Source organism: Macrotis lagotis, chromosome 1 (assembly GCF_037893015.1).
Source record: "Macrotis lagotis isolate mMagLag1 chromosome 1, bilby.v1.9.chrom.fasta, whole genome shotgun sequence".
Lineage (NCBI taxonomy): Eukaryota > Metazoa > Chordata > Mammalia > Peramelemorphia > Peramelidae > Macrotis > Macrotis lagotis.
The window spans coordinates 407,253,238-407,397,416 of NC_133658.1; the positions used below are offsets into that span (position 1 = coordinate 407,253,238).

General features: G+C 34.6%; 2 protein-coding genes and 4 pseudogenes across 2 annotated transcripts; 3 read left to right on the forward strand and 3 right to left on the reverse strand.

The window, feature by feature from the left end:
- Positions 1-1,521: 1,521 nt before the first annotated feature.
- LOC141518485 (glutathione S-transferase-like) lies at positions 1,522-2,217 on the forward strand. The gene has a single exon (XM_074230525.1). The coding sequence runs from the start codon at positions 1,587-1,589 to the stop codon at positions 2,142-2,144; it is 558 nt and encodes a 185-aa protein (XP_074086626.1). The 5' UTR covers positions 1,522-1,586; the 3' UTR covers positions 2,145-2,217.
- Positions 2,218-9,826: 7,609 nt separating this feature from the next.
- LOC141503111 (butyrophilin-like protein 3) lies at positions 9,827-19,548 on the reverse strand. The gene is made up of 9 exons (XM_074208329.1): positions 19,477-19,548; positions 18,552-18,678; positions 14,761-15,108; positions 14,248-14,520; positions 12,217-12,318; positions 11,812-11,832; positions 11,676-11,702; positions 11,492-11,518; positions 9,827-10,437 (listed from the first exon to the last, which is right to left on the reverse strand). Exons 1-9 carry the CDS (start codon positions 19,546-19,548, stop codon positions 9,827-9,829), a joined length of 1,608 nt encoding a protein of 535 aa, XP_074064430.1.
- A 358-nt stretch (positions 19,549-19,906) lies between these two features.
- LOC141503189 (forkhead box protein M1-like) lies at positions 19,907-36,956 on the forward strand (annotated as a pseudogene).
- A 333-nt stretch (positions 36,957-37,289) lies between these two features.
- Positions 37,290-38,618, forward strand: LOC141503264 (forkhead box protein M1 pseudogene; annotated as a pseudogene).
- A 3,348-nt stretch (positions 38,619-41,966) lies between these two features.
- LOC141503338 (butyrophilin-like protein 8) lies at positions 41,967-72,746 on the reverse strand (annotated as a pseudogene).
- Positions 72,747-74,078: 1,332 nt separating this feature from the next.
- On the reverse strand, positions 74,079-113,053 carry LOC141503416 (butyrophilin-like protein 8; annotated as a pseudogene).
- Between the last annotated feature and the right edge of the window lie 31,126 nt (positions 113,054-144,179).

The following is a 144,179-nucleotide window of genomic DNA, read 5'->3' on the forward strand; positions in this document are numbered from 1 at the left end:
GACTGCATTCTCCCCTGTCATAGACATATATTTGTCTCTCACATAATATTTAATTCAATTTTACCAGTCTACTTAAATTCCCTAATTTTGACTTACCGCAGTTTGAGCTCAGTCAGCATTATTATATTTCTCTGAAGGAAACTGATTCAGGAACAAAGACTGAATTCTTCTGTAGAGAGTAAATTTCTTCAAGTGCAATTATGTATGGGCTAATAGGGTGAAGATGTGAACTTTGGACTAATAAAACAATTCTTGTTTATCTCTTAAGTCTTTTCCAGGGTATATAATTGGCAGCCTTAAGCATCTGCACTATCTTGAACCTCTCAGTGCAAAGCTGAAAGTTTGATGACTATTATCAGTTTGTAATTAAAAACCAGGAAACAGGTTTTAAACTGAACTTTGTGGATTTCCTAGAATAAATGAAGTATCTGAGGGTAGGGATAGGGACAGGTAGTTAGGTGGGTACTCTTTTTTAATTTAATATTTTTCTCCAATTACATGCTAAATTTTAAATTGCCAAATATTTCGTTTGAATCTGTTCTTATACAAAAGTTTTAGATTATCTTGTTTAAAGAATGCAAGCATTATAAAATACACACCATTCACATTCAAAACTTAACCCAGGAGAATATTTAAAGTCCCAGAATCTCACTAATTAAAATAGATTGGATACAATTATTATCAATATTAGGTTAACTTTCCTACAAATTAATTTACAGATGAGAATATTTCACAAAAGTATTATCACAAACCTTCTAAATTATACACAAACACATATTTTTCTAAATGTAACCCAATATATTTCAGAGACAAGTGGGGGCTCAGCTTTTCTAAGCCAGAGAGCCAGGAATAGCTCATCTGATGCTTGAGCTGAGCTTTTAAAGCTCCTAGCAAGATATTCTTCTTGAACCCTTTCCAAGTTTAAAATCTGATTTACTAACTTGATTTAAAGGAAAATATTGTCTTTGCAGTTTCTAACTAAAGCCAAATTGTTTATGGTATTAAAATTCTCTAACAAGGAGTTAGGCCTTGAGATCTTAACTCAGATGATAATCTGTTATTGATTGCTTATTAATTTTAAATTGGTCTTATTAAAACAATTAAATCCAAAACCTAAACAAAAAGAAGTAATAAACATTTCTTAATTTTCATTTCATTTAGACTGGGATGTAAATGAACTCAGTCTAAACAGGAACATTCATCATCAACTATTTCAAAATTGGATTGCACACTCAAATTATTTGTACTCACAAACACACACATATAGACACAATTTTCATTAGAACAAAGATTACACATTGATTCACTTGTGTAGTGAGATTTTAGGGACTCTGGTCAACCTGCTTAAATCCTAAGAAAGTGTTGTGAACTTTACTCAGCTCTCCAGGCTAGTAGAGTGAAGGGAAAAGAAGCCACTGAGAACCACACAGAGACCTCTGATTGAAAATATATTTTTGAGCCATCTTTTCGCTCCCTTCTCCCGAGACTGCTCCTCCTGGACGACCCCTCTCTCCCCTGCAGCGAAAATTTGAAACATCACAACGGCAAATAAACCTGTTCTCCACTACGTTAATGGAAGGGGAAGAATGGAAACCATCCCATGGCTCTTGGCAGCAGCTGGAGTGGAGTTTGAAGAAAAATTTTTTGAAACAAAGGAACAATTACAAAAGTTACAAAAAACTGAACTATTCTTCCCTCAAGTGCCAATGGTTGAAATCGATGGGATGAAGCTGGTTCAGAGGAGAGCCATTCTCCACTATATCGCTGAGAAATACAATCTACTTGGAAAGGATCTGAAGGAGAGAGAGCTGACTATCATGTACTCAGAGGGAATAATGGATCTGATGGAGTTAATCATTATCTGTCCTTTCTTGAAAGAAGAGCAAATAAGAAGACTCACTGAAATCACTAACAAGGCCAAAAACAGATATTTCCCTGCTTTTGAAAAGGTTTTCAAGAGTCATGGACAAAACTTTCTTGTGAGTAACCAGCTGAGCATGGCAGATGTGCAACTGTTTGAAGTTATTTTAATGGTGGAAGAGAAAGTTCCTGATGCACTCTCTGAATTCCCCTCACTCCAGGCATTCAAAACTCGAATGAGTAATCTCCCAACAATTAAGAAATTCCTGGCCCCTGGCAGTTAGAGAAAGCCTATGCCAGATGCTAAATATGTGGAAGAAGTTATCAAGATCTTCTTTTGATTCTACAGCAAACAGCACCCAGGGAGAGAGGGGGGAGAGAGAGAGAGAGAGAGAGAGAGAGAGAGAGAGAGAGAGAGAGAGAGAGAGAGAGAGATTATGTTTGTGATTACTCTGTGATTCTAGGACCCTTAATGCTAAACTCCAATCATGCCAGTTCTGATAACCTGTAAGCCTTCTCTGGATATAGCTACTGCCCTAAATAATATTTCAAAGGAACCTAATAAACCCAGGATGGGGAGAGGGGACAAGGGAAAAGAGCACTTTTCATTCAAAAATCTCTTTTCTCAGTAATCTATTATATTGACTCTAAGGGTCACAATTGAACACTTACCTAGCTGAGAACAGTGATTTCTTGTCCTTAGGAGTTTCTTCACTTTAATTTGCTCTAAACCTTCTCAAGTTTTTCTGGTTCACTACCTAACTTCAGGGACACTACCAGTCCTAGTCTTAACCCTCCCATTTGTTTCCTTTATCTAAGGGAGACCACCATCGGCTATATGCCCCCTTCACCTTCCAGAGGTAACCTTGGGAGGGAGAACTTATCTAAACTGTTCTAACACCATGCTGAATGAATGAATTTTGTACTATGCTTTTTGTGCAGAACATAACATTTGAAGTTGGATTGCTCTAATTGTTGGGGGCCTAATAAATGGCAAAATGTTAGTTAATGCTACTGATCTAAGCCATGATCACCTGTAGTGAGACAACAAATGAAACACATATGCATAAAATAAAGGCTTTGTATACACAGAAAAAATATTTTTAAATACACACACACACACACACACACATATATTTATATTACTATTTTTGAATTGTACTAATTGAGACTGGTCAGAAAAAGAATTTTAGGGTCAATTATAATTTCTTGGGGAACCTCTCATATTGTATATTAAGATTTTAAAATAGTCAATCAATAATTAAAATTTCTTGATGTAGTTGAATGCATTGTTACCTTGCACAAAAAAATCAAACCCACTTATCTAATTGCAGAGATAGTGCACATTTTTGAAATATCTAATTCAGTTTTCCTAATTCACTGCTAGAATTTAAAAATGTAGCAGTCTAGTGTTAGGATTTACCTTTACCCCATTTCTTATTAGGACACAACTTAATCCAGCTGTGAGCAGGCTGGAGTTAAAGCCTTTTTGAGATAGGAGGTGGGGCTGAGGAACCAGATATAGGCCCCAGGAAGCAGCAATACTTTCTCTCTCCCACCATACCCACCCCCCCCCCCCAACACAGGGAGAAGGCATGAAGCTAGTGCAGGTTTGAGAAATTTACCCAGATTGTATTCTAGAAATACATTGCAACTGGGGCAAGAACCAGGTTCTGGGCCCTGGGATAAGAACTCTTCCCCTCCCTTCTTTTGGGTTTCTTTTCCCAAATTTTCCAATTGCCCCACATCACAGGAAGGACCAGTGTGTGATCTGCCATTGGGGGTTACCTGGCTCTTTGTCCAACTAACCCCAGTATTTAATAGGAAGAACCACCCCCTTCAAACTCTCTGGTTTCTTCCAGCCTCCCATCCAGAAGGATGGGTCTTTCTCTGGCTCTTCCTTAATCCATGTGGAGCACCATGGATCTCACTATGTGGCCTGGTTAACTCAAGCTTCTTGGCTACTTGTCCTCTCTCTCCCTCTCTCCCTCTCTCCCTCTCTCCCTTTCTTCCTCTCATTTTTCAGACTTCTGCTGAGTCTGGTAGCTGACCTGCCAAAATGAATCAGCAATCCACAGGGCTTTTCCCTAATCTCTACATAACTTTCCTATTACTTTCTTTTGTGTTGTGACTTCTTTTAAGAAGTCTCTATTTTCACTTCTGGCCAACATGGTGGAGAGAAGACAGGCACAGTTCTAAAATCTCCTGATCTTTCCTCATATATGATATGAAACAAACCTCTTAACAGAAATCCGATCAACAAAACCCAGAAAGAAAAGCCAGGAGAAAGAACATCTACTTCAGGATTTGTCTTCCACACTTCTGGCTAAGTATATTCTCTCTGTTTGTGTTACCATTTCCAAGAGTTATGAGAATCTTTTTCCCATGCTGGGATATAGCCAGTTTCATCATATTGGATAGCAGGTTTTGTTTTTCCTTTACCCTTTTTTTTAACCTTTTGATGTGTCTCTTGAACCGCCTGTTTAATATCCAGATTTTCTATTTAGCTCTGATCTTTTTATCAGGAATTGATGGAATTCTTTCATTTCGTTAAATGTCCATCTTTCCCCTGAAAAAGAAGGCTCAACTTGGCTGGATAGTGCATTCTTGGCTGCATTCCAAGCTCCCTTGCTCTTTGGAATATCTCGTATCCCTTAATATTGATGCAGCCAGGTCCTATGGAATACTTACTATGGCTCCTTGGTATTTAAATTGTTCATTTCTGGCTGCTTGTAGGATTTTCTCTTTTATCTGATAGTTCTGGAACTTGTCCACAACATTCCTTGGTGTTTTCATTTTAGGATCCCTTTCCGGAGGGGATGGATGTGTTTTTTTTTCAGTAACTATGTTGCCCTCTGGTTCCATGATATCAGGGCAATTTTCCATCGTTATATATTAAGTCCAGGCTTTTTTCCTCTTCAATGTTTTCAGGAAGGCTAATAATTCTCAGGTTGTACATCTTAGATATATTTTCAAGGTGAGTGGTTTTGCTGATGAGGTATTTTACATTTTCTTCTATTTTTTCAATTTTTTGGTTTTAACAGGCTATTGCTGTCTCATGAACGCATTAGTTTCCACAGAATCCATTCTTTTTCATTCTTTAGAGAGGAGTTTTCTTCATTTACCTTTGGCAACTCCTTTCCCAAGTGGTCAATTCTATTTCTGAAAGAGCTTTCCATTTGAACAATTGAGATTTTGAGAGAATTATTTTCTTTTTGCATTTGCCCAATTGAGGTTCTGAGAGAGTTATTCTCATTTTGTATTCTTGATTTGTTTTCTTGTTGCAAGGTGCCCTGGGTCAGCCTGATTATAGCTGTGGAGTTTGAGCCTGGGAGCCTGAGGGCCCAAGAACCAGACCTGCTTGATCATCAGTGGTCCTAGAGCATGATTGACCATGGGGGCTTGGGTCAACTAGGGAACAGAGAGGCATTGATGTTGGCTCTGACTCTTTAGGGCTTGCTGAGGGGTGTGAGGGGAGAGTTCCAGTGTAGGAGAGCTGTAGACATCATCCCTGGGCTCCTCTGGTCCTGAGGAACTCTGAGCCAATGCCTCCATTTTTGCTGAAGCCACTTCCCAGAACAAACACAATTACAGACCTTCTGCCCCAGGCACAGGTGTGTGAGCACAAGAACCAGCCCAGAAGACAATAGGGAAAGCAATGACCTCACCCCAGGGTAAAGCTCACCATTGATTGAAGACAAAAGTATTTAACAGCTTCAATCACTCCCTCCAGGCCAAGCGGGAGGGCCTCAATCAAGGTCACAGACATTACAGAGAAGGCAACCAGCACCCCCTACTGGCCAGCTGGAGATATTGCACTCAGTGAGTAAAGCCTCTAGGGATCCCACCACCAAACCTCTGTGAACCAGCCCCTCCCCAACTCAAGGTCTTAGCAAAATGAAGAAAGGTCAGCTGAAAGGTGGATTCATAGAAAAATTCCTGGAAGGAAAAGACCCTAACTCAGAGAGACCTAGAACCTCTGACCAAAACATGATCTGGTCTCCAGCACAGAAAGACTTCCTTGAAGAAATAAGGAAGGAGTTTAAAAATCAATTGGAAAATTTGGGAAAAGAAACCCAAGAGAAGATTAACACCTTGCAACAATAAAAGAAATAAAAAAAAGTTACAAAAGAAGGTGGCTTAGCCCTACCTGATCTACAATTATATTATAAAGCATCGGTCATCAAAACTGTCTAGTAATAGCTTAGAAACAGAGTGGTGGACCAGTAGAATAGACTAGGTGCAATAGTAGGAAAGGATTATAGTAATCTGCTGTTTGATAAACTCAAAGAGTCCAGCTATTGGGATAAAAAGAATCTTTTCAATAAAAACTGCTGGGAAAATTGGAAGTTAGTATAGAAGAAACTTAGATTAGACCAACACCTCATACCCTATACCAAGATAAGATCCAGATGGATACAGGATTTAGACATAAAAAACAATATTATAAGCAAACTAGAAGACAAAGGACTAGTTTACCTGTCAGATCTATGGAAAGGGAAGCAGTTTATGACTAAGGAAGAGATGGAGTACATCACTAAAAACAAACTAGATGATTTTGATTACATTAAATTAGAAAGCTTTTGTACAGACAAAATCATTGTAACCAAGATCAAAAGAAATGTAATAAATTGGGAAACAATCTTTACAGCTAACATTTCTGACAAAAGACTCATTTCTAAAATATACAGAGAACTGAGTCAAATTTAAAAAAAAAAAGGCATTCCCCAATTGACATATGGTCAAAGGATATGCAAAGGCAATTTGCAGATTAGGAGATCAAAGGAATCCATAGTCACATGAAAAAATTTCTCTAAATCAGAGAAATGCAAATTAAAGCTTCTCTGAGGTACCACCTCACTCTTCTCAGACTGGCCAATATGACCAGAAAGGACAATGATAATTGTTGGAAAGGTTATGGGAAATCTGTCTGGGACACTGTTAGTGGAGCTGTGAACTCATCCAACCTTTCTGGAAATCAATTTAGAACTATACCCAAAGGGCAACAAAAATGTGCATACCCTTTGATCCAGCAATACCACTACTGGGTCTATACCCTGAAGAGATGATGAAACAGGGTAAAAACATCACTTGTATAAAAATATTTGTAGCAGCCCTGTTTGTGGTAGTAAAGAATTGGAAATTAAATAAATGTTCTTCAATTGGGGAATGGCTTAGCAAACTGTGGTATATGTATGTCATGGAACACTATTGTTGTATTAGAAACCAGGAGGGATGAGAAGTCAGGGAAGCCTGGAGGGATTTGCATGAACTGATGCTGAGTAAGATGAGCAGAGCCAGAAAAACATTGTACACCCTAACAGCAACATGGGAGTGATGATTCCATCAGTGTAGGAACCAGGCAAAATTTTGGAGTATCTGCAATGGAGAATACCTTCTGTATCCAGAGAAAGAACTGTGGAGTTTAAACAAAGACCAAAGACTATTATCTTTAATTTAGAACAAAAAACTTAATATCTTATTGTCTGATCATGCTATCTCTTATACTTTATGTTTCTTCCTTAAGGATATGATTTCTCTCTCATCACATTCAATTTGGATCAGTGTTTACCATGGAAACAATGTAAAGACTGGCAACTTGCCTTCTGTGAGGGGAGGGAAGTAAGATTAGGATAACAATTGTAAAACTCAAAATAAATAAAATCTTTTTAATTCAAAAAGAAAAAAATATTTGATATCAATCATTTATCACTAGTGTGGTGCAGTCAACATGGTGACAAATACTCAAATCAATGGAAAATCTATACTTTGACCAGGAAACAGCATCAATTTCAGAACAAACTCCCTCAGTGAACAATAAAGACTAAGAGAAATATTAGCCTAGGTGTTCTCTCCATATATAATCCCCCTGTTCCTTTCCTAAAGCACATAATAGTTCATGTAATTATAGGACTTTAATATCAAAATGATATTAGAGTTCATCTACCTCAATCCCTTCAATTTAAAAAGAACACTGAGACTCCAAGATATTAATTAAAATATTTATTAAGTGTTTGCTGTATGAAAGTGGTCATTCCTAATGCTCAGTATATAAAAACAAAAATACTATAACTGTTTTTAAGGACAAGCATAGTATGGACAAGAAGGTCATACAACAAATACAAAGATACTAAATACAAAGTAGATGTAAGAAGAAATATAGTATATACTTAGTTTCACTGAATAAGTTATTCTTGGCTATAAGCTTATGTTTTTTGGTAATATGGTGCTACAAACTTTCTTTTTCTTTGTTTTGGTAGCAACTAAATCAGTGTGTAATCCTGACTGTGGCTCTTTGATATTGAATTTTTTTCTTGCTGGCTGCTTATAGCATATTTTCTTTGACTAGGAATTCTAGATTTGAGTTTTAATGTTTCTGTGACTTTTCATTTGGAGGGGTTCTTTCAGAAGTGACCACAGGATTTTATATCTACCTTGGACTCTAAATACAATATCAAATCTGTGTTACAGGTCGTTTATTCTTTGTTGTGAGATACCTTACATTTTTTCTATGTTTTTAAGTGTTTTATTTTTTTTGGGGGGGGGGTTTCTCTTATCTAGTTTCTATTTGGTCATTCTAATTTCCATGAAGTTTGTTTATTGGGCAAAGTTTTGTACCTTTCATACCAAGCTGTTAAATCCCTTTCCAATTTTTCTTCCATTAGCTGTATTTCTTTTTAATTTTTCTTTAGTAAATTAGTAAGGTATGATCACTTGGACAAATCTGATTAATTCAATGTTTTCCTAAGATTTAAGAGCTAATTATGGTTTTATATTAAATATAAATATGTAATATATGTATGTTAAAACTATGTGATGCTTTGTGAGATTTAAAATTATAAACAATTTGTAGTTCATGAAAGACAAACAGATGGCAGGTCATATTTAAACCACAATCTGCCAATTTCTATTTTTGAATTCTTATTATATTAAGGGGGAAAAAACTCTCCTTTTGGTACTCTTGTTTCATCTCTTCCAGAAATTCTGGATGAATTTATGATCAAGCTATGTTTATCTCTGAAGTTTTTATTTTGATCTTTTGAAGTCATTCTCTTCTGGGTTTGTGTCTTGACCATCCTTGTCACCATAACATAATTTTTATGAGGAGAGGTTTTTATCTGCATTTTATTCCTTTCTACTTCCTGACTTTGGACTTGATATTAGGGCTGGTCTCTGCAAATCTCTGTAGGGAAGGTCTGTTTTGGCTTTGATATCATGTTGTTCCAGGATTTCAAGGGTATTTCAAACTGGGGATCTGAAAGCTCTCGTTGATCTTGAAGTGATCTGATCCAAAATTAAATTAAACCTCTTACTGATCACTTTGCCTATGTTCTTCAAGTTACCAACTTTAGTTGAGTTTGAGTATTAGTAGATTGTTGCAGGACTCAGACAATATCAGCAGTTGGCAGTCTGTTGGATTAGAATGATAACTACAAGTTTCCCTTTGGTCAAATATTCTTTACTGGGTTATAAGATTAAAAGTAGGCTATAAAATGAAATTGAGACCCTGGTCTTCTCCCTCAATTTGAGTCATACTGATGCTTCTTTCTTCTGAATCTACTCCTCTTTGGGTACACTACCGAAGCCCTGCCTCTGATCCTAATCCAGGAAATTTGCAGGTTCCTTTTTCAGTTTACCTTCTATTTGTGATCCCAAACTGAATAACAGAATACAATTTCCATTTGACATTTATTCTTATTGCAGTGTTCCCATATGAGACTAAGATTACTTCTTGCCTCTATGCATAATCTTTTCTTGGTATGAGCTATTCCTCCCCAAACTCTGTCCTTAGCATCTGAAAAATCTCTCTTTTATTTCCTATGCTGACCTGGATTGACAAAATAACTAACTTGTTTATTTCTTAAATTATCCCCTCAGTATTAAGTCTGGTGAGTTTTCTAGATCTGACAAAAGGTTTTGGTTTTGTTTTGCTTTTAGGGAATGGAGCTTACTTTTCTTTCTCCTACTATTCTGCCATCAAAGCTTTGTTTCTATCACCTCTTTTATAGGGAAATATGTATTTTCTACAGTTCATATAACTGAGGGTACAGATAACTAAGGGAGGTGATAGTTCATCAGTGTCATTAGAACGAGGCCTGAAAAAGGCACGGAGTATTTTTCCATTGAAATCATAGCCAGTGAATGTATAGATGTGTGTTTTGTCAGTCACATTGTAGAAGGAAACTTGCCCATACTTACAGTTCAGGAAAATCCCCACCCTCTCTGGCTGCACCTGAAGAATTAGATTTTGTCGACTAGGTGAAAATGTAAAATGCTCATGTTGGTTCCATTGTCCCAAAACCCAGTAGCCATTGGTAGGTGAGAGTTTAGGATCTTTTTTTCCCCTGTCCACTTCATCCAAACACACTCCCAGGTACCATCGATTTTTCTTCCCAACATTTACTTCCCAATAATATTCCCCTGAGGAAAATCCTTGTGTGGACACTACGCTTGGAGACTGAAATCTCTTTGCAGTTTTATGTACATCAAGTTTAGTGTCACAATAAGTCACTTTTTTGCAGTCTTTAGATATTTGGAGTATGGGGTGAGCAGTATCTGGATCCAAAGTCACGTTCACTGGGAAGAGAAAAAAAATGGTGTTAAGCGTGTGGTAAGTGAGCATTGAGGAAGAATGAGAAAGAAAAGAGAGATGATGATGAAGAGGGACAGATGGAAGATGGAAGGAGAAGGGAGAATAGATGGAGGAGAGAAGGAGGTACAGATGAAGAGACACAGAGAGAAGTGGGGGAAAGGGGAAAGAGAGAAGAGGGAAAGAGGAGAGAATTTAGGGGAAAAGAGGGGGACTAGGGGAAAGAGAGATAGAGATGGAGCCAGAAAGAGATCCAGAAAAGAGAAAAACTGATCCAAATCATAGAATAAGCTCTACTGGGTCATTATGGAGTCTAATAAATATTCCCTCCATTTTGCTTTGTCTTTCCTACCTGTCCCAAATAAATGTTAGGAAAATCTGATCACTCACTAATCTCTGTGAACATTATCAGACCATTTTACATTCACTAAAAGTGAACTTGAAGATAGAGGCACAAGACAAAACACCTGAGAAAATATCTGGAGTGACATCCGATCCCCCACCAATGGGAGAAGAAAAAGTAAAACTAAGACCGAAGTAAAGAGATGAGAAATGATTCCCACAATAAAACATGTCAACTAAAGTATGTTAATCCTAATTCTGATTCCTTCCCTCTACACAGCCCAGTTTTCATCTCTTATCCCATCTGAATTCAACACAAGCCTTTGATTTGACCAATAAAGTGATACCAGTTATGGAGCAGATAAGTGGCACAGTGGATAGAGCACTGGCCCTGGAGTCAGGAGGACCTGAGTACAAATCTGGCCTCAGACACTTAATAATTGCCTAGCTGTGTGACCTTGGGCAAATCACTTAACCCAATTGCCATAACTAAAACTTTTTAAAAAGTGATACTAGTTAGATGCCTGGCCCTTTTCCAAAATGTGTACTTAATATGGAAGAATCAATTCAAGGATCCTGAAGACAGGGACTTCCTGATTGCCAACTTAATCAGTGTGCTCTGAACCAGGGATTACAGAAAACTAAGGAGCAGAGGGAGCGAAAAAAGTCAGCCAAGGAAGAACCCTCAGTGGTAGTTACCTGCATGCTTAGTAGCATTTCTCCATCCTGAAAAAAATATAGACAAATCTGAATTAATACTAGGATTAGGAACAAGAAAAGTACAAAATAGAAATAGAAAATTGGGTAATGAAAACAAAATTAAGAAAGAAAATATGATGGAAAGTGGAATAGAGTATCTGATGTAAAAAGAAATTCCTCTTACCTTCTTTCCCCATTTTTATCCTCCAGTCTAAAATCAATAAATAAGAAGTATGATTACAGGGAAAAAAATAGCATCCCAGAAAAGGAATTTGGTATATGCAGTAGTCAGAACAAAAACACACAAAAAAAAAACTTACCCAGCTCTTTCTTAAGTTTCCCTAAAAGTCAAAAGAAAAGCAGAAACATATAAGAACTATCATGAAAGAATGAAAATTTAAAGTGGAGATGAAAGTTTTAAGGAAATCAAATTGACAAGAGCTGGAGTCAGCCAATATCCCATAAGCTGTTCTCATGTGCCTTGCAAAAGAACACAGAGTTGCTGTAGTCCCATTAGTAAGTTACATAAGGGGGAAAAAAATCAGAACAAAGAGGTTCTTCACCACTCTCTAAACATGAAAGAAGTTTAATAAATGTTAAAAGAAGGATGAACAAAAAATTTTTAAAGCAGTTGAAAGGTGAGTAGGAAGAGACGTTTGAAAAGCAAAATAGTGAAAAAAACCATAGAAGGTAATGTAGTGCCTCTCCCTTTACATTCCTATTACCTTGACGTGTGTGGAGAAGAAGGCCAGAAGCAACAAGAATCAAAAAGATAGCCACCATAAATCCAAAAGCATAGATCCAAGAAGAAAGCTGGAAAAACTCTTCTGTAAGACATTCCCAGAAAACCATTGGACAACTTAGAATCAACTTAAACAACTTCAGCAATTCATTCTAAAAATGAATAACAATGATTTTGATAGTAATAATGAAAGTCCCAAAATGAACTTGAGTTATTGTTAAATCATCGAAAGGCAACTTAATGATATGTAAAGAGCTCTGAATCTGGAGTCAGAGGATTTGTATTCAAATCATAACTCTACTACTTATGATATATATATATATATATATATATGTATATATATATATTCTCTTGAATCTCATTTTTTTTGTATTTCCAGTGAAATGACCAGATTGTCAAGGTCTCTCCTAATTTTAAATCTATGAATAATGAAGACTTACAAAGCACTTTTCTCACTACTACCCTATAAAATACACCTTAAAATTCTGTATAGCAATTTCATGATAAGGAAACAGTAGCAATTGTTTTAAGTTCACCAAATTTTACTGTTTGACACATATCTCTCAATTTTTTTTCCTTAATAAAAGCACATGGAACTATGGTTTCTGTGTACTTAAAATTTTGGTAAACCATATCAATAACAGGAATTTTTAACCTTTTTTGTCATGGACCCTTTTGGTAAACTGATAAAACCTGTGGTTCTCTTCCCAGAATATTTTTAAATGCATAAAATAAAATAAATTACAAAGAAGCCAATTATTTTGAAATAGTTATTAAGATAATTTTAAAAGCTTCACAAGTTTCTACATCCTAAATTAAGGATTCTTACAACAGGATTCCCAAGATCTACCAATCTACTTTTTGTTGCTATTGATCTCTTTGTGACTTTATTTAGGATAAAGATACTAGAGAGATTTGACATTTCGCCAGATCATTTTACAGATGAGGGAACTGATGCAAACAGAATTAAGTGACTTGTCTAGGATCACACAGCTAGTAAATGTCTGAGGCTGGATTTGAATTCATGCCTTTCCGTCTCCAGGCCCAGCATTCTTTTTTTATTTTTTTAATTTTTTTTCAAGGCAAAATGGGGTTAAGTGGCTTGCCCAAGGCCACACAGCTAGGTAATTATTAAATGTCTGAAACCAGATTTGAACCCAGGTACTCCTGACTCCAAGGCCGGTGCTTTATCCACTACGCCACCTAGCCGCCCCAATGCCCAGCATTCTTAACAATCTACTAACCCTATCAAAAAATAAAGGAGAATAGACATGCTTTTTTTTTGAGAACTATACCAGCTCTTTGTAATCCTACTTCCTTTTCTAGATGTTCACTAGCCATTCCTATAAAAATAGATTACAACTTTTATCTTGAATTTGGCAGTTGAATTCATTGACCTGTAGATTTCAGGCTACATATTTTCCCCTTTTGAAATTCAGAACAAATTTGTCCTTCTCTAGTTTTATAATACTTTGCCAGTTTGCTATGTCCCTCAAAGTTTGTTGCCAATGTCTCACCAATAAAATTTTCAAGTTCATCCATGCCCTAGGGCAGAGTTCTTCTGGCACAAGTACATGAACTCATCAAAAGCAAAAAGGGAATAAACTAGAGTCAACCTACTTTCTCTTTATTTATTATAAATTCTGAAGTGGAAAAGTCACTTCCTTCTAAGGTTCTCTTTAATGTTACCAACATAAACAGTTTCATTTTTATTTTCTGCTTTGTCAATTAATGATATGCTTCAGTGGTCATAAAATAAAATGATACATGTTAAAAAATGAAACTGGTGTGATAACTCTTGAATTTGTTAAACAAGTAAGATTCACCATATCTAAACTATACATGAATGTTTACAGTTTGAGCATATTCCCTTTTATCTGGTATCTTTCTAAAGTGAAGCACTAAATGTGGGACCAAAAACCACAATTCTAAGACAAAGAATATCGAGTTTCCCCAAGTGAGCAAACCAAGAGAAGTTCCTTTCCATTTCCTCCCACTATATTCTACTACATACCAGCTATTCTTATTCTGGACTCTTTTCTGAGGTCCCAGATATGGATAGAACATGAGATATCCCCACTGAATGGTTCTTCTACAATGAGAGAAGCTTCTATATCAAATAAACCCTTATATCCTGTGTTTGCCTTGAAGTCTGAAGTCACAAACTGTGCCTGATGATTTATCCACTGTATCTCAGGTCTGGGGAACCAGCCAGCTGATCGACATATCAGCATGATACCTCTATCTCCGTATTTCTCAAGAGAGATGAGAGGGGACGATCCAAGAGCTGAAGAAAATGAGGAATATGATGAAAATAAATCATATTTCAAGAATATTTAGGAACATAGCTTATTCTTTTCTCAAGTAATTCTATTTTTTTGGGGGGGAGGATAGGGGAAGAACAACTTGTTTACTTACTTTTCTGTCTATTGATCAGAGTAGGAGCAATCTGAAAACTCCACTCTTTCAGTAGAATGTTCTAGTTAACAACTTGGAGAAATTATGTAATGGGAAATGAATGACTGACCTGCGACCCTTAGCTCCCAAGTGTGTGTTTGGTGGAAAGTTTGGGAGCTGAACCAGCATCCATATATCCCTGAATCTGAAAGGGTTATATTTCTTAGTTTTAAGGAGACTCTCCCTTCAGCAATGGCTATTTGCTCCAACTGGGTTCTCCCTTGGTATTCCTGCTTCTGCCCATTCTGCATTTCTTTTCCATCATTGAGTAGAAGTAATGCAGAAGATGATTGGTCCTTGAAGAAATTCACCTCCATTTCCTTTATACTCATCTCAGGTGAAACATAACAGGAGAATATGGCATCTTCTCCCACCAATGCCTGAATAGGCTGATCTGGGCCAATCACCTGAAACTGACCTGTGGAGATAACCAAAAAATAATCTACAATTATGGACATTTATCAATATGGTGCACAGGGTCTGAAGTAGGTACAGAAAGGAAGGCTTCATTTTGTCCCTTCTCAGTCTTTAACTGTTTCACCTAATACATAATTCTTCCCCTTTTTTAATTACTAGAAGACATAGTTATGAGGACAGAGCCTATGTGTAAATAGTCTATAAGAAAACAAAATATTAATGTGGGAAGGGACTTAGATGGTAGTACAACCACCCACTGAATGCCAGAATTCACTACAACATTTCTTAGAGGTCATCACTGAATGTGACCCATTCTCTTCTGAGACAGTTCTAATTAGAAACTTATTGCTTATAGTGAACTAAAATCAGACTGCCTAAAGCTTCTGTCCATTGTTTTTGTTTTCTTACTGGAGTTATACAGATTAAGTCAAATTCATATTTCAAATACTTCAAACATCTTGAAAACCCATCACAGGATAAGAAATTATAGATGGCTTGTAATATGGACCAATAGAATTGGAACACATCTTTGTTGATGAAATCAAAGTATACCCAGTTCACTAAAATATGAAAGCATCATGTGACCCAAGAGCTTCTCTTTGGTACTTCTATCTTTCTACTGCTCTTCATAAAATGTAATTTCAGTTTAAGGGAAAAATGGGAACCAATCATTTCATTGGCATTTTTGTAGAAATCCCCTATCATTTGGTGGTTTAATATTAGAAAGTCTCCAATCTCTCTGCAAGTAATCTAAAGGCGGTTCTAGTCTCAGATGCTATTATAGCTAATAATGTCTTTGAACAAAAGACCCTGAAGTTGTTGCTGTATTTTTTCTTAAAGGCATTATTTTCATAATAACTTCATATTTTTATATTTTTCCCTTTTCTCCAGCCATTTTAAAAAGAATGCCTTCTTATACTGATAATAAATCCTTATATTACAAATATTCTTTTTTCCTCCTCTTACTGATGTTCCTTTTTATTTTTCTTCAGAGAAATGCTGTAGTTTTCTATCTTAAATTAATTTACGATATAGTTCTGTAACCATTCTCTGAACCTGAAAGATTCTAAAAACAAAATCTGTTATCTAGAGATCTAAATTTGGAATCAACTAAAGCAACATTCCTTAGCATGCTAATAAATCCCTTTACTTTCAGTTTGACCTCTTGTTGATACATGGAAATTGGACCACATATATGCCTCTTAATCATATAGCAAAAAAAAGTCAAAATTGGTATATGATTTAGACAACAAGGTTTTTGATAACTTGAACAAATTCGAGTACAAATAATAAATTTCCAGTCAGATCTATAGATAGGGAAAGAATTTATATTCAAACAAGAGGCACAGAGATTTACAGGATGTTAAAATGGATAATTTTAATTCCAATTATTAAATCAAATTGAACAAGTTTTCTTAGTTGCCAATTCAAACTCAGGAATTATGTTAATATAATTACAAAACACTTTGGACAAATGAAGTCAGGTCTAAGTAATCTGAAAAGTATTTTTTATTAGTCTAACCAATCAGACTAAGCCAATATGATAATATTATAATTCTACCTAAATTAATATTTTCAGGTACCATACTAATTAAGCTACCATAAATATTTTATAGAGGCAGAAAAAATAGCAAAATAAATCTGGATGTGAGAAATCTGGGACACTAATACGTTGTTGGTGGATCTGTGAACTTATCCAACCTTTCTGGAGAGCAGTTTGGAATAATGCCCAAAGGGCAACAAAAATGTGCATACTCTTTGATCCAGAAATACCACTACTGGGTCAGTACCCTGAAGAGATTATGAAAAAGGGTGAAAGCATCATTTATACAAAATATTAATAGCAGCCCTGTTTGTGATGGCAAAGAATTGGAAATTAAGTAAATGTCCTTCAACTGGGGAATGGCTTAAAAAACTGTGGTATATGTATGTCATGGAACATTATTGTTCTATTAGAAACCAGGAGGGATGGGAATTCAGAGAAGCCTGGAAGGATTTGCATGAACTGATGCTGTGTGCGATGAGCAGAACCAGAAAAACATTGTACACCCTAATAGCAACATTGGAGTGATGACTAACCTTGATGGATTTGCTCATTCCATCAGGGCAACAATCAGGGACAATTTGGGGCTATCTGCAATAGAAAATACCATCCATATCCAGAGCAAAAGAATTATGGAGTTTAAACAAAGACCATTTAGGAAAAATCCTGTTATCTTATGTGAATTTGCTATCTCTTATACTTTATTTTTCTTCCTCAAGGATATGATTTCTCTCTCAACACATTCAACTTAGATCAATGTATACCATGGAAACAATGTAAAGACAAACAGACTGCCTTCTGTGGGGAGTGGGGGTGGGAAGCAAGATTAGAGGAAAACTTGTAAAACTCAAAATAAATAAAATTTTTCTAAAAAAAGAAAAAATAAATCTGGAAGAATAAAATATCAAGAATATGAAGGAAATCAATTGAAAAAAAAATGTAAAGGAAGGTGATTGAGCCATCCTAGATATCAAATTGTATTATATAGTGGTGATCATCAGAACAGCCACTATATGATTAGATCTTGGTCAGGGAAAATTTCTGAGATAGAGTTCCCACTCTGGTTTCTGGATGAGGAAGTAAAAAAGGGACAATAGCTTGATTATTACATAATCATCAGTTATTAAATATGAGAGAAATATTCATTTCTCACACAGCTTTAATATAAGCATTTGAGACAGACTGAGTAGTGGATCAATACAATGATCTTCTAGAACTTGCAAGACTTCTTGATGAAAATGTTATACACCTTCAGAGAAAACAAAAAAACATGGATTCAGAATACAGATTGAAGCATGTTTTTCTTTCTTTAGCTAATGAGAAATGAGGTTTTACATGATATTAAATCTATAATGGGTCACTTATTCTTATCATCTGTATTGGTTACAGAGAGCATAGAGGGAGGGAGGGAGAGAACTTAAAAATGAAAATTAAAAAAGCAACAACTTCATGGTCTATAATTACATTCATGTTGACATTTCTATCATGAATGCAGACATTGACTCCCCTCTGCCTTTAAAAAAAAGTTTTTAATGAAGAATAATGGTAAAAACTCAAATGAACATACTTTTAGTGATAAACTTTATTTTAGAAGGAACTCTCAATGAACAAACCAGATGTCATATGAGCCTTATCCAAACATAATTTTGCTAAGTAGAAAGTAACTATTTAAGAGTGGATGTTTTATACATTTGATCAAAAGATCATACTAATACTGCCTATTGGATATGGATTGTTTCATAAAATTATCTATGTGTTATAGAACCCTTGAGAAGATGGAAAGACTGTATGATGAGCTTGGTAATCTTAAAAGAGGTCTAATGTTTGCTGAGTCGAATTGAGTAAAATAGATATGGGAGTAAAGAGAAGGATGAAGGTGGAATTAACAAGGGAAGACTTACCTGATACCAGATCTAAGAGATTGAGAGCAAGGATAAGAAGGAAGTGGTAATCAAATAGTTTGGAGGCTTGAATGTGATAATGGAGAGCTGAAATACTCAACATATCTGGGGATCTACTCGTGAGAACCTGTAAGGAAAAACAATAAGATCTTAGAATACACAGGAAAAAACATGGGAGGCAGGTCATAAAAATGAGTTTAGTTCTATGATTTTTAGATAGGGTCTCATAGATACAAAGTACCATTACTAAAAAGAGATAGTACTTTTGAGAATTTATCTGGGGAAACAAAATTAATTATCTTATCTATATCCAACTCAAATTTCCAGCTGGAGCAATTGAAGGAGGATTTTCTCCTTTATAAGGTTGAATAGAACAGACTGTTATGCCCAGTGTAGCAACAAGAAAAGAATGGAAATGAATGACTTCTGAAACTATGATTTTTTACTAATATAGTGGAAATATAATAAAGTCAAAAACCAGTAAATACACCAGTGCCTCTTTCTGATTTGCTTTAATCCACCAACTGATATCTTAATTCACTTTTTATTGTTCTAAAATTTGTCTTGTGATTCAAAGACTCAGGCAAGTAAAATGGGAGCTGAGCTGTGCAGTCTCAGATGGTCATTTCATTTCTGTTTTCTTTATCATAGAGGTTAGTCTAGGTGACCCACAAATTCCTTCCTAGTTCAAATATTATAAAGGTAATAAGAAATAAGTAGCACGTCACACATAAATAGTCCATGGACTATTAATGTATATACAGAAGGAGATGGAAAGGAGCTTTGATTGCATAGATAGTCTTATTTTCCACATGAGGAGCTAATTGTACATGTCCCAAGGGTCTTATTTTTTATTTCCCTTCCTGGATAAAGCTTTCCATAAAGTTTATGTGCCAAAATAAAGGAAATGGGGCAGAAGACTGACTGATGATCTTGGTAGGAGTGGAGTTGATTGGGTTTCAGATTGAGGGTATGCTGGGCCAGTCCACACTGGCATTCCAGAGCAGATTAGGAAATTTTTTGGTGTGATAATTTATACTTTCGAAATTGGGAAATATTAAGAATAAGGTATCTGTTGTTTTGTTGCTTTCTAGATTTAAGAAAGTGTTAGAGAAATTATAAAGATATCAAGTCAACACGGTGGAAAAATGGAAAAACTTTCCTGAGCTCTCCTAAATTTCTATCCAAATAACTTTAATAATGCCTCAAAACAAATTCTGTGATGGCAAAACCCAATAAAGGAAAAAAATGAAGCAATTTTCCAGCCTGAGACAACTTAGATAGTAAGCCAAAAAGGCCTGTCATACTAGAGTTAAAGTGTTGCATAGTGTAATGCAAGTCAATTCAGCAGAGACATGGCCCAGAAAACCAGAAGCAGGTCTTGGGAATCTCCTGAATTGGCAGTGATAGTGGCTGCTTCTGGAGCTCTCAGCTTACACACAATAAGGATAATTGGTCAAAAGGTGATTAAGTGTTTCCTTTGTTGATACTAAGGGCAGAACTCTGTTGCTTTGCCCATACTTGGATCCAAGCTGCAGTATTGAGGGACAGCACTAGCACATAAGAGCCTGTGGCACCTAGAGTGAGGACTCTGGTCCCAATTAAATGTCAGAAAAAAGTGCCTGTAAGAAAATGATGTAATACAAGAAAATCATAAAAACAATCAATATATTGTATATAATAGTGATGGATTACTATTGTGCTATAAGAAATGGTGAACAGGATACTACCAGAAAAATCTGGAATTAATTACATGAGCTGATGAAAAGTGAGATGGCCAAAATCAAGAGAACTTTGCACACATTAGCAGCAATATCATATTATGAGAAACTGTGAATGATTTATTTATTCTCAGGAATACAATGTAGAGTCCCAGTTTACCACAGAGTTAAAATTCATGAAAGAAGATGGAAAATTAGCAAATAAAATATTTTGATTATAAAAATGTTACTTTGTTAGCAAGGAAGATCAAAACATACTCAGAAGAAGATAGCAAAGTCAAAACTCCTACATCTAAAACTTCAAATAACAATATAAATTAATCTCAGGTCATGAAAGAGCTCAAAATGGATTTTTAAAAATCAAGTAAGAGAGATGAAAAAAATTGAGAAGAGAAATGAGAATGATACAAAAAATCATGAAAAAGTTCTTAATATATTATATATCTGATTGTGATGGAAAACTACTATGCTATAGGAAATGATGAACAATATGCTACCAGAAATATTTGGAATGAATTATTTGAGCCAAAGAAAAGTGAAATAACCAAAACCAAGAGAACCATTGTACAAAGTAATAGCAATATTGTATGATGAGAAATTGTGAATGATTTAGCTATTCTCAATAATACAGTGATCAAAGATCATTCTGATGGTCTTATGATAAAAGATTCCATTTCTAGAGAAAGAACTGGTGGAGCCAGAATGCACAAAGATACCTTTTTAACCTTCTTTATGAAAATGAAGGGGTTGTCTTTATTTTCTTTCATAGAATGACCTACATGGAAATGAATTTTGCATGATAAAATATGCATTACTATTTGGGAGGGGGTTTCAGGGGAAAAGGAAGAGAATTAGAACTTAAAATTTGATCAAAAAAGAATGTAACACTTTTCAAATGTAACTGAGGGAAACAAAGCAATAAAATGTTTTTTAAAAGTTGGAAGTTTGATAAAGAAGGCATAAAAATATTGTTGATAACAACACCTTAAAAACAGAATAGGCTAAAAAGTTGAGGAGAATAATGCTTTGCAAAGCAGTTTTGGGGAAATGAAAAAAAAAGAAGTTCAAATATTCAGTGAAGAAAATCATTTCTTAATAATTTGAACTGGCCAAATGAAAAGGAAAATATAAAAATTCAGTAAAGAAAATTTCTTTAAAATCAGGATTCAACAAGTGAAAGTAAATGATTTTATAATACTTCCAGAAACAGTAAAATAAAACCAAAAGAATGAGAAGGTAAAGGAAAATGTGAAAAAAATCTCCTTGGAAAAACAATAGATTTGGAAAGTAGATCTAGGAGAAATCATTTAAAAATTATTGGACTGCCTAAAAGCTATGATCAAAAAAAAAATTCTGAACTTCATCTTTTATGAAATTATCACAGAAATGCCCTAATGTTCTAGAAGCAGATGGTAAAATAGAAATTGAAAGATCCATTGATCACATACTGAAAGGTATGTCAATATGGAAATTCCCAGGAATATTATAGTCAAAATTCAGAGTTCCCAGGATAGGAAAAAAATTACAATCAGCCAAAAAGTAATAATTTAAATATCATGGAGCCATAGTCAGAATAATACAATAGTCAACATTCTATATTAAAGGATCAGAGGGCTTATTCTAGGTAACAAGAACTGGGATTTCCAAACCAAGAGTACCTATATAGCAAAACTGAAAATGATTTTCATGGGGTAAAAAATGGGCATGCACTGAAATAGAGGACTTTCATACATTTCTGATGAAAAGACAAGAGCTGAAGAGAAAACTTGACTTCAAATACAAGACTTAGGAGCAAAATAAAAGGGCCAATCTTAAGGGTTTGTGTGTCTACATGAGAAAGTTATACTTGTAACTCCTAAGAGCTTTCTTGATATCAGGCAGTTAAAAGAAGGATAGCTAGATACAGGACATGGGTGTGAATGAAATATGATAGGATGATATAAAAAAAAACTAATGGGTGAAAAAGAGGAATGCAGTGGGAGAAGGGGAAAGGGAAAGGTAGAATGGGATAAATTTTCTTGTGTAAAAAAAGTTAAAAAGAGCTTTTACAGTATAGGGGAAGATCAGGGAGTTGAAGGCAGGAATGCTTGAACCTTACACTTCCAGGAATTGATTGATAAAGGGACTAACATGCACACTCAATTAATAAAAGAAAAATTCATTTTACTCTACAAGAAAGTAGGAGGAGAAGAGAGTGGATGACAGTAGGGAGGGTGGATTGGGGTACATAAAAGACAAACACAAAATGCTTTTGAGAATGGACAGGATGAAAGAGAGAGAATAGAACAAGGGGGGACAGTATAGAGGGAAATACATAGTTAACAATCTTAACTGAAAAAGTTTTATAGCAAGTTTATCAGATAAAGATATCATTTCTCAAAAATATAGAGAACTGAGAAATATTCATAAAAATAAAAACCATTCCTCAATTGACAAATAGTTAAAGATTATTAACAGGCAAATTTCAGATGAAGTAATAAAAGTTATACATAATCATATAAAATTGAGAGAAATCACTATTGATTAAAGAAAAACCAAATTGAAACAATTTTGGACTACCATGGCTATCAAGCTAATATGACAGAAAAAGGAAAATGAAAAATACTGGAGAGGATGTGAGAAAATTGAGACACATGCACTCTTGGTGAAGTTGTGTACTGATTTACCCATTATGTAGAGCAATTTAGAAATATGCTCAATGGCCTATAAAACCATGCATAAACTTTGACTCAGTAATACAATTCTTGGGTCTGTATCAGAAAGTGATTATAAAAAAGGAAAATGACATAATTGCAAAAATAAATGAAAGTAGCATTTTTAATGATGGCAAAAAATTGTAAATTGAAAGGTTCTCATCAATTGAGGAATGAATGGACAATTTGTTATATATATGTATATATACATATATATATATATATATTATTGTGATAGAAAATATTTTTCTATAAGAAATGTCAAGCAGGATACTCTCAGAAAAACCTGGAAAGACTTAGAGGAACTAATGCAAAGTAATTAAGCAAAACCAGGAGAATATTCTACAATATAACAGCAATTTTTTTTGGTGATCGGTTGTGAATAGTTTAGTCATTCTCAGCAATGTAATGATCCTAAACCATTCTGAAGATCTAAGATAAAAAATGCAATCCATATCCAGAGGAAAAAAATGATGAAGTATGAATTCAGATCAAAGCATACTTTTGCCTCTGTTTTCCTTGTGTTTTTTGTTCTGTTTTCTTTTGCAATCTAATTAATATGGAAACATTTTTCTTGACTGCACAGTATATATTATATCAAATTGCTTACTTTTTCAATGGTGGGAAGAGGATAGAGGAGAGGCAAGAGAATTTGGAGCTCAAAATTTTAGAAAAATGAATGTTAAAAATTATTTTATTTTTAATTTGGGAAAAATAAAATACAATGTGAGCTCTTTTGCATTTAAAGCATGAAATTTAAGGTATAAATAATGTAAATTATAATTAAAATTTTGTCATGCTTAATTTTTTTGCAGAGCCAGTTATTAAACATTTACTGAAATGTCCTCTACTCATATTCTGTCCTTCTTTATCCTCATCTTCAAACATTAAAATTAAAATTATTATATAGATATAAGCAAATGACTCCCTTTTTCTGAGAAGGAAAGGAAAAGCAGAATAAAAATAGCAAGCAATGAACTAAAAGTCATAAATTTCCTCTTCTTTTTAATGTTACATTAAAGTTTACATTCTTTGCATGAGTGGGTAGAAGAGAACATCTAATGCCAATGAAAGAACATTGGAAACATACATATGGGAATCTAAATGTATTGCCTATATGAAGACAAAAGTATGAGTCAAGTAAGATTCAGATAGCTGAGGGTGGAGGGGAGGTGTGAGGAAGAAAGTGCAAGGGTGGGGTGGGCAATGAGATCAGGGAGTGCCATACACATTTTGCAGACTGATTGCAGTAAATGTGGCAAATCAAAAAGAAGGAGAATGCAGTGAGAGGAAGAAAAATCTGAATTTTACTTCTATAGCCTGACTTCTTTGAGACTTACTTAACCAAATAAATTCTTAATAAGTAAGTTATGTTTGCTATGCCCATAGAAATTTGCTTTTCTGTTGAAATGAAATCCTCTAATCCTGGTATTGGAATAATGAAAAGTGAAAATACAAAGCATCCAATGTAACAAAATAAGGTATCCTTTGAAGCAATTCTAAACATTTAAATATAGCTGAAAACAAGGTTTTTATTGTTGTTTAGTAATTTTCTCTCATGTCTAACTCTTTGAGAATACCTTTAAGATTTTCTTATCAAAAATACTGAAATAGTTTGCCATTTCCTTCTCTTATTCATTTTACATTCGAAGAAACTATGGCAAACAAGGTTTAAGTGACTTGTCCAGGGTCACACAGCTAAGTGTCTGAAGTCAAATTTATATTCAGGAAAATGAGTTTTTCTGTTTTCAGATTCAGTGCTCCATTACCCACCATCCTTCTGCACTGAGAATTACTTTACATTATTTTTCCTAAAGAGATTATTAAAGTTTTAAGATGCCCAGGGCCATTCAGACTTTTTTTTTAACTTTACTTCCAGGCAGGTTATCTTCCCAGGTTGCCTTGAATTTGTGTGTGTGTGGGAGGAAGAAGTGGGGAAGTGGAGGGAAATCAAGGACAAGTTTCTCACCTTACTCACTTCTACTTCAGGGCTTGTCTTGTTGCCCCTCTCTTTATCTCCTTCCTTCCTTCCTTCCTTCCTTCCTTCCTTCCTTCCTTCCTTCCTTCCTTCCTTCCTTCCTTCCTTCCTTCCTTCCTTCCTTCTTTCCTTCCTTCCTTCCTTCCTTCCTTCCTTCCTTCCTTCCTTCCTTCCTTCCTTCCTTCCTTCCTTCCTTCCTCTGTCCCTTCCTCCCTCTCTCACCTCTCTCTCTGTCTCTGTCTCTGTCTCTCTCTCTCTCTCTCTCTCTCACACACACACACACTGTCAATCTCTTTCTCTATCTCTCTTTTTCTCTATCTCTTTCTTCCTTTCACTCTTTCTCTCCTCACTGTAGCTAGACACAAGTGTGTGTATAACTAAGGACAAATGATTAATGGAATAAAGTAGCTAGGCAAGACTCTGAAGCAAATATACATATACTAATTATGAAACCATGGTAAAGTCACTTAATGTCTCAGTCTCTCATTGCAACTTTTTGGTGTTAACTCTAAAATATGTCACAAACAAGTTCCAGAATTGCATTGGAAGAAGGTAGTTTCCTCAAGACAATGAAATAACAGATGTACATCTCTCCCCTCCCACCACCAAAATATATACCTCCTTCAATACATTAAATTCCACCTTATTAGTTTTTAAATATTCCCTACATTTACTTACCAGAAGCAAATTGATGGTCTCAGTAAAACAAACAATCAAAAAAAAATAGCTGAAAGAGCGGGAATGGTGGTAGAGAAGAAGTCTGTGGTTAGAGGAGTTTCGTCCAGTGCTAAGAAATGACAAAAGAGCTGCCTGCATTCAGGATCATACTGCTTCTCTGAAAGAGATTGCTTCAGGGACAAAGGCTGAATCTTTGTAAAGGAAGTAAATGTATTCTTTCAGGTCTATGTGAATGTGTATGTGTGTGTGTGTGATGAGAGGGTGAGGTTGGGAACTTTGGAATCATTTAACAGATTCTATTCTTTGACAATTTAATTTTCCACCATAGTAGAGAAAAACACAGTCATAAACATATATGCTATCTTAAACCAAAAGGGCCCTCTGCTTTGGAAAAAAAAGAACAAGACAAACAACAACTGAACCCGCCTCCCCTCAAAAAAAATCTCTCCACATCTGAATACAGAATATGATGACCTTTGCTAGTTTTTAGGAATATTTTAGACAGTCAAGGAGGTTTGAACTGACACTGGAGTGCTCCTCAAAATAATTAAGGTATCTGAAATTTGACACAGAGATGTTAATTAGGTAGGTACTCTTAAAGGAATGGATTCTAATAGGGGATGGATGGGAATGGACCTAACAAGTTAAGTCAGAAGAAGATGTTAGAACTATCAAGATTCCCATGAAATTATTTTTGTACTCAACTCCATCTTTAAATACTACAGCACTTTAAAATACCACCTCAAGTTAAATTCTAGAGCAACAGAACTAGCAGAAAATCAGACTGAGTCATTTTTCCAGTCCAAGAAAATGTAGGAAGTCAGAAGTAAAGGTTTGTGATACTAGAATGGTCCAGAGCCCAGGTGGTGGCAATGCCATTTGTGAGCCTTGGAGGTAGAGAGAGCAGCAATGACAGCTTTAAGAAGGCTCAGTTCAGAGACAAAAGGGAATCAAACAATTGGTCAGAGAGGGAAAAGAGGGAATACCTGTGTTAACTCTAGGTACATTGCCAGGTGTAGTTTGGCAGCTCCACTTTGCCAGATCATAGTTCCAGAGTGCAGAGGAGGGCTATTAGAATAAAAAATTCAGGAACCCTGAGGAAGGAATTGGGGCCCTTTCTGGGTAAAGATCATAGTACAGACCAGGAAAGAGTGAAAACACTTCTCCCCATACCACAAGACCTTGAAAACACCAAAATCATTAAAACTTCTCAAGCTACCTCTGAAAATAGTAGTATATAATGCTTGAAGATTGGAGCAGTGCCCTTTATCCTGCTCCTGCTGGGAAAAAGTTTAATTTAACTTATATTAGAAGACAATATTTAGTCTCAGAAAATGGGCAAAAACCAAAACAAAACCAAATCTAAAGAAAGAAGATAGAGATGAACTCAGAAGATAATGTCAAAAAATCTAAAACCAAAACCTCAAAGAAAAATGTGAATTGAACACAAATGAAAGGGAAAAAACTTGTTTAAAAAAACTAAAAGATGATTTTAAAAATCATTTAAAAATATAGAGGAAATATATTAGTCTGCTTTGTGTCAGGGGAGGGGAGGGGAAGGAAAGGGAGTGAGGGAGAAAAATGTAAAACTCAAAACCTTGTAAAAAGTGATTGGGGAAAACTACTGTTGCATGTTTTTGGGAAAATAAATAAACAAAAATATTTAAATATTTAAAAAAAGAATGTAGAAGAAAAAGTGGGGAAAATGAGAGTAAAGCAAAAAAAAAATTATGAATAGACAATTAACAGAAGCACAAAAATTACTAGAGAAAACACCAACTTAAAAAACAGAATTGACAATACCGAAAAGAAAGAGGCCACAGATTTCCCAATATTGTGGAACCAGAAGATAAAAAAGAAATTTAAAGAATCTACTGATCACCTCCTGACAAAGATCCTTAAATTTAAAAAATTACCAAAATTACCAAATCCCAAAGCTCCTAGGTCAAAAAACAAATACCTTATTCTTCCAGAAAGAAACCATTTACATGCTATGAAATAATACTCAGGATCACACAAGATTTAATAGCTACTTTGTTAAAGCAATGGAATGGTTAGAATATGATATTCAAGAAGGCAAAAAACTGAAATTACAACCAAGAATAAATGACACAGAAAAATTGGCAATAGACCTATAGGGAGAAAATGGGATATTTAATGAACTAGAAGATTTTCAAGCATTCTAGATGAAAGGAACAGAAATAAATAGAAAATTTGACTTTCAAAAAAATCGACATATAAGAGAAATCATAAGGGACCCAATGCATTAAATAGGGGTCATTTTGGGGCAGCTAGGTGGCACAGTAGATAGAGTACTGGACCAGGAGTCAGGAAAACTCATCTTCCTGTGTTCAGATTTGGCCTCAGAGATGTAATAGAAGTGTGACTCTGGGCAAATCACTTGACCCTTTCTGTCTCTGTTACCTCATCTGGTATAATGCACTGAGGAAGTTAATGGAAAACTACTCCAGGTTCTCTATCAAGAAATAGGATCATAAAGGAAAAGAGGAAAAAGGATCAAATAGGATCATAAAGAATCAGTTACTACTGAAAACAGGGCCTTGGAAGCATAAATTAAAAATTAATTGGAAACTAAATAATATAAAACTTAAGAATGAGTGAGCAAAACCCCCCAAATTATGTAAATAATCTGTAGTTTTATTATAGATAATGATAAAATGAGATAAATTGGGTGGAATATATACCCAAAGCAGTTTGAACAAAATGTGTATCTCTAAAATTTTACATCAATAAAAGAGAGAAGGAGCAGATCAACAAATTTTTCATGTATCTTAAAAAAACTAGAATAAGAACAAATTAAAAGTCTCCAATTAAATAGCAAAATGGAAATTCTAAAAGTCAAAGGTTTCTAAAATTGAAAGTTAAAAAAATATAAAAAATAAATAAAACTCAAATCTTATTTGATTAAGAACTAAAATAAACTATTCATTAATTTGATTGTTTAAAAAAAGGAAACCATATAATCTGTATCAAAAATGAAAAGGGTAAAGCACCACCAATGAAGAATAAATTAAAACAGTTATTAGGATTTATTTTTTCCCAATTGTGTGCCAGAAAAACAATCTATGTGAAAAGAATGTATATTTACAAAAGCATAAATTGCCCAAATTAATAGAAGAGGAAAAAGAATATTTAAATTACACTATCTGAGAAAAGAGGCAGCTGGGTGAAGCAGTGGATAGAGTACAGATCAAGAGTCAAAATTTGACCTCAAACACTTCCTAAACTGTAAGAACCCAGGCAAGTCACTTAATCCTAGTTATCAGTTTTTTCATCTGTAAAATGGAGTTGGAGTAAGAAATAGGTAATTACTCCATTATCTTTCCCAGGAAAATTCTAAATAGGATTGTATAGAGTTGGGCTTTACTGAAATGACTGAACAATAAAAAAATACCCATGGAAAAAGAAATTGAATAAACCGATATTCTAGTCAAATTCCAGACTCATCAGGTCAACGAGAAAATGCTGCAGACAACCAGAAAGAAATGATTCCAATATCAAGTTACCACAATCAGAATTACATAGGCTTTAGCAACATCAATATTAAAGGATTAGAAGGCCTGGAATATAATTTTCCAAAGAGTAGGGCGCTTGAATTACAAACAAGCATCAACTACCCAGAAAAATTAAGCATTCTATTTCAGGGGAAAAGATGGACATTCCATAAAATAGAATCCTTTCAAACATTCCTGATGAAGAGACCAGAATTGACCAGAAAATTTGGTCTTCAAATTCAAGTCTCAAGAGAAGCATAAAAAGGAAAATAGGAAAGAAAAAAAGAAACATGCTATTCAATAAGGTTAAATAAAATGCTTAGATGTCTATATGGAAACATCATACTCGTAATTCTTGAAAATTGTATCTCTTTTATGGCATTTTAGAAGGTGTATACATTAAAAAGGTGTGATTATAGATTGACTTTGATGTGATGATTTAAAAAATTAGGTTTAAAAAAAGATTGTTCTGGTATGATAGAATGGGGTAAATTGCATCACAAGAGGAGGCATAAAAGACATATTATAGTAGGGAAAAAGAAGGAAGAGGACATGATTATTCTTTGAATCTGGTTTCTTCATCGATTCCCAAGAGAAAGCCTGAGAAATGGCTACCATATCCAAGGAAGGTAGCAGACAAGCAAATTACCAACTCCTGACCTGGGAAGTACTGATGAAAAATAATAATTCAGGATTCTTTTGAGGCACTGTAATTGGACTGAATATACTTTAAATCCTTTAATGATGACCCATTGGAAGGCAAGTATGATTCCAGCAGTTGCAGTAATTCCAGCTCCAATAACATATTGTTGCATTTGCAAAGTTCATAGTTGAATCTTGAGATTGAGATTGATTTCCATTGTGAGTCAAGACACCACTTGTTGTAGCCTCTAGCTCTCAATACCCACTTGACACTCTGAACTCTGTGTTCCACAGATCCTGAAGCAGGCCCAAGTCTCCTGGATACCCCAGCTAGGAATGATAGAATAGGACTATGGTTCTATTTTGTGAGGGACAACAGCAGCATTTGTAGTGTGCCACTTGAGATGAAATTCTTAGATGAACCAGAGCAAAAGCATTTAACAAGAATGTTTTTATTATTCAAGAATTAAAGTCAGAGGTTCAAAGATGATTAGATAGCATTATATTTCAGATGAAAAAGAGATCCAAAAAAGAGATTTCTTCACCAATATCCCAGAACTTTGCTTTGTAAATCTATAATATTTTACTGAAGAAATCTCAGACTTTATCCCACTCATAACCTGTACACCCTGTTCAACCAATACAACTGGGTTGGAAAGCTGCTGAAATGATGAACATGGATGACCCAGCTCAGTAACAAAGCCTCTGGTCTTCTCAACATGGATAGCCCAGTGCAGTGAGAAAATCTCTAGGGTTCACAATGCAGAAAATCTGCAAGTAAACCCCTCCCTAATACAAGAAGCTTGGAACTTGTCTAATTAAAAAACAAACAAACAAACTCAGAAGGAGTAAGAAAAGTCAGAGAAAAAGTGGGCCTATTAGAAAGTATTTGGAGATAAGGAAAGACAAAACATATTCCAGCTCAAAAAGACTTCTTAGGGGGTAGCTAGGTGGCATAGTGGATAGAGCACCAGCCCTGGAGTCAGGAGTACCTGAGTTCAAATCAGACCTCAGACACTTAATAATTACCTAGTTGTGTGGCCTTGGGCAAGCTACTTAACCCCATTGCTTTGCAAAAACCTAAAAAAAAAGACTTCTTAGAAGAGCTCCAAAAGGAAATTAAAATTGGGAAGAGAAATACAAGATAAATTCAACATTTTGCAAAAGGAAGCACAAGAATGGACTGAAGAAAATAAATCCTTTAAAAATACAATGAGGCAAATGCAAAAACAAATGGAAAAAGATAACAGCTCCTTTAAAAATAGAATGGCTCAAATGGAAAAGGAGATACACAGTTAAATGAAGAAAATAATTCCCTGAAGAAATAGCCTGGGGCAAGTGGAGGCCAATGATTTTATGAGACATCAGAAATCAGTTGAACAAATTTAAAAAAAAAAATGAAAGAATAGAAGAAAATGTAAACTATCTCACTGGGAAAACAACTGACCTGGAAAAGTGATCCAGAAGAGATAATTTTAAAAAATTTTGGATTACATGAAAGTCATTTTCCAAAACAGAGACTGGGTAAAATCTTTTAAGAAATCATCAAGGAAAACTGAGCTGACATTCTAGTTCCAGAGGATAAAAGTCTTTGAAAGAATTCACCAATCATCATCTAAAAGTGATCTAAAAATGGAAATACCAAGGAATATTGTGGCCAAAATCCAGAATTATCAGGTCAAGGAGAATATCCTTCAAGCAGCAATAAAGAAGCAATTCAAATATGGAGGAAATAATTACAGGACTTGGCATTAAAGGATAGACAGGCCTTGAATATGTACTAGAGATTTAAGTTACTTGGAATATAATCCAAAATAAACTACACAGAAAAATTTATCATATACTTTCAGAGGAAAAGACAGAGGGTTAATAGATAACATTCAAATTTTCCTGATTAAAACACCAGAGCTGTATAGAAAATTTGTTTTTCAAATAGGAGACTGAAGAGGTGCATTAAAAGGGAAACCAGGGAAAAAGAAAAAGATTGCTATTCAGTAAGATTAAACTGGTTATATCCCATCATGGGAAGATGATATTCATAATTCTAAAGAATTGTATCTCTATTAAAGGGAATAAACTTAGACCAAAGGTATGGGCACAAGTTGATTTTGATGGGATGATTTAAAAAAAAAAACTAAGGCATTAAAAAAAGGAGTACATGCTGGGACAGGAGGATGGCAAAGGCAGAATAGGATAAATTGTATCACATGAAAAGGCACAAAGGAAAGAAACAAATGGGTGAAAAATTACTTGAATCTTACTTTGATCAGATTTGATTCAAAGAAGGTTATATCAAATACAGTTAGTTTGGTTTAGAAATTTATCTTACCCATCATGCATTAGGAAGGGAAAGAGGTAGGAAGGGAAGGAGGAACTGATAGAAGGGAGGGAAGAAAGGAGGGGAGAAGTAAAAGGAGAAAGAGGAAAGAAAATTGAGGGGGGCTGATAGAAGGGGGCAAATTGAGGGAGGTGGCATCCAGAAGCAAAAGACTGATGAGAAGGGATAAGATGAAAAAGGAGAAAAGTACAAATGGAGGGGAGATAGGATAGAAGGTAATAAAGAGGTAGTAATTCTAACTGTGAATGGCATGAACTCTCTCATAAAATGGAAATGGATACAAGTGGATTAAAAAACAGAATTCTATCATATCTTGTTTACAAGAAACAGATTTGAATTGGAGAGATACACACAAAGGTAAAAGACTTGAGCAGAATATATTATGCTTCAACTGAAGTGAAAAAAGCAAAATTAGTAATCCTTACCTCAGACAAAACAAAAGCAAAAATAGATAAAAGGGATAAGAAAAAAAACTACATCTTCATAAAAGGTACCATAGACAAGGAAGTTAATTTTAAAAGTAAACATATATGCACCAAATAGTACAGCATCCAGGATTTTAGAGGAGAAACTAAATGAGTTTCAGGAAGACATAGCAAAACTATATGGATAAATGAAATTATCTCAGTAAAAAAATTTGATCGTGCAGATGCAATGGGAATTGTACTGCATACAAGATAACAGTGATATTACAGAGTGATCAGTGATTAATGACTTACCTTTTCTGAGCAAAGCTCTGGGCCAGAACTTCAAAGGATTTATGATAAAGAATACTATCCATCCCAAAGGAAGAGCAGATGGTGTCTGAATTCAGATTGAAGCATTCTTTTTTTAAACTATTTTTTGAGCTTTCTCATTTTTGGGGGGGGAGGGGGGTGATTATATTCACTTTTATAACATGATTATTATGGTAAGGGTTTTCATCACTACACATTTTTTACCTAATATCAATTTACTTGCTTTTTCAATGAGAGGGACTGGGGTGGGAGGAAGGAGGAGAATTCATAACTTAAGGTTTTGGAAGTGAATGTTGAAATTTGTTTCTACATATAGCTGGGGGGACAATAAAACAAAATAAAGAAAAACCTATACTAGTGGGGACCCTCAACCTCCCTCTCTTAGAATTAGATGCATCTAATCACAAAATAAACAAAAATGAAGTTAAGGTAGTAAATAGAATTTTAGAGAAATTAGATATTTTAGACCTCTGGAGAAAACTGAAAGGGGACAGAAAAGATATCTTTTCTCAGTGATACATGTCACCTGTACCAGACTTGACCATGCATTAGGGAATATAAACTTGACAATCAAGTACAGAAAGACAGAGATATTTAATGCATCATGTTCAGAGATGATACAATAAAAATCACATACACTAAAGGACTGTGAAAGATAAACTAAAAATTAATTGGAAATTAAATAACCTTTGATAAAGGATGAGTGGATCAAACAAATCACAGAAATAGTAATTTCTTCCAAAAACAATGACAACATGCATAGAAAACAACACAAAATGGAATACAGTAGAAATGGAATACAGTAGAAATAGTTCCTATGGAAAATTTTATGTTTCTAAGTCCTTGCATGAATAATATAAAAAAGAGATCAATGCAACAAACAAAGGTAGAAAAAGAACAAATTAAAAACTCCAATTAAGTTCCAAATTAGAAATTATGAAAATCAATGGAGAGTTTGATAAAATTGAAAGTGAGAAAATATTGAACTAATAAATAAAATTGAGTTGGTTTTATGGAAAAAAACCCAATAGATAAATCTTTAGTTCAATTGCTTAAAAAAGGAAAACCAAATTACCAATACCAAAAACATTTAAAAATGAATTCACCACGAATTAGGATAAAATTAAAGTAATAATTCAGAACTATTTCACCCAAGCATATGCCAACAATTTGATAGTCTAAGTGAAACTGATGAATATTTACAAAAAAATGTAAATTGCCCACATTAACACAAGAGGAAATATGCTTTTAAATAACCTCATTTCAGAAAAAAGAATTTGAAGAAACTATCAATGAACTTCCTAAGAAAAAATCTCCAAGTAAATTCTAAAGACCATTTAAAGAATAATGAAATCTTATCTATATAAAACTATTTGAAAAATTAGGTCAAGAAGTTCTGCCAAATTCATTCTATGATACTATTATGATGCTGATACCTAAATCAGGTAGTCAAAACTGACAAAGAATATTATAGACCAATTTCTGTAATGAATATTGATGCAAAAATTTTTTAAAAATATGTTAACAAAGTGATGACAGCAAGTTATCACTAGGATAATACACTATGATTTGGTAGGATTTATATCACAAATGCCGGATTGGTTCAATATTAGGAAAACTATCAGCAAAATTGGCCATAATAGTAACAAAATCTAACAGAAATCACAAAATTATTTTAATACATGCTGAAAAACCCTTTGACAAAACAGCACCCATTCCTATTGAAATCACTAGAGAACACAGGAAGAAATGAAATTTTCATTATAAGGATAAACTGTATCTAAGTAAAACCATCAACTTTACAGTAACAGGGATAGAAGCTTTCCCATTAAAATCAGGGGTGATATAAGGATGCTCATTATCACTATTATTATTAAAAACTGTCCTGGAAATGTTAACTTTAGTAATAAGAGAATAAAAAGAAAATGAAACAATTAGAATATGCAGTGAAGAAGCAAAACTATCACTCTAATGCAGATATTAAGCTTGGAGAATCCTACAGAATCAACTAAGACTTTAAACAAAAGAACCTTAGCAAAGTTGTGGAATATAAATAAAACCACATAAATCATCAACATTTATGTTATTAGCAACAAAGTCCAGCAGCAAGTGATAGAAAGAGAAATTCCATTTAAAATAATTGTAGACCTAGCTGTGTGACCTTGGGCAAGTCACGTAACCCCATAGCCTTTAATAAATAAAATTAAAAACTAAATAAAATAAAATAATTATAGATAATATAAAATATTTTGGAGTCTACCTGCCAAGACAAACTCAGGAACTATTTGAACAAAGTTTTAAACACATTATACTCAAATAAATTCAGAGCTAAGCAATTGGAAAAATATCAATTATTCATGGGCAAGCTGAGCAAAAATAATAAAAATTGCTATTCTAAATTAATTTACTTATTCAGTATCATACCAATCAAAATATAAAAACTATTTTATAAAACTAGAATAAATAATAATAAAATTCAACTGGAAGAATAAAAGGTCAAGGATATCAAGGGAACTTTTTAAAAAGTAGCAAAAAACCCCAAAGGTATCCAGGTCATACCAGATCTAAAACTACATTCTAAAATGACAAGCATCAAAACAATGTAGTATTGGCTAAGAAATAGAGTGGTGGATCAGTGGAATAAGTTAGATGCACAAGATATAGTAAATGACTATAGTAATATAGTTGAGACTAAGGGAAGGCCTGGTCCCTGGAGACCTGCTCTGAAGCATTGGTGGAAGTTGCAACCCTATGCAGAGGTTCTATTCTTGTTTTCAATGGAGAGTGGTTGTGCAGATATATAATGGAAACACACTTGGGACAGTTCCTGATTCTAAAATGTTGAAAATCCCCCCTTTTTATCTGTGCTGTCCCAGGTAAAGGAATAAAGAAGGAAACTCAAAGTGACTCCTGCTCAACAGGAGACTGGTCAAATGCAGCTATCCAGTGAAGTGGTGGAATTATCATATCAAGATCAACCATCCACCATGTCAAACACCCAAGTGCTGGCACTTCCCACCAACACAGTTATCCAGAGTACTGTTGCTGTGCAAAGAAAAGGAGAGTGGTAGCAGTAGGCTCAACAAATTTATCCATATCAGCAGGGGATGGGACTAATTCTCCAGAATCTTAGTCCCTAAAACAAGTGACCAAAAGAGCAGAGGTGGTATCTGACAGCATGGGACCAAAACTTGCAACCACTCAGTCAACTAGGAGGCAGTTCTAGTTAGAGATGGGAGGTGGAGGCATTTGCTTGAAGTGAGCTATAAAGTTGCCTTCCAGATGATAGCCTGAGCAATATTTATTGTTTTGGAAAGATGAGTTCTGATGGATTGTCTTCCTGCAGCATCAAACAAGAGATAGAGGAGGAGAATCAATATCTGGAACAAAGTCAAGTCAAGGTAGAAGAATCTCTGACTGCATCAACCTTCCCTCAGTCTCAACTAAATTACTATAGTCATTTACTGTGTCTTGTGTACCTAACTTATTCCACTGATTCACCACTCTGTTTCTTAACCAGTACCAAATTGCTTTCATGATTTCCTCTTTAGAATATAGTATTAGTATGACCTGGATACTTTTCTTTGTTTTATGTGATTTTAAAAATTCCCTTGATATCCTTGACCTTTTATTCTTTCAGATGAATTTTATTATTATTTATCACAATTTTATGAAATATTATGAAATATTTTATGATTGGTAAGAAAGACCAGCTTATTTCTATATGTCCATGATCCAATTTGCCTTCAACAGCAATGAACAGAAATTCATGACCTTGAAAGATATCTATACCTGGATTGAATTTTACTTTCCCTAACTTTAAACACTCAGCACACTAGGCTGGAAGAATTCCATCCATCACAATCTTTCTCTATGTGATGTTTGTTTGGAGACATCTGCCAATAGCAAGGTCTTCTTTTGGACCATTCTCTCTGCTGCCATTAATTATTTGATACTGGATCTGGTGTTTAGGCAAAAGAAAAGGTCCGTTTCTGCCTTCTGAAGAAACCATCAAAACCAAACTCCTGTTTAGTGCATAACAGATGAAGATGCTACTCTGAAGAGTCAACTCATACTTAGTACCAATCTACAAGGGCAGCTAGGTAGTGCAGTGTATAAAGCATAGGCTTTGGAGTAAGGAGGGCAGGAGTTTGAATACAACTTCAGACACTTGATTCTTACTAGCTGTCTGACCTGGGGCAAGTCACTTAACCCTGATTACCTCACATTCAGGTCCATCTCCAGCCACCTTGATTCATATCTGGTCACTGGATCCAGATGGCTCTGGAGGAGAAAGTGAGACTAGTGACTTAGTACAGCCCCAGCTCACTCAAATTCAATTCATGTGCTATTATGGCATCACCTCCCTGATATTGTGATCTTCTTCAAAAATGAAGGACAAAAAACCAGTACCAATAAAGTTACCAGTGAACTAATCTCTGAATATGCCATTAACCCTGACTGCATCTCTCATGAGTTCAGAATTTGTCATAGCAAGCAAATGTGCATTGCCCCCAAATTTCTTGTAGCTGATGAAGGACTATCTCCTTTTCCCACTACTGGTTCATTAAAAGAGGAGTGAGTCTTACCTGAGGAAGGGTTCCCTCCTTTGTTTTAGGCTCAGTCTATCAAAGAAGATCTCCATCCCATGGAAGAACTAACCCAGTTCACAAATCCCATCAAAATGAAGAACCCAACAAAGGATCACCTTTTCCAGTGATCAAGGAAGAAATAGCATACCCTTGGCAAGACCCTTCCCTTCTCCCTGCCTCCAGGCCCAAGTAAACTATAGGGCTATTTCCCATCACTGGGTGTTTCTGTCATACTCGTGATTAAGCAGAGGCTTAAGGGAGATGAGTCAGTCTAGAAAGAATTATCCCTTTATTAGAACTATGGTTCCCAGGGATCCTTGGATCCTCCAGAAGAAACACAGATCTCCCTTTCTCCTAGAAGTATCGGAGCCCACCTCCCAACTCAGCAACTCTCAAGATGAAGGAAGTCCCTTTAAAACACCAGTCACAGAGCTAGGTGACACAGTGAATAGAGCACTGACATAGGAGTCAGGAGGATGGGAGGTTGAATTCCCATCTCAGGCACTTGACTGTTACTAGTTGAGAGACCTTGGACAAGTCACTTAACCCTGATTGTCTGGTTGCAGGACCATCTCCAGCATCCTGATTCATATCTGGTCACTGGATCCTGATGGCTCTGGAGAGAAAATGAGGCTGATGATTTAGTACAATACTTCCTCCCTCAAATACAAATTATGTGTCAGTCACTTCCCTGATGTCGTGGTCTTTGAGAATGAAGGACAAAAAAATCATTCTACCCATTCCCTTCCCCCTGAGAAAAGCTGTTCTTCCTTTAACCCCAGAACCTTGGAGGCTTACCCACCCCCAGCCAAGGAGGCGAGGCTCAATTTCACCCCAGTGCATACTCTTCATCCTGTTGTCAGATACTATGGGACTGCTAGATCTCAGCACACTTTGCTGAAGAATCGTCCTCTTTGAGTCACCCCAAGAGCTTAAATCTGAGTCATTTGACCTTGTCTCTAGCCCTCTCAAGAATGCCCCCAAGTCTCAGTCCCCCAAGATGCATGTCTCCAACCTTTCTGCCAACTATTCACTGACTAAAGGCCTAGTTCAGGACACAATGAATGATAGTCTCAGTAAGATCCTATGGACATCAATTTTCCTGATTTAGAAGAGGATCACATGGTTCCTGACAATATTAGTTGTTCTCGGTTTATCTCTGAGTTATGGTAGAGTCCAGTGTTCTCCATTAGGCCACTAGCTAAGACTTGACAAGTAACTGGGTGGTCTAATAGACTGCTTCCAACCCTTTGTGTGAAGGCAGCAGGCCAAAACCTGCCTTCTTCTCTTAGCTCTGTTTCTCCCAATTAGATCAAAGGAGCCAATCTAGTTATCTCTTGATACAGTTGACTATAATCCAGTCTTCTGATGGCTAGTCATTGTCTATCTTGGAGTTTTTCCCAAGAAAATCTGACCTCTTTACCTCCATCACCAGCATGATCTCCTCTTCTGGCAGTAATGGGTGGGACCATCAGCACAAAAGTAAAAAATCCAGAGAAGTTTCTGAGCTTTATTGATAACTAGAAGCTCCTTTCTTCATCTTTCCCCACTCTCATCTCAGTGGCTCTTTGGGGCTAAGTAGTCATTGTAAATTGTGTTTATTCATCACAAAATCCTCTCAATATTAACATAACCTTATTTCTTTAGAGCTCTATCATGGGGGGTTGCCAGTGGGTGAGTAGGGTGATGCAGGTTTTTGGTTTGTTTCCATGGCTTATTTTTGGTCTTTTCTGGGATAAAGAATCTTTTGGTTCATTGCTCAAGCGTTATTCTTGGTCAGGAATGTACTTTTCAAAGTTTCTTAACCCACCATGATTCAGAATAGAAGATATATATTTTTCCTACGCCCAGCTCTTACAATAACTTTTCTATTGAGAATTGGAGGGTACTTGGTGGAATAAAGGAGAGCCAGAAGAATGCTTCAGATTCTCCAAAGCTGAATGGGGATAGAGTGCCAGGAGTCAGGCAGACTCCTCTTCAAATCTGGCCTTAGATACTTTAAAGTTGCATGACCCTGGACAAGTCATTTAACACTATTTGCCTCAGTTCCTCATTTGAAAAATGAACTGGAGAAAGAAATGGCAAACCATCCCAGTATCATGATGAAGAAGACTTAAAATGGGGTCACAAAGAATTAAAAACAACTAAACAACAATAATAACAATCACAAGCCAGATTTGTCATGAGGATCAGATGTGGTATTTCACAGTAGGTCCTTAATGAATATTTATTCCCATTCTTCCCCTTTTCAGCTGTCTCAGGAAGAAAATGGTTGGTTCATTTGTATAATGCTTGCCAAATTCTCCTTTAAGCAATTTATTCTCTCTTCAATTCTTTCCTTTGAACATTTATTTCATTTTCTTTATTCCTTTTTTTCCCTTAGGAATTCATGTGATCCTTTTTGGAAAATGCATTTTTCTTTAAGTTTAATATTAAATTCTTAAATTTAATCTTAAAAGTTCTTAAATGTAATCTTAAATTCTTAAGTTTAATCTTAAATTCCAATATTTCTTTTCCTTTTAGGATGGTTTCTAACTTTTATATGATCCTTACTGTTTTTCTTTGCTGCCTTTTTCTGGATGTGTAAATGTATAGACATAAATATAGGTATGCATAAATATATGTGTATATACAAATACCTATATAATTATATATGAATATAGTTATACAACATATATATGCATCTATGGATATTATATGTTTATGTATATATGCACACATGCATATATATGTATGTATGTGTATATATATAGTTTAAAAGCAATTTCTTTTTTCTTTAATGTTTTGATACAAAGTTTTAAATAACATTTAGTAAACAGAAATGAAAAGGAAAAACAGTTTCAAACTAACAGAGACAAACTGGTATCTCAAACTTTCCATTTGAAGTTTATGAGGCTTTGGAGAATTTTAGAACAGAACACATTTGAATGATAGCAATACTTCACCCCTAAATAACTCAGAAAGATTTTCCACTTTATATTTTTCTTTGCATAACTTGTTGTGGGGGAGGCAAGCTAAATTGTCATCTAGAATACCCTACTCTCTCCCCAGTTAAATGTTTGCCATCATAACAAATCATTTATGATGCATTAAGTACATTTATCTATATTCTAGAAAGTTCTTTAGATAAACTCAGGAGGTTCAAATATTGTTTAAGTGCCTTTCTTCTGTGCTGAGGGGGAGAGGAAGGAAAAGTGTTAGAATATGAAGGAAAAAGACTATAGTTTGGAAGTGTTGTCATTTATCTTTTCTAATCAAATATAAGATGACCACGAACAAAGTCTTCTGACTCAAAATCAAATTCTTTTTCCGTTGTTTCTCTTTTTTAATTGTTTTTATTTTATTTAATTTTTTAACTCCAGCTACATACAAAAGCAAGTTTCAACATTTACTTCCAAAACTATGTTTCAAATTCTCTCCCTTCTTCCCACCCCACTCTACTCATTGAGAAATCAAATAACTTGGTGTAGTTTAATATTTTTGAGGGGGGAGGGGGGTATTATGTTTACTCTTAAACAAGAATATTTTAGTAACGTATAAAAAATTATTTGTTCAAAATAAGAATAAATAAATGAGAAAAAATGTATAGATGTGAAACACCTAACAGCAATAGTCAGGTTGTAAAAATAAACATTACCCCCCCCACACACACACACACAATGAAAATCCTTAAGAAAAGTTAAGTGAGAAAAAAAAAGTGTGCTTCAATCTTTATTCAGATACCATCAGCTCAGTCTTGGGATGGATTGCATTCTTTATCATAAGTCCATCAGAGAAATTGCTTCCTTATCTTTTACCACTGTTGCTAATTGCTAGCTGTATTTCCCTCCATCCCATTCCCTACCACTCCCATTTATTTTATTCTCTCTCTCTCTCCTTTTACCCTGTCCCTCCTCAAAAGTATGTTGTATCTAACTACCCTCTCCTATGATCTCCCCTCTCTTCTATCACCCATAACCCTCTCCTCTCCCCTCTCCCTATCCCCTTTCCCCCATCCCCTTCCTCTCCTTTTTCCTCTAGGGTAAGATAGATTTCTATACTCAACTAGGTGTGTATGTTATTTTCTCTCTCTGAGCCCCTTCTGATGAGAGTGCCTGCCCTTTCCAATTGTCCTTGATAATCCTTGGACTGAGAAGTCTGGAAACCAGCTCCACTTCCATGGATCTAGGTGCCCTGCAGGCTAGTCCGAATGGATGGCGTAGATATGCTCTAGTGCAACTGGGGGTGCACTGCAAGCTCATTCTAAAGCTGGTGTAACAGACTTTTGCTGTGAATCTTCCAGGTTGGCTTGGGCTGGAAAATTGTTTCACTCAGTTATTTTTCTGGGTTCTGCCACTCCAGAATTTAGAGTTGTTATTTAAGGGTATTTGGAGTGGTCTGGGGGAGAGCTCCCAGGAGTTCCTATCTTTACTCTAACATCTTGACTCCACCCCTTTATGTTGTTACACTTGCAAAAAGTGCTTGGATACAAGGAAGGAACTCTGGGTAAAGATCCTTGAAAAAAACTCAAGAAAATATGGATTAAAGTCTCTTGGGGTGACAAGAGATGCTAGAAAGGAGGCATTAAGTTGTCTGTGAGCTGGGAACATTATTACTGCTGACTTGAGATCTATCATTTCCGGATGACACAGCTACAATGGGGCATGAGAATTGGATGTTGATTGCCACTTTTAAGAGGGAAGAAATATGGGTAAAGAGTTTTCTTATGGAAATTGCAGTTAGTGAATGTGTAGCTATATGATTTTTCAGTCACATTGAAGAAGGCTACTTCTCTGACCTTAAAACTTAGGGAAACTCCTATTCTATGGGCCTTTTCTAGTAGAGTCAAAAATAATTTATACATATTCATTCCATAGCCCCCAAATCCAGTAGCCCTTCTCAGGAAGAATCTGATTTCCCTTTCCTGCCTGTTCTCACCAGCCCAGCATATCCCCAGGTACCACTTCCTCATCTCCCCACCCTCAACCTCCCAAAATGTTCATCTGCCGAAAAACTCTATGAGGCCACCACACATGGAAACCAGAACCTTTTCTCAGTTTCAAGAACTGGAAACTTTGGGTCTTCATAGGTCACCGATTTCTGATCTTCAGATACATGGAATTTTCAATGAGCAGTTTCTGGATCCCGAGTAACTTCCAGTGGAAGGAGGAAGAAATATAATGAGGGAAGAAATGAGAGTAATAGAACAAGGGAGAAGAAAAGGAAGTCTGAATAAGAAGAAAAAGGAGAGAGACAGAGACAGAGACACATGCGCGCATGTGTGCACGTGCACACACACACACACACACACAAATAGAGAGAGAGAGAGAGAGAGAGAGAGAGAGAGAGAGAGAGAGAGAGAAACAAGAAGAGAGGGGTGGCTAGGTGGCACAGTGAATAGAGCACTGGCCTTGGAGTCAGGAGTACCTGAGTTCAAATCGGGCCTCAGACACTTAATAATTACCTAGCTGTGTGGCCTTGGGCAAGCCACTTAACCCCATTGCCTTGCAAAAATTAAAAAAACAAAAACAAAAAAAAAGAAACAGGAAGAGAGAAGAAGAGAGATGAGAAGAGGAAGGTTCTTCCAAGTGAAACCAAGTAACATTGATTCCAAATGAGTTCTTCTGACCATTTCCTCACATCAGTTTTTTTCTCCTACCTTATCCCTTGTAATTATTACATATTTGAAAATATATGCCCCAAATTTTACTTTAGCTGTTGTTGGCTTCCTTGCTTTTCCTTTTCTTAAAATTAAGTTTTAGGAAAGTAATATAAGGCAATTAAAAATCTGAGGACTTGTATACAAGTAATTTCTGCATGATGAAAGTATAAAAAGGAGGAAAACAAAAGAAAAAATCAAGAACAAACTCTTCAGAGATGAGAGATATGATTCAAACCAGGACTCTGTTCAAGAGTTTTAATCTTTTGGTAGTCTGGTGAATTCTATTTATCTCTTCTTAGAATTTTTTTTTTTTCAAAATGTATGAAATAGGGGCAGTTAGGGGGCACAGTGGATAGAGCACTGGCTCTGGAGTCAGGAGTACCTGGGTTCAAATCCAGCCTCAGTCACTTAATAATTACCTAGCTGTGTGGCCTTGGGCAAGCCACTTAACCCCATTTGCCTTGCAAAAAAACCCCTAAAAGTGTATGAAATGAAATGTATAGTATTGGAAGAGAAATCAGTTTGCATTGAAATAGTAATCAATGAATTTTAAAAATAGAATTTTGCAGCAACTAAGTTAAAAACTTTTACTTCAAAACATTAATTTCAAAAATCTATCTGAAAAAGGTGATGGAAACTTATTGTTTATTTAAGAATGTAGGAGTTAGAAATTAAATTTTTAATTCTCCTTCTAAGAGATACTTCTCCCCATAAAAATCAGAAAAAAAATGTGTTTTTATGTTTAATATATGGAATCTATAGAGATAAATTATGGGAGATAGAAAGAAGATAAGAAACTTCCTTTATGTTAGGACTACGAGCTATTATTTTATGAAGAAACATTACAAAGATAATTTTGTGAGAAGTGAGCCTCACAAATGATGGCATGAGAAGGGCTGGAGAGATTGCATTTCTGGAATGACTAGAGAGATTTGTATAAGAAAGAGAGAAAGAAGATGGAGACATTTTTTCCTCTTGATGGAAACTTTTTAGCCTTGATCTTAGGAAGAAGAAAGAAAATTCTAAAGAACACTTTTCTGCTTTATTTGATTTTGTTTGTTATTCTGAATAAATTGTGAAGAACAAATTATGAAAAAAGTCATCTACCATTTGACTGTTAGTATATGATAACTCTATGAAATTTATCACAGTTAATATACTGCAAATAATTGGCAATGTGTCTATTTTATTATTAATTCTATTAGATATTCAGTAAAATTTAATCTTGCAATAAAGATATATAAACAATTGCTTATAAAGAAAAATGTTTCTTTATATTATTGAATAATATCTAATAATCTTGGGTGAAACCTTGGAAATTTGAGAAAGAGGATGCAATATTATCAATTAGAAAATATACAAATATATCCCTTATTTACCCTAAAATTTCAGATGATGACACTAAGAACAATTCCATCTCTTAACCCAGTACACTTTTCTTTCATTGCTCCTTTCCAGTTCAAATAGTGCCTCTGATTTCAACTGGCCCTTCACTACATTTAATCTACTGACTCTTTCCAAACAATGAAGGCTTGGACAAACAATGTATTAGCAGCATTCCTCTCCCATCTTTCTTCACAGCCAGAGATAAGGGAAGAGGAAGTAGCAGGTGAAGAAGAGATGTGTATGGGTGAGAAGAGAAGGAAATTAGGATAATGAAAAAAAAAATAAATCCAGTTTCAATTACCTGAATTTTCAGTGGCTTTGATCCATTCTGAAAACAGAAAGCTAAATATTATTTCTGTGACTAGGTGCAAAGAAGGTCAAGTAAGGAAAGAGGACAGGAGAGTAGAGAGGAGAGGGACATTATGACTTGTGGGTGGAGGAGGGAGAGGAGAAGTTATTTTCTTACCTGCCTCTTTCATTTTTTTCTTTAAGTCTAAAAATAATGAATCAGAAATGAGATAACTTTGAGAAATATAACTTCCCTGAAAGAAAGTTTGCTTCAAAATAAAATAGAACTCACCCAAATTTTTCTTAATTTTCTCTAAAAATAAAAAAAACACAGGTCTGTGTATGAAACAAACTGAGTAGATCAAGAATTAAAGGAAAGGTCAATGTTTTAAGGAAACTCAATCCAAAGGAAAGAAGTAAAACTATTTCTGAGAATGGGTCAACTTCAGAAACCATTTCCCCAGGGGTGGTTTGGATCCCAAAGAGAAAAGATAAATGAATTTTAAAGGTACAATACAATGGGGTAGCTAGGTGGCACAGTGGATAGAGCATTGGCCCTGGAGTCAATAGTACCTGAGTTCAAATCCAACCTCAGACACTTAATAATTACCTAGCTGTGTGTCTTTGGGAAAGCCACTTAACTCCATTTGCTTTGCAAAAACCTAAAAAAAAAGTACATTAGAGTTTTGAAAATTCACAAAGAATTTTGTAGCAACCTCCCCTCTTTATTACCTTTTTTATAGTATGTAAAAATGTTACCTTTATTGAAGTAGGTAAAAATGAGAAAACCAAGGGTAGTCAAGGTGAGAAGCATGACAGGAAGGAAAGCATAGCTCCAGAGGGAGTTCTGGAAAAACTGATCTGTAATATACCCACATAAAACCCCAGGGCAAATCAAAGGCAATCACAATATTTATCCTCAGAAAATTACTGATAATAATGATCATCAAGATGGTAACAATAAAACTATTGTTATGCTTGTTAATTATTACAAGTAAGGCATTGTTGTGGAAAGAGGAGTCAGAGCATCAAAGGAGCATAGTTTTACCATTTCTGAGATCTTTGAAATTATCAAGACTGTCTCCTTAAAATGATATGAACATACAATTTTCAGAATAAGAAATTAAAGCATTCAATAGTTACATGAAAAATAACTCTTAATCATGAATAATTAGAGAAATGCAAGTGAGAACAGCTCTGAAATGCCACCTCTCCTTTATTAGATGGACTAAAATGACAGAAAAAGAACATGACAAATGGTTGGATGTGTCTCCACACTAATGCACTATTAACTGGACCAAATGTTCTGGTGAGTGCTTTGAAAACAAACCCCTAAAACATACCTTTAAAATTATGTAAATCCTTTTACCCCACAATACCATTACCATTAGAGACAAAAATATTGAAATATCTATAAGAACAAAAACTTTTTTGTGTTGATAAAGAATTAAGGGAATACTCATCATTTGAAGAATTACTAAATTAGTTGTATTTGTACTTCATGAAATGACAAAGGGAATGGTTTCAGAAATAACTATGAAAACTTCTATGAACTGATAATGCAAAGTGACATCAAATGATTAATTGTGAAAGACAGTTATTCTGATCAATAAAAGGATTAACAATAGTTTCAATGATCTCCTGATAAAAAATACAATCCACCTTCAGAGAGTGAGAACTAATGAATTTTGAGGGAAGATTGAATCGATATTTTCCCACTTTATTTCTTTTGCCTTTTCTATTTACAACATAGAAAATATGAAAATATGTTATAGGTGACTTCAAATGTATAATCAATAACATTGCTTCCCTTCACAATGGGTGAGGGAGAAGCAGGAAGTAGGGAGAGAATTTGAAACTCAAAATTTTTAAGATGAATGTTAAATGAAAAAATGAAAAAGTCTGACTATCTTTTCTGCCAATGAGGAAACTGAGGCACTGAGAAGATGTGACTTTATCAGTGTGTAAGGTGAGATTTGAAGCTATATATTCTTTTTAATTGTCTTTTGAATTTTACAGTTTTTCCCCTAATCTCACTTCCCTCCCCCCCATTCCCCACAGAAGGCAGTAAAGACTATTACATAGTTTCTATGCTATATATTGATCAAAATTGAATGTGTTAAGAGAGAAATCGTATCCTTAAAGAAAAAATAAGATGGAAGAGATAGAAAAATTACATAAAATACCTTTTTTAAAAAAAATTAAAGGTAATAGTCTTTGGTCTTTGTTTAAACTCCACAATTCTTTCTTTGGATACAGATGGTATTCTCCATTACAGATACCTTAAAATTGTCCCTGATTTTTGAACTGATGAAATAAAGCAAGTCCATTAAGGTTAATCATCATCCCCATGTTGCAGTTAGGGTGTATAATGTTCTTCTGGTTCTGCTCATCTTGCTCAGCATTAATTCTTGCAAATCCTTTCAGGCTTCTCTGAATTCCCATCCTTCCTGGTTTCTAATAGAACAATAGTGTTCCATAAGATACATATACCACAGTTTGCTAAGCCATTCCCCAATTGATGGACATTCATTCAATTTCCAATTCTTTGCCACCACAAACAGGGTTGCTATGAATATCTTTGTACAAGTGATATTTTTACCCTTTTTCATGATCTCTTCAGGGTATAGACCCAGTAGTGATATTGCTGGATCAAAGGGTATGCACATTTTTTATTGCCCTTTATGCATAATTCCAAATTGCTCTCCAGAAAGGTTGGATGAGTTCACAGCTCCACCAAAAATGGATTAGTATCCCAGATTTGTCACATACCTTCCAATATCGATCATTGTCCTTTCTGGTCATATTGGCCAGTCTGAGAGGTGTGAAGTGGTACCTGAGAGATACTTCAATTTGAATTTCTCTAATCAGTAATAATTTAGAGCAGTTTTTTCTTATGAATATGGATCTCTTTGATTTCCTCATCTGTAAATTACCTCTGCATATCCTTTGACAATTGTCAATTGGGGAATGGCTTTTTTTTAAAATAAATTTGACTCAGTTATCTATATAATTTAGAAATGTGTCCTTTGTCAGAAATACTAGTTGTAAAAATGTTTCTCATTTTACTACATTTCTTTTGATCTTGGTTACAGTGGTTTTGTTTGTGTAAAAGTCTTTTAATGTAATCAAAATTATTTAGTTGGTTTTAAGGTTGTTCTCTATTTCTTCCTCAGTCATAAATTGCTCCCCTTTCCATAGATCTGACAGGTAAACTATTCCTGGATTTCCTAGTTTGCTTATAATATTGTCTTTTATGTCTAAATTCTGTACTCATTTTGATTTTTTCTTGCTATAGGGTATGAGATATTAGTCTAATCCAAGTTTCTGCCATACTGACTTCCAATTTTCCCAACAGTTTTTGTCAAAGAGTCCAAGAAATGGGACTCTTTGGGTTTATCAAATAGCAGATTACTATAATCATTTCCTGCCATCTCTTTTGCACCTAATCTATTCCACTGATTGACCACTCTATTTCTTAGCCAATACCAGACAGTTTTGATGACTGATATTTTATAATATAATTTTAGATCTGGTAAGGCTAAGCCACCTTCTTTTGCATTTTTTTCATTAAACCTCTGGAAATTCTTAATATTATTTTTCATATGAATTTACTTACAATTTTTCTAACTCATTAAAGTAAGATTTTTGGAATTTTGTTTGGTAGGCCACTAAATAATAGTTTAATTTTGTAAAATTGTCATTTGCATTATATTATCTCAGTCTATTCAGGAGCAGTTGATATTTGCCCAGTTTTTTAAACTTGATTTTATTTGTGAGACAATTATTTTGCAGTTGTTTTCATAGTTACTGAATCTGTCTTGGCAGGTAGACTACCAAGTATTTTATATTGTCTGAAGTTACTTTGAATTATATTTCTCTTTCTAGCTCTTGCTTCTGAATCTTGCTAGAATATATAGAAATGCAGAGGATTTATGAGGGTTTATTTTATATCCTGAGACTTTGCTAAAGATGCTAATTGTTTCTAGTAGTTTTTTGATGATATTTTAGGAGTCTCTAAGTATACTATCATGTCATCTGCAAAAAGTGAGAGTTTTGTTTCTTCCTTCCCAATTCTAATTCCTTCAGTTTCTTTTTCTTCTCTTATCACTGAAGCTAACTTTTTTTTTAGACTTTTCAAGGCAATGAGGTTAAGGGGCTTGCCCAAGGCTGGATGGCTAGGTAATTATTAAGTGTCTGAGGTCAAATTTGAACCCAGGTACTCTTGACTCCAAGGCCCATGCTCTATTCACTGCACCACCTAGCCACCCCCTGAAGCTAACATTTCTAACACAATATTGAATAGTCATGGTGATAATGGCCATTCTTGTTTCACCCCTGATCTTACTGACAATGCCTCTAGCTCATTCCCATTGCATATGATGCTTGTTGATGTTTTCAGATAGATACTGCTTATCATTCTAAGGAACAATCCATTTATTCCTATGCTCTCTAGTGTTTTTAGTAGGAATGGCTGCTGTTTTTTGTCAAAGGCTTTTTCAGCAACTATTAATATATTCATATGATTTCTGATAGGTTTGTTATTGACATAGTTAATTGAAAAGTTTTCCTAATATTGACCCAAATCATGGGATAAGTCCTGTTTGATCATAGTGTATTATCCTAGTGATAACGTGATATAATCACTTGGCTAAGATTTTAAGATTTTTTTCATCTATATTCATTAAGGAGATAGGTCTATAATTTTCTTTCTCTGTTTGGACTCTTCCTGGTTTAGGTATCATCACCATAGTGTTGTCAGAGAAAGAGTTAGACAGAGTTCCATCCTCACCTCTTTTTGCCAAAGTGTTTATATAGAATTGGAACCAATTGGTCCTTGAATGTTTCATAGAATTCACTTATGAATCCATCTGGCCCTGGACATTTTTTCTTAGAGAGTTCAATAATGGCTTGTTGAACTTCTTTTTCTGAGATCAGGTTATTTAAGTATTTAATTTCCTCTTCATTTAACTTGGGAAGCTTATATTTTTGTGAATATTCATTCATTTCACTTAGATTATCAAATTTATTTGCATACTGTTGAGCAAAATCATTCTGCATTGTTATTTTAATTTCCTCCTCATAGCTAGTGAGTTCACCTTTTTTTCATTTATGATATTGGTAATTTGGTTTTCTACTTTTTTAAAATTAAATTTTCCAGAGATTTATCACTTTTATTGTTTTATTCATAAAGCCAACTCTTGGTTTTATTTATTAGTTCAATAGTTTTCTTGCTTTTGATTTTATTAATTTTTCCTTTAATTTTTTGTATTTCTAATGTGGTATTTAATTGTGGGGTTTTAATTTGTTCTTTCTCCATTTTTTTAGTTGCATGTGTAGTTCATTGATTTCCTCTTTCTCCCAATTTATTCATGTAAACATTTAAAGATATAATATATCCCCTGACAACTGCCTTGGCTGTATCCCATAAGCTATGGTATGTTGTCTCATTATTGTCATTTTCTAGGATGAATCATTAATTTTTTTCTATAATTTGTTGTTTGATTCACTCATTCTTTAAAATAAGGCTATTTAGTTTCCAATTAGTTTTGATCTATCTCTCCCTGGCCCATTATTGCATGTGATTTTTATTGCATTATGATCTGAGAAGGATGTATTCACTATTTCTCTCTTTCTGCATTTGATTATTAGGTTTTTATGCCCTAGTACATGGTCAATTTTTGTGTAAGTGGCTATGTACTGCAGAAAAGAAAGGATATTCCTTTCTATCCCCATTCTACTTTTTCCAGAGGTCCATCATGTCTAGTTTTCTTACATTCTGTTTACCTCCTTAACTTCCTCCTTGTTTATTTTATGTTTAGATTTATTTAAATCTGATAGCAAGAGGTTGATGTCTCCCATCAGTGGAGTTTTGATGTCTGTGTCTTCCTGTAACTCATTAAACTTCTCCTCTAAGAATCTGGATGCTATATCATTTGGTGCATACATATTTAGTATTGAAATTGCTTTATTGTCCATAGTAACTTTTAGGAGGATAGAGTTTCCTTCTTTATCTCTTTGAATGAAATCTATTTTTGCAGCTGCTTTCTCTGAGATAAGGATTGCTACGCCTGCTTTTTTTCACTTCAGCTGAAGCAAAATATATTTTGCTCTAACCTATTAGCTTTACTCTATATGTATCTCTGCTTCAAATGAGTTTCTTGTAAGCATCATATTGTAGGATTCTGGTTTTTAATTGTCTGCTATTTGCTTACTTTTTATGGAAGAATTCATCCTATTCACTTTTAAAGTTATAATTACTAACTCTTTATTACCCTCTGTCTGTTTTTGTTTCCCCCCTTTTTCACTTTATCCATATTCCCAGCATTTTATTTCTGAATATCACCACCTTCAGTATGTTTGCCCCCTTCTATCCAGACCCCTCCTTCTTTCCACTTCCTCTTTGCTTCTTCTTCCTTTTTCTTCCTTCTTAGTTCCTCTTTTCTTCCCCCTACCCCTTTCCCCTTTTAATACTTGAAAGGTAATATAAGTTTTGCAACTTAACTAAGTGTGTGTGTATGTTAACTTTAGGCCTAATCTGATGAGAGTAAGGTTCAGGTGGTTTTCACCTACTCCCTTCATCTCCTCTATTGCAATAGATCCTTCACTACCCCTTTATATAATGTAATTTACCCTATTCAATCTCCTCCATCCTCTCTTCTCTTTACTGTTTCCCCTTTTTAAGGAGATATTGTTTTTAAATCATTCTATCAGAGTCATGGATAAGTCATGAGTGTCCATTACTTCTGGCTAAGTGCATTCTCTCTAATAGAGTTACAATTCTTGAGAGTTATGAAAATCTTTCTCCCAGGTGAGGATATAGCTAGTATCATGTTATAGGATTACAATTTTTTTCTTTACCCTTTAAAAAATTTTTTTTCATTTGTCTCAAGTCTCCTGTTTGATGTTCAGATTTTCTATTTAGCTCTTGCTTTTTCATCAGGAAAAGTTAGAAGTCTCTTATTTCATCAAATGTTCATCTTTTCAGTTTTGCTGGATAGTGGATTCTTGCCTGCATTCCAAGCTACCTTGCTCTTTGTAATATTGCATTTCAGGCCCTTCAATCCTTTAGTAGGAACTGAGAAGATAGCCTGAAACACTTTCCAAAAAAGTCTTCTTCATCTTTGCTTATGGACTTCTTTATGTATGCATAAGTTGAATCAAACTGACCTTCTTGTTAGTTTGTATATAGAGTACTCCATCTACCAACTCTGGAATTCACTCACTTTCCTACCTCAATCTCCATTAAACACTGAATTTCTATAAAACTCTTTTTCAACACTTTATCCTATATGAGCTTCCTCAATCCCTATCCCCAGCTGTTTTATCTCCCCATAAAATTGCTTTTTATTGATTTTGAATACATTACCCATGTAATATAAATATATATATGTATAACATATATGTGTTGTGTTTGTACATATTTGTTCATGTAACACACAGATGAGGAAACTGAGGCACATAGAAATTAAGTAATATGTCCTAAATCACCCAGCTTCTTAGGCAGGCGTCAAAGGCTAGAAGTTAAACTTCCTAATTTGCAACCTTATGCCTCTGGAAGAGATGTTGCTTGTTCTGATCCTGAGCATGATCAATAATTGAGAAATCAGAAATCAGGAAAGTCAATGGATCTTGGACATTACAGGTACATAATGGGATCATTGTAATTCTTGAAGCAGTAGATTAAGGAGAGGAATGTTTTCTTTTCTTGTCCCCTCTGAAGCCATCACAAGCCTTTTATTTGATCATCAATGTGATCCTAATTTGTGCACAATTAGACACCTGGCCCTTCTCCAAAATTTGTATACAAAATGGAGGAATCAGTTCAAGGGTCATGGAGTCAGTGACTCACTCCTTGATTGTCAACTTGATACATTTGTTAAGTCATTTTGGTTTTGTCTGACTTTTTGTGACCTTTTTTAAGATTTTCTTGTCAAAAATACTAATGGTTTTCCATTTTCTTATTTAGCTTATTTTAAAGATGAGGGAACTGAAGCAAACAGAGTTATGGGACTTGCTTAAGGTCACAGAGTTAGTAAATGTCTGAGACGATCTGAAATCGGATCTTCCTGAATCTAAGTACTCTTATTTTCTTCCTAGTTATCTACTAAACCCAGCAAAAATTCAAAGAAGGATGCTATGGCTTGACATGTTTTTGATGAGTCTATATCAGCTCATTGTAATTCTGTTCCTTTTTCTAGATTTTCACTAGCCATTCCTTTAAATATTCATCCCAACATTTTAACTGTAATTTGACAGTCAAGTTCATTGACCTGTAGATTTCAGGAGATATTTTTTCCATTTTTTTTAAACTCAGAAAAAAACTTTTCCTTCTGTAGTTTTAAAATACTACAAACTTAAATAAAATACTACAAACTTAAAATTTGCTACAGATTTCAGTGCCAATGACTTAGCAATCACATTTTTCATGATCATCCATGCTCTAGGCAAAGTTCTGGGTTAAGCACATTGAATTCCTCAAAGGCAGGGAGGTAACAGACTAGAGTCATCTACTTTCTCTTTCTTTAATGTAAATGCTAAAGTGGAACAGTTTCTTTCTTCTAAGGTTCTCCTCAATTCTACTAACAAACACTTCTATATGTTTCTTCTTTGATTTATTAGTTACAAAATAAATTGATACAAGCTAAAAATAAAAAACTTCCTGGTATGAGAACACAATTAAACTTCATCCTCTCCAAATTATTTTTGAATACATATATCTTGAGCATATTACTCATTATCTGATATCTTTCCATAATGTGAAACCAAAACCAAATAAAAGACCAAAGATATAAAAGTCCTCTCAAGTGAGTAAGTCAAGGGAGCTCCTTTTCCATTTCATCCCATTCCATTCAACTCCTTACCAACTACTTTCACTTTGCACTTCTGACTAAGGTTCCAGATGTGGATAGAAAATGAGATATCTCTAGTGGAAAGTTCTTCTATAGTGAGAGAAGTTTCTATGTCAAATAGGCCATTATGCCCTGTGTTTGCTTTGAAGCCTGATGACAGACTGTCCTTTAAATATTCCATTGCACCTCAGGCCCAGAACCAGCCAGCTGATCAGCATATCAATAAGTTGCTTCTACCACTGAAACTTGCAAGAGGAATGAAAGGGGATGACCCAAGGGCTGCAGAAAATGGGGAAATGAGATGAAAACCAAAGTCATATTTCAAGAATATTGAGGAACATAGCTTACCTTGTTCTTAGGTGGTTCTTGTTTTGTTTTGTTTTAGAGGATGGGAAGAATATGGGAAGGACAGCTTGCTTGTTTGCCTAGCTCTTTTCTGTCTCAATTGAAGAGTAGGAACAATCTGACAATTCCACTTTTTCAGTATAATGTTCTAGTTAATTGAACTTGAATAAATTGCATCATAGAAAATGAACAACTGACCTGTTACCTATAGCTCCCAAGTATGCATCTAGTAAAAAAGTTTGGGAGCTGAACTACCTTTCATATATCCCTTAATCTGAAAGGGTTACATTCTTCAGTTTTAAGGAGACTCTCCCTTCATTGATGACTACTTGCTCTAAGTAGGTTCTCCCTTGCATTTGCTCCTTCTCTGTTTTTCCCCTTATTTATTAGAAACATGACAGAAGAAAATTTGTTCCTGAAGAGTCTCACTTCCATGTCCTTCATGATTCATCTCCGGTGAAGCATGACACTATTCTCTCAGCAATACCTGAATAAGCTGCTATGAGTCCAATCACCTGAAACTGACCCATAGGGATAACCAGAAAAAGGTTCATTAACCATGGACATTTGTCAGTATAGTTCCAGAAAGGAAGGATTCATATTGCCCCTTCTCAATCATTAATTATCTCCCCTTTTTAAATTACCACAAGTGCCATGAGATCAGAGTTCCACGTTTTCTCTGTTCCTCCAGTTCTTCATTCACCTATTATAATTTTTTTTAAATTAGCAGATGCCTGCCTTCTCTCCTTTCCAACCTCAACCCTTCATATCCAATTGAGAATGAAAAACAAACAAATTTTATGGAGTAGTCATTCTGTGTGTGTGTGTGTGTGTGTGTGTGTGTGTGTGTGTGTGTGTATTTGTGTGTGGGACTGGGTGTATATAAGTTGACAAGCTTGTTTCATCATTGCCTTCTGGGATTATAATTGTTTATTGCATTAAGTTCCTAATGTTTTAAAAAAATATTTGTCTTTATCACTTAATCAACATTTTATAAATTGTTTTACTGGTTCTGCTCACTTCTCTCTGTATCAATTAATATAAATCTAACTAAATTTCTCCCAAATCACTCTTTCATCATTTCTTCAAGTACAAATAGCATTCAATGGCATTTATATATCATAACTTGTTCAACCATTCCTCAGATTATAGGTATGCCATAAGATTTCCCATTCTTTTTCACCTCAAAAAGAGCTATAAATACTGTTTTGCATCTCTAGTTAGAGTTGGGTTTTTCTTAGGACTAATCTATTCCTTAATTTGCCCTCCTAATTTCCTCTTCATATAGCAAGGTGGTACAGTGGTTAGAATACCAGGTTTAAAATAAAGAAGGTCTTAGTTCTAACCTGTTCTCAGACATTTACTATGTGTATGATCCTGGGTAAGTCATCTTGTTTTGTTTAATCTACTGTAGAAGAAAATGTTGAACCGTTTCAGTATCTTTGCCAAGAAAGTCCCAAATGAAACCAGGAACAGTCAGGCATGATTGAAATGACTGAATGGGAATACCAATTTCCTCTTTTATTTTTCTTCCCTTTGCCTCCCTGTTTCCTTACTGACTGAAATGTCTTTCTGTACCCTATTCTATGTGTCTTCTTTTCCCTTCTTTTCCCACTGGTTTGTTACTCTATTTCTTATCTAGTATGAGGCAGTTTTGATGATTCTATAGTACAGTTTTAGATCTGGTACAGTTAGGCCCTTCCTTTACAGCTTTTCTCCATCAATTCCTTTGATATTCTTGTCCTTTGGTTTCTCCCGATGAATTTTGTTACTATTTTTTCTAGCTCTGTAAAGTAGATTTTTGATTGTTTGATTGGTTTGGCACTGAAAAAGTAATTTATTTTGAGTAGAATTGTCATTTTTATCATGTTAGCTTTGCCTAAACCTGACTAATTGATATTTTTTCAATTATTTAGATCTGACTTTATTTGTGTGAAAATTATTTTGTAATTATGTTCATACAGTTTCTAGGTTTGTCTTGGGAAGTAGATTCTCAAGTATTTTATATTACTTTAAATGGAATTTATCTGTCTACCTCTTGCCTGGACTTGTTTTTAGGTTTTTGCAAGACAATGGGGTTAAGTGGCTTGCCCAAGACCACACAGGTAAGTAATTATTAAGTGTCTGAGGCTGAATTTGAACTCAGGTACTCCTGATTCCAGGCCCGGAGCTCTATCCATTGTGCCACCTAGCCACCCCCAGCACCATCTAGCCGCCCCCTTTCCAGTAGGTTTTGCCAAATACTGAGCCCTTATCCCAGAAATTAGAGTCTTTGGTTAATCATACATTATTATAGTTATTTACTTCTGTTTATTTTGTACCCAATCTATTTCACTGAATCACTAGCCTATTTTTTTAGTCACTACCAGACTGTATTGATGACAACTCCTTTATAATCTAGTTTTATATCTGGTACAGTTAGGCCACCTTTTGCATTTTTTTCCATTCATTCCCTCGATATTCTTGACCTTTTGTTGCTCTAGATGAATTTTGTTATTATTTTTTCTACCTCTGTAAAATAAATTTTTGGTAATTTGATTGGTATGACACTTAATAAGTAATTTGGTTTAGATAGAATTGTCATTTTTATTTTATTAGATAAGGCTAACCATGAACAACTGACATTTTTACAATTGTATCTGACTGTGTGAAAAGTGTTTTGTAATTGTGTTTATTTAATTTCTGGGTTTGTCTTGGTAGATAGATTCTCAAGTATTTTATGTCGTCTACAATTACTTTCAATGGAATTTCTCTTTTTATTTCTTGTTGGGCTTTTTTCGGTCATATATAGAAATGCTAATGATTTATGTGGCTTTATTTTATATCCTGTGCTTTTGCTAAAGTTAATTGTTTCCAATAGTTTTAGTTAATTTTCTAGGATTCTCTAAACATACCATCATATCATCTGCAAAGAGTGAAGTTTGTTTTCATGTTGCCTATTCTAATTCCTTCAATTTATTTTGATTTCCTTTGCTAAAGTTAATATTTCTTATATAATATTGAATATTAGGGGTGATAATGAACATCCTTGTTTCATCTTTGATCTTATTGTAAATGCTGTTAGTTTACACACATTACATATAATGCTTGTTGATGGTTTATAGATTAGATACTGCTTATCATTTTAAGGAAAACTCCATTTATTCCTGGGATCTTTAGTGTTTTTAATAGGAATGAGTGTTGTATTTTATCAAAGTCTTTTTCAGCATCTCTTGAAATAATCATATGAACTGTCAATTTTGTTACTGATAAGTTCAATTATGCTGATATCTCTCTTAGTGCTAAACTATCCCTGCATACCTTGTATAAATCCTACCTTATCATGGTATATTATCTTGGTTGGTTGATTCTTGTCCTTGGTTATCAAGGAAGACCAAAATGACATCATTATATCTGAGACAAATTACATTGTGCTTGACTGTAACTGATCAGACCAATATGAGCTTGGAATGCTCTACCACAGGTTGGGAACAAATAGTTCAAGTGAATGCCTGGGCTGCTTACTCTAACTTATGTATGTCACATTTCCTTTGAGCTGCTTCAATTCTATCTTCCTCAGAGAGTTCAGCCCCCTCACTGTTAAGAATATGCCATGCTGAGCAGTCCTGTGTCAATGTTTCCCATGCTATACAATAAATTCTATAGTTCTTAAGAAAGACCTTCAGAATATCCCAGCATCACTTCTTCTGACCTCCTTGTAAGCACTTGCCCTGTGTGAGTTCTCCCTAAACCAGTCTTTTTTGGCAAGCATACTTCTGATAGTCTAACAATGTGCCCAGTCCATTGTAGTTCCACTCTCTGTAGTAAAGTTGGAATGCTAGGTAGTTTAGCTTTAGAAAGGACCTCAGTGTCTGGTGTCTTCTCCTGCCAGGTGATCTTCAGAATCTTTCTAATTTAATGGAAGTGATTTAGCTTCCTGACATGGTGCTGGTAGACTGTCCAGATTTCACACACATATAGCAATGAGATCAGCATGATGGTTCTGTCTCACACTTTGTTTTGAAGCCTCCCAAATACTGATATAGCTTTTGTAATGCAAATATCAGCCTCATTGTCAATGTGTACCTCCCTGGAAAGGACACTGCCAAGGTAAGTTGTCCACAATACTCAAAACTTCTCCATTCGCTATAATCATTGATTCCATATATGGATGCTATGGAGCTGATGGAACACCTATGTTTTCTTGCTTCTAATTGTTAGGCCAAAATTAGCAGAAGCAGCAGAGAATTGATCTATACTTTATTGCATCTCAGCTTCAGAGACTTCATTGAGTGTACAATCATTTGCCAAAAGAAGATCATGCATCAACACTCCCTCCACTTTGGTCTTGACTTGTAGCCTTTTCAAGTTGAAGAATTTGCCACCAGTGTAGTAGTTGACCTTGAGGTCATGTTCATCCTCAGTGAAGGCATTTGATAATATGACTGAAAACATCATACTAAAACCCATGGCAGCAAGGACACGTCCTTGTTTCACTCCATTGGTGACCAGAAAATTTTGAGAGCATCATCCACTATCCAAAGCAGGGAAAGCAACCACACTGTTATGAAACTGATATACAATACTTATGAACTTCTCCAGGAAGTCAAATTTTGACATAATTTTCCATAAGCCTTATGATTGATGGGACTAAGGCTTTGGTCATATCTACAAACATTGTATACAGACCTCTGTATTATCTTAGTGATAGCTTGTTGTAATCTCTTTGCTAAAATTTTATTTAAAATTCCTGCATCAAAATTCATTCATGAGATTGAGTTATAATTTTCTTTGTATTGGCTTTACCTGGTTTAGTTAACAGCACCATGTTGGTGTCACAAAGGAATTTAGCAGAACTGCTTCTTTGCCTATTTTTTCAATAGTTTATATAGAATTGGAATTAATTGTTCTGTAAATGTTTGCTAGAATTCATTTGGAAATTCAGCTAACTTCTTCAAATTCTTCTTCAGAAATTGGGTTGTTGGGTCATTGAGTCAAGATGGCAATGTGGAGCAGGAATTCCCAGAAGCTCTTTCCCCAAAAAACTATAAATGCCTTAAAATTATGACTCTCGCCAAATTCTAGAGGGGCAGAACCCACAGGAAAAAATCAGTGAAACAATTTTCCAGCCCTAGATAATTTGATAGATCCATGGGATAGGTCTATTCCACTAGGACCAGAAAGGACCTGTTTCACCAGGACGAGAAAGAGCTGCAAGCACAGACTGAGCCACAGTTGCAATGCACCAGACAAGCCAGCACCACCCTTCCAGGAATTGCCTATGGGACACTTGGGTCAAACAACAGAAAAGAAAAAAATCTGACCATAGAAATTTACTTTGGTCCCCACAGAGGATCAAAATATACATCCAGAAGATGACTGATAATTCATATGAACCTTATCATTTATAAGAGCAGTTAAAAGGAGAACTCCAAGGAGTTAAAAGAAGAATATATAGACAAGGCACAGGAGGAGCTGAAAATAATGGTATAATATAGTATAACATGGAGTCAATGGATGGAAAAAATGTAAAAGGGAAAGGGAAAGGATAGGTAGAATGAGCTAAGATATTTCAAGTAAAAGAGTCAAGAAAAAGATTTTGCAATGGAGAAGGAGAGAAGGTGGGGGGGAATGAGTGAGCCTTCATTCTCATCAGAAATGACTCAGAGCAGAAATAACATACACACTCAATAGGGTATGGAAATACATCTTTAGAAGAAAAAGGAGAGGAAAAGGATAGGAGAAGAGGGGCAAGGGGAGGTGAGGAGGGGTATGGGTAACAGAAGAGAGGGAAGAACATAGGTGAGGATAGTTAGATACAACACACTTTTGAGGAGGGACAGGGTGAAGGGAGAAAGAGAACAGAAAAATGGGAGTGGGGAAGAATAGAATGAAGGGAAATACAGTTAACAATAGCAACTATGAGGGAAAAATTGAAGTAACTTCTCAGATGGATTTATGATAAAGAATGCAACCATACCAGAGACAGTGCTGATGATATCTGACCATAGAATAAAGTACACTTTTTTTCTCTCACTTCATTTCTCTTGAGGTTTCTCTGTCTCTATGGGAAGAGGAGGGTTTATCTTTACTTTCACAAGATTATTGTAGCAACGTGAAAATAAATAGATAAATCATTAAAAATAAGAAATTAGGTTTTTTAAGTATTTCTTTTCCTCTATTGCTAATGTGGAAAATTTAATTTTTTGTAAATATTCCTTTATTTCACTTTGATTCTCAGATTTATTGGCATATAATAAATATATACAATTGGCATACAATAAAGCACAAGAGCTTATTTTGTTTTAATTTTTTTTTTAGTTTTTTGCCAGGCAATGGGGTTAAAGTGGCTTGCTCAAAGCCACAGAGCTAGGTAATCACTAAGTGTTTGAGTCAGATTTGAACTCAGATACTCCTGACTCCCAGTCCAGTTCTCTATCCACTGCGCCACCTAGCTGCCCCTGTTTTAATGTTTAATTAAGTTTTTTGGTGCCTCTTGTTCTTAAATCAGTTATTTCTGGATATTTATTTCCTAGCACTCTCTAGTTGTATGCTATTAAAAGCCTTCATTTGCAGTTTAGAAAAAGATAAGAAAGATAGACTCACCACCATATTTGAAAGCATATGTAATGTGCTAAGCCTCCATTTTCTTATCTCTTCTGGGATATATATATATATATATATATACCATATAATGTCTTACTTCCCTGAAGTGTTATTTTAATTTATGGGGGTGTAGAGGTGTTTAGGGAATGCTGCTCAGCCACTTTCAGTGATTATCTGACTCAGCTGTAACTTCAAGAAGTTGTAACACATATAGAAGTCACACTGTAAATCATTTAGGCAGATGAACTAAACTAGGTTAAGGACATTCTGAGGGGCCTCAGACCAGTTGGTGAGTTGTTGAAGAGGGCTGTTACTCCAAGCACATGAGGACTTCTCCTAGGGAATAGACAGAAGGGAACAATTTGTTTCAACTGCCATGGGCTACAGTAGGTGCTTTGGAACACTTTGAGCTTTGTTAGACTTTGTAGATGCCAAAGTCATCTACTGCATCCAGAGTCATTGAAAGCCATCTTGATTTTTGTATTGCCACTTGACTCTAATTACTCTGTAAGAGAGAGATCTATAACTTCTCTGACTCATTTAAATCCAAATAATGCATGTTATAAAAAGATTTTTATTTACATGATTTTAATTGGTGTGTATATTATTTTCCTGTTTATGCTTTCTTGGTTCTGTATCATTTTTACAAGTTTTCCCATAATTTTCTTAATTCCTCTTAGTTATCATTTAACAGCACAATATGAAAACACATTCATTAATCACAATTAATTTAATAATTTCTCAAATCATGGGCACTCATTTGATTTCAGCTTTGTCAAGTGGGTGAGGGCTGTCCCTTATTCTTCTGAAGGACACCTAAATTGTATTTAGTTCTTGCTTTCCTCTGCCTTCAAAGTTCTACCTTTAGCTTTTCTTGATCCTCATAAAGTCACTAGATAACTGTTTCTTTTGTTCTCTTCTTGTTCCAAATAGGACTGATTCTCAGTCAGATTCATAAGTTTACCATGATTCTTTCTTTTTTTTTTACTTGACTTGATGCAAAGTTTCAAACAATGTTTTTAAAATAATATAGCCTTTATTGATTATCTCAAAGCCTTTGATTAACTTCTATTGCAATTTTTTAATTAATTCCCTTGATATTCTTAACCTTTTGTTCCTCCATATGAATTTAGCTATTATTTTTTCTAATTCAAAAAAGTAACTTTTTGGAAGTTTGATATGGCACTAAAAAAGTAATTTAATTTAGGTAGACTTGTCATTTTTATATTAGCTTGGTTTAACTATGAACTAGTGACATTTGCCCAGTTATTTAGATCTGATTTTATTTGTGTGAAAAGTGTTTTATAATTGTTTTCATAAAATTTCTTAGTCTACTTTGGCAGGTAGACCCCCAAGTAGTTTATGTTACCTGAAGTTATTTTAAATGAGATTTTGTTTTCTATTTCTTGCTGATGTATCTTCTTAGTAATATTTAGAAATGCTGAGAATTTATGCGGATTTATTTTATATCCTGCAATTTATTTTATATCCTGCAATTAGCAATATCCTAAAATTGCTAATTGTTTCAGTAGTTTTTTAGATGATTTTCTAGGGTTCTCTATGTATATCATCCTATTATCTGCAAAGAGTTTTGCTCTTCATTACTGATTCTAATTCCTATAATTTCTTTTTCTTCTCTTATTGTTAAAAATAGCATTTTTTAAAGTTTTTGCAAGGCAATGGGGTTAAGTGGCTTGCCCAAGGCCACACAGCTAGGTAATTATTAAGTGTCTGAGGCCAGATTTGAACTCAGGTATGCCTGACTCTAAGACCAGTGCTCTATCCACTGCACTGCCTAGCCACCCCAATTTTTTTCTTTTTATGAGATTGAAAGATTTTATTTTTTAATTGATACATGTTATGAAAAATTTTTAACATTCATCCATATACATATGCAGATTTTTAAGTTACATAATTTCTTTCCACCCTCCCTTCCCACCCTCCTCCCCTCAGCAGGAAACAGTCAGGTGAATATTATACATTCACATTTGTGTTTAACATGTTTACAGATTAGTCCTTTTTGATATGAGGAATTAGGATTAAGGAAAAAGAGAGAAAACCATGAGATAGGATAGAAATATGTAAGAGAATTTTTTTCTTTTGAAATTGAAAGATTTTGTTTATTTTATATTTTTAATTAATATTTTATTTTTCCAGATACATGTTATGAAAGTTTTTCAACATTCTTATATATATATATATATATATATATATGCATATTTTAAGTTACATAATTTCCTTCCTCCTTCCCTTCCCATCTCCTTCCCCTTAGCAGTGAACTGACAGGTGAATATTATATATAAATTACATACACACACACATATTTGCTTTAAACATATTTACAGATTAGTCCTTTTCAGTATGAGAAATTAGGATTAAGGGTATGATCAGTTTTATTCTCTTTGGACATAGTTCCATACTGCTCACCAGAGTGATTGGATCAGTTCACAACTCTACCAACAATGCATAATAGTTACAAATTTCCCACAACCTCTTCAACATTAATCCTTTTGTAATCTTAGCCAATCTGATACGTGTGAGATGATACCTCATAATTGTTTTAATTTGAAATTTCTATTCAATAATGATTTTGAACATTTTGTCATATGATTATATTATAGCTTTAAATTCTTCATTGGGTAATGACTTGTAACGTTATGCATATGATGCAATTCTCTATATATTTTAGAAATAGGATCCTTATCAGAAGCCCTTGCTTCTGATTGTTTACCAGATTTCTGTTTTCCTTTAATTTTGGCAGCATTGATTTTATCAGTGCAAAAACTTTTTTATATTATAAAGTAAAATCATCCATTTTTCAATTTATATTGTACCCTATCTCTTGCTTGATCATAAATTTCTTCCCTTTCCATAGATCTGACAAGTAGAGTATTTCTGGGTCTATTAATTGATGTATGGTGTTGTCCTTCATTTCTAAATCCTGTATCCATTTTGACCTTATTTTGGCAGAGGGTGTGAGATATGGGTCTATGCCTAATTATTGCCATATTATTTTCCTATTTTTCTAACCATTTTTGTCAAATAGTGAAGTCTTAACCCAGAAGCTAATGTCTTTGGGGTTGTCAAGCAATAGATTACTGTAGTCTTTTTTTTCTACTGTTTCTTTTGAATCTATCCTAATACACTGATCCAATCAATATTCTTTTTCTTAACTGGTAGCAGAAAGTTTTGATGACTTGCCACTTCATAGTATAGTTTTAGATCTGGTAGAACTGGGGCATCTTGCTTCTCCTTTTATTGTCATAAGTTCCCTTTTTATTTAGGTTTTTTTCAAGGCAAATGGGGTTAAGTGGCTTGCCCAAGGCTACACAGCTAGGTAATTATTAAGTGTCTCAGACCAGATTTGAACCTAGGTACTCCTGACTCCAAGGCCGGTGCTTTATCCACTATGCCACCTAGCCGCCCTCATAAGTTCCCTTTCTATTCTTGACCTTTTGTTGCTCCATATTAATTTTGTTACTATTTTTCTAACTCAAAAAATAATTATTTAGTAGTTTTATTGGTATGGCATAGCATAAATTATTTAATTTGGGAGCAATTGTCATTCTTATTTTATTAGTTTAACCATGAGCAATTTACATTTCCCCAGTTGTTTAAATCTGACTTTATTTGGGTGAGAAGTACTTTGCAAATGTCTTCATATAGTATCTGGGTTTGCCTTATGAGGTAGATTCTCAAGAATTTATCTTCAGTTATATTATTTCATTCATTTATTTATTTGTCCATTCATTCATTCATTTGCCTTTTTATTTATTCATTCATTCATTCATTCATTCATTTATCTATCTATTCATTTATTTATTTGATTTTTTGCAAGGTAATGGGTTAAGTGACTTGCCCAAGGTCACACAGCTAGGTAATTAGTAAGTGTCTGAGACCAAATTTGTACTCAGGTCCTCCTCAATCCAGGGCCAGTGTTCTATCCACTACGCCATCTAGCTGCCCCATCTCCAATTATTTTAAATGGAATTTCTCTTTCTATCTCTTGCTCTTGGGCTTTGTTGTTCATATTTCAATATGCTAATGTATTATATGGGTTTATTTTATATCCTGCCACTTCGTTGAATTTGTTAATTGTTTCAAATAGTTTTTCAGATGATTTTCTGAGTTTCTCTATGTATGCTATCATATTAACTGCAAAGAATGAAAGCTTTGCTTCCTCATTGCCAATTCTGATTTCTTCAATTTCTTTTTCTTCTTGTATTACTAAAACTATTATTTCTAATACTATATTGAATAGTAATGGTGAAAATGGGCATTCTTGTTTCACCCAAGATGTTTTCAGAAATGGTCCTACTGTTTCCCCATTTCATATAATATTTGTTAATATTTTAGATCTGGTTATTATTTTAAGCATAACTCACTTATTCTAATACTTTCCAGTATTTTAATAGGAATAGATGTTGCATTTTATCAAAGAATTTTTCAGCATCTATTGAGATAATCATATGATTTCTGTTGCATTTGTTATTTGATATGTTTAATTATGTTGTGTTTTCATATTGAATTATTCCTGACTATTTGATATAAATACTACCTGATTGTGGTGTATTATTCTACTACTAACTTGCTGCAGTCTCATTGCTAAAATTTTATTTAATATTTTTGTATCAATGTTCATTAGGGAAGTTGGTTTATAATTTTCTTTGTTTTGAATCTTCCTGGTTTAGTTGTCAGCACCATATTGGTGTCTTAAAATGAATTTGGGAGAACTCTTGCTATTTTAAATAGTTTATGTAGAATAGGAATTAATTGTTCCTTAAATGTTTGGAATTAGAATTCACTTGTAAATTCCTGGATTTGGAGACTTTTACTTGAGTTGTTTATTGATCATTACCTCAATTTCTTTTTCACAAATGAGATGATTTAAGATTTTTATTTCCTCTTCTGTTAATCTGGGAACTTTATATTTTTGTATATCTTCACCCAATTCACTCAGATTTATTGGAATACCATTTGGCAAAATAGGTCCAAATTATCTTTTCATTTCCTCCTCATTAGTGTTTAGTTCCCCCTTTTCATTTTTGCTACTGTTAACTGGGTTATCTTCTCTTTTTTTGAGTCAGATTAACCAAAGTTTTATCTACTTTGTTGACTTTTCATAAAACCCAACTCTTAGTTTTTTATTTATTAGATCAATAGTTTTCTTGCTTCTGAATTATTACTTTACTTTCCTCTTCATTGGTAGCGAATTCACCTTTTTTTTCATTTTTGTCTAAAATTTTGCTTTCTTCTTTTTAAAATCAAATTAACCATCTATTAAGCTATTTTATTAGTTTTTAAATAAAACCAACTCTTAGTTTTCTTCTTTAGTTCAATAGTTTTTCTTATTTTCAATTTTATTTATTTCACCTTTAATTTTTCAGAATTTCCTGATTTCAACTCCTTAACTTTCTTGTTGTTTATTTTGTTAGAATTATTTACTTCTCAGAACAGGAGTGTCTAGTCCCCCATCAGTATAGTTTTGCTGTCCATGTCTTCTAGCAATTCATTTAACTTCTTTTCTAAAAATTTGGTCACTATACTATTTGGTGCATATATGTTTAGCATTAAAATGATTTTATTGTTTATGGTACCTTTTAGGAAAATGTAGTTACCCTCCTTTCTTTTAATGAAATCTATTTTTATAACTGCTTTGTCAGAAATTAGGATTTCTACCTCTGCTTTTTTTCACTTCAACTGAAGCATGATAGGTTCTACTCCAACCTTTTACCTTTACTCTGTGTATATCTCCCTGCTTCAAATGTGCTTTTTGTAAGTAGCTAATTGTAGGATTCTGGTTTTTAGTCCACTCTGCTATCTCTTTCCATTTTATGGGAGAGTTCATACCTTCATGTTCTCAAGTATAATTACTAATTCTTTATTGCCCACTATGCATCTGCCCTCCATTTGTTCTTTTCCCCTACTTATCCCTCCTCACCAGTGTTTTACTTCTGAGTATCTCCTCCCTAACTGTGTTTCTTCTCTTTTATGTACTTTCCATCCTTTTCCCCCCTTTTCCTTTTCTCCTTTTTCCTTACCTAACTTTTATCAGTCCCTCTTTTCTCTCCCTAATACTTGATAGGTAGTATGAGTTTCTAAACTCAGGTGAATGCGTGTGTTAATCCCTCTTTGAGACATGTCCAATGATAGTAATATTCAGGTGGTTCTCACCTCCTCTCTTCTTCTTCTCTCTTGCCATGGGTCCTTTGCCCCTCTTCATGTGGTGTAATTTAGCTCATTCTTCCTCCCTTTTCTTCCCATCTCTTTACAATACCTCCCTTTTTTAAGAAAAAAAAGTTTTTAAAAATCATTCCATCAAAATCATGTTCATACCATGAATGTCTATCCCTTCTGCATATATATATATATATATATATATATTATATATATATATATATACATATATTCCTTTTAATAGTTACAGTTCTCAAGGATTATGAAAATCTTCCTCCCAGGTAGGGAATGTAAACCAGTTAAATCTTATTGGATAGCAGTCTTTTTCTTTTCCGCTGTTCATCTTTTCATGTATCTCTTGAATCTCCATTTGAAGATCAAATTTTCTGTTCAGTTCTGGTCTTTTCATCAGAAAAAATTAAAAGCCACCTTTTTCATTTAATGTTCATCTTTTTCCCTGAAAGAGAAGGCTCAGTTTTGTTGGATGGTTGATTCTTGGCTGTAATCCAAGCTTCCTTGCTCTCCAGAACATCATATTCCAGGTCCTTCAATCCTGTAATGTTGATGCAGTCTCGTCCTGTGTAATCCTGACTTTGGCTTCATGGTATTTGAATTACTTCTTTCTGACCTCTTGAAGATTTTCTCCCTGATAATTCTGGAGTTTGATGACAATATGCCTTGGTGTTTTCATTTTGGAATCCCTTTCAGGACTTGATTCGATGGATTTTTCAATGACTATTTTGCACTCTGGTTCGGAAGAATGGGTCCATTCCCTTGTGTCTCCTGGATATGTTTTCCATTATGTTGTTTTAACAATGTTTCTTCTATTTTTACATTTATTTGGGATTTTTTTAGCAGATTCTTGGTGTCTCAAGAAGTCATTAGCTTCCATTATTTCCAGTCTATTTTTCAGGGAGATATTTTCTCCATTTGGCTTTTGCATCTCCTTTTTCATTTGATCAATTCTATTTTTAAAGAGGCTATCTTTTTGCCATTTGCTCAATTTTGTTTTTGAGGGAATTATTTTCTTTTTGCATTTGTCCAATTGTATTTTTAAAGGATTTGTTTCTGTCATTTTTTGTTTGTAAGATGTTAATTTTCTTTTCCATGTTATTAATCTTCTCTTGCATTTATTTTCCCAATTTTTCCATTTAATTTTTAAACTCCTTTCTGAACTCTTCTAAGAAGTCTTTATGAGCTATAAACAAATTCATATGGTCCTCTTAACTTCATATATAGCATTCTTTCTGTCCTAGTATCCTTCCTGAACTAGTATCCTCATCTCCAAGGTAACATTCAATAGAACCTACTTTGCCCTGGTCTTTTTTTCATTTTGTGATGTTAATTTTCCCTAGGGTCTTGTGTTTGGGGAGGGACTTGCTTGCAGACATTTGGTGCTGAGAACTCTAGAGGACTTGTTCACGAAGGTTAGGAAATCCAGGGAGTTACTCAGTGGACCAACAGTAAGGAATGCCAGAAATTTTCTCTGGACTGTCTGTATTGGGGATGTCTGCCTAGGCCTAGGGCTAAATCTGGGTTGTCCTTAGGCAACCCAGTGACTGGATCAGTCTGTCAAAACTAGAAATGCTGGAAGGTCTCTCTGGATAGTTAATGCTGGGGAAAGTATATGGATTGGGCCTTGGGGACAGGTGGTAACACTGGGGCTGTTTCTCTGTTTGTATTGGAGAACATCAGACCCTCCTATAGGAATGTCAGGAGCTCCTCTGGGAACAATGAGGGATAATAGTTTGGGCCATCCAGACAAATTATGCTGGTTGAATGGATGTTCTGGGCAGTCGTGCTGGAGCTCTCCTAGTTTGCTCTCCATGGACACCATGAAGTCTTCTGTTCCCACCACAGCGGTTCTCAGGTTAGTCGTCTGTCTCACTCTGCCACTCATGCAATGAGTCTCTGCTCTTTGCCCTGAGCATGCCCATGCTCCCTCTGTGACAGACCTTGTTAGAAGATGTTCTCCTCTAATTTTTGTGAATTCTGTCTTTCTCTAAAATCTATTAAGAGACTTAATTCTTGTCAGTTCAGAGGGAAACCCAGGAGATCTTAAAATAGTGCCTGTCTTCTCTCTGCCATCTTGGCTGGAAAGCTGTAAGATAAATTTCTAAACCCATTTGAACCATTGTGTTATTCCCCCTTTAAGCCAAATCCAATCAAAATAAGATTTAAGCAGTTCTCAACCACTACCTTCTTTCCCTCTGCTGCAATAGGTCCTGTGGACCTATTCATATTATGCAATTTGCCCCATTATGCCTCCCCCTTTATATCATTTCATTAAAATCTACTTAAGACCATACCTTCAGCCTAATTATACTCCCTCTGATAGAGTTAGGATTCTTGAGAATTTTGAGAATTTTCCTTCCAGGTAGGGAGAATATGAAGCTTTGGGTCTCCTGTTTGAAGATCAAATTTTCTGTTCCACTCCGGTCTTTTCTACAAGAAAGTTTAAAAGTCACCATTTTGTTATATAGCCATCTGTTTTTCATTTTGCTGTATAGTTGATTCTTGGTTGTAATCCAAGTTCCCTTTACCTCTGGAATATAATATTCCAGGCCGTTTAATCCTTTAATGTTGATGCAACCATGTTATGTTTAATCCTAACTGTGGCTTGTTCAATCCTAACTGTGGCTCCTTGGGATTTGAATTGCTATTTTCTGGTCACTTGAAAGATTTTCTCCTTGTTCTGATAATTCTGAAGTTTGGCTACAATATTCCTTGGTATGTTCATTTTGGGATCCCTTTCAGGAGGTGATTCACTAGATTCTTTTGATGACTATTTTGCCTTTGTTTTCAAGATATCAGTTCTGAATGATTTCCTGAAGAATGGAGGCCAGACTCTTTTTTTGATCATGGCTTTCAGATAGTTCAATTATTCTTAAATTATCTCTTCTGGATCTATTTTCCAAGTCAAATGTTTTTACCAATAAAGTATTTTACATTTTCCTCTACTTTTTTATTTTGACTAGCAGATTTTTGGTTTGTCATGAAGTCATTAGCTTCCATTACTCCTATTCCATTTCTCTTTTTTTGAGCATTTAAAAATCCTTGACTAATTTTACTTATATTTAAATCTAGGTCAGATTCAGTGTGGGTATATAACATAATATAATAAAATGCAATTTATTATAAAACACATGACTCCTTTCTCATATGATAATTAATATACATTTTCACAATTTTACAATGAAGAATTTGAGCTCCTAGAGGATAAGGACTGTATTTTGGCTTTTTTTTAATCTTTTTTTAATTTTTCTTTAATTTATTTACATATTACTCAAATATTCTTGTTTGAGTAAACATGATACCCCTCCCCCACAAAAATATAAAACCCATGAGAAATAAAATTAAAGAAAGAGAAAAAATGTGTTTCAGTCTATATTCTGATACCATCAGTTCTGTCTTGGGTGGATCACTTTCTTTATCATAAGTCCATCAGATTAGTTAGTTCCATATTTTCCCACAGTTGCTGTTGCTGATTGTAATTCCTTCCATCCATTCCTTCCCCACTACCATCTATTATATTGTCCCTCTCCTTTCACTCTGTCCCTTTTCAAAAATGTGCTGTGGGGAAGCCAAGTGGCACAGTGGACAGAGCACTGGGCCTGGGGTCAAGAGGCCCAAGATCACAGCCCACCACCAAGAACCAGCAACTGCCCAGCCCCGTGGTCCCGGATAGACCACTCAATCCCAGCACTTTACAAAAAGTAAAAAAGAAAATGTATTATATCTGACCATCCTCTCCTATGATCTATCCTCTTCTCTATCACCCTCATCTCCCCCATCCCCTTTCTCTTCTTTTGCTTCTGGCTGTCTTTACCCTATTGAGTTGTATGTTGTTTCCTCTCTCAGCCATTTCCAATGAGAATGAAGGCTCCTTCATTCCCCCTCACCTTCCCTCCTTCCATACCATTGAAAAAGCTACATGAAATATATTTTATATGAAATATCTTAGCCTCTCCTTTCTCTTACTTCCAGTACATTTCACTTTCACCCATTGACACCATTTTTACAATATATTATATCTTCAAATTCAGCTCTCTCTTGTGCCTCATCTATAAATGCTCCTTCTACCTGCTCTATTAAATGAGAAGGTTCACATGAGTATTATCAGTATCATCTTTCTATACAAGAATACCTTCAGTTCATCATCATTAAGTCCCTCATAATTAACCCTTCTCTTCCACTCTCTATGCTTCATCTGAGTTCTGCACTTGAAGGTCAGACTTTCTGTTCAGCTCTGGTTGTTTCAACAGGAACATTTGAAATTCCCCTGTTTCACTGAAAGTCCATCTTTTCACCTGGTAGAGGATGTTCAGTTTTGGTGGGTAGTTGATTTTTGGTTGCATTCCAAGCTCTTTTTTCTTCAGGAATATTATATTCCAAGCCCTATGAGCCCTTAATGTAGTTGCTGCTAAATCCTGTGTGGTCCTGACTGCAGCTCCATGATATTTGAATTGTGTCCTTCTGGCTCCCTGGATTATTTTCTGTTTGACTTTGGAGTTCTGGAACTTGACTATAATATTCCTGGGAGTTGTTTGGGTTTTTTTTTCAGATCTCTTTCCATGGGTGATAGGTGGATTTTCTCAATTTCTATTTGCCCCCTGCTTCTAGGATATCAGGGCAATTTTCCTGTTGAAATTCTTTAAAGATGAGGTCAGGGCTCTTTTCTTGATCATGACTTTCAGGTATTCCAATAATTTTTAAATTATCTTTCTTGAATATGTTTTCCCTATCAGTTGTTTTTTCAATGAGATATTTCATGGTTTCTTCTAATTCTTCATTCTTTTGGTGTTGAACTATTGTGTCTTGATTTCTGACAAAGTCATCAGCTTCCTTTAGCTTCATTCTACATCTGAAGAATTTGTTTTCCTCAGAGAGCATTCTTATCTCCTTTTCCATCTGGCCAATTCTGCTTTTTTAAAGCATTCTTCTCCTCAATAACTTTTTGAACCATTTTATCCATTTCACCTAAGTTGTTTGTAACATATTATTTACTTTAGAATTGTTTTGGATCTCCTTGACTAAGCTGTTGACTTCATTTTCATGTTTTTCCTGCATCTCTCTCATTTCTTTTCCCAATTTTTTTTCTGCTTTCTTTACATGATTTTCAAATTCTTTTTCGAGCTCTGTCATAGACTGAGCTCAACTTCTATATTTCTTGGAGTATTTAGAGACAGAAGTTTGGAGTTCTTCATCTTCAAATTGAGTATTTTGATCCTCCATGGGACCAAAATATTTGTCTATGGTCAGGTTGCATTTTTTTTCCTGTTTACTCATTTTCCCAGCCTGTGCCTGGGTTTGGGTTGCTTCCTGAGCTTTTGAGTTTTATTGGGACACTACCCCCACAAGGAACTAAGTGTGTGAGGCTCTGAATGCTTTCCTGGTCTGTTGAATGACTACAAGTGCTTCTCTCTGTCCCAGAGGCTGTGGAGGGAAGTCCCCTGCTCTAGTGGCCCAGAATGCAACCAGAGTCTCAATGTGGTCATAGCCCTAGAGTCCTCTTCTAGGGACAGAGGACAGATGACAGCAGTCTCCCTCCACTCCCTTACCTTCCTTTGACTGAGCACTCAGGGACCAGTTGCCTGAAGGCTCCTGCAGGATGACTCCAGGCCTGCTTCCATTTCCTGGATCTGGACTGAGCTGAGTGCCTACTGCGCTGAGTACCTGGGCTTTGCACTCACTGTGGCAGAGGTCTTCCTGCTGATCTTCCAAGTCGTTCTTGGTGCTACCTGGGGTGCAGAACAGGAAACTGCTTCTGCTTCCTGGAGCTGGCACTCCCAGGTGCCCTGGGGCTGTTGCCTGGAGGCTGAAGCTCCTTGCCTCTGGTGTGGTGCCTCTCCTCCAACCAGGTGGAATTGAGAGTTCCACTATTTTCCAGGTTACCTTGGGCTGGAGAATTGCCTCACTGGATCTTTCTGTGGGTTCTTTCTCTCAAAAATTTAGTTAGAGGCATAATTTTAAGGTTTTTGTAATATTTTGGAGAGAACACCTGAGAGACATTTCTCCTGCCGCCATCGTGGCTCTCCCCCCCCCCCATTCTATTTCTTCTTTTTTTAGGTTTTTACAAGGCAAATGTGGTTAAGTGGCTTGGCCAAAGCCACACACCTAGGTAAACATTAAGTGTCTGAGACCGGATTTGAACCCAGGTACTCCTGACTCCTAGCCGCCTACCCCCCATTCTATTTCTTAATGAAGTATTTAATTTTTTAGCTTTTGCATTTCTTTTTCTATTTGATCAATTTTATTTTTAAAAGAGATGTTATCTTTTTCTAATTGCCTAATTGTTTTGTAAGATTTGTTTGCTTCTGGGAGCAGCTGGGTGATACAGTGGATAGAGCACAGGCCCTGGAGTCAGGAGTACCTAAATTCAAATTCGGCCTCAGACACTTAATAATTACTTAGCTGTGTGGGCTTGGGCAAGCCACTTAACCCCATTGCCTTGCAAATGCTTAAAAAAAAGATTTGTTTTCTTCTGTCATTTTTTGATGCATGATTTTAATTTTCTCTTGCATTTCTTTGCCCAATTTTTCCAATTGATTTCTAAAATCCTTTCTGAGCTCTTTTAAGAAGTCCCAACTCCAAAGCCTCCACTCCCATAGCCCCATATCCCAGGTTAATCACTTGCTTCACCCTGCCACCTGTGTATTGGATTTCTGCTCTCTGCCCTGAGCACCTTCATGCCCTACCTCCTGCTCTCCTTCCACCCAAATGTGGCATATGCTGGAAGATGTTGCATTCTGATGTTTGCTGTGTTCTACCACTCTTAAATCCGTTAAGAGGCTTGATTAATGTAAGTTCTGAGGGAAACTCAGGAGAACATAACAAATCCTGTTTTCCCCTGCCATATTGACTAGAAGTCTTCAGGCAACATTTAATAAATAGAAGCAAAAGCAAAATGCAAAATGAGAAAAGCTTGCATTTTAATTTTTTATTAACATTTCTGGGTCTTTTCAGAATTTTAGAAAACAATACAGTTGAAAGGTAGTAACGCTTCACCCTGAGTAGATCAGAAGAATTTTCCACTTTATAATTTTCTTTGTATGATCTGTTGTGTGGTCTAAACTGTCAGTTAGATTACCCTAAACTCTCCCCCGTTAAGTACTTGCCATCCACAACAAATCAACTATGATTCACTGGATAAATTTATCCATCTTCTAGAAATTTCTCTGGAGAATCTCAGGAGGCTTAAACATTACTCTCTTTGAGTACCTTACCCTAAGTAGTGTTGTTCCTCTGATGAAGGGTAGGGAAAGAAGTGTTTAAAACATAGAAAAGAAAGGATATTGTCTGGAATAACTGCTGAAGTTTGTAAGAGCTGTGTTTATCTTTTCTAAGATCAAATAGTAGTTAAGCAAGACCAAGGTCCTGTGACTCAAAACCTAATTCTTTTTCTGCTATTTTACTTTCAAAAAGTGCTTGGATCCCTGCAGCCAAGAAAGGAGCTCTTGGAAAAGAGCTCTGAAAAAAATTCAAGAAAATATGGATTAAAGTCTCTTATATTCAAAATAGATTTCAGAAATAAGGTATCAAGTTGTCTGTGGGCTATCATTATTGCTGACCTGATTTCGAAAGACACAGGTAATACAGGAGAAACTGACATGGAATGCTCCTGATTGCCACTGGTAGGAGGACAGAAATTGGTTAAAAGGTTTTCTCATGAAAACATATGCCCAAATTTCCTTTAGCTCTTGGTGACTGCCTTTCCCTTCCCTAAAATTAAAACTTTGGAAAGTAATATACAATAATTAAAATTTGGAGGACTCCTCTACAAGTGATTTCTGCATGAAGAAAATGTGAAAAGTAGAATATAAAGAAAAGAGAGACCAATATCAACCTCTTGAGGTAAGAGAGACCTGATTCAAACCAGAGACCAGTGCATAGGTAACTCAGGGGTATTTAACTTTTGATTGTCTGATGAATCATTTGAATCCCTTCTCAGATTACTTTTTTTTGAAATACATTAAATAACATGCATAATATTTCAATAGAAATTAATTTATATTGAGATAGGCATTAACACATATTGTGAAAGTAGAATAAAATAAGAAAGATGAAAAAGTGTGAGGGGAAAAAACCTTGATAAATAAAACAAATTTAAAAAATTTAAAATAGTAAGTTTTTGTCCACATTCAGACTCCATAGTTCCTTCTCTAAATGTGGGTGGCATTTTCCTTCCATCATATGGAAATTTTTTGATTATTGAACTCCTGAGGACAAATCCATCAAAGTGGATCACCAATCCATGTTGTTAATATGTACAATGTTACTCTAGTTCTATTCACTTGGCATCAGTTCATGCAAGTCTTTCCAGGATTTTCTGAAGTCCTGTCCTTCATGATTTCTTTCTTTTTTAAAAAATATTTTTTCTTTTTCCAATTACCTGCAAAGATATTTTCAACATTCTTCCATTTGGGGGCAGCTAGGTGGCACAGTGGATAGAGCACTGGCCTTGGAGTCAGGAGTACCTGAGTTCAAATCTAGTCTCAGACACTTAATAATTACCTAGCTGTGTGGCCTTGGGCAAACCACTTAACCCCATTGCCTTGAAAAAACATCTTAAAAAAAAGGAAAAAAGAAAAAAACATTCTTTCATTTGCAGTTTTATAAGTGCCATGTTTTTCTATCACCCTCCCTTTCCTTCCCCTTTCCCATGGCAGTGAGCAATGCAATTCTCATGCACTGAGCAATTTGGTAAAAGTTGTACATGTACACTCATGTTTAATATATTTCCATATTACTCGTGTTGTGAAATAGGAATTAGAACTAAGGAGGAAAAAATGACAATCTTAATCCCCTATACAATTATGATTATTAACTGTATACTTTCCTCCATGATATCCTCCCATGTTTTTACTTTTCTTTATCCTTTCCCTTTATCCCTCCTCATCAATGTTTTGCTCTTTATTGCTGCCTCTTGAACAACCCTTCTATCATCCTTTTTCCTTTTCTTCTTCCTTTCCCCTTTTCTTTTTCCTTATCACTTTAACTTTACCCTTGCCTTTACTTTTACTTTTGTCCTCTCTTTTACCAGTCCCTTCTTCTCTTTTCTTTCCCCTTCCCCCCTGCTCACACTTTCATGTAGAGTAGGATAAATTTTTAACCCAAATAGGCATACATGTTTTTTTTTCTTTGTACCAAATCTGTTAAGAGTGCTCCTAAGTACACCTTCCCTTCTTTCTCTCTATTTTAATAGGTATTTGTACTTCTTCATGTGGTATTATTTAACCAGTAATGCCTTCCCTTCTCTTATTATAATACTTCTTTTCATGTCTTGATTATTTTAAACCTGTCTTCTGCCCACAATTCCTTTCAATACATATCCCTTTTATCTGACCTAAAGTGCAGTTCTAAAGGATTGATTTTTTGATTGACTGATTGATTTATAAGCAACATTCCCTCATAGTAACTTCATACCTATAGCCTCTGTCCAAGGATACTCCTCTCATTCTCTCACAAGAAATATAATTCTTTGTGCACCCAAGGCAGGAATCTCCAGAAGCTCTTTCCCAGAAAACTCCAAGTACCATAAAATTATGATTCTAACCAAATCCTCAAGTGGCAGAACCCACAGAAAGACTCAGTCCAGGTCCCAATATGTTGGAACAAACAAGCTTCAGCCTTCCAGAAATAGCCTGGGGGGTGCATTTGGGTCCCTTTAGCATCTGGATCTGTGACAGTGGGAGTGGTTTCCACACCTCTCAGCCCAAGGATCACCAAGGATAACTTGGAAGGTCAGCAGGAAAACTCTGTCTCACCATAGAGCCCAGGTCAGCACAAGTCTTAGGGCAACCTGCCCTGGGAACCTGTGAAGCCACCAACCAGTTGCTTCCAGAGCACTCAGAACAGACAGAAGCAGATAGGGAAAGACTGCAGAGGTCTGTCTGCTATATCTGGAGCAGGACACTCGATTTGCATAAACTCAGATCCAGGGCCAAGTCTGGTCCCCTGTACTGCTATAGAGGAGTCAGAATCCTCCTCACAGCTCCAGGGAAGAGGGAAGTGCTTATGGTCATCCACAGAACAGAGCAGTCAGAGTACTTGGAGAGACCTTGGAGGAACTAGGGTCCCTGAGGGGACAGTGTCCCATAAATCTCCAAAAGCATTAGAAATATGATAGAGTCAGTTCATAAGCTGGAGACATGAGCAAGCACAGGGTAAAAAAGTAATCTGACCATAGAAAATTACTTTGATCCCATGAAAGATCAAAATATACACTCAGAAGATGAAAAAGTCAAAGTTTCTGAAAGCAAACCCTCCAAAAAAAAATAGAAATTGGTCACAGGCTTTGGAAGAGCTCAAAAAAGAATTTTGAAATCAAGTAAGGGAGGTAGAGGAAAAATTGAAGAGGAAATGAGAACAATGCAGGAAAATCATGATAACCAAGTCAGCAACTTGGTCAAGGAGATACCAAAAATAAAAAAGCAATTTAAAAACTAGTTTAAGTCAAATGGAAAAAGCAGTCCAAAAGGTCAATGAGGGGAAGAATGCCTTAAAAGGCAGGTTTGACCAGATAGAAAAGGAAATAAGAAAGTTCCCTGAAGAAAAGATAGACTGGAGCTTCAAATGTAGAATGGAGCTAAGGGAAATCAAGAAACAATTAAACAAAACCAAAAGAATGATAGACTTGAAGACAATGTGAAATATCTCATTAGGAAAAACAACTGATCTGGATAACAGATACAGGAGTAATAGTTTAAAAATTGTTGGGCTCTTAAGGATATGATTTCTCTTTCATCACACTCAGTTTGGATCAATGTACAACATGGAAACAAAGTAAAGACTGACAGATTGCTTTCTGTGGGGGAAGGGAGAAGTAAGATTGGGGGGGAAATTGCAAAACTCAAATAATATCTTTAATAAAAAAATTATTGGGCTCCCTGAAAGTCATGACCAGGCAAAGAGCCTAGATTTCAATTTTCAAGAAATAATCCAGCAACATTGCCCTGATATCCTAAAAGCAGAGGGTAAAATTGAAATTAATAGAATCCATTGATCACTTTTGAAAGAGATCTCAAAATAAAAAATCCCAGGAATATTATAGCCAAATTCCTGAGCTCCCAAGTCAGAGAAAATATTACATGCAGCCAGAAAGGAACAATTCAATTACTGTGGCACTACAGTCAGGATTACACAGGATTTAGCAGTGTTGACTTTAAAAACTCATAGGGCTTGGAATATGTTATTCCTGAAGGCAAAAGAACTTGGACTACAACTGAGAAACAATTACCCAGCAAAACTGAACATCCTTTGTTAGGGGAAAAGATGAACATTCAATGAAAAAGGGAACTTTCAAACTTTCCTATTGAAACAACCAAAATTGAACAGAAAAATTGAATTCCAGGTGAAGCCTAGAGAGGGTAGATAAGAATGGCAAATTATGAGGGTTTTATTGATGCTGTACTATGTGCATTTCTGCATGGGAAGAAGATACTGATAACTCATGCAAACCTTCTCATTTATTAGAGTAGTTGGAAGGCACATATATAGACAAGGGACAGGAGGGAGCTGAATATAAAGGTATAATTATTATAAAGAGTGAGTAATGGTGAAAAAGGAATGTACTGGCAGAAAGGGAAAGGATAGGTAGAATGGACTAAGATATTTCTTATAAAAGAGTCAAGAAAAAGTTTTTGCAATGGAGTGGAAGGGGGGGAAAGTTAAGGGGAATGAGTGAACCTTCATTCTCACAAACTCAATGGGGCATAGAAATCTATCTTACTTGAGACAAAAAAGGAGAGAAAAGGATTTGGAGAAAAGGGATGGAGGAAGGGAGGGAGTGTAGGTGATAGAAGAGAGGAAAAAAGATCATGGGAGAGTGTAATCAGATACAAAACACTTTTAAAAAACACATTATTTATTCATTTATTTATTTTTGAATTTTACAATTTTACCCCAATGTTGCTTCCTTCACCCCCCACCACAGAAAGCAGTCAGGTAGTCTTAACATTCCTTCCATTCTACACAGTGATCAAAATTGAATGTGTTGAGGAAAAAAAATGAAATATAAGAGCAAGATTACATAATAAGATAGCATTTTTAAAAAAAAATTAAAAGGTAATGGTCTTCGGTCTTTGTTCAGACTCTGGATACAGATGGTATTCTCCACTGCAGATAACACAACATTGTCCCTGATTGTTGCACTGATGAAATGAGCAAGTCCATAAAGATTGATCATCACCCCCTCATTGCTGTTATGGTGTACAATGTTCTTCTGGTTCTGCTCATCTCACTCACCATCAGTTCATGCAAATCATTCCAGGCTTCTCTGAATTCCCATTCCTCCTGGTTTCTAATAGAATAATAGTGTACCATAACACACATAAGCCACAATTTGTTTAGCTATTCCCCAATTAATGGACATTCACTCAATTTCTAATTCTTTACCACCACAAACAGCTGCTATGAATATTTTTTGTACGTGATGTTTTTACTATTTTTCATGATCTCTTCAGGTTATAGACCAATAGTGGTATTGCCAAAGTGTATGCATATTTTTGGTGGCCTTTGGATGTAATTGCATAATGCTTTCCTGAAAGTTTAGATGAGTTCACAGCTCTACCAACAATGTACTAGTGTCTCAGATTTCCAACATCCCTTCCAACATTGATTATTTTCCTTTTTGGTCATTCTGGCCAGTCTGAGAGGTATGAGGTGGTACCTCAGAGATGCTTTAATTTTCATTTCTCTAATCAGTAAAGGTTTAGAGCAATTTTTTTAGGTTTTTTTGCAAGACAAATGGGGATAAGTGGCTTGCCCAAGGCCACACAGTTAGGTAATTATTAAGTGTCTGAGGTTGGATTTGAACTCAGGTACTCCTGACTCCAGGGCCAGTGCTCTATCCACTGCACCACCTAGCTGCCCCTAGAGCAATATTTCATATGACTATGGATCACTTTGATTACCTCACTTGTAAATTGCCTCCGTATATCCTTTGATCATTTGTCAATTGTGGAATGGCTTGTTTTTTTTTAATAAGTTTAACTCAGTTCTTGATATATATTTTAGAAATGAGTCCTTTGTCAAAAATAATAGTTGTAAAAATTGTTTCCAAATTTACTATGTTTCTTTTTATCTTGGTTACAGTAGTTTTGTCTGTGTAAAACTTTTTAATTTAATGTAATCAAAATTATCTAGTTTGCTTTTAATGATGTTCTCCATCTCTTCCTTGGTCATAAGCTGCTTCCCTTTCCATAGAACTGACAGGTAAACTATTCCTTGATCTCCTAATTTGCTTGTAATATTTTCTTTTATATCTAGATCATGTACCCATTTTGATCTTATTTTGGTATAGGGTGTGAGATGTTGATCTAATCCAAGTTTCTGCCATACTAACTTCCAATTTTCCCAATAGTTTTTATTCCAAAAGCTGGACTCCTTGGGTTTCTCAAAGCACAGATTATTATAATTTCCTGCTATCTCTTTTGCACCTAGTTTATTGCACTAATCCACTATTCTATTTCTTAGCCAATATCAGACAGTTTTGATGACTGATAATTTATTATTTAATTTTAGATCTGGCAAACCACCTTCTTTTGCACTTTTTTTCATTAAATCCCTAGAAATTCTTGACTTTTTATTTCTCCATATGTGTTTACTTACAATTTTTTCTAGCTCATTAAAGTAATTTTTTTGGAATTTTGATTGATAGTGCACTAAATATATAGTTTAATTTAGGTAGAATTGTCATTTTCATTATATTAGCTCAGCCTAACCATGAGTAGTTGATATTTGCTCAGTTATTTAAATCTGATTTTATTTGTATGAGAGATGTTTTGTAGTTGTTTTCATAGTTTTTCTGTGTCTAGCTTGGCAGGTGGACTCCCAAGTATTTTATACTACCCAAGTTGAATGGGATTTCACTTTACAGCTCTTTGTAGGAAGAATGTTAAGAAAATTCTTGAGAACAGAAGATTTTTCTGTGTCTTCACGTGTTTTATTTGGCATCTTGAATAAATTAATATGACTATGTTCTAAGAAAAGATGAGAAGTCTTCTATCATCAGATTGTTAGCATGGCATAGCTTTGACTGTGAGAGCTAATATATTGTAAATAATTTTCTATGTGCCTGTTTTATTATTGATACATTTGTCAACAAATCATATATTCAGCAATTTTAAGACAAATTCAATCCTGGTAAGAAAAGAAATATAAACAACTGCTTATGTAGAAAGATGTTTCTCCATATTGTTAAATAATCTCTACTACTCTGAGTTGAAAAAGGTTGCTGAGTAGCTAAATAATTAGAAAATATACAAATATTCTCTTGATTTATCCTATAACTCCTGATGACAATCACATTAATAAAAAATTCCATCCCTTAATCCAGCACAGTTTCCTTCCATTATCCTCTTTCAATTCATTTTAAGCCTTTGATTTCACCTACAGCCTTGGTTTCATATCACATTCATTGTACATGGCAATGATGGTTTAGGCAATTCCTCCCCAAACTACTGTTTTTTTCAGAGCCAATGATAAGGAAGGAGGAAGTTACAGGAGAGAAAGAGAAAGAGAAAGGAGTAGGAAGAGAAGGAATCCAAGACTATGAATAAAAAAATAAACCTAGTTTCAGTTACTTGAATTTTTCATGGCTTCAATCCATTCTGAAAGAAGAGAATTAAATGTTATTTCTGGGACTAAGGGCAAGCAAGGATGAGTAAGGAATTGGGCTTGGAGACTAGAGGAGAGAAGGACATAATAAGTGGAGGAAGAAAAGGAGAATTTGACGTAAGAGGGAAGATGTTTTCTTACCTGCTCTTTCATTTTTTTTCTTTAAATCAAAAAATAATGAATTAAAGATGAGAAAACACTGAGAAATCAAACATCTCTAAAATACAATCTCGTACAAAACAATAAAATAAAACTTATCCAACATTTTCTTAATTTTCTCTAAAGATAAAGAGAAACACAACTATATGTGAAACATACATACTTAGAGCAAGATTAAAAGAAGATGAGAATGTTTTAAGGCAAGAAGTAAAACCATTTCTGAAAGGAATCTACTTCAGAAGATATTTCCCAAGGGTGATTGTGATCCAAAGAGAAAAAAAATGAATAAAAGAAATGCATTTCAAAAAGTGAAAAGTCACAAAGAGTTTTGTAGTAAACTCTCCTCTTCTTTCCTATTACCTTTATTATACTAGGTAAAAATGAGACAACCAAATACAGCCAAGACAAGAAACATTACCCTATGAAAAGCTCAGCTCTAAGAGGAGTTCTGGAAAAACTGATCTGTAAGATGCAACATAATCAAGGACAAATCAAAACCAATTTCAATACTTTGTTCTGAGAAAATTATTGATAAGAATGATGATCAAGATAATGATGGTAACAATAAAATTGCTAATATGCTGAATATCTAGCCCAGATTGTGTGAAGACAGCCCAGAGGCAACCCCAGGTCTGGGAAGTGAACCCTGCAACCTCTAACATAGACAATCCAAAGAAATCTTCTGGTTCTTTACTGGAAGGTCCACTGAGTAACCCCTGAGATTTCCTAACTCCAATGAGCAAGGTCTCTAGGGATCATAATACCAAAAGCCTGTGAACCAGTCTCTTCCCCACACAAAAATAACTAATATCCCAAAATGAAAAAAAAAATCAGCTCAAAGCAGGATCTATTGAATGTTACCTTGGAGATAAGGATACTAGCTCAGAAAAGGAAGGAAAATTTATGTCACACTGTAGAAGAGAATATGAATTGGTTTCTAGTCTAGAGAGATGTGTTAGAAGAGATCAGAAAGGAGTTTAAAAATCAAATGGAAAAATAGGGAAAAAAATGCAAGAGAAAATTAACATCTTTCAGCAATATATATGCTCCAAGAGATACAATATTCAAATTCTTAGAGGAGAAGTCAAATGAGTTACAGTAAAGCACAGTTAGCAAAATTCTACTGGAGGGGATCTCAACCTCCCTCTCTCAAAAATGAATAAATCTAACCATAAAATAAACAAGAAGGAAATTAAGGAGGTGAATAGAATATTAGAAATCTTGAATATAATAGATCTCTGGAGAAAACTGAATGGGTATAGAAAGGAATATACTTTTTTCCTATGGAACATGGCACCTACACAAAAATTGATCACGTATTAAGGCATGAAACACTCATAAATTACATACAGAAAGAAATATTGAATACATCGTTTTCAGACCATAATGCAATTAACATTCCATGAAATGAAGGGCTATGAAGAAATTTTACTTAAAGTATTAAAGAACAAATAATCTGATTTTAAAGAATGAGTAGATCAAACAACAAATCATAAAATTAATGATTTTATCCAAGACAATGACAATAACAAGATAATATACAAAAACTTATGATATGCAGCCAAAGCATTATTAGGAGATATATTATATCTCTAAATGCTTACATATATACAACATTGAAAAAGGAAAGCAATGAACTGAACATGCAACTAAAAATATTAGAGAAAGAAAAAGTTAGAATCTTCAAATAAATATAAAATTAGAAATTATGAAAATTAAAGATGAAATTAATAAAATTGAAAACAAGAAAACTATTGAACTAATAAATAAAACCAAGAGTTGATTTTTTGAAAAAATACATTAGATAAACCTTTGGTTAATTTGATTTTAAAAAAGAAAGAAAACAAAATTACTAGTACCAAAAATGAAAAAGGTGAATTCACTATCAGTGAAGAGTATATTTTTTCTTTTTCTTTTTTTTCTTTTTTTAATTTTTTTAAGAAGATATTAAAGTAATAAATCAGAACTATTCTGCCCAAATGTATGCCAATAAGTTTGAAACTAAGTGAAAAGGATGAATATTTACAAAAATATCAATTGCCAAGGTTAAAAGAAAAGGAAATTGAATACATAAATAACCCTATCTCAGAAAAAGAATTTCAACAAGCCATCAATGAATTCCCTAAGAAAAAATCTCCAGGGCCAGATGGATTCACAAGTGAGTTCTGTCAAACATTTAAGAAACAATTGGTTCCAATTCTATATAAAATATTAGAAAAAATAAGTTAAGAAGGAACTCTGTCTAATTCCTTCTATGACACCAATATGGTGCTGATACCTAAACCAGTGAAAACATAGAAAGAAAATTATAGACCAATTTTCCTAATGAAAATGTATGCAAATTTTTTAACTGAATCTTTTTTAATTTTTTTTGTTTTTTTAATTTTTTTATTCTCATTTTGTATAAATTTTTTTACATTAATAAAATATTCTTGTTTAAGAGTAAATGAAATACCCCTTCCCCCCATAAATATAGACTTGCTTGAGCAATAAAGGGGAGAGAAAAAATAAAATTAAAAAATAATAGTAATAATTGTAGGTATGGCCAGGTGGTGCAATGGACAAAGAACCAGCCCAGGAGCCACAAGCACCTGAGCCCACATCCAGCCCTGTAGACCCAACAATCACCCAGCCATGTGACATGTAAGCCACCCGATCCCCACTGCCCTGCAAAAACCAAAAGGAAGAAAAAAAAAAGACCCAAAATAAAATAAAATAGTAATGATAGTAGGGGTGGCTGGGTGGTGGACAGACCATTGGCCCTTGAGCCAGGAGCACCCAGGTCCAAATCCGGCCTTAGGCAACTAACGATCACCCTGCTATGTGTCTCCAAGCAGGCCACCCAGCCCCATTTGCCCTGCACCCCCCCCCCAAATAATAATAATAATAAAAAATGTGCTTCAGTCTTTGTTCCAACACCAACAACTCTGTCATGGGTGGATCACATTCTTTATGGTAAGTCCATCACAAAAGTTACTTCCATATTTTTCCAGCGTTGCCATTGCTGATCACAACTCCCTCCTTTCTTATTTCTCCACTACCATGTACTATATTTTCTCTGTCCTTTTTCACTCTAACTCTGCTGTAGGGTAGCTGAGTGGCACAGCAGACAGATCCCTGGTCCTGGGGCCAAGAGGCTCTGAGCCCCCATACCACCCCTTAGGCCTAGCATCCACCTGGCCCTATGGTCCTGGACAGGTCTGCAAAATTGTAAAATAAAATATTAGCAATGCAATTACAGCAAGTTAGGATAATGCACTATGATCAAAGCAGAATTTATACCAGGAATGCAGAGTTGGTTCAATTTCAACATAATTGACCATATCAATAACAAACCTAACAGAAATCATACAGTTATCTCAAAATATGCTGAACAAGTTTTTGACAAAATACAGCACCCATTCCTACTAAAAATACTAGAAAGCATAGGAATAGATGAATTCTTCCTTAAAATGATAAACAGTATCTATCTGAAATCATCAACAATCTTTATATGTCATGGAGATAAGCTAGAAGACATCTCAATAAGATCAGGGGGGAAATAAGGATGCCCAGTATCACCACTATTATTCAATTTGTAAGTGAAATGTTAGCTTTAGCATTAAGAGAAGAAAAAGAAATTGAAGGAATTATAATTGGTAATGAAGAGATAAAACTCTTACTCTTTGCAGATGATATGATGGTATAACTAGAGAACCCTAGAAAATCATTTAAAAATATTGGAAACAATTAGCAACTTTAACAAAGTCACAGGATATAACACAAACCCACATAAATCCTCAACATTTCTATATATTACTAACAAGATATAGCAGCAAGAAATAGAAAGAGAAATCCCATTTAAAATAATTTCATGCAACACAAAATACTTAGGAGTGTACCTGCCAAGGCAGACTCAGAAACTCTTTGAAAACAACTTTAAAACACTTTTCAAACAAAATCAGATCTAAATAACTGGACAAATATCCATTGCTCATGGGAAAGCTGAGCTAATATAATAAAAATCATAATTCTACTTAAATTAAAATACTTATTTAATGCCATACCAATCAAACTTCCAAAGAATTACTTAAGTAATTTTAGAACTAGGAAAAATGGTAACTAAATGCATCTGGAAGAACAAAATGTCAAGAATATTAAGGGAATTAATGAAAAAATTGCAACAGAAGGCAGCCTAGCCAAACCAGTTCTAAAAATTATATTATAAAGCATCATTCATCAAAACTGTCTGGTATTGGCTAAGAAATAGAGTGGTGGATCTATGTAAAAGAGGCAGATTAGGTGAAGAAACGATACCAGCAAATGGCTATAGTTATTTAATGTTTGATAAACCTAAAGATTCTAGCTTTTGGTGTTAAAAACTCACTCTAATAAAAACTGCTGAGAAAACCCAGAAAAGAGTATGATAGAAGCTAGGAATAGTCAAACATCTCACATCCTACACCATTATAAGGTCAAAATGGGGGCAAGATTTAGACATAAAAGATAATATTATAAGCCAATTAGGAGAACAAAGAATGGTTTACCTGTCAGATCTATGGAAGGAGGGAGTAGTTTATGACCAAAGATGAAAAGGAGAACATTACAAAAAAACCAAACTGGGTAATTTTGGTTATATTAAATTAAAAAGTTTCTGCCCAAACAAAACAATTGCAAATAAGATTAAAAGGGATGTAGACTATTGGGAAACAATTTTTAAAACTGTTATTTCTGACTAGGGATTCATTTCCATAATATATAGATCTTAGTCAAAATTATAAAAAAGAAGTCATTCTTCAATTGATAAATGGTCAAAGGATAGGGAAAGGCAATTCTCAGACAAGGAAATCAAAAGTATCTTTAATAATATGAAAAATCCTCAAAACCATTATTAATTAGAGAAAAGAAAATTAAAATATCTCTGAGGTACCCCCTCACACCACTCAGATTGACTAATATGATAGGAAAGGCCAATGATCAATGTTGGAGAGAATGTGGGAAATCTGGGATACTAATGGATTGTTGGTGGAGTTGTGAACTGCTCCAACCTTTCTGGAGAGCAACTTGAAATTATGCCCAAAGGGCAATAAGAATGTGTATACCCTTTGATCCTGCAGTACCACTATTGGATCTGTATACCAAAAAGATCACTAAAAAGGGGGAAAATACCACATGTACAAAAATATTCATAACAACTCTTTGTAGTAGAAAAAATTGGAAATTAGGGGATGCCCATCAATTGGGAAATGGCTGATCAAATTGTGGTATATGTATGTGAGGGAACACTATTGTTATATAAGAAATCATGAGGGATGGGATTTCAGAAAAGCCTAGGAAGATTTGCTTGAGTTGATGCTGAGTGAAATGAGCAGATCCAGAAGAACGTTATACACTAACAACAACATGGGGTGATGATTAACCATGATGGACTTGTTCATTTCAGCAATACAGTAATCAAAGATTATTTGTTTTTAGGTTTTTTGTAAGGCAAACGGGGTTGAGTGGCTTGCCCAAGGGCACACAGCTAGGTAATTATTAAGTGTCTGAGACCGGATTTGAACCCAGATACGCCTGACTCCAGGGCCGGTGCTTTATCCACTACACCACCTAGCTGCCCCTAATCAAAGCTGATTTTAAGAGATTTGTGATGGAAAATACCATCCCTATCCAGAGAATTAACTGTGGAGTTTAAATGAAGACCAAAGCTTATTATCATCAAGTTTTAAAAGTTGTCTGATATATTATATTAATTTGTTATCTCTAATGTTTTCTTTCTTCCTTTTGGATCTGATTCTTCTTTCATAATACATTTAGTCTTGATCTATGTTTAGCATGATTGCAAATGTAAAGCCTATATCAGATTGCTTTCTGTCAGTGAGGGGAAGGGAGAAAGGAAGGGAAAAAAATTTTAAAATTCAAAACCTTGCAAAAAATGATTGGTAAAAACTACCATTGTATGTAGTTGAAAAGAAAAATATTAATATAATAAGACAAACAAGCAAACATCTGTTCATTTTTATTTTTTCTTTTCAACCAAATTTGGATAATATATTCCTTACCTGCTAATAACAAATGATAAATAATAATAATAAACATTTATATAGTGCTTACTATGTGCCAGACATTGTGTTAAGTTCTTTAAAATTATTATTTAATTAGATCCTCACAAGCCAGGGAGGTAAGTTAATGCTCATTTTACAGTTGAGAATATTGAGGAACATAGAGTTTAAGTGACTTTCCCAGATTCAGAGAAATAGAATGTCTTAGGTTGGATTTTAATTTAGTTCTTCCTGACTCCAAGCCCAGTGCCCAATCCACTGTACCACATAACTATCCAATAAAGTTTTTTGTTGCCTTTAAATGAATAATGTTAATTACTGCAATGACTTCTAAATTTCCCTTGCCAAGGGCATCCTGTATGCCATTCTTTCATGTGGCTACTACTTCCTTTTCTCTCTAAGTTTTGCTTTAAAAGTCAATTCATTAGGTGTATACTCAAATGCCTCTGGGATGATTTTTCCTTAGGTGGATCTTTGTTTGTTTTTGTTTTTAGTTTTTAAAAGGCAGTGAGGGGTTAAGAGACTTGCTGAAGCTCATACAGCTAAGTTATTTTTTATCTGAGACCAGCATCTGAACTCAGGTCCTCCTGATTGCAGGACCAGTGCTCCATCCACTGTACCACCCACCTGCCCCCTGTTTGTTTGTTTTTTTGCAATGAAATGGGGTTAAGTGACTTGCCCAAGGTCATACAACTACATGAGTATTAAGTGTCTGAGGCTGAATTTGATCTTGGGTCCTTCTGACTCCAGGGCCAGTACTAGATCCACTGAGTCACCTAGCTACCCCTTAGGTGGACCTTTAATTTAACTTCCTTTACTTTGTTTTTCCTCCACAGTTTCTTGCTTTTTTATGAGATAATAATACTTAAAATCTTCCACTATTTTGCTTGGCAAAGTTTCATAAAGACATTTTTTACTACAAATCAGTGCTGCCTTTGTCTTTCATATATCTCCTATAGATAAGCACAAGTACTTGCTTTGGAGTGGATTTCTAGGCTTGTTTGTTTTTTTTTCTTTGTAATCACTGATGAACATGAGTTAAATCCCTTAGGAAAAGCGGGGCAGCTAGGTGGCACAGTGGATAGAGCACTGATCCTGGAATGAGGAGGACTTGAATACAAACTCAGCTTCAGACACTTAATAATTACCTAGTTATATGACCTTGGAAAAGTTATTTAATCCCAAAGTCTTAAATAAATATTTTTTTAATTCCTTAGGAAATAGTTATAATATATTCAATTAATCAATTATAAAATCCTCCAGTTAGTATTTTTTCTTCCTATTTTTCAAATTGTCTTATATTTTACTCCCCTTCACATGCTCTATGATCCAGTGTGATTAACCTTCTAGCTGTTTCTCACACAAGACTTTCCATTCTCAAATTTTATAACTTTTCATTGACTGTCCCTTCAGATATGGAATCTTTTTCCTTCTAATCTCTACCTCTTAGCTTCCTTGGCTTCTTTAAGGATTCCATGAAGTATTTTCTGCAAAAACATGTCCCAGTATATATTACCCCTTTCTTTTAAGTTCCTTCCTTATGATTATATATATATATATATATATATATATATATATATGTATATATATATATATTTGTACATATATATGTATATATGGAGGAATGGAGGAATGTTTACACATGCATAAATGTACATGCATACATCTATACACATAGTGTACAAGACACATTTTATATTGCTTTCATATGTTGATATTATTTTTATACGTTTTTATTCACACACATATTTATGAAGTAGTAAATGTGTGTATGAAGGTAGAAGCAAATGGAAATAATATCATATACATACATAAATGTGAACATAACATAAAAATATTGAGAGATGATAAATATATGCACTCATATATGCATTGTATGTATTATATATAATACATACCTGCATATATGTGTTATTATTTATAGAAATATATATATATATAATGGATAGATAGATGGATAGAAGGTAGATCTTGTAAATAACACAGTTATTTGCATTTTGTCACCATCATTAAAATGTGACCTGACTGAAATGAAAGATCTTGGTTTTTTTTTTAATATCTCCAGCACTTGGTACAGTGCCTGACACATAGCAAGCACTTAATAAAGTTTATTGATTATTTTCTTCAGTTTTTGGTATTAGTTGTCTATTTAAATAGGTAGGACTAAAGTTCTTTTAATTTAATTTATTATCTTCATTATTTCAAGTAGTTTTTTAGTTGATTCTCTAACATTCTTTAAGTAAACCATCTGTAAAGAGACATAATTTTGTTTCTTCTTTGGCTAAGAGAGGCAAGTTTGATTCAGATTTGCTAGGACATATATTTCCCAGAAGCAGACAACTTCATGAGGTAGACAGTTAAAACCAAGAAAATGGAACAAGATGACTGCCATCTAAATGGACATTAATATGCCTGATTATGCAATTATGTATTTTGTCTGTTGTCTCATTCAATTCTATAACCCTTTAGAGGACCAGATTTAAGAGTAAAAGGTAAATATAAATTTAAGTCATTTTCATCCTAATTCCTTTTAAAATTATTGGTAATAATGTCTGACAGAAAAGTTCTATGCTTGAGATACAGATCCTGTTTTGTATGAATAGACATTTTTTGCCAAACATTTACTACTTATAAAACAATAGCTTCAAAAGAATACTGTATTTTTAATAATGACCTTTCATTCTTGCTTTTAAATTTTCTATTTTATTTCATTATGATGAATTTACATCGACCACTTTATCATAAAGAGAATGTTATATATTTTGTATGGTTTGTTAATTACATATTTTTGTTTCAACACTACCATAAAATTCATTATATTAAGTCCCTATTTTGCTATATAATCAACTGCATTTATACAATATTAATAAGATCTAATGTAATATAAGGGTAATATAATAATCATGTAATGTAATAAGGATAATAGCTATCAGTTACTATCTTAAGGAGAGTGATCATAAAGAAGACAAAAGGAAATGAAGGAATTTAAAAATGTAATGGTTAAAGACATTCAGCAGTACAGATTTAGTGATATTTCTGAAGAAGTATGATAGAAAGGAATTATGGGAGAAATAAAAACTACAAGTATTTTGCAACATCTTGATGGATTAATCAATCCTCCAAAGTCTAGAACCTGAGAGGGAGATAAGCCTTGTTCTAGATATAAAATTCATCTGTGAAAGTGGGAGTTGTGATAAAGATGGTTTCTATGGGCTACAAAGAAATATCACATTACACTCAAATTCTCTTTCTACTATCATAAATTCTGGGATGTAATTGTCACTTTCTCTCATATTTTCCCTCATTCTTATTCCAGTAACCAATTGTAATGCAAATTAAGGTATTAATTCCTTTCAATGGTCATAAAATGAATTACTTACATCAATTATTTCACTGCCCAGGTAAAATTGTCAAATACAGAATTTCTTGTACTCATTTACTCTAAACGCTTTGTGACTATACATTTTGAATATATGCTCCCTCAGCCTTTATTTTTTAAAAGGGACACAAATTCATAAATCTAATTTGTAGTCACATATCATATCAAGTCATTCAAGTACTTATTCCATTTATTTTCTTCCTTTCCATTTTACTTACCTGCTACCTACACTCTGGATTCCATTTCTTGTTTGAGTACAATGTTCAGGACTTAACATGTGATGTCTTTAATTTGGATGTTTCTTTATAGTAAAGGTTATTTTTCTATTAAAAAGAAACCATGATCATCTTGGTTTACTGTATAGTTTGGTGATGAAAATTGTCCTGGACCCAGTTTCCATTGTACATTTAATGACTGAGGTAACCACCCAGCTGGCTGACACAATAGCAAGATGCCTCCATCTCTGTGTCTCTCAAGAGAGATAAGAGGAGTTGACCCCAGAGCTGCAAAGAACAAGAAAAGAAATTAAACCAAAAATATATTTTGAAGATACTCAGAAATAGAGCTCACCTAGCCAAGGACTAGATTGTGGATTTGTTTCTGTATCTTGCTTTATCAAAGAGTGTGAAAGGATATATAGTTTCTTCATGTTCTAGCCAAATGAGCTAAGATAGAGAAGTTGAGGATATCCCTCATTGAAAAAGTAACTTACCTGTTCCCTGTAGTTCCCAAATATACTGTCGGCAAAAAGTTTGGGGGCTAAACCAACATCCATATATTGCCATATCTGAAGAGATTATGTTCTTGAGTTTTAAGGAGATTCTCCCTTCAGTGATAGGATCTTGCACAGACTGGGCATTTCCTTGATATTCCTACATTTGTGTCTCATCTGCTTCTTTCCTATCCTTACATAGAAACAGCACAGAAGAGAATTGGTTTCTGAAGAACCTCACCTCCATGTCCTCTAAACTCATCTTGGCTAAAAAATGACAGGAGAAAATGACATCTTCTCCCATCAATGCCTGAATAGACTCATCTGGGCCAATCATCTGAAACTGACCTGTAGGAATAATGAAAAAACGTTTTATTAACTATGAGTTTTTGTTAATTTAATGCACAGGATTTGAAGTAGGTACAGAATGGAGTGTTCCATATTATTTCTTCTTGATCTTCATTTATTTCAACCAGGACAGAAACCTCTCCCTTTTCCACTGACATCAGACAAGGGTAAAGAAGTTTTAAAAGTGTGTTTATAATATGAAGTAACAAAATATTTATGTTATAAAGGACTAGAGGAATCATATGACACAATCTTCCATTTTATGCTAGAATTCCCCGTACAGTATTTCTTATAGGTGATCATTCAGACCCTATTTTCTTATTTTCAGTGATTGAAGACTTCACTATGTAAAAATCACTCCATCCCATCTGGGATAACTCAAAACAAAAAGCTATTTCTTTATGTAGAATTAAAATCACATTACCTGTAACTTGTGCTAATTGGTCATATTTTTGCCTTTTATAAATTTTAAATTTTCAAATTAATTCTACCTTCCACTTTCTCATAATAGCTTTTCAAATATTTTTAAAATATAGGTTGACAAGAAGTCATGAAAGACTTGTGCTCTAGACAAATTGAGAGAATGCTCACATTGATATAATCATAGCTCCATTAAAAAGTAGAATTTTCTTGGGTCCATGATTCTTCTACCACTCTCCATTAGAAGGGATAAGACTAATACTCAGACAGATTAGGATATTAATGGACATGAGGGAGAAAAGGCAAAAATGACTTTTATCAAAAGAAGGTTTCTACTGTAGACATCATAGAGGATCTTCAATGAAGGTCTGTCTCTTTGGAAGAAAAAGGGAAGTAAAGTCCAGGAGATGAGAGAGCAAGTAAAGTCAACAGAACGTCACTTCTGGGGTGTAGCCAAGACAATGGCAAGAAGCTAACCTGCTCCTGGAGCCTTTCCCTACCAAAGACAAATGAATCCTCTACTCTGACATTCATACTACAGATTCCACCCAGAAAAAAAAGAAGATTCAAAGAAGTTTTCAACTGCAGACATTGTCAAGGGTCTTCAGTAAAGACCTATCTCTTTGGGGGAAAGGGGGAAGTAAAGTCCAGGAGGTGGGAGAGTGGGGCAAGCTAGCAGGAGGCTTTTATCCCCAGTGTATGCAGGTCCCAACAGCTTAATGATAACAGAGGTCCCAGCAGCTAGATAGCAAACCAGTAGGGAGGATCAGAACTCTAAACAAAGTCTGAACCCTGAAAGCACTGGGGTAAAAGACAGAACTAGATAGGGAACAATCCTCTGGTAAGTCAGAACTTGGATATAAAGGAGGAAACAAACATCTGCAAAGGCAAGATCTGGACTGCATAGGCAGCATCTTGTCCAACAACGAGTCAGGGTTCAGACCCCAGCCCCAGCCAAATAAAAGCTTGGATCTATACTCCATGTACCACAGGAGCAGAACTACAACAAAAATGAACAAAAAAGCTAAAATAGCACTCTCTATAGAAAAATACTACATAGATAAAGGGTTGTGCTCTAGCAATGCCATGTCTGAAGAAGAAAGCTGTGAAAAATCACTCAAAGGAGAAGTATAAAAACAATCTATAAATTGAACTCAAATACAAAGGTTCATTGAAAGGCTTAAAAAAAGAAATTTAAAAACCAAAGAAATAGAAGTCATGCAGGAAAATTGTGACAAGTTGAACAAAGAAATCAACTCTATTAACAGTAAAAATGACAACTGGAAAAGGAAATATAGAAGATAATTGAAGAAAATAATATCCTAAAAATTAGAATTGATCAGTTAGAAACTAATGATTAACTAACAGAAGGAAGATTCTATCAAACAAAATAAAAAGGCTGAAAAAAATTGAAGAAAATATAAAGTAGCTTCTAGGGAAAACAAATGACCTGGAAAACAGAGCCAGGAGAGATAGTCTATGAATCACTGAACTACTAGAAAGCCTGGACCAACAAAAGAACCTGGAAAACATCATCCAGCAAATTATAAGGTTTAAAACTGCCCAATCTACTAGAACAAAATAACAATATCACAAATGAAAGAATCCACAGAACCCTTCCAGAAAGAGACCCCATTAGGATAAACCCTCCAAGGGCTGTAATAGCCAAATTCCAGAACCCTCAAATAAAAGAGAGAATATTGCAAGCAACAAAAAGAAAATAATTCGAATACAATGTGAACACACAATCAGACTAACACAGATCCTATCAGCCTGGACATGAACTGGAAGAACTGGAATAACATATTTTGGAGAGTTAAGGACCTGGTATCACAATCCAGAATGTACCACCCTGCAAAATTCAGCATATACTCTCAGGGAAAATAGATGTATGTTCAATGAAATATAGAACTTCCAAAACTTCCTGACACAAAGACCAGAACTGAACAGAGAATTCAATTGCCAAATACAAACCTGAAATGTTACATAAAAATAAAGGTAAAAGAAAAAGAGGACTGAAAAAACAAAATTGTTTTACCCAAATACTGGTCCCTACAAGGGAAGATATAACAATTCTAATTCTTTAGAACTTGACTTCTCTAAGGAAATTAGAGGGTAGAATATAATTGAAGAAAATGAACTTAAAGGATATGGGTATAATTGGGTTTTGTCTCTCAATTGAAGAGATTCAAGATCACATCACTGAGCTTGAGACAAAAGGCTCTGAAAAAAAAGCAGAAGTGTAAACTTCAATTTAAGTGTCTCATTATACTATGACTCACTTTAATCACAAGGTGCTAAGAGACTAGTCTAATGAGGGCATCCTAAGCTATGAAGGACCTGAGACAATGTCTTGTTTACTTACAATTATTTGTAAAGTTCTCAGTGAGATCCCCAGAGCCTCTGAGTACTTAGTTCTTCAAGAACTTTCAGTTAATTAGGTCACCTTCCAGTGCTTCTCTTAACAAAGAGTAAAGTACCCTGGGTGGGGAAAGGAGGGGTAAAGGGGGAGAGACTACAGGTCTTAGTTCACTTAACAAAGTGTTAAGTACCCTGGGTGAGGAGGGGTGGGGGGTAAAATGTGAAAGAAAATAGGATTGGGGGGAGGGGCAAAATTAGTTCAAGAAATGATATATGGCTTGGGATGATACTTTGGTTCATGAAGACGATTGTGTGTACCTGAAAGATACTTGATACTCTGATCGATGAAACCTGATTAATAATACTTGAGCACCAAGGGGAGAAGCAGGAATTTATAATTTTAGAGGGAAAGAAGGGAGAATGTGAATGTTAAGTCAATTTTATTCAAAAGATTTAGGCCAGTGAAGGAATAACATACATTCCCATTTGAGTTTAAAAATCTAACTTAATCTACAGGGAAGGAGGTGCAGGGAATGGGAAAGATAAGGGAAGAAGGGACTGATAAAAGGGAAGGGAAGGTATAAGTGATAATAAACTGAAAGTTAAATTCCTAAATGAAAAGTGAAAGGGGAAAGGTAGTAAAATGTTGGTAAGGAGGAATAAGAGAAAAGGAAAGAATAAATATAAATGGAGAAAGCATGGAGGGAAATACAGAATTAGTAATCTTAACTGTAAATGTGAATAGGATGAACTGTCTCATAAAATGGAAGTGGATAGCAGAACTGATTAAAAACCAGAATCCTACAATATGTTGTTTACAAGAAACACATTTGAAGTAGAAAGATACACATGGGGTTAAAGGTAAAAGGCTGAAGCAAATTATATTATACCTCAGCAGAAGTAAAAAAATCTGGGGTAGCCATCCTAATCTCATTCAAAGTAAAAACAAAAAATCAATCTCATTAAAAATGATAAGGAAGGAAACTACATCTTTTTTTTTACTTATTTTTTGCAAGGCAATGGGGTTAAGTGGCTTGTCCAAGGCCACACAGCTAGGTAATTATTAGGTGCCTGAGACAAGATTTGAACTCAGATACTCCTGACTCCAGGGTCCGGACTCTATCCACTGCACTACCAAGCTACCCTGAAGCTACATCTTCTTAACAGGAACAATTGATAATGAAGCTACAACATCACTAAACATGTATGCATCTAGTGATATAGTATTTAGATTCCTAGAGGAAAAGCTGAGTGAATTACAAGGAGAACTAGAAAGCAAAACCTTAATACTGGGAGACCTCAATGGGAGACCTCTCACAGAGCTAGATAAATCTAACCACAAAATAAACAATAAGGAAGTTAAGAAGGTGAATGAAATCTTAGAAAACTTGGATATAATAGTCCTCTGGAGAAAATTTAATTGGCATAGAAAAGAATATACCTTTTTCTTGGAAGTACATGGCACCTTCACCAAAATTGACTATGTCCTAGGGCACAAATACCTTAAAATTAAATGTAGAAAGGCAGAAATTATAAATACACACTTCTCAGACCATGATGCAATAAAAATTTCATGTAGTAAAGGGTCAGGGAAAGATAAAACAAAAACTAACTGGAAATTAAATAGCTTTATCTTAAATAATGGGTGGATCAAACAACAAATAATATAAATAATCAATAATTATATCCAAGAAAATGATAATAATGAAACATTATGCCATAATTTATGGGATGCAGCAAAAGCAGTTTTGAGGAGGAGAAACTTTCTATCTCTAAATTCCTATATAAATAAAATAAAGAAAGACGAGGTCAATGAATTGTGTATGCAACTAAAAAAAAGCTAGAAAAAGAAGAAATTTAAAAACTCCAATTAAATACCAAATTAGAAATTCAGAAAATCAAAGGAGAGATTAATAAAATGAAAAGCAAGAAAACCTTTGATCTGATAAATAAAACTAGGAGCTGGCTTTATGAAAAATCCAATAAAATAGACAAACCTCTGGTTAATCTGACTAAAAAAAAGAAAATTTAACCAAATTACCAGTATCAAAAATGAAAATTGTGAACTAACCACCAATGAGGATGTAATTAAAAAAATAATTTGGAACTACATTGTTAAACTATATTCCAATAAATTAGGCAACTTGAGTGAAATGGATGAACATGTAAAAAAATGCAAACAGATTAACAGAAGAGGAAAAAATTATTTAAATAACCCCATTTCAGAAAAATAAATTGAAGAAATCATCAATAAATTCCCTAAGGAAAAAGTTTCCAGGTCCAGATGGATTTATAAGTGAATTCTATCAAACATTTAAGGAACAATTAATTCTTATTTTACTTAATCTATTCTTAAAAAAAAGGAGAGGAAGGAGTTCTGCCAAACTCCTTTTATGACACCAACATGGTGTTCATACCTAAACCAGGAAGAATCAAAAGAGAAAAAGAAAATTATAGCCCAAACTCCCTAATGAATATTGATGCAAAAATCTTAAATAAATTTTTAGCAATGAGTATCTCGAAAGTTATTAGCAGGATAATACACCATGAACAGGTTGGATTTATACCAGGAAGACAGGGATAGTTCAACATTAGGAAAACACTAAACATAATGAAAGATATCAACAGTAAAACCAACAGAACCATATGATTATATCATTAAATGATGAAAAGGCCTTTGATAAAATACATTTGTTCCTTTAAAAACACTAGAAACATTAGGGATGAAGGGAGTTTTCCTTAAAACAGTAAATAGTATCGACTTCCGTCCAAGATGGCAGAGAGAAGATAGGCACAGTTCTAAATCTCCTGATCTTTCCCCATATATGATATGAAACAAGCCTTTTAACATAACCCAGAAAGAAAAGCCAGGAGAAAGAACATGTGCCTCAGGATTTGTTTTTAGCAGTTGTGAGTGAGTTCAGGCACAGAGGGGGGGATCAGCCTGATTAGCAGTGGTCTTGGAGCCCTGGGAGCCTGAGGGTCCAAGAACTGGACCTGCTTGATCAGCAGCAGGGCTAGAGCCTGGTCCACCACGGGGGCTTGGGTCAACTTGGAAGCAGAGGCACTGATGGTGGCACTAACTATCTGGAGATTGCGGGAAGGGGGGTGGTGGTGAGAATTCCAGTGTAGGAGAGCTGTGGACATCAAACCTGGGCTCCTAGGTCCTGGAGGAACTATGAGTCCACACCTCCATTTCAGCTGAAGCCTCTTCCCAGAAACAAATACAATTACAGACCTTCTGCCCAGGCACAGGTGTCAGAGTAGAAGAACCAACTCAGCAGGCAATAAGGAGAGTGATAACCTCACCCCAGGGTACAGCCCACTATACATTGAAGAAAAAGTATTTAACAGCTTCAATCACTCCCTCCAGGCCAAGGAAGAAGGCTTCAATCAAGGTCAGAGTCACTCCATAGAAAGCAACCAGAACCCCCTACTGGCCAGCAGGAGAAATTACACCCACTGAGCAAATCCTCTAGCACCCCATACTGGCCAGCTGGAGATATTGCACTCAATGAGTAAAGACCTAGGGATCCCAGCACCAAACCTCTGTAAACCAGCCCCTCCCCAACTCAAGGTCTTAGCAAAATGAATAAAAGTCAGCAAAGAAAAGGTGGATCCATAGAAAAATTCTTGGAAGGAAAAGACCCTAACTCAGAGAGACCTAGAACCTCTGAGGAGAATATGATCTGGTCTCCAGCACAGAAAGACTTCCTTGAAGAAATAAGGAAGGAGTTTAAAAATCAATTGGATGATTTGGGAAAAGAAACCCAAGAAAAGATTAACACCTTGCAACAAAAAGCAACATTGGCAAATACAATTGGACAAATACAAAATGAAAATAATTCTCTCAGACCCTCAATCGGACAAATACAAAATGAGAATAATTCTCTCAGATCCTCAATTGGGCAAATTCAAAAGGAAAACAATTCTATGAGAACCTCAATTGGTCAAATGGAAAGTTCTTTCAAAAATAGAATTGACCAATTGGAAAAGCAGTTGCAAAAGGTAAATGAAGAAAAATCCTCTCTTAAAAAAAAGAATGAAGTCTGCAGAAACTGATGACTACATGAGACAGCAAGTGCCTGTTAAAGAAAACCAAAAACCAGAAAAAATAGTAGAAAATGTAAAATACCTCATCAGCAAAACCACTGACCTCGAGAATAGATCGAGAAGGGTCAACCTGAGAATTCTTGGTCTTCCTGAAAACACAGAAGAGAAAAAAAGCTTGAACTTAATATTACAGGATCTAGTGATAGAAAATTGCCATGATATCATGGAAGCAGAGAGAAAAATAGTTATTGAAAGAATACATCTGTCCCCTCCCAAAAGAAATCCTAAAATTAAAACACCAATGAATGTTGTGGCCAAATTCTAGAACTATCAGATAAAAGAGAAAATCTTGCAAGCTTCCAGAAAGAAACAATTTAAATACCAAGGAGCCACAGTAAGGATCATGCAGGAACTGGCTGCATCAACATTAAGGGATCAAAGGGACTGAAACAGGATATTTCGAAGAGCAAGGGATATTGGAATGCAGCCAAGAATCCACAATCTGGCAATGCTGAGACTTCTTTTACAGGGGGAAAATATGGACATTTAAGGAAAGGGAAGAATTCCAAAAATTCATGCTGGAAAGACCAGAACTAAATAGAAAATTTGGACATCGAAAAGGAGGTTCAAGAGACAAATGAAAAGGTAAAAAAAAAAGGAGTAGAAAGAAAAAAACCTGTTATTTAATAAGGTGAAACTGGCTATATCCCAGCAAGGGAAAACAATTCTCATAACTCTTGAGAATTGTAACTCTAACAGAGAAACTATACCTAGCCAGAAGTGATGGGCACTCACAACTTATCCATGAGACTGCTATCCAATGGGATGAAACTGGCAATAACCCCACTTGGGAGAAAGATTCTAAACTCTCAAGAATTTTAACTCTATTAGATAGACTTTACTTAGCGAGAAGTGATGGATACTCAGAATTTTCCTTGACTCAGATATAATGATTTAAAAACCACCTCCTCCTTAAAAAGTGGGACAGGAATGAGAACAGGAGGAGCAAAGGCATTGAATGGGGTAAATCTCATTACATTAAGAGCTACAAATGACCTATGGTTATAGACAGGAAGAAGGGAGGAGATGAGAAACACCTGACTCTTCCTCTCATCAGATTTGCCTTAAAGTTAAATTACACATGTACTCAGTTAACTTAAGCAACATCTTTTCTTTCAAGTATGAAAAGGGGAAAAGAGGAGGGGGGGATGGAGATAGGGAGGGGGAGAAAAAGGGGAGCTAACAGAAGGAAGGGAAGAGGAAAGGGGGAAAGGGAAAGATGAAAGAAAGGGGAAGGGGTTGATATAGGAGGGCAAACACACTGAAGGGGGTGGTATTCAGAAACAACATACTGGGGAATATGGATAAAGGGAGGAAGGGAGAAAATACATAGAGGGAAGATAGCATGGAGGGCAATAAAGAGTTAGTAATTATAACTTTGAATGTGAATGGAATGACCTCTCACTTAACATGTAAGTGAATAGCAGAGCAGATTAAAAACCAGAATCCTACAATTTGTTGCTTACAAGAACCTCATTTGAAGCAGAGAGGTACATATAGAGTAAAGGTAAAAGGTTGGAGTAAAATATATATTGTTTCAGCTGAAGTGAAAAAAGCAGGGGTAGCAATCCTTATTTCAGATAAAGCACCTGTAAAAATAGTGTTAAAAGTGATAAGGAAGGAAACCATATCCTCCTAAAAGGTACCATAGACAATAAAGTGATTTCAATACTGAATATATATTCACCCAATGGTATATCATTCAAATACTTAGAGGAGAAGCTGAAAGAATTATAAAAAGACACGGACAGCTAAACTCTGCTAGTGGGAGACCTCAACCTCCTCCTCCTTTCAGATCTAGATAAATCAAATCATAGAATAAATAAGAAATAAGTTAAGGAAGTAAATAGATTGTTAGAAAACCTAGATAGGATAGATTGTGGTGGAAATTGAATGGGGATAGAAATGAATATACCTTTTCAATGCAGTATATTGTACTTATACAAAAAATTGACCATGTACTAGGGCATAAAAACCTAATGATCAACTCCAGAAAGTCAGAAATAGTGAATACATCTTTCTCAGATCACAATGCAATAAAAATCATATGCTATATTGGGTCAGGGCTATATAGACCCAGAACTAATTGGAACACTGAATAACCTCATTTTAAAGAATAAGTGGACCAAACAACAAATTATAGAAAGAATTAATTATTTTATCCTAGATAATGACAATAATGAAACGCCATACCAAAACCTATGGGATTCACTCACAGCAGCTGTCAGGGGTTATGTTATATCTTTAAATGCTTACATGAATAAATTAGAGAAAGAGGAAATCAATGAACTAAATATTCAACTAAAAAAATTAGAGAAAGAACAAATTAAATAACAAATTAGAAATTCTAAAAACTAAAAGAGAAATTAATAAAATAGAAAGCAGAGGGGTGGCTAGGTGGCATAGTGGATAAAGCACCGGCTTGGAGTCAGGAGTACCTGGGTTCAAATCCGGTTTCAGACACTTAATAATTACCTAGCTGTGTGGCCTTGGGCAAGCCACTTAACCCTATTTGCCTTGCCAAAAACCTAAAAAAAATAGAAAGCAGAAAAACTACTGAATTAATAAATAAAACCAAGAGTTGGTTTTATGAAAAAACTAATAAAATTGATAAAACTCTGGTCAATATGATTAAAAAAAAGAAAGAAGAAAACCAAATTTCTAGTATCATAAATGAAAAAAGGTGAACTAACCACCAATGAGGAGAAAATTAAACTAATAATTTGGAATTATTTTGCCCAACTATGCAAATAAATTAGACATCTAAGTGAAATGGATGAATATTTCCAAAATATAAATTGCTCCGGGTTAAATGAAGAGGAGATTAAATACCTAAACAACCCCATCTCAGAAAAAGAAATTCAAAAAGCCATAATTGAATTCCCTAAGAAAAATCTCCAAGGCCTGATGGATTCACAAGTGAATTCTATCAAATATTTAAGTATCAATTGGTTCCAGTTCTATATAAACTTTTTTGAAAAATAGGGGAACAGAACTCTTTCTATGACACAATATGGTACTGATACCTAAACCAGGAAGAGTTAAAACAGAGAAAGAAAATTATAGACCTATCTCCCTGATGAATACAGATGTAAAATTCTTAAAATCTTAGCAAAAGGATTACAAGTTATCACTTGGATAATACATTTTGACTAATTAGAATTCATCCCAAGAATGGAGGGTTGGTTAAATAATAGGAAAAGTGTTAGTATAATTAATTATACAATCAAAAACCCTACCAGAAATTATATGATTATATCAATATATGCTGAAAAAGTTTTGACAAAATAAGACACCCACTTCTACTAAAAACATTAGAGAGTGTAGAATAAATGGACTGTTCCTTAGAATAATTAGCAGTATCTATCTGAAACCATCAACAAGCATTATATTCAAAGGGGAGAGGCTAGAGACATTCCCAATAAATCAAGGATGAAATAATGATGCCCATTATCACCACTACTATTCAATATCTTATTAGAAATGTTAGTTTCAGCAATTAGAGAAGAAAAAGAAATTGAAATAATTTGAAGGAAGAAAGAGACAAAACTCTCACTCTTTGCAGATGACATGACGGTATACTTAGAGAATCCCAAGAAATCATCCAAAAAACTACTGAAAACAATTAGCAATTTTAGCAAAGTTGCAGGATATAAAGTAAACCCTCATAAATCCTCAGCTTTTCTATATATGACTAGCAAGATACAGCAAGAGCTAGAAAGAGAAATCTAATTCAAATTAACCTCAGACAATATAAAACACCTGGGGATCTATTTGCCCAGGCAGACTCAGAACATTTTTGAAAACAATTATAAAACACTTCTCACACAAATTAAATCAGATTTAAATAACTGGGCAAGCATCAACTGCTCATGGATAAGTCAATGTAATATAATAAAAATGACAATTCTACCAAAACTAAACTACCTTTTTAGTGCCAAACCAATTGAAATTCCAAAAAAATTACTTTAATAAATTAGAAAAAGTTGTAAGCAAATTCATATGTAGATATAAAAAGTCAAGAATTTCCCAGGGATTTAATGAAAAAAATGCAAAATAAGGTGGTTTAGCCCTACCTGATCTAAAATTATATTATAAAGCATCAATCATAAAAACTGTCTGGTAGGGGCAGCTAGGTGGTGCAGTGGATAGAGTACCAGCCCTGGAGTCTGGAGTACCTGAGTTCAAATCCGGCCTCACACACTTAATAATTACCTAGCTGTGTGGCCTTTGGCAAGCCACTTAACCCCATTGCCTTGCAAAACCCTAAAAAACTGTCTGGTATTGGATAATAAATATTTTTGTAGAACAGTGGAATAAACTAGACACAATAGCCAGAATGATTACAATAATCTTCTGTTTGATAAACCCAAAGATTCCAGCTATTGGGTTAAAACTCTCTCATGAATAAAAACTGCTGGGAAAATTGGAAGTTAGTTTGGAAGAAACTTAGATTAGACCAAAACCTCACACCCTTTACCAAGATAAGATCCAAATGGATACAGGCTTTAGTCTTTTAAAAAAAATACTATAAACAAACTAGAAGATCAAGGACTAGTTTACCTGTCAGGTCTATGGTATGCAAAGCAGTTTATGCCTAAGGAAGAGATGGAGAACATTGCTAAAACAAACTAGATGATTTCAATTACATTAAATTAAAAAGCTTTTGCACAGACAAAACTACTGTAACCAAGATCAAAAGAAATGTAATAAACTGGGAAACAATCTTTACATGTAATGTTTCTGACAAAGTACTCATTTCTAAAATATACAGAGAAATGAGTAAAATTTAAGAAAAGCCATTGCCCAGTTGACAAATAGTCAAAGGGTATGCAAAGGCAATTTACAAATGAGGAGATCAAAGCAATCCATAGTCATGAAAAATTGCTCTAAATTATTACTTACCAGAGAAATTCAAATTAAAGCTTCTTTGAGATACCACCTCACACTTTTTAGACTGGCCAATATGACTAGAAAGGATAATGACCATTGCTGCAAGGGTTGTGAGGAATCTGGGACACTATTAATTATTGGTGGAGATGTGAACTCATCCAACTTTTCTAGAGAGAAATTTGGTACTACACCAGAAGGGCAACAAAAATGTGCATACCCTTTGATCAAACAATACCACTACTGGGTCTATACCCTAAAGAGATGAAAAAGGGGAAAATATTCATAGCATCCCTGTTTGTGGTGGTAAAGAATTGGAAATCAAGTAAATGTACTTCAAATGGGGAATGGCTTAGCAAACTGTGGTATATGTATGTCATGGAACACTATTGTTCTATTAGAAACCAGGAGGGTGGGAATTCAGGGAAGCCTGGAGGGATTTGCATGAACTGATGCTGAGTGAGATGAGCAGAACCAGAAAAACACTGCCCAACCTAATAGCAACATGGAGGTGATGATCAAGCTTGATGGACTTGCTCATTCCATCAGTGCAACAAACAGGGACAATTTGGGGCTCTCTGCAATGGAGAATACCATCTGTATCCAGAGAAACAACTGTGGAGTTTGAACAAAAACCAAGGACTATTTCCTTTAATTTAGGAAAAAAATCTGATATCTTATTGTCTGATCTTGATATATCTTATACTTTATGTTTCTTCCTTAAGGATATGATTTCTCTCTCACCAAATTCAGTTTGGATCAATGTATGCCACGGAAACAATGTAAAGACTGACACTTGCTTTCTGTGGGGGCTGAGGGGGAGGGAAGTAAGATTAGGGGAATAATTGTAAAACTCAAAATAACTAAAATATTTCAAAAAATAATAAATAGGATCTATCTAAAGCCACCAATAAATATTATATTTAATGGGAATAAACTTAGAGCATTTCCAGTAAATTCAGGGGTGAAACAAGGATGCCCACTGTCACCATTGCTATTCAATAATGTATTGGAAATGCTAGCAGTAGCAATAAGAGAATAAAAAGAATTTGAAGGAATCAGAATTGGCAATGAGGAAGTAAAACTTTCATTCTTTGCATATGATATGATGGCATTCTTGGAGAATCTAAGAAAATCATCTAAAAACCTGCTTGAAACAATAAGGAAATTCAGCAAAGTAGCAGGACACAAAATAAACCCACATAAATCATCAGCATTTCTATATATAAACAACAAAGCCCAAGAACAAGAGATCTAAAAAAAATTCCATTTAAAATAACTGTAGCCAAAATTAAATATTTGGGAATCCACCTCCCAAGACAAATCCTGAAACTATATGAACACAGTTATAAAAGTCTCCTCACTCAAATAAAGTCAAATCTAACAAATTGGAAAAATGTCAAATGTTCATGGTTAGGTCAAGTAAAAACAATAAAAATGACAATTTTACCCAAATTAAATTAATTATTCAGTGCCATACCAATCAAGCTACCAAATAACTACTTTATCAAGCTAGAAAAAACTAGTAAAAAATTCATCTGGAGCAACAAAAGGGCAAGAATAACAAGGGAGCTGATGAAAAAAATGTAAAGGAAGGGTAGCTTAGCTCTATCAGACCTAAACTATAGTGTAAAGCAGTAGTCATCAAAATTGCCTGGTACTAGTTAAGAAATAGAGCAATGGATCAGTGGATTAGGATAGGTTCAAAAGAAACTGCAGTAAATGACTACAGCAGTCTACTATTTTACAAACCCAAAGACATCAGTCTCTGGGATAAGAACCCACTATTTGACAAAAAATTTTGGGAAAAGTGGAAAATAGTATGGGAAAAACTAGGCATAGATCCACATCTCACACCCTATACCAAAATAAGGCCAAAATGGGTACAGGATTTAGACATAAAGAGCTATACCAAAGATAAATTAATAGACCAAAAAATACTTCATCTATCTGATCTATGGAAGAGGGATAAATTTATGACCAAACAAGAATTAGAGCACATTATAAACTGCAAAATGAATATTTTTGACTATATTAAATTTAAAAGTTTTTACTTTTCAATGCTGCCAAAATTAGAAGAAAAGCAAGAAGCTGGAAAACAATCTTTACAACTAAGAGTTCTGATAAAAGTCTCATTCCTAAAATACATAGAGAATTGGTTCAAATTTATAAGGTACAAGTCACTCCACAACTGATAAATGGTTAAAGGCTATGAACAGACAGTTTTCAAATTAAGAAATTAAAGCCAAATATAATCATATGAGAAAATGCAACAGGGGGCAGAGCCAAGATGATGACAAGATAGGATCCTCTATTAGGTGCTCTCTCTCTTTCTCTGATATTTCTAAACTTATAAAATAAGGACTCTAACTGAATTTTCAAGATATAGAACCCACAGAGGGATCCAGTGAGACAATTCTCCAGCCCAAGGTAACCTGGAAAATAGCAGAAAGGCTCTGCTCCATGAGGTTAGATGGGCCCAAAGGAACTTTGGCCTCCCAGAGGCAGCTCCAGGGCACTGGGAGCCATGGCTCACAGCAGCAGGGGCAGTTTCCTGACCTACAGCCCCGAGAGCATGGGTCACAACTTGGAAGATTAGCGGGACCCTTTGCCAGAGTGAGCACGCGAAGCTCAGCCCTCAGGGCACTCGGCGAGCAGCGTGGTCTTGCCAGCCCAGATCCAGGAACCTGAAGCAGGAGCCCCCCCCCAACTCGGCAGCCTAGGTAGGGGAGTGGAGGGAGACTTCCACAATCTGTCCTTTGTCCCTGGAACATGACTCTGGGGCTTTGATGACATTCAAATCCTGACTGCAGTCGTCTAGGCCACCCAAAGAACAACAGGGCCTCCCCCCACCCCACCTCAGCCCTGTGGCAGAGGTATGCACTTCAGGTCATTCATAGACCAGGAGGGAAGACAGAGGTTCACACACTGAGACCCTTGTGTGGAGGGGTGTCCCAATCATACTCAAAAGGTCAGGAAGCACTCCAAGACCAGGCACAGGCTGGTGAAATGAATAAACAGAAAAAAGAGGAATACCACTGAGAAATACATTGTCTATGATCCTAAGAAGGATGAAAATACTCAGCCTGAACATGAGGAAGCACAAGCTCCTGCATCTAAAGACTCCAAGAAAAATAGAAATTGGGCTCAGACTATGACAGAGCTCATAAAAGGTTTTTGAAAATCAAGTAAGGGAGATAGAAGAAAAAGTGGGGAAAGAAATGAGAGAGATGCAGGATAAACATGAAAAAGAAGTCAGCAGCTTAGTCAAGGAGATACAAAAGAATGCTGAAGAAAATACCATGTTAAAAACCAGCATAGGTCAAATGGATAAAACAGTTCAAAAAGTTATTGAGAAGAATGCATTAAAAAGCAGAATTGGACAGATAGAAAAAAAAGATAAGAAAGCTCTCTGAAGAAAACAAATCCTTCAGATATATAATAGAACTGAGAGAAGCTGTTGATGTTCCAAGAAGTCAGGACACAATATTTCAAAACCAAAAGAATGAAAAATTAGAACATGTGAAACATCTCATTGAAAAAAACAACTGATCTGGAAAACAGATTCAGGAGAGAGAATTTAAAAATTATTGGAATACCTAAAAGTCATGATCAGGAAAAGAGTCTTGACATCATTTTCAAAGAATTCCTACAGGAAAATTGCCCAGATATCCTAGAAGCAGAGGGCAAAATAGAAATTGAGAGAATCCATCGATCTCCCCCAGAATGAGATCCAAAAACAAGCAACCCCCAGGAATATTGAAGCCAAGTTCCAAAACTCCCAAGTCAAAGAGAAAATATTACAAGCAGCCAGAAGGACATAATTCAAATATCATGGAGCTGCAGTCAGGATCACACAGGACCTAGCAGCAACTACACTAAAAACTCATAGGGCTTGGAATATAATATTCTGGAAGGCAAAAGAGCTAGGAATGCAATCAACAATCAACTCCCCAGCAAAATTGAATTTCCTCTTCCAGGGAAAATTATGGTCATCCAATGAACCAAGGGAATTTCAAATGTTCCTTTTGAAATGGCCAGAGCTGAACAGAAATTTTGATCTTCAAATACAGGACTCAGGTGAGGCATAGTGAAGGAGAAGGGTAAAATATGAGGGACTTACTGATGATGAACTACATGTATTCCAGCATAGAAAAATCATTCTGATAATGCTTATATGAACCTTCTCATTTAATACAGCAGGTAGAAGGAGCTTTTTTAGATGAAGGACAAGAGAGAGCTGAATTTGAAGATATATTATATTGGAAAAATGGAGTCAGTGGCTAAAAGGGAAATGTAATGGGAGAAGGAAAAAGGAGAGGTGGAATAGGCTAAGATATTTCATATAATAAGTTTTTTTCTTCATTACAATGAGTTATTTTAATGATATGGAAGGGGGAAGGCAAAGGGGAATGAGGGAATCTTCGCTCTCATCAGAGGTGGCTAGGAGAAGAAACAGCATATATACTCAATGGGGTATAGACATCTAGAGTAAGAAGGAGAGAAAGGGGACAGGGGAAGGGGGAATGTGAGTGATGTAGAAGAGGGTGGTCCATAGAGAGGGTGGGGAGAGTGGTCAGATATAACACATTTTCTTTCTTTTTGTTAAGGTCTTTTTGTAAGGCAAACAGGGTTAAGTGGCTTGCCCAAGGCCACACAGCTAGGTAATTATTAAGTGTCTGAGACAAGATTTGAACCTAGGTACTCCTGACTCCAGGGCCAGTGCTTTATCCACTACACCACCTAGCTGCCCCAATACATTTTCTTTTTTACTTCTTGCAAGGTAGTGGGATTGGATGGCCTGTCCAGGACCATAGGGCCAGGTGGATGCTGGGCCTAAGGGGTGGTATGTGGGCTCAAGGCCTCTTGGCCCCAGTGCCAGTGATCAGTCTGCTTCACCACTCAGCTACCCTACAGCACATTTAAGAAGAGGGACAGGGTGAAAGGAGAGAGAAAATGTAGTATATGGTATTGTGGAAGTATGACTGGAGGGAGTTGTGATCAGCAAAGGCAATGGTGGAAAAATATGGAAGTAGCTTTTGTGATGGACTTATCACAAGGAATGTGATCCACCCACAACAGAGCTGGAAGTGTTAGAACACAGACTGAAGCACATTTATTATTATTGTTATTATTATTATTATTATTTTGTTTTATTTTATTTTGATTTTTTTTGCAGGGCAATGGGATTGGGGTAGCTTGCCCAGGGTCACACAGATGGGTGATTGTTGGGTGTCTGGGGCCAAATGTGGACTCAGGTGCTCCTAGCTCCATGGCTGGTGCTCCATGCACTGTGCCACCTGCCTGCCCTTATTGTTATTATTATTAATATTATTATTAATTTTAATTTTTTTCTTTCCTTTATTGCACAAGTAGGTCTATATTTGGGGGGGAGGGGTATTATGTTACTCTTAAGCAAGAAGATTTTAGTAATGTATAAAAAACATCATTTGTACAAAAATAAGAATAAGAATAAATAAATTTTTTAAATGCTCCAAATCTTTATTTATTAGAGAAATGCAAATTACAATAACAATGAGGTATCATCTCATACCTATTAGATTAGCCTAGATGAGAAAAAGGGAAGATGATAATTGTTGGAGATTTTGTGGGAAGACTGAGACATTGATGCGTTGCTAGTGGAGGTGTGAACAGACCCAGATTTTCTGGAAAGCAATATGGAACTCTACCCAAAGATCAGTAAAAAAAAATGTCATATCTTTTTACCCAGCAATTTCAAATTTAGGACTATGTCCAGAGAAAATTGTAAAAAAATAGGAAAAGTCCTACATGTTCCAAAATATTCGTAGAAGTTCTTTTTATAGTGGCAAAGAATTGGAAATTGAAAGGATGCCAATTAACTGGGGAATGGCTAAAGAACTTATGCACATGAATACTATTGAATATTGTTATTCTATAAGAAATCATGAATGATCAGACTCTAGAGAAGATGGAATGACCTATGGGACTGATGCTGAGAGAAAGTAGTAGAGCCAAGAGAACAATGTGCATATCAACAACATTATGAGATGAACAACTTTGATGGAAGCAACTCCTCTTGACAATCAAGAAAGCTAGGACAACTGTATTAGACTGGTAATGGTATATATTATCCCCAACCAGAGGAAGAAAAGTAAAACAAAACAAAACAAAACACAGGGAAAATAAAACACCCCTATTAAATCTGAAGAACAGTTTATAAAAAAAATATCTTTTATGTACCTCTTTCCTTAATCCTAATTCCTCATGCCAAAAATTACTAATTTGTAAATGTGTTCAACAAAATATTTTTGTAAAATGCTAACCTATCTGTTCCCTACTGAGGGGAGGGGGTGGGAAAGAAGGGTGGAGGGTAATTTTGTAACTTGGAAATATGCATGTACAAATGCATGAAAATAAAATAAATATATAAATAAAAACCAAATAAATAACTTCTATCATTTTCCTTGTTCTTCCCCATCTTTTAATTAAGAAGGATGAAATGAAATATCAATGGGGAGTTGAGCAATAAGATAAGTAAAGAGTAGAGCTTATTTCTCTTAATTCGATTTTTCATCTAACTTCAAACATTCACCTAAACATAATGAGTTTAATATCATTGAGTCCATATGAATTATCTCCAAGACATTTGAAAGAACTAGAGAATATGATTTTAAATCCACAGTCCATGAAATCTGAAACAACATGGAAAATGAGTATATATTTTTCAGATATCTCCAAATAAAATGAAAAAAAAGAGTTTGAAAATTATAGGCTTCCAAGTTCTCCAAAAATCAACCTAGATAAATTTGTGTAGTTTACAAAATAGCTCTATATGTCTCAATATCCAAAGGAGTTTTATACATACTTAGTACTCCAGAATTAAATCTGGTCTGCATGTGTGGATGTAGACCAGATGGTCCTCTTGGAAAAAGAGAAGATGAGCCCAAACAATTAAATCAAGGATCTTTGAAACAGGCACATATTCTAATTTTCCTTACATTCATTCCTAAAGGTAAGGAACAGGAACTAAATTGTAGCTGTTTAAGTTATTGTTGTTGTGAAACATACTTGGTGAAGAAAGAACCTTTTAGTTCTTCTCAAATAATACACGAACTCAGCATTTATCAGAGAGCTTGGCACATAGTAGATGATTAGTAAATAATTGATTGATAGACTGATTAATTGACTTGACTGACTGGCTTTCCAGGGTTGATTGTTAATGTTTCACTTTAACTTCTTGTATTTCTCTTAAATTTAAACACAAAAGACTAAAGAATATTTCCATATACACAGAACAAAGTAAAAATAGGATTCAATATAAATCAAGGATTTACATTTCACACTATTTGCTTTTTTTGGAAAAAATAATAAATATTATACCTTGTTTTCAAAGCAAATTTGCTTTTCTGTTTCTAAATTATGTTTTGTTCTCTGCTTTTTACATTTTAAAATATTTTTCTCCCTCCCATCCTACAGAAGGCAACCATTAAATATAAATATATAGTCACACACATATTTAATATATAAATATAATGTAAACCATAATATACATATTTATATTTGCCTGGATTTTTTTGAAGTTGTATAGCATCTTCTTTCATTTTGTCTTTTATAGTGAATTAGGGCATTTATAATACTTGTAATGACTTAGTCATTCAAAGTTGTTCTTAGAACCTTATTTCTGTTACTGTATATTCTCTTGGTTCTGCTCATATTGTTCTTTAAAATTTTGTGCACATTTTTCCCTTGTTTTTCCTAATTCACTGAGCTCATCATTTCTAATAGCACAACAGTATTTCATCACAATCATCCACCTCATATTATTTAGCCATTACCCAATGGACAGACATCTAGTCAATATATGGTTCTTTGTCACTACAAAGAGAGCTGCTATAAAGATTTTAGAACATATGAATTCTTATTGTTTTTCCCTCATCAGGTTCCCTCATCAGATCCCACAGCAGGCTTTGTTGCATTGAGCTGTTGGTTATTTAAACTTAATAATGTGATGGAGGGGATGGAGCCAAGATGGCAGGGCAAAGGCAGGGACTCTCCCAAGCTCTCCCCCAAACTACTCCAAATACCTTAAAATAATGACACTAAAGGAATTCTTACTTACAAAAAGACTGAGTGAAATAATTTGGAAGGTCAGCAGGAAAAGTCTGTGGCACCAGGAGGAGTTTGGAGCACAGTCTAGCACAAACCTCAGTAGTGCAGACCTGGTCCCAGTAGACTAGGAACAGTCTGTGGAAGTCACTGAATCAGCAGAGCCAGCTGTTTCCATAGCTCTTGGTTCATGGGCAGCAAGTCCCATGATTTGATTATGGGATTGTTGGATCAAGCTTTGGGCATGATTCTAGATTGCTCTCCAAAATGGGTTGGGTCAGTTCAGTTCAAACAATAGTGAAAAAAAAGTCCTAAATAGTCCTATGAGTGTTAAATTGTCTATGTTTTACTTTACTTTTTTTTTTTTAACTTTGACTGTCTCTTTAGGTGTCTCATAGAGTCATTAGCTTTCACTTACCCAGACTTGCTTCAAGGAATTATTTTCTTCAGTTAACTGTCTTATCTTCTTTTCCATTAGGTTAATTCCATTTTAAAAGGTGTATTTTTTTTCAATTGCTCGATTCTAGTTTTGAAGGAATTCTTTTCTTTTTGCATTTGATCAATGTTATTTTTAAAGGATTTATTTTCCTTAATCAATGTTTTGTGCTTCCTTTCTCAAGATGCTGCATTCCTTTCTTCAATTTTTCTACTTGCTTTCTAAAATCCTTTTTGAACTCTTCTAAGAAGTTTTTTGGATCAGAAACCAATTCATATTCCCCTCTGGGACTTCACATGTAGTACTTTTTTGACACCAACTTCTGAGTTGAACTTATGTCAACATATAGCAAGTAATATTACTTCCCTATAATGTTGGGTTTTCTCTGACTTTTCTTACTTATTTTGAGTACTGTTCCTGGGTCACAAGAGGACTGCCCCAAGTTTCTTGTGCTGGGGAGGGCCTTCTCATGGAACTCTGAGCTGAGAATTTGTTCATTGGACTGGGCTAATGAGAAATGGATTTCTATATTGAGAATGCTTACAGCTTGCTCACTGGGCTAGGTGTCAAGCCCAGTTGCACCAACAGAATAGGATATCTATGTTGAGGATCTTTAAGCTGGCCTTCTCTGCCATTAGTCTGTTGAAATGGGACTCTAGGGATCTCTGCTGCAGATTTCTACTATAACTGAGAACCTCTGGCTAGTCTCTTCTGCACCTCACCCACTCCGGTTTTAGCTCCCTGCTCCTGTTCACATTCTACCAGGGACATAAATTGTTGGGAAATACTTCATTCTGTTCTTTTGTGTTCTGTCACTCCAGAATCCATTTAGAGGCTTAACTTTGTTTCTGAGGGATACCCAGGAGACCTTTAGGAAGTTTTGACTTTTCTCCATCATCTTTGCTTGGCCCAATGATGTTAAATTTTCAAAGTGATCATTTAAACTTTAGAAATCACACATCCTTCACATCAGGCTTTGTTGTATTGAACTGTTGGTTATCTAAACTTAATAATGTAATGGAGGGGATGGAACCAAGATGGCAGGGTAAAGGCAGGGACTCTCCCAAGATCTCCCCCAACCTACTCCAAATACCTTAAAATAATGACACTAAACAAATTCCTGAGTGGTGGTACTTACAAAAAGACTGAGTGAAACAATTTGGAAGGTCAACAGGAAAAGTCTGTGGCACCAGGAAGAGTTTGGAGCACAGTCCAGCACAAACCTCAGTAGTGCAGACCTGGTCCCAGTGGACTAGGAACAGTCTGTGGAAGTCACTGAATCAGAAGAGCCAGTTGCTTCCATAGCTCTTGGCTCATGGTCAATAAGGGGGTCAGAAGGAGATTATGGGAGTCTCTTTACTCTCATTGAGGCAAGAATCTGTTGCTTTTCCCATACTCTGATCTGAGTCACAGTCATAGATCACAATACCAGAAAGAAGAGGAGTAGTAGTCAACAGAGCTTGCTGCAGCAGAAGAGTTTCTGATCATAAGAGAATGCTTGTCATCACCCACAGACCAGAGCATAGTTCAAGAGACTAGTAAAAACTTCTCCTTATATCATAAGACCTTAAGAGAATTGAAAACCTTCAGGTCCCTAACTGCAAAAACTCCAAAAGTTTGGGACTGTGTGCCCTCTGTCTTAGAAGCAAAACCCTTAACATAGAAGTAAAATGAGAAAACAACAGAAGGAAAAAATCTGACCAAAGACAGTCACTATGGTGATAAGGAAGATTAAAATACACACTCAGAAGATAACAAAGTTAAAATTTCTTCATCCAAAACAATCTCAAAAATGTAAGACTTGATCCCAGATCATGGAAAAATTCAAAAAGAATTTTGAAAATAAAGGTAGGGAGGTAGAGGAAAAATTGAGGAGAGGAGATAGTGATACTGGCAAATCATGAAAACTGAGTCAGCATCTTAATGAAGGAGCTACCCAAAAAACTGAAGAAAAATAACATCATAAAAATCAGGCTAGGTAAAAAAGAAAAAGAGGTCTAAAAACCCAATAAGGAGGATTCATTCAAAATGGAAAAGATACAAAAGCTCACTGAAGAAAATAATTCCTTAAAATGTAGAATGGAGCAAAGGGAAGCTGATGACTGTAAGAAATCAAGAAACAATAAAACAAAACCAAAAGAATGAAAAACAAGAAGAAAATGTGAAATATCGTATTAGAAAATATCTCTATTGGAAACTAGATCCAGAAGAGATAATTTAAAAATTATTTCACTTCCTGAAAGCTAGGACCAAAAAAAAAAATCATCTTTCAAGAAATTATCAAAGAAAACAGCCCCGATATTCTAAAATTCAAAGGTAAAATAGAAATTGAAAGAATCCTGAAAGATCCTAAAATGAAACTTGCCAGGAATATTCCTATCAAATTTCAGAGCTCCCAGGGCAAGGAGAAAATATTGCGAGCAGCCAGAACCCAATTATCTTGGAGCCACAGTCAGCTTCTACATTGTAGCTACAATGTAGCAGATTCTACATTAAGTGATTCTAGGCTTGGCATATGATGTTCCAGATGACAAAAGAGCTTGGATCACAACCAAGAATCAACTTCCCTGCAATATTAGACATATTATTTCAGTGGAAAAGATGAAAATTCAATGAAATAGGAGACTTTCAAACTTTCTTAATGAAAAGACTAGAGCAGAATAGAACATTTGATCTTCAAATTTTCAAGTTTGACTTCAAAAGAGACTCAAGGGGCAGCTAAGTGGTGCAGTGGATAGAGCCCCAGCCTTAGAGCCAGGTGGATCTGAATTCAATTCCAGCCTCAGACACTTAATAATTGCCTATCTCTGTGACCTTGGGCATAGCACTTAACCCCATTGCCTTAAATAACTATTTTTTTTAAAAGAGACTCAAGTGAACCATAAAAAGATGAAAAGGAAAGATTAATCATAAGGGACTTAACAATGTTGAACTGCTTATATTCATGCATGGGAAGATGAAACTCCCATGAATCTTCTCATTTGTTAGGGCAACTAAAAAGAGCATATATAGAAGAGTCACAGATGGGAATTGAATATGAAGGGATAATATATTCAAAAGATGGAGTTAATGGGTGAGAGAGGAATAGACTGGGAGAAAGAGAGAGAATTAGAATGGATTATGTCATTTCACATAAAAGAGACAATAAAAAGTTTTTTCGCTGGAATGGGAGAAGGGGGAGTTCAGTCTGACCGATGAAACTCCTATCAGAATTAGGTCATAGAGGGAATGGCATACATTCTCAATTGGGTATGGAAATCCATTTTTCCTTAAAGGGAAAGAAGGACATGGGAGAAAGGAAGTGAGGGAGGGGATAGAAGAGAGGGAAGATTTTGGGTTGGAGACAGTCAAAGGCAAAATAATTTTGAGGAAGGACAGGGTGAAAGGAGAGAAATAATAAGATATACAGAGATAGGGTAATAGGATAGAGGGAAATTAGTTAGCAATTACAACTGTAGACAAAAATATTGAAATGTTTCTCTGATAAAGACTTCATTTCTCAAACATAGATAACTAAGTCAAAATTATATAAAATAAGATCCTTTCCTCAATTTATAAATGATCAAAAGATATGAACAGTTTTCAAATGAAATTATCAATGCTTTCTTTGGCCATATTAAAAAATTCCTAACAGTATTGATAACAGAAATGCAAATTAGAACACTTCTAAGGTACTATTTTATACCCACTGAATTGCAGAAGGAAAAAAATGACAAATATTGAAGGGAATGTAGGGAAATTGAGACAATACTATACTGTTGGAGGAGCTGCAAAATGATTAAAAAATTCTGTAGAGAAATTTGGAACTATGTCCAAATAAAATCATTCCTATGTTTTGACCTAGCAATGCCACTATCAAGTCTCTATTTCCGAAGGGATGAAATACAGGAAGGAAAAGCATGCACGTGTGCACATACACACATGTTCATAAACACATTACATATATGTAATAAACAAATATCCATATATCCATATATGGATATTTATAGCAATTAAGGAACTAGAATTTGAGGGATGCCCATCAGTTGGAGAATGGTTGAACAAAATTGTGGTATGTTATTATGATGGAATTCAATTCTGCTATAAGAAATGACAAACAGGTTTCTATTAGTAAAACCTGAAAAAATATACATGAGCAGACTACCATGAGCAGAATGGGAAGTGTACTATATACAAAATAACTGCAACATTGTACAATAATCAGCTGTGAATAACTTAGCTTTTCTCAGCAATGCTGGGATCCAAGACAACTCTGAAGGACTCAAGATAAAGAATCCTATCCATCCCCCAAAACAGAGATGATGGTGTCTGAATGTAGTTTTTTTTACTTTATTTTTCTTGAGTTTTGTCTTTTTTGGGGGGGAGGGACTATGTTTACCATCACAACATAACTATTTTATGAATCGCTATTATTCATATGCATGTTCTTGTCTTCCTGGTAGAGAGCACCTTTGAAAACTAAGATAATAATTAAGGACAAGTAAGTTGTCACTTCCTTGAGAAGGAAAAGAGTGAGAGAGAACACATTAATAGGCAATGGGCATAAAATTCAAGAAATCTCTTGTTTCTCTGTCACTCTGAATTGATTTTCCATTCAAGGTTCAGAGAAGGGAACATCTAAAGTAGAATACATAAAAGAAGGCATACACATGCAACTCATATTTGACATAGAGTAACAAATATAAGTGTTTCAGGTAAGATTGATGTGGGATGGCATGCTCACACCTGGCTAGGAAATTCCACAAACATTTTGTAGTCTAAATGTAGTCTAAATAATCAAGGTTCAATTATTTAGAGAAGCATTCAACTCCAATAGAAGAGTAAGAGGAGAAATACAACATTTAGTCCTATTATCTGATTTTTTTTGAGATTTACCATAAAAAATCTGACTGATATACAAATGGAAAATGACTTTTTTGTTAAAGTTAATTAATAAAATAAAATTGCAAGAATTTTTTAAAACTAATATAAAACAAGGCATAAGTATAACAAGGTATAAAAAAGTAAGATTATAATCCATCCCATTTAGATAACTCCCAATTTTTAAATATGATTGAAAACTAGATTCCATTGTTGATTTTGAATGACACTATATATATATGTATATATATATATATTGAAAAAAAGTCAAATTGGAAAATATTCTTCATTTTTCCTCAAAGAAGCTTGTCCCCTACTCCTCCTTATAGATATGTATGTGTGGCAGACAGGGAAGTGCTCACAGTGCCTGAGTTCTAGTGCTGTTTCTTGAGGCATCTTTGTCTTTGCCTTCCTATATTTAGGCACGGAAACATCCCTATTCTTTTTAACTTTGTTTATAATATTTTATAGAGTTGCCAAAAAAAGATTACATACCCATATGTATACATGATATATGTGTGTATAGTACATATACATGTGTATAAAGGTGATAAATGAAATAAATTAGCTAGGCATGTGCTGGAAACAAATGTACACATACTAGTTTTTATAATCATGCTCAAGTCATTTAAATAACAGAACAACATTTTGGTGATCACTCTAAAAAATATTATAAAGCAGTATCAAAATAGAGTGGCATTTGTTTTCATGCAAGAAATTCTCAAAGACAAATGATTACACTTCCTCCCTGCTGCATCTATCTATCTAGATATCTAGATATAATTTCATGTTATCAATCTGTTCACATTTCCTAATATTAACTCACCAGAAGTGAGGCTCATAGAATGATGACAAGAAGCTCATATGGATGTAGGGAAGAAGGTTTTGGCTAGAGGAGGTTCACATAGAGAACCTCCTAGGACGGAGGAAAACAAATGGGGCAACTCCAAAATAAGCAAGGGTTGATCTGTATCAGGGTCATTTTAGTTCTCTAAAAGAAAGAATTCAAGAATTCTCCCATAGGAGTAAATTTTACAGTTCTCTCAAGTGCAGTTCTATGTGGGCTAAGAGGATGAGAATGTGAATATTGGACTAATAAAACAATTCTCTTGTTTTTCAGTTGAATTTTCTGTCTAAGGGACATAATTGGAGGCTATAAAAATCTTGAACCAAATGGGATTCCCATTACCTTTGTAAAGAGTTATTTTTAGAGCAAAATAGAAAGTTTGGAGACTGTTGCTAGCTTTTATTTAAATACCAGAAAACAGAGTTTGAACAGATATTGGTGTATTTACTAGCATGAAAGTGAGGTTAGGAGTGGATAGTTAGGTGAGCACTCTTTTTTTAATTTAATAGTTTTCCAGAAAGACAAACTTCTAAGCCTTTTGTTTCTTAAAAATTTGCTGATTATCACAGTAGTTAAGTGTATACTAGACAGAGGGCCTAGATATGATGAGTTAAATATGATGGAAAATTATCTAAAAATAAAATTCAGGTGAGAAAGAGGAATACACTGGGAGAAGGTAGAATGGGATCTCATCGTTTCCTTCTCTGGAGAGAACACTCTCCGTCATAAATCCTTCAGAAATGTCTCGGGTCATTGTATTGTTGAGAATAGCTAGGTTTTTCACAATTCAGTAAAATATGTGGCTGTTAATGTATATGATCTTCTGGTTCTGCTCATTTCACTTTCCACAATTTCATGTAAATCATTCCCGGTTTTTCTAAGAGTATACTGCTTGTAATTTCCTGTAACAAAATAGCATTCCACCACAATCATCAACAGCAACTTGTTCGGTCATTTCCCATTTGATGGACATCAATTTCCAATTTTTTGCCACCACTTAAAAAGTTGTTATAAATATTTCATATAGGTATTTTGTCCTATTTTTTTTAATTTCTTTTGGCTGCAAACCTAGTAGGGGTAATTGCTGTTTGTCCTTTGATCTTAAAGAGGACCAGGACAACAGAAATGTGATACTATGATATACAAGTGAATTGTATTTAAATGATAAGTGTGGGGGAGAGGGGGACAGAGGGAGGCTGTAAAAATCACTTTCTCCTCTGGAACCATTTGCTGTTGGGTGGTTACATATGGATCAGGACAAATGAAGATGTCGCAGATACAGTGGTCTTTATAAGTTAGGGTCTTTAACAAGTCTCAGTTTGACTGAAACAAAATATATTCAATGATTAAATTTAAGTAAGAGAGAAATGAGGCAAAGAATTGTCTTTTTCACTTAGTATAAAAAACAAACAAACCAAAAATAAAAATATCCCAGCAATCTGGGGGAACATATCCTCAGGGTTACTGGCCAAAATTTAAACAATTTCCATTTACTATCCCTCTGAGTCAATCAGGACCCAAACAATAACCAAATGAGATTTGGCCTAGGAACTATTTTGATATATCTGGATCAAAGAATATGTGTTCATGGTTTTATAGACCTTTGGGCATAGTTCCAAATTGCTCTATAGAACTGTTAAATCAATATACAACTTCAACAATAGATCATTATCTTGAATTTTCTATATCCCTTCCAAAATTTGTCATTTATCTTTACTGTCATTTTAGTCAATTTGATAGATGTGAAGTGGCACCTCCGAATTGTTTTAATCTATATTTCTCTAATTAATAGAGATTTAGGACATTTTTAAAAATGACAATAGATAGCTTTAATTACTTCATCTGAAAACTATCTATTCATATCCTTTGATGATTTATCAATCAAAGAATGGCTTTTATTTCTACAAATTTGACTCAATTCTTTATATCCTTGGTAAATAATGTCTTTATCAGAGAAAGTTACTGTAAATTTTTTTTCATAGTCATGATTATTTTGTATTGCCCTCCATTCTATTTTCTACCATTTATACTGCTCTCTCTCTCTCTCTCAGTCTCTCTCTCTCTCTCTCTCTCGTTCTCGCTCTTGCTCTCGCTCTCGCTCTCCCTCTGCACCCTGTCTATTTTCAAAAGTGTTTTTCTTCTTTTACCTCCCTCAATCAACCCTTTTTTCTATCAAACCTCACCACCCCTTTTGCCCTTTCCTTCCTACTTTCCTGTATGGTAAGATAGATTTCCACATCCAAGTGAGTCTGTATGTTTTTCCTTCTTTGAGCCAATTCTGATGAGAGTAAGCTTCATGTGCTTCCCCCCCTTCTTAATTTCTTCATCTTCCCCTCCACTGTAAAAGTTCTTTCAATCTTCTTATGCATCAGACACTAGACCCCATTCTACCTCTCCCTTTCATCTTCTCCCAGTGTTTTCCTCTTTTTCACCTGAAATTTACTTTTAGATAATTATCTCACTATTGTCAACTCATATTTGTGCCCTCTATCTATGTATAAACCAAACTGCTTTGATAATGAGCAAATTTTTAATCCTCTGTCTATGAATATTTTTGACTGTTATCAACTGTTATTTTTAAGAAACAAAAGGCTTGGAAGTTTGTCTTTCTGGAGCTTGTCTTCTAACACAGGATGATGCCCCAAGAATCCTATACTTTGTGGAAGTCTTTAGCATAACTCATAAAGCACAAAAATTCTCCTGTGTCATAAGGGGGCACTCCTCCTGACCTAATGAAATTCTTAATTGCTTTTCCTTGTCCCTCTGACATGAAGCACGTCCTAAGTTGAGGACCACTCCTTTGATGGTCAAGCAGAAAAGAGCTTTATGAGAGCCTTCTGATTTGTAAAAAAAAAAAATGGATAAATTTATTGTACAAATATGCTTCTTTATAATCCCACTTTGGGTCTAGTTTCTAATCAGACCCCCTACATATATAAACATAAGTCGAAGAATCTAATAAACACATATGTTAATATAATTCTGGTTGTTCTTTCTTAAACCTAATTCTGTTTGTTACTTATTAGAACAAACTCTGGAAGTTTAAAATCTAGTTTAATTTTATTTATTTTTTATAAATACACCAAACTCTCTAAGGTTGTCAATGTCTTAATAACCAGAAAGTTTTTAAGAGTTACTACCATGTAGGAATGTAAACAGTTTAACCTTATTGAATCTCTTATGATTTTCTCTTTCCTGTTTATCTTTCATTGGATTTGTTTTATGTTTTTGCAAGGCAAATAGGGTTAAGTGGCTTGCCCAAGGCCACACAGCTAGGTAATTATTAAGTGTCTGAAACTGGATTTGAACCCAGGTACTCCTGACTCCAAGGCTGGTGCTTTATCTACTACGCCACCTAGCCGCCCCTCATTGTTTTTCTTGAGTCTTGTTTTTGAAAGTCTAATTTTCTATTCAGTTCTGGTCTTTTTATCATGAATGCTTACAGCTTAGAGCACTGGTCCTGGAGTCAGAAGGACCTGAGTTCAAATGTGACCTCAATTATTCAATAATTGCCTAACTTTGTGACCTTGGGCAAGTCACTTAACTGCCCTGCCTTGCAAAAACAAAACAAAACAAAACAAAGGAATGCTTAAAGGTCTTTTCTTCCATTGAATGTTCAGCCCCACACTACCTGGAAAAATTATACTTTTTGGGGGGTTGGGTGTTTCTAATTTGCAATCCAAGTTATTTTGCCATCTAGAATATTATATTCCAAGACAATTCAATACTTTAAAATAGAAGCTGGTGAATTTTGTATTATCTTGAACTGTTGCTGCATTGTTTTTGAATTGTTTCTTTCTGGTGTTTACAATATTTTCCTTTGACCCTAAAAACTCTAGAATTTGACTACAATGTTTCTTGGAATTTTAATTTTGGGATCTCTTTTAGGAGGTGATTGGTGGATTCTTTCAAGTTCTACTTTGCCCTCTTTTTCTAGAATATCAAGCCATGTTCCTCAAGAATTTCTTGAAAAATTATGTCTAAATTCTTTTTCTTTTTTAATCATGACTTTTCATAGGACTTGGAATATGATATTCCAGAATCAACCAAGAATCAACTATCCAGCAAAACTGAACATCCTCTTTCAGGGGAAAAGATGGATTTTCAATGAAACAGGAGACTTCCAAACTTTCCTATTGTAACAACCAGAGTTGAACAAAAAGTTTGATCTCCAAGTACAAGATTCAAGTGAACCATAGAGAGGGTGGAGGAGAAAAACTAATTATGAGGAAGTTAATGATATTGAACTGTTTCTATTTCTGCTTGGAAAAAGATACTGATAGCTCATGAACTTTCTCATTCATAGGAGCAGTTGGAAGGAGCATATGTAGACAAGGCACAGGAAGGAGCTGAATATAATGGTATAATATAGTAAAAATATGGAGTCACTGTATGATAAAGGAAAGTGCTAGGAAGAAGAGAAAAGAGAGGAATAAGGGGTTAAGATATTTCACAGAAGATTTAAGAAAATCTTTTTCAATGGAGTGGAACGGGTGAAGGTGAGGAGTAATGAGTGAGCCTTCATTCTCATCAGAAATGACTCAGAGAGAAAATAACATACAAATTTAGTAGGATATAGAAATCTATCTTACCCTAAAGAAAAATGAGAAGAAAGGGATGTGATAAGGGGGAATGTGGGGAGGGAAGGGGGGGGAATAGGTGATGGAAGAGAGGGATGATCGTGGGAAAGAGTACTCAGATACAAAACACTTTTTAACAAGGACAGGGTGAAAGGAGAGGGGGGAAATAGAATAAATGAGAGTGGAAAGGAAGAGATAGAGTGGAGGGAAATACAACTAGGAAAAGCAACTGTGGGAAAAATATTGAAGCAACACCTTCAGTGGACTTATGATAAAGTAGGCAACTCATCCCAGAGACATAGCCATTGGAATCTAAACACAGGCTGAAGTACATTTTTTTCTCTCTAACTCTTCTTGAGGTTTCTCATCTTTTTTGGGGGGCAGGGGTTTATGTTTACCCTTATAACAATATTTTTGTAATAATCTAAAATAAATAAACAAAAATACTAAAAAAATCATGCCTTGCAAGTAGTCTAATAATTTTTAAATTTATGTCCCCTAAGTCTGGTTTTGATATCAATTGTATTTTCAATAAACTATTTCACATTTTCTTCCCTTTTTGCATTCTTTTTTGTTTTCTTTTTACTTAATGTTTCATATATTCATTCACTTCCCTTAATTCTAATTTTTTATGAAATTATTTTCTTCATGGAGAATGTGATCCCCTATTGAAAACCATATAAGAATTTACCTGTCAAAGATATAGCTATAGGAAGAATTCATGAGCAAACAAATGGCAGAGAGATTAAAAAGGCATTAAGGTGCACACTTTTAATTCTATTTATTATATTGAATTTTAAAAAGTAATCTACCTTCCCAGGGAATCCCAGAAACTATATTAATATAATTACAAAAAAACTTCATGCAAATAGAGTCATATCTAAACAATCAGAAAAGCATTAATTGTTCATGTGTCGAACAATCCAGTGTAATAAAATTACAATTCTACCTAAATGAATTTTCTTGTACAGCATCATACAAATCAAACAACCAAACATATTTTTAGAGATAGATAATAATAAATTTCATCTAGAAGAATAAAATGTCAAGAATATTAAAGGAATCATTGAAAATATGTAAAGGAAGGTAGACAAGCCATTCAAATTCAAACTACATTAAAAAGTGGTAATCATCAAAACAACCTAGAGCTATCTAAGAAATAGAATAGTGGATTAATAGAATTGGTTAGGAATTCTATACACAGTCGGAAATCACAATAGTAATCTAATGTTTTTAAAAGCAAAAAATACAATCTTTTGGGATAAGAGCAAAAATTAATGGAAAAACTGAAATGTATTCTGGTGTAAATTAGATATAGACCAACAAATCTGGCATCATACTAAGATAAGGTCAAAATTGGAACATGATTTTGACATAAAAAGCAATACCATAACCAAATTAGGTGATCAAGGAATAGTTTACCTTTCAGATTTATGGAAAAGAGTTTTTGGTCAAATAAAAAAGAAAGTATTTTGAAATTAAAATAGATGCTTTTGATTACATTCCATTAAAAAGATTTTGCATTAACAAACTTAATTCAGTCAAAATGAAAAGAAAAACAGAAAACAGAAATATTTTTATAGCAAGTTTCTCTGATGAAGGCCTCACTTCTCAAATATATAGATAACTGACTCAAATTTATGTAAATATGTTATTTACCAATTGATAAATGAGCAAAGGATCTGAACAGGCAATTTTCAAATGAAGAAAACAAAGCTATTGATAGTTTCATGAAAAAAATACTCTAAATCACCAATGATTAGGGAAATGCAAATTAAAACAACTCTGAGGTACCACTTCACACTAATCAGATTGACTAATATGACAGCAACAGAAAATGACAAATGTTGTAAGTGATGTAGGCAAATTAGTACCCTAAAGTAATATTGCTTGAGTTATGAACTGGTCCAGCAGTTGTGAGAACTATTGGTTATAAAAGTGGTTATAAAGGGGTTGTAAAACTCTGAAAACACTTTGACCAGAAGTATCACTATTAGGTTTGTATCCCAAAAAGATTAAAACAAAAATGAAAGGACCTCTACATACAAAATATTAATAGCAGCTCTTTTTGTGGTGGCGAATGATTGGAAATTGAGAGAACACCCATCAATTTAGGAATGACTAAACAAATCATGATATGTGATTGTGATGGAATATTATTGCTTTGTAAGATATGATTAGCATATAGATTTCAGGGAAAAAAAACTTTGAAAAGCCTATATGAATTGATGCTGAGTGAAATGAGTCTAATCATAACATTGTGCACATTAACAGCATTGTGTGATCAACTATGATAGACTTAGCTCTTCTTAGGAATATTATGATCCAAGAAAATTGCAAAATACTCATGTTGTAAAATGTTATCCAAATCCAGATGAAGAATTAATGAGTCTGAATGCAGACCAAAACATACCTTTTATTTACTTTGCTTTTGATGCTTTCTTTTTACAATATGATTAATATAGAAATACATTTTACATGATTGCACATATATAAGCTATATCAAATTGCTTGCTTTCTCAGGAGGGGAGAGGGGAAGAGAGGAAGAGAATCTGGAATTAAAATTTTTTAAAAGAATATTAAAACTTAGGGGGAGGCTAGGTGGCGCAGTGGATAAAGCATTGGCCTTGGAGTCAGGAGTACCTGGGTTCAAATCCAGTCTCAGACACTTAAGAATTACCTAGCTGTGTGGCCTTGGGCAAACCACTTAACCCCATCTGCCTTGCAAAAACCTAAAAAAATAAAATAAAATAAAATAAAGAATATTAAAACTTGTTTCTACAAATAATTCAAAATATTTAAATTTTAAAAAGATTTTGAGAAAAAGAAAATCATGCAATCAAAATTAGAAAAAAGGCAACTTGGAAAGAAAATCGAGTTTATTTGTTTGAAAAACTTCTCTTTTCTCAAATATATAGAGTACAGAGCCACATTTAAAAAAAAAAGCCATTCCCCAATTGATAAATGATCAAAAGATATGAACACGCAGTTTTCAGAGGGAAAAAAAATCAAAGCTAGTAATAGTAATATTAAAAAATGTCCCAGATCACTAAAAATAGAAAAATACAAATTAAAACAACTCCGAAGTACTGTCTCACATCTATAAGATTAGTTAATATGGCAGAAAAAGAAATGTAGGAAAATAAGGACAGCAAAGCACTACTATTGATGAAGTTCTGAATTGATCCAACCATTCTGGAACAAAACAGTGGAAACTATGCCCCAAAGGGTTATAAAATGTGTATGATCTTTGACTCCACACTGCCAGTACTACATCTAAACCTTAAAGATATAAAAGGAAAATAAAAACAACTCATATAAACAAAAATATTTGTAGTCTCTCTTTTTATGGTGACAAAGAAATGGAAACTGAGGGGATGCTTATCATTTGGGAAATGGCTGAACTAATCATGGCATATGATTGTGATGCAATACTATTGTGATGAAAGAAGTGATGAATGAATTGATTTCAGAAAAAAAAACATGCAGAGGCTCATATATTAATGCAAATTGCTGTAAATGGAACCAGGAGAACATTGAACATAGCTTTTATGTTTAAAATAGGTTTCATGAGACATTTTATTAATAGGACCAATAGGTTATTAGAAAAAGATGGTCAAAGAATGAGCAAATGCTCATCTCTAATAGATTAAAGAGCCCCTAAAATAATTGGGTTATACTTTATATGCTCTTTAAAGAGGAGGTGTTCCTGAGGGAGGGCAATCAACTGGAACAAAAACAATGAGCATGAATACATCCATTAGCCTAAACTTAGAATTTATTTTACTTTATGATTAGATTTTGACCTGGGTAAATTTCTAATAGATTTCCCACACTGGTTGGATTCTGGATGCAGAAATAGAAATGGGATAAATATTTGGTTTTAATAATTGTTTTTTTTTAATATGAGAGAAATATTAATTTCTTACTCAGCTGTTGTAGACTTAGAGGTGGATCAATAAAATTATCTTCTAGGACACCAAAGAACTCTTGCTGAAAATGGTACCTAAATCTAGAAAGGAAACAGAAGAATTCAGAGTACAGATTGAATCTTATTTTCCTCTCTATTTCTTCTTCTTTAAAAATGTAGCTAATCGGGGCAGCTAGGTGGCATAGGGGATAAAGCACGGACCTTGGAGTCAGGAGTACCTGGGTTCAAATCCGGTCTCAGACACTTAAGAATTACCTAGCTGTGTGGCCTTGGGCAAGCCACTTAACCCCGTTTGCCTTGCAAAAAAAATGTAATGTTGAAAGATGTTTTGCAAGACCTTTTATGTCTCATGTGTATCTTATTTCTTATCTCCTCAGAGGGTTGGGGAGACCATGAAGTGAGGAATTTAATGTTTAGGTGAAAATAAAAATAAAATAAAATAAAAACTTCATGATACTTCAAAGATCTATGATTTCATTCATGTTGATATTTCCTCCAAAAATGCAGGTCTCAGCAGCTCTGTGCCTTTAAAAAAAAAGGTTTTCATGAAGAATAATGGTTAAAAAATGCAATAAATATATTTTAGTGATGTTTTAATTTTTGTTATTTTGGGTTTTTTTCAATTACATGCAATGCTAGTTTTCACCATTCATCTCTTTGTAAGCTTTTTGAGTTTTACAATTTTTCTATGAACTTCCCTTCTTTTCCCCTTCCCTATGGCAGCAAGTTATCTGAAATAGGTTGTACATGTACAATCCATGTTTAACTTATTTCCATATTATTTCCATATTTTGAAAGAAGAATTAGAACCAAAGGAGGAAAACATGAGAAAGAAAGAAAAAAGCATTTTAAAAAGTTTTTAAAAACGAAAATATGTATACTCTGCATTCAAGTTCCATACTCCCCCCATCCCCCCCCCCCCCCCAGGGTGTGGATGACAGAAGTAGAAGAGGATTAACAAAACCACATGGAGAGGCATTATTATTTTAATTGTGGGAAAGAAGGGAGGATGTGAGCATTGAGTAAATCTTATTCTCAACAAATTTGACTCAAGATGATGTAACATATTCCTAATTGGGTTTAACATTGGTGAAAGGGGAGGGAAAAGTACAAACAAGGGGAAAAAATGGAGGAAAATGCAAAGTTAGTAATTATAAGTGTGAATGTAAATGGGATGAACTCTACCATACTGGAAGCAAAGAACAGTGTGTATCAAAAACCATAATCTCATTATATGTAAAAAACATTTGAAGAAGAAAGATTAACACAGACCAAAGGTAAATGTTTGGTGGAGAATAGATTATGCTTCTCAGCCAAAAAAAAAAAAAAGCAAAAATAGATAAAATTAAAAGTGATAAGGAAGGAAACTACATCTTTCTAAAAGTTACCATATATCTTTTGGATGTAATATCAATATCAATATAAAATATATATATGGACCAATTGGCATGGTATCCAAATTCTTAGAAATGAAACTAAATGAGTTACAGCAAGACATAGACCACAAAACTATATTAGTGGGAGACTGCAACCTCCCTCTCTCAGAGTTAGATAAAGTTTGCCATAAAATAAACAGGAAGGGAATTAAGGAGGTAAATAAAATTTTGGAAAGGTTAGATTTGATAGACTTCTGAAGAAAATTGAATGGGCATGGAAAGGAATATACTTTCTTCACTGTGGCACATGGAATCTACAGAAAAATTGACCACATTTTAGGGCAAAAATCTCACAATCAAATGTAGAGAGGCAGAAATATCAAACTCATCCTTTTCAGATCATGATGCAATAAAAATTACATGGAATAAAGGGGGCTATGGAAAGGGCCATGCTAAAATTAAGAGGAAATTAAATAGCCCAAATTTAAACAATGAGTGGATCAACAACAAATTATGGAAAAAATCAGTAATTTCATCCATGACAAAAACAACAGAGAAAAATTACACCCAAACTTATAGGATGTAGCCAAAGAAATTATTAGGGGAAATTTTATGTTTCTAAGTACTTATATGAACAAACTGGAAAAAAAGAGGAGATTGATGAATTAGACATGCAACTGTAAAAGCTAAGTTAAGAGCATATTTAAAATCTTCAATTAAATACTAAATTAGAAACACTGAAAGCAACAGAGAAATAGATAAAATTGAAATTAAGAAAACTATTGAACTAATAAATAAAACTAAGAATTTGTTTTAGGAATAAAAAATAAAACATAAAATTGTGATTAATTTGATTTAAAACAAAAAGGGAAAACAAATTTCTAGTTTCAAAAATAAAAAGAGAGGGGACTTCTTGGAGAAGCCAAGAGGGTAGCATGAACCTAGGTTACTCCCAGAGCCTTTTTTCAAAACAACTTTAAATGAAACCTCTATAGACAGATCCTAAAATCACAGAATCCCTCCAAATATATAGTGAAACAACTTTTTCATGAGATATTATGAAGAAATCCCTGGAAAAGGTTTGACCCAAGTTGGTAAAAGGGTTTTGTAGCTCAATGTAGGCAAAACAGCTGGAAAGTGCAAGAGGTTCTTAATCACAGGACAGGCAAAGTCTCAACTGGCTCAGGCATGGCTCAGTTCCCATGTGGCTGAACTCCCACCAAGACTTTGGCCCCAGCATGCAGCTGTTCCTGTCATGTGGCCCAGGTTCCAACTCAGCAAGTCAATAACAAGCTTAGACTACAATTTAAAGAACAAGGATCCAAGCCCTGGAACACTAGTGTAGTCTTGGGCTACCCTAGTGCAGGGAACAAACTGCAGACCACTGGCCCCCAGCACAAAAAAATTTGAGTCTATAGATCCTATAACACAGAAGCTGAACCAAATTATCAAAATGATATTAAACAAAACAAAAATTCCACCTGTTAACTATTGACATTACTGTTCTGATAGGGACAATAAAAATGCCTTCTTAGAAGAGGAAAGCAGTGGCGAAATACCTCCATATGAAGCCTCAGAGAGGTTTCTGAAGTGGAATCAAGACCCCCCCCTAAAATATTTTAAATGAAAGAAGAGAAGAAAAATAAAAATGAAGAAAGTAGAATTGACAAACTGAAAAATAAAACTGACAACTGCAAAAGAAAAACAATTCAACTATAAGTAAAATGAATAATTGTTAAAGGAAACACAAAAGCTAAGTGAAGAAAATAAAACTCTAATAACTTGAATTGGACAAATGAAAAGTAGTGATTCTATGAGACCCCAAACTTATACTGAATGAAACTAAAAGGATGAAAAAAATAGAGGAAAATATAAAATATCTCCTAGGAAAAATGATCAACCTGAAAATAGTTCAAGGACAGATAATTTACAAATTATTGTTCTACCTGAAAGCCACAATCAGAAAAAAAAAGCCTGGACATTGTCTTGCAGGAAATTATCATGGAAAATACCCAGAACAAGAAGAAAGAATAGTCTTGGAAAAAATCCATTGATCACCTCCCCCTCACACACACAAAGAAACACCTAATCAAAACTCCAAGGAAAATTTTAGCCAAATTACAGAACTCTCAGCTAAAGGAGAAAGTTCTGCAAGCAGACAAAAAAGAGCAATTTAAATACCAAGAAAACACAGTCAGGATTATGCAAGATTTGCCAGTTTCAACATTAAAGGATTAGAGGACATGGACTATGATATTGCAGAGGGTTTGGATTATAACTGAGAATCAACAGCCCTGCAAAATTCAGCATATTATTTCAGGGGTAAAGATAGTTTTTCAATGAAATAGAGAACATTAAAACTTATCTGATAAAAGACCAGAAAAGAATCGAAAATTTAATTTTCAAATACAAGATTTAAGAGATGCATAAAAAAGAAAATGGAAAGGGTTGTTGAGTCCCTGTTCTGGTGTCAAAATGTTTAGTCCCTTTTCTGGACTCTCTCAATCTTCCCCAGGTGGACGTTGGAAGGGGCAGAAGACATGGAAGACAAGTTTCTCCCTATACACCAAGGTCTCCAAGGTTTCAGTTTATTTACCAAAATACCAGTGCTAAAATACCTCTACAATCTCTAATCCACTCCCACTCCTGTGACACTTAGTAGAATAAGGCTTGGTGCTCAAAGACACCAGGTAATGATAGTTTACAATGCTGCCACATACAACAGTCCCTAACAAAGGGGAAAAATGATGTTCAATAAGATTAAATCTTCTACGTTCCTACAAAGGAAGATAATGCTTCTTCTTCTCAATCATTGTATTTCTCTTGACAGTTGCAAGGAATATACAACGACAGAGGTCTATTGATAGAAATTGACTGTGAGGTGATCAAACTTTTAGCTCTTGAGGGTTGTAGAGAGTGTGTGAGTATAAATTTATTATGATGAAAGAATGCTTAGGACAGTTGAAAGGAGTTGATACAAAACTATTATAAATCGATCAGGCAATGGAAAAAATAAGGGATTAGATTAGGTGAAAAGGTGAGGCATAAGAGGATAAATAATACCACATGAAGAGGTACAAAGGACCTAATATATAATAAAGGGAAAGAAAGGAAAGTTTGAGTATTGAATAAATCCTTATCTCAGATAATGCAAAAGCAAAAATACATCAAATTTAAAGGAATATGGAAGGAAATTACATTTTCCTAAAAGGTACCAGAGATTTTTAGAAGTAATATTAATACTAAACATATACAGACCAAGGGGTGGCTAGGTGGTGCAGTGGATAAAGCACCAGCCCTGGAGTCAGGAGGAACTGAGTTCAAATCTGGCCTTAGACACTTAATAATTACCTAGCTGTGTGGCCTTGGCCAAGCCACTTAAACCCATTGCCTTGCAAAAACCTAAAAAAGAAAGCCATATACAGACTACTTGGTATGGTCCATAAATTCTTAAAGATGAAACTAAATAAGTTGCAGGAAGACAAAGACAGCACAAATATATTAGTGGGGGACTGCAAATTCCTTTTCTAAGCATTAGAAAAAGCTAACCATAATATAAGAAAGGACATTAAGTAGTTAAGTAGAATTTAGAAAAGTAAGATATGGTATAACACTAGAGAAAACTGAATGGACAGAGAAAGGAATATACATTCTTCTCTGTGGTACAAGGACCTACGCAAAAATTGGCCATGTATTTGGGCATAAAATCCTCACAAACAAATGCAGAAAGGCAGAAATAATAAATGCATTCTTTTCAGATCATGATGCAATAAAATAACATGTAATAAATGGATCATGGAAAGATAAGTTAAAATTAACTGAATACATAATATTAAACATAATATTATTCATAATTATAGCATAATATTAAAAATGAATGGATCATGGAACAAATTATAGCCTTAATCAACGATTTCATCCAAGACAATGACAACAAGGAAACATTATTCCAAAGTTTATAGGATGTAGCCAAAGCAGTTATTGGGGGAAATTTTACATCTCTAAATTGTCACTTCAATAAATTAGAACAAGAGAAAATCAATGATTGGACAGGTAGAAAAGCTAGAATATGAAGATATTATAAATCCCCAATTAAATATCAAATTAGAATTCTGAAACTCAAAGGAGAAATTAATAAAATTGAAAGTAAGAAAGTTATTGGAATAATAAATAAAACTAAAAATTTATTTTATGAGACATTCAATAAAATTGATAGACCTATGTTTAATCTGATTTTTATGGAGAAAAGAAAAAAGCATAGTATCATTATAACAACTGAAAAGGGTGAAATCACTACCAATGAGGAGGAAATTAAAATAATAATTTGCAGCTATGTTGCCCAACACTATTCCAATAAATTTGACAAGATAACCAAAACAGATGAATATTCACAAAAATTTAAATTGCCCATAGAATTGTAACTCTAACAGAGAGAATATACCTAGACAGAAATGATGGACATTCCTGACCTATCCATGAGACTGCTATCTAATGGGACATAACTGGCTTTAACCCCACTTAGGAGGAAGACTCTAAGAACTCTCAGGAATTTTGACTCTATTCGATAGGATAAACTGAAATATAAGGGACAGACACTCAGAATTTTCTATGAATTAGATAGAATGATGTAAAAAACACTACCTCCTTAAAAAGGGAGACAGGAAAGAGACAGGAGGTGGGAGGGGATTGAATGGGTTAAATCTCATTAAACTAAGAGGTACAAAAAATCTATGGTAATAGAAGAGAAGAAGGGAGGAGACGAGAAACACCTGAATCTTCTTATCAGACTTGGCTTAAACTCAACCTACACATACTCAGTTAACTTATAAAACATCCAACCTTTCAAGTATTAAAAGAGGAAAAAGTGGGGGACAGAGAAAGGGAAGGGGAGAGGGGGAGGGGAATAACAAAAGGAAAGGGAAAGGGAAAAAAGGAAAGGGGAAAGAAAGGGGAGGGGTGATATAGGAGGGCAAACACACTGAATGCGGTGGTATTCAGAAACAAAATTCTGGGGAATATGGATAAAGGGGGGGAAGGGGGAAAATGCAAACAGAGGGAAGATAACATGGAAGGCAATAAAGAATTAGTAATCATAACCATGAATGTGAATGGGATGAGGTCTCCCTTAAAATGTAAATAAATAGCATAGTGGATTAAAAACCAGAATCCTACAGTATGCTGCTTACAAGAAACTCATTTGAAGCAGAGAGACACATATAGAGTAAAGGTAAAAGGTTGGAGCAAAATATATTTTGCTTCAGCTGAAGTAAAAAAAGCAGGGGTAGCAATCCTTATCTCAGACAAAGCAGCAGCAAAAATAGATCTCATTAAAAGAGATAAGGTAGGAAATTTTATCTTCCTAAAAGGTACCATAGACAGTAAAGATATTTCAATACTTAATATGTATGCACCCAGTGGGACAGCACCCACATTCCTATAGGAGAAGCTGAAAGAACTACAAGAAGACATAGACAGCAAAACTCCTCAACCTCAACCTCCCACTCTCAGATCTAGATAAATTGAATCAAAAAATAAACAAGAAAGAAGGAGGTAAATAGATTGTTAGAAAAATTAGATATGTTAGACTTATGGAGGAACCTAAATGGGGATCAAAAGGAATATGCCTTTTTCTCTGCAGTACATGGAACTTATACAAAAATTGACATAAAAATGTAATGATCAACTGCAGAAAGGCAGAAATAGTGAATACATCTTTCTCAGATCACAATGCAATAAAAGTCATGTGCAATATTGGGCCAAGGAGATATAGACCCAGAACAAATTGGAAACTGAATGAACTCATTTTAAAAATTAAATGGACCAAAAAACAAATTATAGAAAGAATTAACCATTTTATCCTAGATAATTATAATAATGAAACAACATACAAAAACCTGTGGGATTCATTCAAAGCGACTCTCATGGGATATATTATAGCTCTAAATGTTTTCATAAATAAGTTGGAGAAAGGGGAAATCAATGAACTAAACATGCAACTAAAAATATTAGAGAAAGAACAAATCAAAAATCCAACTTAAATACCAAATTAGAAATTCTAAAAATTAAAGGAACAATTAATAAAATCAAAAGCAAAAAAAACTATTGAATTAATAAATAAAACCAAAAGTTGGTATTATGAAAAAAAACAATAAAATTGATAAACCTCTGGTCAATTTGATTAAAAAAAAGAAAGAAGAAAACCAAATTGCTAGTATCATAAATGAAAAAGGTGAACTCACCACCAATGAGGAGGATATTAAAGTAATAATTTGAAATTATTTTGCCCAACTCTATGCCAATAAATTTGATAATCTAAGTGAAATGGATGAATATTTACAAAAATATGTTTCCCAGGTTAAATGAAGAAGAGATTAAATACCTAAACAACCCTATCTCAGAAAAAGAAATTCAACAAGCCATCATTGAACTCCCTAAAAAAAAAATCTCCAGGACCTGATGGATTCACAAGTGAATTCTATCAAACATTTAAGGAACATTTGGTTCCAATTCTATATAAACTCTTTGGGAAAACAGGGAAAGATGTAACTCTGCCTAACTCTTTCTATGAAACCAATATGGTGCTGTTTCCTAAACCAGGAAGAGTTAAAACAGAGAAAGAAAATTATAGACCTATTTCACTGATGAATATAGATACAAAAAATCTTAAATAAAATCTTAGCAAAACAATTACAAGTTATCACTAGGATAATACATTATGATCAATTAGGATTTATTCCAGGAATGCAGGGTTGGTTCAATATTAGGAAAACTGTTAGTATACTCAATTATATCAACAACAAACCTATCAGGAATCATATGATCATATCAATAGATGCTGAAAAAGCTTTTGACAAAATACAGCATCCATTACTATTAAAAACACTAGAGAGTGTAGGAATAAATTGACTGTTCCTTAAAATAATTAGCAGTATCTATCTGAAACCATCAACAAACATCATACTCAATGAGGAGAGGCTAGAGGCATTCCCAATAAGATTGGGGTGAAACAAGGGTGCCCATTATCACTACTACTATTCAATCTTGTGTTAGAAATGTTAGCATCAGCAATTAGAGAAGAAAAAGAAATTGAAGGAATTAGAATTGGGAAGGAAGAGACAAAACTCTCATTCTTTGCAGATAATATGATGGTCAGCCTAGAGAATCCCAAGAAATCATCCAAAAAACTACTGGAAACAATTAGCAATTTTAGCAAAATTGCAGGTTATACAATAAACCTTCATAAATCCTCAACTTTTCTATATATGTCTAGCAAGATACAGCAGGAAGAGCTTGAAAGAGACATCCGACTCAAAGTAACCTCAGACAATATAAAATGCTTGGGAGTCTATTTGCCAAGACAGACTCAGAATCTTTTTGAAAATGATTATAAAACACTTCTCACACAAATTAAATCAGATTTAAATAACTGGGCAAATATGAACTGCTCATGGATAGGTAGAGCTAATATAATAAAAATGACAATTCTCCTAAAACTAAACTATCTGTTTAGTGCCCTACCAATCAAAATTCCAAAAAATTACTTTAATGAGTTAGAAGAAATTGTAAGTAAATTCATATGGAGAAATAAATAGTCAAGAATTGCCAGGAGCTTAATGAAAAAAAAGTGCAAAAGAAGGTAGCTTAGCCCTACCTGATCTAAAATTATATTATAAAGCATCAGTCATCAAAACTGTTTGGTATTGGCTAAGAAATAGAGTGGTGGACCAGTGGAATAGATGAGGTGTAAAAGCAGGAGATGATTATAGTAATCTGCTGTTCAATAAACCCAAAGAGTCCAGCCATTGGGATAAAACCTCCCTCTTTGATAAAAACTGCTGGGATTATTGGACATTAGTATGGAAGAAACTTAGAATAGCCTAACACCTAACACCCTTTACCAAGATAAGATCCAAATGGTTACAGGACATAGACATAAAAAACAATACTCTAAGCAAATTAGAAAATCACGGACTAGTTTACCTGTCAGATCTATGGAAAGGGGAGCATTTTATGACTTAGGAAGTGTTGGAGAACGTCACCAAAAGCCAATTAGATGATTTCATTTATAGTAAATTAAAAAGCTGTTGCAGAGATAAAACCACTGTAACCAAGATCAAAACAAGTGTAGTAAATTGGGAAACAATCTTCACAACTAATGATTCTGATGAAGGACTCATTTCTAAAATATACAGAGAACTGAGTCATATTTTTAGAGCAAAAAGCCATTCCCCAATTGACAAATGGTCAAAGGATATGCAAAGGCAATTTACAGATGAAGAGATCAAAGCAATCCATAGCCATATGAAAAAATGCTCTAAATAATTAATTATTAGAGAAATGCAAATTAAAGCTTCTCTGAGGTACCACTTCACACCTCTCAGATTGGCCAATATGACCAGAAAGGATAATGATCATTGTTGGAAGGGTTGTGGGAAATCTGAGACACTATTACACTTGTGGTAGAGCTCTGAACTCATCCAACCCTTCTGAAGAGCTATTTGGAACTACACACAAAGGGCAACAATGTGCATACCCTTTGACCCAGAAATACCACTACTGGGTATATATCCTGAAGAGATAATGAAAAAAGGGTAAAAACATCACTTATACAAAAATATTTATAGCAGCCCTGTTTGTGGTGGAAAAGAATTGGAAATCAAGTAAATGTCCTTCAATTGGGTAATGGCTTAGCAAACTGTGGTATATGTATGTCATGGAATACTATTGTTCTATTAGAAACCAGGAGGCATGGGATTTCATGGAAGCCTGGAGGGATTTGCGTGAACTGATGCTGAGTGAGATGAACAGAACCAGAAAAACACTGTACACCCTAACAGCAACATGGGAGTGTTGATCAACCTTGAAGGACTTGCTCATTCCATTAGTGCAACAATCGGGAACAATTTTGGGCTGTCTGCAAAGGAGAGTGTCACCTGTATCCAGTTAAGGAGCTGTGGAGTTTGAACAAAGTTCAAGGACTATTCCCTTTAATTTAGAAAAAAACAGATATCTTATTGTCTGATCTTGTTACTTCTTACAATTCTTGTCTCTTTTCTAAGGATATGATTTCTCTCTCATCACACCCAATTTGCATCAAAGTACAACATGGAAACAAAGTAAAGACTGACAGATTGCTTTCAGTGGGTGGGGTGGGGGGAGGGAAGTAAGATTAGGGGGAAATATGTAAAACTCAAATAATATGTTTTATAAAAATTAATTTAAAAAAATAAAAATAAAACAAAAAAATTTAAATTGCCCAGAATGACAGAAGTAAACCACATAAATAACTACATTTCAGAAAAAAATTAAACAAGTCAAAATTCTCCAAGATCAGATATATTTTCAAGTGAATTCTACCAAATATTTAAAGAATAATGAACTTCTATTCTATATAAACTATTTGAAAAAGAAATTGGTGAAGGAGTTGATACAACTCCTTCAACAAAACCGATATGGTGTTGATACCTAAACTAGGAAGAGCCAAAACTGACAGAAAATTATAGACCAATATCCCTAGTGAATGATGCAAAAACCTTAAACTAAATTTTAGCAGAGCAGTTAAATCATGTAATAACTAGGATAATAAACCATAAACAGGTAGGATTTATATCAAATATGCAGCGATGTTTCAAAATTATAAAAGGCAATCAGTATAATTAATATCAATAGCAAAATTAATGGAATCCTATAATTATTAATTAGATGTTGAAAACTTTTGATGAAATATAGCACCCACTGCTAGTTAAAATACTATAGTATAGAAATAAATGGAGTTTTTCCTTACAAATATAGCCAGTTTTTCTCTAAAACCATTAACAAACATTATATGTAATTAAGATAAACTAAAAACATTCCCAACAAGATCAGGGGTACACAATGATGTCCATTATCACCATTTTTATTCAATATTGTATTACAATATTAAGTTTACCAAGAGAAGAAAAAGAAACTGAAAGAATTAAAATAGGTAATAAGGAAACAAAATTCATTCTTCAAAGTGAGAAAAGTAGAATATCAGCTAAAAACTACTTGAAACAATTAGCAACTTTAGCAAAGTTGCAGGATATAAAATAAGCCCACATAAATCATTAGCAATTCTATATATTATCAACAAAGCCCAACAGCAAGACATAGAAAGAGAAATTTTACTTAAAATAACTGTAGACATCATAAAATACTTGGGAATTTACCTCCCAAGGTAAACCCAGAAACTATATGAACATAATTACAAAACACTTTTCACATTAATAAAGTCAGATTTAAATAATGGGGAAAATGCCAGTAGTTCATGAGTAGGCCAAGCTAATAAATAAAAATGACAATTCTACCTAAATTAAATTATTCATTCATTATAATACAAATCAAACTAGCAAAAATATTTTTAAAAGTTTGAAAAAATAGTAACAAAATTCATCTGGATGGAAAAAAGGGTGAAGATTATCAAAGGAATTAATTAAAAATGAATTGGATGATGGTCTAGCAGTACCAGATCTAAAATTATATTATAAAGTGTATATAAAAGTGTATACAAGGTATATAAAAACTGTCTTGCACAAAACAGAGGAAGAAAATTTTAGACCAATTTCCCTAATGAATATTGATTGAAAAGTGTAAAACTTTTAGCAAAGTAATTGTTGTAAGTTATTACTAAGATAATACACTATGATCAGGTAGGAAAGAAACAGAGAAATGGATCAATGGAACTTATTAGATACAATAGAATGAAATAAATGACTGCAGTAATATACTGTTTGATAAAAACCAAAGTGCTTCTGGGATAAGAACTCACTATTTGACTAAAATTGCTCAGAAAATTTAAGACAAATAGTTTGGTAAAAGCTAAGCAAAGTCCACCTTATTCCAAGATAAGGGCAAGGGTATAGGATTTAGACATAAAGGAAGATTCTGTAGTCAGTGGAACAAGGAATAATCTATCTGCCAAATCTATTGAATGGGGGGAAGCTTACATCCAAAGAAAAGAAAGAGGATTATAAAAAGCAAAATGGATAATTTGGATTACAGTAAGTTAAAAAGTTTTTGCTCAAATAAAACTAAGACTCCCAAGAGTAGAAATAATGCAGTAAGATCTGAAACAGTTTTCACAGCTATTGTTTCTGATAATGAACTCACTTCTAAAACTGAGTCAAATTTAGAACACAAGTCATTCTATAATTGATATCAAAGGATATGAAGAGGTAGTTTTCAGATGAAGAAATTAAAGCTATCTATAGTCATATGAAAAAAATGTTCCAAATCATTATTGATTAGGGAAATGCAATTTAAAGCAAATCTGAGGTACCACCTCACACCAATCAGATTGGCTAAAATAACAAAAAAAAATGATCAATGTTGTAAAGGATGTGGGAAAACTGACACCTATGCATTTTTGGTGGAGTTGTGATCCAACCATTCTGGTAAACAATTTGGAACTATGCTAAAAGACAATTAAACTGTGCCCTTTGGTCCAGCAACCTAAGTCCATTACTAGGTCTAAATCCTGAAGAGATCATAGAAAATGGCAAATGGTACATATGTACAAACATATTTATAGTAGCTCTTTTTGTAGTTGCAAAGAATTGGTAATTGAGAATGGCTAAACAAGCTATAGTATATGAATATTATGGAGTATTATTGCTCTGTAACAAATCATGAGTGGTCTGTCTTCAAAAAAATGTAAAGAATGCTATGAATTGATGCCAATTGAAGTGATCAGAAAGGAAGATGATCAACTATGATCAATACAATTCTTCTTACCACTTTGGTGATGAGAGACATCCTGAGAGACATCTACATCCAGAAAAATGCCATACACATCCAGAGAAATACAAACTATGGATTCTGAATGCAGAACAAAGGTTACTGTGTTCACTTTTTTAAAATTTTCTTTTACTAGTTTCTTTCCTCCTCATGTCTTTTTTCCCATTAGTTCTAGTTCTTCTTTCACAGCTTGACTAATACAAAATATGATACATTCAATTTTACATGTACAACTTATAGCAGATTCTTAGCTACTAGGAGAGAGCATCATGGAAAAATGTGGACCTTAAAAGCTTACAAAAGAATGAATGTTGAAAAGTATCTTTGTATGTAATTTAATAATAAATAAATAAATATTATTAGGTCTAAATTTCAAAGAGATAAAGATCCACATGTGTATAAAATATAGAAGTTCTTTTTGTAGTTGCAAACATCAGAAATTGAGGGTATATTCATCATTTGGAGAATGGCTGAACAATTTGTTTCATATGAATTTGATATAATACTATTGTTCTGTAAGAAATCATGAGCAAGTGTATTTCAAAAAATCCTTGAAAGATTTGCATGGTGTTAAGCTAAGTGAAGTGAGCAGAACCGAGAAAATTATACACATTGATAGGAATATTGTAAGATAATAAATTATGATGAACTCAATTCCTCTTTGCAGTTCAGTGATCAAGTATAATCCTAGAAGTGATGGAAAATGCCATCCACATCCAGAGGGGAAAAAATGTAGTCTGAATGCAGTCTGAAACATACTGTTTTCACTCTTTAAAATATCTTTCAGGTTTTTTTTTCCTTTCCCATTTTTTTTCTCTTCGGTTCTAATTCTCCTTTCATAGTAAGACTACTATTAAAAATATCATCTATATCAGATTACTTGCTGCCTCACAAAAGGAGGGGAGAGGGAAGGGAGAATGTTAGAAAAATGTGGAACTCAAATGCTGACAAAAAAGATGAATATTGAAGATTATTATTGCATGAAAATAGAAAAAAGCTTAAAAAGTAAAATAAAAGTAAAACAAGTCAAATGAAATTAAAAACTATGTGTTAGGAGCAGCTAGGTGGCACCATGGATATCGCACAGGCCCTGGAGTCAGGAAGACCTGAATTCTAATCACCCCTCAAAGACTTATTAATTGCCTAGCTTGGACAATTATTGGACAAGTCGCTCTTAACTTGGACATTTATTAGGCAAGTCACTCTTAACTTGGGCAGTTATTGGGCAAGTCACTCTTAACCCCATTGTCTTAAATCAATAAATTTTTTAAAAGTATCTGTTAAATGCTGTTTGTTAACCAGACTCTTTGTTAAATACTAGAAATACAAAAAAAAAAAAAAAGCAAAACCTTATCTGCCCTCAAGAACCTCACATTCAAGTGGGGGGGGGGGGACAACATGCAAACTACTATGTATAAACAAGATATGTACAATATACATTAGACATAATCTCAGCAAACCCCCAAAAATCAATAAGTGGCATTTCATTTCTAATCCTGCCCCTGCCAATCCCTTGGAGAAATCACAAAATGTGAAAGGAAGAACAGGATCAAAAAGTCAAATCAGAATGGGGGAATTGGGAAGGGGGACTTACAAGGAGCTACAGACTATAGAAATAACTCTCAAATATAACGCAAATTTTCTGGAAGTTGTTGCTTGCTATGTCATTTCTCACCACAGGGTGGTTCTATAACATATGTGATGTGAATGTCACTGCAAAACAGCATTGAAAAATCCCTATATTTGAGGTAGGTGGGGTTTTTATTCAGTTTTTATTTACAATTCAGTTTCACCCACTTCTGCCTATGGTCCAGTGTTCAACCTTGGTATCTGCTTTGCAATTTCCTATTAGGAAATAATACTGAATATACTGAATAATATAATTATACTAAATAATACAATATTGAATTATAATAATAATGACTAATTTATAACTAAATATGCAGCAATACATCACATCACATATAGTACGTTCTATGTAACAGATGATTTGCAAATATTGTCTCATTTGATTCTTACAACAACCTCACAATGCAAGTGTTATTATCATTCCCATTATAGAGTTCAGAAAACTGAGGCAGAGATATGTAAATGACTTGAGGAAGGTCAAACAGTAAGTATCTGAGATTTATTTGACCCCAGATTATTCTGACTTCTGATCCAGAGATACTCTATGAACCACAATACCTACGCTTCATTTTTAATAGCTGTTGTGATGAAGATGTAGCATGTTCTGTAACTCCAGGGTTGGTGGAGGAAATATATGTGCTTTATAAAGGGCTCCTAGTGTCTGAAGCGTCTTGTATACACTGAACTGCTCCCCCCCCCTTTTTTTTAGAGATTTCTCATTAACATTAATTATTGTTCATTCATCTATTAAAATGAAAATTTCTTGAGGCCCTGAACTTATTTAATAAAAATAATTTTTGATTCACTTACTTATTTGTTAGTTTGCTTGAATTATAACTTCTAGCACTATACCTAGTACATTGGAGGTATTCAATACACCTTTTTGAATTAATGAATGCTACTTATTTTATCACCAGTTTTAGTACATATTGATTGATTCAGTTAATAAATGAAAGTGCTTGAGAGATATTTAAATGAATTACTTTAATACTAGGCAGTTGGAGAACTACAATACTCCGTGATACAGTGAGGCTAGGGCTGTGTGCTTAAAGTTGTGTCTATAATAACATTAAGTCTAGCAGGTCCAGCTAAGATGAAAAGAAACTAAGGCCCTAAAATCACTGAACTAGAGCTATAAGAGAGCATAGAAGCAAATCAACTTCAACCTTCTCATCTTAAAGATGAAGACACTAAAACCCAGATAGATTAGATGACTTGGTCAGGATAACAGAATAATGGAAATATCTGAGATAGAATTCAACCAAACTGGCAATGGACTATGTGACTGTCACTCTCAAATTAAAGAAAATAAATGTGGAGAGATTCATCACCAGTGTTAGTGGACTACCAATTGATGTTATTTTTTCTTATATCAGCAGTTTCAAAAGGAAAAAAAAATTAAGATATGTTAGCCTTTTGATCTGCAAAAGCAGAATAAGGTAATATAATTTTATCTTAACAAACTATTGGGGCAGCTAGGTGGCGCAGCAGGGGCAGCTAGGTGGCACAGTGGATAAAGCATCGGCCCTGGAGCAGGAGTACCTGGGTTCAAATCCGGTCTCAAACACTTAATAATTTCCTAGCTGTGTAGCCTTGGGCAAGCCACTTAACCCCATTTGCCTTGCTAAAAAAACCTAAAAAAAAAACCTAACAAACTATTGTGAGCTCAGTAAATGGATAAAATCAAGGTCTGAGCATTATAACATTTGAGTGAATTTCTGATCAGGGAGAATCAGCTAATGTTTCTTGAGGAAATTATCTTTAAGAATGGTTTGAGGAATGGGTCAATTTTTGATATGGATATAAAGCAGATATAGAGTCTTGGGTAAAGCCATATTTTTCTATAGTTTCCTCTATGTAGGATAAATGTTTAGTCACTCTGAAACCTGGATTTCCCTATGTAAATCTATCAATGCATTTCAAGAGCTTCAGTTAAGTTCTTTTAATTAAAAAAAGAAGAAATCACATGTTGGCTTTTGTTCTTTCACAATTTTATTTTAATGTGATTCTACTTAAATTTCATTTATATACTACAAATAACTCTAGCCAATATATTTGTTTCTGTGTTCTGTGACAGTGGTCTCCTAATATGACCATAATAATGAAAATAATATTTCATTAAATTTGGGATTAGGAATTCTAGTTTCTCCTGGCAGCTATTCTTTTATTCTACCATGGGATTTAATTGTCCAGCATATATTTCTCTCCCCACCCCATCAACTAACCCCTAAAGCTTAAATCTTGAACATTAAGCCTGCTCAAACCCTCTGCTCACTTAATAATGTCTTTTCATTTCTTTAAAACTTAGTAATTAACATTATATTAAAAGTCTTTAGAAAAGCCTCAAAAATTAAAAGGAGTTTCTTTTTTATATCCTTTAATTTAAAATGATGAAAATCTAAGGTTTCCATCCCGTCCCTTGCTTTGGGATTTCCCCTGCCCTCCCTCCTTCCTTCTGCCACACTTGCAGAGGACTCCAAAGTACATTATATTGTCTGAAGTTGCTTTGAATGGGATTTCTCTTTCTAGCTAGTAATATATATATATAAAAGCATTGAGGATTTGTTAGGGTTTATTTTATATCCTGAGAGTTTGCTAAATTTGCTAATTGTTTCCAGTAGTGTTTTAGATGAGTTTTTAGGATTCTCTAGGTATACCATCATGTAATCTGCAAAGAGTGAGAGTTTTGTTACTTCCTTCCCAATTCTAATTCATTCAATTTCTTTTTCTTCTCTTATTACTGAAGCTAAGATTTCTAAACCCAATACTGAATAGTAGTGGTGATAACAGGTATCCTTGTTTCCAACCTGATCTTTAATGGGAATGCCTTTAGCTTATCCCCATTGCATATAATCCTTGATGGTTTCAGATGGATAATTATCATTCTAATGAAAAATGTATTTATTCCTATGCTTTC

Coding starts and splice junctions, on each gene's coding strand:
- LOC141518485 (XM_074230525.1), top strand. CDS start 1,587: ATGGAAACCATCCCATGGCTCTTGGCAGCAGCTGGAGTGGAGTTTGAA.
- LOC141503111 (XM_074208329.1), bottom strand. CDS start 19,548: ATGCCAGTGTGGACTGGCCCAGCATACCCTCAATCTGAAACCCAATCA. Junction 12,319..14,247: donor GTCCAGAATAAGAATAGCTG/GTATGTAGTAGA, acceptor AATGTCTTACAG/AAGAGTTTTTCCAGCTTTCT. Junction 11,703..11,811: donor GAAACTTAAGAAAGAGCTGG/GTAAGTTTTTTT, acceptor TATTGATTTTAG/ACTGGAGGATAAAAATGGGG.